This window comes from Myiozetetes cayanensis, unplaced genomic scaffold, assembly GCF_022539395.1.
Source record: "Myiozetetes cayanensis isolate MyiCay16 unplaced genomic scaffold, myiCay2020 scf10, whole genome shotgun sequence".
Classification (NCBI taxonomy): Eukaryota; Metazoa; Chordata; class Aves; order Passeriformes; family Tyrannidae; genus Myiozetetes; species Myiozetetes cayanensis.
The window spans coordinates 876692-1005391 of record NW_026086605.1 but is presented as its reverse complement, the minus strand read 5'-3'; the positions used below and the strand labels follow the sequence as shown (position 1 = coordinate 1005391).

Sequence of the window (128700 nt, the reverse complement as noted above, 5' to 3'; positions counted from 1 at the left end):
CGCTGTCTTCTTTGTCCTCCTCTGTCCCTTGTATCTCTCTTTTATCCTCTATCTGAATGACTATACTCAATTTCTGTGAGTTGTCTGCCTTTTTGTTCTGGCTAACTATATCATCATCATCACTGCATCTTAGTTCAGGGAAGCTACCCCCCTTTCTGGTGCTCCCTGATCCTGGCAGGCAGCCTGGTCCTGGCGGGCCGCCTGGACTTGGCGGGCTGCCTGGACTTGGCGGGCTGCCTGATCTTCGTGAGGTGTTTTCATCTCTTGGTGTACTGCAATCTCCTCTCAGTTTAGGTGGGCTATTCTTTCTTTCCCGATTTTCTAGCCCCAAGCCCACCTAGTCTCCAAACTGAGAGGACTACTCTCTTCCCGGTAAGTTTCTGAGCCTTGTGGACTATTCAGCTTCTGTGATCCGCTTTCTCTCCCGTAACTCTCCGATCTTGCTGGGCTACTATCTTCCCAGCTGTTTTCTAATCTTTGGGGGCTGTAACCGTTCTTGGATCTGTCTTGTTCTAGTGAGATATCCCCCAACAGACTAGTGTCTCTTTCGCCCTCCCTTCGTTTGGGCGGAGGAACCCCATATCCTGGTGCGAACGGCTGATACTCCCATAAGCTTATCTCGCTCTCTTTTTCGCTATCCCTCCTCGTTAATTTAAGGCATTGCTGTCCAATACTACAGGCATCACAGCAACGCTCCTTAGGTTTTAAGTTTTTCTTATCTTTCTCTAAGGCCAGTACCAGGGGATCTTGGGGTGCTACATTCACCCCACACTCCTTCTGCCACTCTGGTTTATTTCTCAAGGTGAAGAACATATCGCAGTACATTACTTCGTCCCATTTGCCTAGCCGACGGAGGAACAACATGAGTTGCAAAATTGTGTTATAATTAATTGTTCCCTCCGGAGGCCATTTTTCATCATCATCCAACTTATATAGAGGCCACCACTGTGTACAGTATTTTAAAAGTGTCTTTTTACTTATGTTTCCCCCTGGAATCCCCCCTAAATCTTTCCAATGCTTCAAGACACACCCTAAGGGGGTCTTCATGTTTATATCTTTACTCTGCTGGCCTCCCATTGCTGTTTTTCTAAATCTATCTCTTTGCTTTAACCAGATTTTTTTTTTTTTTTTTTTTTTTTTGTCAATACTTCATACACACAGTTTCCAATCGCTTCGTCCGTCTCTGGCCTGGCTTCTCGCGAAGAACAGGAACCGCAGATTAGGACTCCGCACTCACTTCGTGCTTATTTGCACGTCTCACTCACACGCATTCACACCTGTACACTTTTAGATGAAACGTTCTTACCTTTTAGCTTTTTCTCTTTTTCTGTTTTCTTTTTTCTTTTTTTTTCTTTTTTTCTTTTTTTTTTTTCTTTTTTTTTTTTTCTTTCACATTCCAAAGCCCTTTCTCGAGAGCAGCTATTGGAACCGCTCCCAGAGATTGGCACCACTCCCAGAATTTATCAAAACCTTCCCAGACGTTTGGAAATAATCCCAGATTAGTTAAAACACTACAACAGACAAGCGATACGACAGACAAGCGATACAACAGACAAGTTTTGCCGGCAAACTTATCCGCTCCGGTGGGACTCTAACCCACGATTACCTGGAAGCCCACCCCGAGGCCGGGACTCTAACCCGATTTTTTTTGGGACTCTAACCCAAAATACCTGGGGGTGGCCAAATCCAGGCCGGGACTCTAACCCGTAGGGGATTATATGCTGGGGCGTCCCCTCAGCGTTCCCCTGGGGGTAACGTCTTACCCCCGTCTCAATAGAGCGCTTTCTATTCCGAAAACATATAAAGCAAAACACAATAACATATAAAGCAAAACACAATAACATATAAAGCAAAACACAATAACATATAAAGCAAAATACCTCTTAATTTAAAGCAGGAGTTCTTGTCCGCCGTCGCACGCAGGTCCGAGGGGTCTGAGGAGTTTCTACCGACAAAAATCCGCCGGCAGGGCCCAGAGAGTCCCTAGACCCCCAGGCCCCGGCTCAGGAGGACTAAAACCTCCTGCCTGGCTCGCCAAAAATGATGCCGAAATTTTGCCCCAAAAGGCACGGAGAAACTGCTTTAGAGACAAAGTTTGTTTCTTTAAAGCAGGAGGTATTTTATTGCAACGCGTTGGGGAACTCTCCAGGTCGCCCTGGGCAAAGAGCTCCGTCGTGTATAATCAGCATAGCTCTTTTATACAGTTTTCGAATATAGGATTACAACACAATCATACATATTCATTAAATTGCAACATCTAATTGTAATATTCATATGAAGGCGGAGTCTGGGCGGAGTCTTCAATTTGGGGAGATTTCACGGTGGGAGTTCCTGTTGCCTTCCTCTGGGCGGGGGTCGTGTGTGAGTCTTCCTCACTGTAAACTTCTGAACTTTCTTTCGATCTTCTCCTTTTAAGGCAGTTTTGGCAAACATAATAAGGTCAGGCTGACTTTTTGGCTCATCCTAGGATTTGCTGAGTTGCTATCTCTGTGAGGAATGCAGCTATCTCTCTAGGACTGCTCTAGGATTCGCTGAGTTGCTATGTCAAGGACTGCCTAGTTTCCTAATGTTAAGGTTTTGAAATTTCTCTTACAATTTTGTGTTAACCTTTTATGTTTCAAAGTTTTAAGTGAGTGGCTTCATTTGTGATGATGAAATGTTGGCAGAAGATGTCACTGACCATCCTTCACTGACTGTTCCAAACCTTCCTCTGCATGGGGGTGGGATGTGGTGACTCCAGTCCATGGGGTGGTGCTGCCTCTGGGTTGGACAAGCCTTCCTAATGGTGGAAGAAATGCTGGGAACAAAGGGAACTGCAAAATACTGTCTGCAAGGCCTTCAGTGCACAGCTGCCCCCAGCCCGAGCTGCTCCGAGATACAGCTCCCAGCCACGGAGAGAGCAGGAGGAGCTGACAGGGAAAGCTGCATTTCCAGCAGTACTAAATGTGCCTCCTGTATTTCAGAGATTGGAGATGCTCATGCTGTAACCACGCACACTCCGAGGGATCCATAAAAACCACGCACCGTGGCTGGCTGCACCAGCAAACCACGGGATGCTGCAGTCCAGCTCGTGGTTGGAAAGGCCAGGAACCCAGGGTGAAGAAAATACTGTAGAGATGTGATATCACAAGTTATATAATATCACGGCCAAATCTCTGCAGCTGGAGATCATCAGATCAAAATTAGAAACTCATTGGAAGCAAAGGACAGTCTTTGCACAGATTGCCTATAAATCTGCAATAACTAGTTCTCCCTGGGCGTAACATCAAAAACATTTTTTAGTGTCTCATTAGTAAGAAAATTTATTGCTCAACTATTGAACTATGTCGATTTTTGAAAACATTGTGTGAATAATTCCAGAAAGCATGTGTTTGATTTGTATTCGGTTTGTGCCGCTGGATAGAAAAAGTGGCTTTTCCCCCCCGATGAAATGACACTAATCATGAAATTAAAAGGTGAAGCGTGTCTACAGTTTCAGAACAAGGTGAATTTTTATCAATATGCTAATGCCCTCCCTTTCCCATAAGTCAAATTAAGACTAAGGGGTTCGTACCCCAACTGAACTCGAAAAAAAAAAAAAAAGAAAAAAAAAAAAAGAGAGACCCAATTACAGTTCTGTAGAGGGGAAAAGAACTCCTCCCAACCCTTATTATTTTTTCTTTGTGCTGCAGTGTGTTTCCCAGCTGTGTCTGTTGGCCAGTTTTGTGGCTCAAATAGCCCGGAAATGATGATGACAGTCTCCAACACCCTTTTGGGAAGGTCTCAGCTTGCCCCCTCAGTCCTAAGGACTGAGGGGGCAAGCTGAGACCTTCCCAAAAAGGGTGTTGGAGACTGGCAGTGCACCTGCCCTGGTTCTGCTGCCAGCCCTTGGCATCCTGGATGTGTCTGGGACGTCTCCTGAACACTCCTGGAAAAATGAGAAAATACAGGCACAGCCCTGGCCTTCCCTGGAATGACAGTGAGCCCCTCTGTGACCCCGCTCCCCCACACCAGGCCCCTCCAGCCCCGTTTTTTTACGGGTGGGAAAGGATCAAAGGGCTCCAACTGCTCCCATATGGCAAATGGCCCTATATGCTGTGTATAATCACACACAAGCATCCCCACACCCATGTTTGGTCTCTATTAGGAAGGTCTCTGGGTGACAGCCAGCGTCTCTCTCTCTCTTTCCCAAGGCCAGAACATCTCCAGACGTCACGGCAGTGGCGTCACAGCCCTCGCACGCATGCGGGGGGCAGGACACCCACCTGCATCCCCTCTGCTGCTCCCCACCCTGTCCTGCACAGCTGGGACCTGCCAGTGCCAGGGCCAGAGCACACCTTCCTTTGGACAGATGGGAAAGGTGTTTTTCAGCCACAGGGTGGCATCTGGTGGAAGCGTTTGTGGGAAGTTGGAGCTTCCCTGGATGAATTCGAAGCCGGCCTGCCTTTAAAATTAAATTTGCTTCATGAATATAACTTCCCAAAGGGGATGTTTGCTTTTTATTAAGACTGGGCAGAATCAGGAAGAAAATCAGACCTTCAGTCCCTTATTTTAGGCTGTTATGATCCTTTTCGAAAGCAGGAGCCTGTGTGGTGGATGGACTGGTGCACAGGGCTCTCACCCCTCTCAGGTACTAGAACAGCACTGGTTGCAACAAAAACATCCTCTACATTTCGAGACCCTGGGAATAGGAGTGCCAGGCCATAAGAAACAGAAGATTTGTTCTGCTTTTAAAGACTGAACTCTCTGCAATGCCACTCAGCCTTCCTTATCTATCCACGTAGAAGAGGTAGGTCTCTCCTGGCACCAACATGGAGAGAAACTGAGGGAGAAATGGATGAAAGAGGTATGAATGAGGTCTGAGACACATTGTATTTCTTTTCCTTTGTGTTCAGTCAGCACAAACAATTTGGGAGATCCACAGGGAAGCACCTCTTGGTGCCATAAATTATGTTGGACTAAGCTGAGAGGGGAATGAAACCCCAGTTTTCATTTTCAACCTCATGGTGAAGCTTTGTGATGACCCCCAGAGGTGTGTGATAGTGTAGGGTCTGCATTCAGCCTGACTACCCACCACCTCCAGATTGCTCCTCACCCTTTCCCAGACCAGCACATACCAGACATAAGAAGAAAGCTTATTTTAGCAGAACCATCTCACCTGGGCAAATCTGTCCCGAGGCAGAAGGACACTGCATGCTGTCACTGCAAACTGTAAGTGCCAAGCTGCCATCCTTGGTCATCTTTCTGGGCTGGAAACAGAGAAGTCACATCAGCCAGTGTGAGTGCTCAGCTCAGCCTGGCTTCACTGCAGGCAGGGCTCTGTGGCCCTGTCCCTGGGGATGTGTTTCTGGTCAGCGTGCACCATTGCAAAAGTGGCACTGGAGAGTACTGGGTAAACCAGTTTCTGAGATGAAGCTCAGAGGCTGACACAGAGATCCACATGAACACCCTGATAGGGCAGCCTCCTTTTCATAAACACAACCACTGTGAGGCTTGGGTGGTGTTTGACTTTTGAGTTTTTAACAGAAGAAATTCCTCCCTCCTGCCCCTTCCTACCCCTACCGTTACCTCAGGTCACCTTCTGCAGGAGCTGGTAGCAGATCTTGTTAGGGATTTTTCTTCAGTGGAAATGTTTTCAGACAGGAAATACACTGCCAAAGCCAAGCCTGTGTTTTGCAGTGGTTTGCCCAGCTGAGAAGAAAAAGCAACCAGGCTTTTCAGCAGGAAGATTCCCCTGGTTCTTGAAGGGGCACCCTGGGCCATGAGCTCCTGAGGACTGGGTTGCTTTCCCATTCCTGTGAAGGGTTTTCTGAGGGTCACCTCGATTCTCTGCAGGCTGGCAGTAATGAACACTTCCCTTCTTTCTCCCTACTCTCCCCTATTGTCTGTTTGAGGGTCGCAGGGGTTGGAGTGACAATGCTGAGTGCAATGTTGATACCTGGTCTGCGTCCAAGCAATGTTTCATTCAAGTAATTAGTTTGGGGAGTAAAAGGCCAGTGTTGCTGTGCTTTTGCAGGGGCTGGTGGGTTAGGTTACCTGCTGAGTTAGAGAAGTTACCTGTTCGGGGGGTTTTTTGCCCCAATCCTAGACTTGTGATAGCCTGAGAAAAAAAAAAATTGCTTTTGTAGAGGAACCCTTCAGAAACAGCCCCGGGCACTCCCACCTTTCTCTGCTCAGTAGCCCAAGGGCAGACTTAATTAAAAGTTACTTCAAAATACACTCCCTACCACTCGGAGCTACTGTGTTTCAAAGGCTCTGGTGCTGTGCCAAAGTGGGAGCAGGCAACATTAAAGTGACAGGTACAAAAGAGGTTGTTACATTCCTTATGCTCCCTTCTTCTCTGATCCCTCCGTGCTGAAGTCCCACAACCTAAACGTTGTTGAAAATAAAGAATAACAGTCTCCCTTCTCCCCTGCCCATCTAACAAACAGATTATGGCTTAGTGTTTGCCTTTTGCACACAGCCTCCCTCAGACACAGGCTCCCACTCCCTGTGGAGATTCAGCCCTGAAGGCTTGGGAATGTTTTCCTAGAAATCACAGCTTGGTCACACTGTGTCTCTGCTGGCAGCACGTCCAGTGGAAGGCTGGCACCCTTCCTGCCCCAAGACAATCAGGGCAGAGCACCCTAATATCTACCAGCTTCTTGTCAGCTGAGATAATCAAAGCCACCTTGTTGCTGGGATACTTTGAATTTTCCAGGAGCATCCATACACATCGTCCTTACTTCTAACAGCACATCCCAGGTGCCAGTGACTGCCACTGGGGACAGACAACACTGGGTTAAGAGAGAATGATTTCAGAAAAAAATGTGGGCTCTTCACTTCTCCAGCCTATGATGGAAACGTAATGACAGCCATCACTAGGCAGCAGGAAGACACAAACATCCTTCCACGAAGACTGAAGAGAGAAGGAGCATGAATTGGAGCACATTAAGTTACTCTAACAGCTTGGCATGGACTAGCTTCCCATTTTCACAGTGAAAGTGGGAGCCTTATTCTGTCAATGTGCTGAGGATTTTATTTCTAGAGGTTTATAGCCACAGGTTCTGGAGTGCTCTGTAATTACATGAGTTTACACTTGCAGGGACAAAGGCTGAGTAAATATTTTATTAGGCAATTTTTTATCTTATTGAAACTAAATACACATGTGATAATTTGCCTGGTGAATGGGGGAAGGATAGTGAAATAAATAAGATAGTTTACACAGAGCCTTGTTTGTGGGCTGCATGCAGAATCATCACCTACACTGCATTATCCCAGCACAGGTCCAGCGAGTGGCACCCACAGCCACACCCAGCACCCTGGGAGAGCCCGTGGGGATGGGGTCACTGCTGGGGGTGAGCTGGGACATCCCACGGGATGAAAGGGACACTGAAAGTTTCCATATACAGAGACATTGTCTTGGGACAGACTTTCCTGGGCTGGTGGGTACCTGACACCCACACCAACATAGGCTGAAAGCACCAGCTGTGGACTGGTTGGTCTTCAGCTGCTTTCTGAAATTCCTCCCTGTGAGGGTGGGCAGGCCCTGGCACAGGGTGCCCAGAGAAGCTGTGGCTGCCCCTGGATCCATGGAAGTGTCCAAGGACGGGCTGGACAGGGTTTGGAGCAACCTGGGCTGGTGGGAGGTGTCCCTGCCCGTGGCAGGGGCAGGGACTGGATGGGCTTTAAGGTCCCTTCCAATCCAAATCATTCTATGATTGTGATCTTAGCTTCACATGTTTTGCTCAAGTGACTCCTTTGTTGTAGCAGTAAGGAGTCTCCAGGGCCACTCTCAGGACACGAAGCAGTGAGGGTCCCTAAGGGGTGCTGACACTGCTGATGTGCAGCTCTCCATCACATTCTGCTGTTCATTGTGGTAGAAATAACAAATAATATAATATAACCTCAGCTTTTACACAGGAACTCTTGTTGCAGCAAAGTTTTCCAGGTTTCTCTGCTGTGGGATCCTCCAGCTAGTGGAGCTGATGTGACCTGAACTCACCTGGGATGTGCTGTACAGTCATCCAGCTGACTTGCCAACCTCCCCTTGTGGCCACGAGATCAGGTCCCATGCAGTGCTGTAGATGTGTTCCAGGTCCCACTGCAGAGAGCAGCCAGCTGCTGTTTGCATTTACTGCCAGCTGACCTTTGCCTGGGCAGAACGGGGCCTGCTCGGGAAGGAGCCCGTTGGTTTTAAGATCACTGACGATGAGGAACAGCGTCCAGCCAACAGCTTCCTGATGTGCAGACAACAAACTCTTGGGTAGGGCAGTTCTGTGTGAAATCATAACTGAAACTGGGATCTGGGGAAAGAAGCATCAGGATAACATTTTTTGGCAGCAAGACATTTACTAACATCTTTCCAGGCAAACTTAGAATTGATAAAAGCAAAGCTTCCTGTAGAATTTCTGAGTTTCATATTATCATTCTATTCACAAGCAATTGCAGCCTGTTATAAGTCCCATGGCACAAAATTTTCTAAGAATAGTCAAGGAACCTTAGAATTAATTTATAAAATTTGGTAACCATTTGCAACTTCAATTAATACTCAGATGCCTAATAATACATTATTCTTATCTTGATTTTAAATTTTAATTGCATGAAGTTTGGTCCCTCAATAATTAACACATTGTATATCCCACCTAATTCACGAACTAATTGTAATTTCCTAGTTCTTAATGTTACTCACTAATTCTGCCAATGATAAAGAATTTTATGTCAAAACTCCAGCGTAAGTGACATTCTACATGCACAATAATGACAAAACAAGTTAATTTACTGCAAAGTTGCTGAAAGACAGAGCTTTTTTAATTGCATATTTGTTACCTTCATTAAAAGGTAAGTGGCTCTTCAGTTATGTATTTGCCCATTTCTTACACATTAAAAAAGTGCTAATGAACCTGATTAAAATTAATTGAAAAGGTCCAAGATCTGCAAAGAGATCCTAACATCAACAGACTTCTAATTACTGCTGAAAGATGGACTTAAATGGGGTTTAGCGGCAGATAGAAAATCATTTTCTGGCTCCGTCGTGAGGAACGATACGGGGAGTGCAAAAGCCGTGCAGAACCCAAACACCTGGCCGTGGACACAGAGAATGCCGAGTGTCTGGACACTATTTCCTCTGCCTGCTGTGTGCTGAGAGCTGCTCTTCCTGCCCTCGGTCCTGCGCTGGGCAGGCTGTGCCGCAGCTGCTCGGGAGGAGCAGGCGCTCGCACGGAGGGGAGCGGGGGAACCGCAGCCCCCAGCCCGGGCTTTGCTCTCGGACACGGCTGAGAGGGGCAGGACGAGGAATGCACTTTGGGCAGCTCGGGGAAATGCCCACAGAAGTGGGGCTGCAGGAGCCGCAAGGGGAACCCCAGACTGAGATGCTGGGAAGAGAAGAGGGGAGAGATGCAGGGCTGGGCTGGCTGCTCAGCTCGGGGGGAAGGATGGGGAGCAGCAGGAACGGGCAGTCCTGAACCCTGCAGAAAATGCACCGTGGTGGAAATCCTGTTCTATCCCACCCTGAGCTTTCCTGGAAGCAGTTATCCAGGGTGGTGGGAGAGAACTTTCCCTGCCACATAGTCCTTGTTTACGCTGCCAAGGTGAAAGCTGCAGTTGACACTCAGAGTCGAGGCCCTGCTCAGACACCTGTCTGACTATTGGGCACATTTCCTCCTGCATTTGTATGTTTTCAGCTGGCACAAACCCCAGGAAACCGAGCTCATTCCTTGCTGTGCTCATCACCTCTGTCTGAGGTGTAGAGAGGGTATGTTTATGTATTTGTAGCAAGAACAACAGTCAGTCTCAAACCTAACAGATCACTTTCTTACTTTAACTGCACCCTTCATATTTGTCCCTTTTCTTCTGTGCTCCCCCACTATCCACTGCCTTTATTCCAGGATATTCTAATCTTATAAGAACTATTTTCTTCCTCTCTGTTAATAGCATACATCACTTATCTTGCTACCACTATATAACTGTAAAAGAAGAGAAACATATGAGCTATTTTAATTTTTTTTTGTTTTGATTGAATTTAAATTGCTGAATGAAAAAATAGCTTCTTCTAGTAATTCTGCTGTAACTAACTCAGTTTGATATTGGTTCTATTAGCCTTCTAATAGCATGAAAGCTAAAAAATTAAATCGTTCCACTTGCACATTCATAATTATGTGCAATTAAAATCTTTACATACCCAAAAGTCTTATATGAAGCCCTGAACCCTTCAACTGTCACTCTTCATTATCTCCAAGCCTAACAATTTTACAGTGACACACTGTACACAATGAGATGTGCTAAAGAGGAAATATTATATTTTACTGATGTATGTGTTCTTTTAATTTCTCTGAATTAGCTTTTTGATATGGATGCTAATTGTTTTCTTTGAAAGGAGTCGCCACAGATATGTGATTTCTCTATGCCTGTTGCGCTTCAAAAAAAATACAGTTAATTGCAGGAAACAGGAATTTCTCTCTTTTTTATATATAAAAAAATAATCAGCTGCATATCAAAGGAGTGAATCTTAATCCAACTTTCTGATTGTACATTAAAAAGAAACCTTCAGTGTTTGCGACCAACACAGAGTATTTGGCGACTTTTGATGTTTCCCCTCTTCATTTATTCATGAGGAGAGATGAATAATTAAAACAGGACGTTTGGCAAAACCAGCGCGCACACAAAAAAATATTTCCATATGAACTTGCAGCTCCAGCCCACGACAGTCTACAAGACACGTCACTGCAGGGCTGTCCATATGGCGAGGGTGCGTGGGACTCTGCAAGCACAGCCCTGGCGGGGCCGGCGCTGGCCGTCAGTGGCTGACAGCTGGCACTGCTCTGCAAACGCAAACGCTCGGGGGGTGAGATGAGTGTGGCACCTACAGATGGGGAATTTAGGCCCATGGCTGGGAGGGATGAAGACACTGATAATGTGTGCTCACAGGGAGAGTGACAGATCCACTCTGGACATCCAGGGGAAGGGCAGTGAGTCTCCACACACCCCCACAGTTGTGCAGGAGAAACCTGAGTTACAGCACAGAAACATCCTGGCTGGAAAAGCAGGCTGCTCCACATGCACTGCAAAGAAGGTCCTTCTGATGGAGAGGGAGGTTTGGTATCTGGTTTCCCAAAGGCTGCTCACCAGCTAATTTTAACATTTAACCTTAGCTTCAATGTTGCAGGAAGCACCACTTTTCACCCTAAACGTCAGAGAAGACTGATTTGACTTACCTCTCATTCGTTGTGAGGAACCATCACAGAGAAGTGACGATACACCATGCATATCAAAAGGTCTCCACTGGTCTGAGCTGGTCTCCTCTGTCTCCCAGATCTTCAGAGGAACTTGTGTGTTTTAATCGTCACACCCTGCTCTATTTCCCCACTCGGAGGACCCTGCTGTTGAAAGGCCTCTCTCCATATCTAGCTCAGAAATTGCCCACTGCTTCTAATGAAGGTCTACATTCCTGTTTGCAACATTACTCAATTTATTCTTTGAAATCTTTCACACAGCTCCTGACCTCCTGTGAACTTGTGCACTGGTGTTGGATTGACAAGTAGAAAGGGCTCTGTTCATGCTCAGAGGAATATTCCACCACTGTATGTATCTGTCTCTTTAACATTTCCTACAAATTCTTCTCAACAGTCCAAATTATACATACCGTATTTATTTTTTTTTTTTTTTATCCGCAGTGGTGATTTAGCTTCTTACAAAGACATAAAAGACAAAGCTTCCAGAGTGTGGCTGTTTTGTGCTTGTCTGTGCACACCTTCAGGATGCCTCTGGAAAATAAACTCTAGTTTTGCTCTGTTTTCTCTTGGAGCTACACCTTTGCCTCTGCATTTCCTGAAGTGGAGTCTGTGGCTTATGAATTGTTTTGCTATGACTTTGTCTTGTTTTCCCTTCAGAGCTGTGGTCTTTGCTTACATTCTCTGAATGGCAAAGCCCATTTGTTTCTTTTTATACTTCTGTCAGCTTAAACTTCCATCAGCCCTCTTCTCTGCTTGGGGTCTCTGATCCCCACTCAGACCTTATCTCAAATTAGGGATTCCACAAGCTTCTGTAAAATGAGGATCAACTTAAATTCTCAGATTAAGTAAGATGAATAATTAAAATAAAAATTCTGCCTCTATTTTGCAATTCCTCACCCGATGTGAGGATAATCTCCTACTTCTGATATGAAAATATAATTTTAAAAGCTAGCTTTTGTTCACTGACATTTTTGGTAGCTCCACCTGCACAGATTTTCCATATGGTCTCAGGACCTATTTAACAGTGTGGTAGAAGGACAGGGGACACACAGCATTTCCCAGCATTTCTTTTTCCCTTCCTCATCCTCCCACAAAATTACAATCAGTATCTATGAACAGATGAATTTTCTCAAACCAGTAGGACAGATTCAGCAGGGCCCAACCAAGTCTCAGCACGAGGTGAGGGCTGGGGAGTGCCAGAGCTCATGGACCAGGGATGTCAGACCCTTAAAAGGAGCTGCTGGCACCAACAAGGGTCAAGGGACCAAACTGGGCCACCGAGGGTGGCTGCAAAAGGAGTGATCTTGTGGTGTTTTCTTTTCCACAGAGGTTTCCTGAGGGCTTCTGTGTAGAAGACTTACTCACTCTGCTTATATTGTTATCTAATATAAATAAGTTGATTAAGTGGCTTGTTTAAATTGCATTTATCACATTCCATCCTTGTTGAAAAACCTTCTTCAAAAATCTAAGTGGCTGGAGCATTTGCAGAGAAGTGTTATACTCACAGGAGTGATAATGAGCCAGGTGCAGCTGGGAATCAGGTATATGAGAATCACTGAGCACTTGGCAAAGACTGTTATTCCCTTTCTACCCCTCTTTTCCTTCTAATGATTAAAAATAAATCAGGACAGATATTTGTACAACAATAACAGAAGCTTGTTTGTTTTGTTTTACAGAGTTCTTTCAGGTTGTAGGTTCTTATTGATTTATTTTTTTGCTTCTTTAGATCAGGGAGGAGTATTTGCTAATCCTTCTGCATGCCATTCCCTTTTGGGGGAGCTGATGGTGTCTTTGAGCCTGTGTTCCCACACAGACACCTCAGGCTTTCCTCAGATGTCAGCTGCATTTTTTCTATATTTTGGTCTACTCACATATATATGTTTTCCACTTTCTGACTAGGGCAGTGGCCTTAAGCAAGTGGAAAACAGCTCAGCCTCCCTGTGGGAATGTCCCAGGACGAGCTGGTTTCCTGGGTTCCAGCTCTCCTCCCTCCCAGCCCCAGATGGGTGGGGGCAGAAGGCGTCAAGGGCATTGAGCACTCAGACTCCTCTGTGCTGAAGGGACATCTCTGCGTGGTTCTCCCACTTGGAAGATAAATGAGAGCAGATTCTGGTAGTCTTCTGAAATGCTTTTGCCCAGAGAGGGGATGGATTTGTTTTGAGCGGCGCCAGAATCCGTGGAATAACGTAAATGAGAATCACGACTCCTCACGCAGATCCACTGATCCGCTTGTGTGGCGAGAAAGATCAAGGAGGAGTTTCTGGTAGATCCATCCTTGATGAGTTTTAACCACCTGGTGCAGGAATAGCTGTTTGATGAGTCATGTCCAACAGGCACGAATCCTCACGAATGCTCAGAGCAACTGCAGCCGGGGATTGCACAAGCACCGCTCAGCACCACCCTCTTCCCGTGGGTTCTGTCCTGCCTTTTGGCATTTCCCGTGGATTCTGTCCTGCCTTTTGGCAAGTTCATTTTGAAAAGATTAATACAATGGCAAAAGTGCAAGAAAGGCAAACAGCAGCACAAAAATCTGCCTTATGCTTCCTATTTCTTGTTACTGCCAGTCACTCCACCACTACATCATCAGCTCAGGGAAGCCCAACTGAACAGCAGATCAGCTGGGATGGCAGCTCAGCTGCTGTGCTACCAACCAACAGGTAGAGCTTTTCCTTCTAGCAAGGTGCTGTATCAGAAGGGTAACAAGACATCATACAGATGTCAAAAGATTACCCATTAGTGAAAAATATCCCAGACAGGGAAAGCAATATGTTGAGACAGCATTTCTTGAGCAACAAAGAAATGCTGTTGCAGGCATAAGAAATCAGCTCAAGAGTTCCTAGGAATGTGTTGGGGTTCTTTTTCCCCCAGCCTAAAATGTGTGGAGCATGTTTGCTCACACAGCTGCATCACTGCCACAGCACTGCTGAAGCACAGGAGACCTGGGGGGACAGTCAGCCAGGACTCAGCACAGGAAACAACTGAACCATTGGAGGGACCTGGTCAAATCACCCACTCACTGACAACTGTCAGCAGGAACAAAGGTCCTGAGCAAAGCTCCAGTTCTCCCCAGAAGCTTCAAATCTGTGCATCTCAAAATGCACTCCCAGTGTTATACTCTGGTCATCCCTCTAAAGTGAGATATGGACTTGGAGCAAGCACCTGAATGGCCCCAAGACACATCAAAGTGTTGAGTCTGTCAGAAGCACCTGATGGGGGGTCACAGGGAGGGGACAGCTGTGGTCAACTCTGCATCATGGAGCAAACTTCAAAAACTTGTCTCACCAGCTCTGCTTGCAAAAGTCAGGCCCTGAAAGACAAGCCCTAACCCCAGTGCTGCAGGATCTAGGGCTGCTATGGGTGGCCAACCAACCAAACACACCCCCCCCAAAAAAAAATAACCCCAAAACAAAACAAAAACAAAAACCCCCTCTGCATTTCGTGGTTGAGCTGCAATATTTCTGTTAGACCCAACAGAAAATATTCATTTCAATCCTTGGCTTTGAAGCACTGAGATTCTCATTTTGAAATAAATTTTTTTAAAAACAAATCTAAAACAATTTTTTAATAATTTAACAAACACAGCTTCTTTTTCTTTTCCCTTTTTTTTTTTCTCTGATGTATCACTTAATCTAATGAAAAATCACCACTTTTTGGTGTTTTCTCTGAACTTACAGTTTATTCTCCATTAAAAAATCCTGAAGGGCCCTGCTAGTATTTGCAATGGACAGTTTCTGTTGTTTCTATGTACAAAAAGAGTGAGTAAATCAGATGGAAACTCCTGGCAGGAGGAAGAGATGGTTCCTGCCCTGGGAAGACAACGAGCCTGTACAAAGAATTTTCCAAAACAGAGGTGAAGCAGGCAAGGGAATGAATGGAGAGTCTGCAAATAGGAGGTGTCATGTAGGAGACAGTGTGACGGCAGACAGGTGAGGTAGGACCTCAGATACATTTCAAGATTGATTTTATTCTTCCCCTAATATTACAAGTCAGAGGAGAGCTCTGGGTAGCTGCAGCAAGGCTCCAGACCTTTAGATTTTGAAATGAAGTGTTTGTAGATTGCTGAAGATCCAAATTATGCCAAAATTATGTTATTAAAGTGTAATCATCTTGTTAGCTGCTTAGAACATTTTCTTCATTATCACTTCATTCATACTTATGATGATGAACAGATGGTACCAGTGTCACAGCACAGCATAAATCACTCCCAAATGTTGTTTGAAAACACAGTCAGAAGGTGGTAGGGACATCCTCCTGCTGATGAGCCTGGCTCACTCTGCCTGCTGGAAGAGGAATTACAGAAACCTGCTTTGCCACTTAACCTGCGTGCTGCTGGCTCCAAAACACGGCCAGTCCTCTGCCAGCACAGGTTGTATTTACACTAAGGACAAAGTATACTTCTTTTTGTTTGTTTGTTTGCTGTGTTTTTTTGTTGGTTTTTTTTTTCTAGCAAAGACTGTTGAACTTTACTCTTAAATAGCCAAGGAAATGGTGCAATTGGAAGTTGCCTGTTGCAGCTTTAGCTGGCACCAGCCCTGGAGCTGGACCTGAGAGTGGGGCACTGGGAGAGTGTCCCAGATGGTCCCTGTACCCCAGCCCAGCTCACGGTTCATGGGGCAATTTCAAAGTCCAGGTTTAATCCAGAGGTCAGTGCCCTTTCAAAAACATCACTGATTCCTGAATTATCCCAGAGATACCCCCAGCTGCACACCAGCCCTCTCTCCAGCAAGCAGGGGACAGCCACACAGCTCAGTCTGTCTGTGACTCCTTGCCCTGGCTTGGGCAGGGGCACCATCACTGTCAGCAGGTGGGATGGAAGAGCTCAGAGCAAACACTTGTGATTTGACTCAGAATCAGAAAACATCCACACTCCAGACCCCAGTCCCCAAATCCAGGAGGCACAGATGGAATTCAAACCCAGAGCACCTGAGCAAGCAAGGATGCACACACACAAACCCCCCATGAGAGCCAAACAACAGCTACCATAAGGCTACTCATCCCTGGCTTTTTTTAAAAAAAAAAGAAGAAAAAAAAGCAGGACAAGTAAGAATGGAAAAAAAATTGTTAACATTTTTCAAATTTATACAAAACAGACTCTTCATGACTTCTTCTCAGCCCTAACTCTGTCCCCCACCATAAGCTGCACCAAACATGGAGCAGAGCCTTTGATTTCCAGGTGCAATCAGCATTACTCAGGCCAAAAGAGCAATTTGATCTCTACCTGCAGCACAACAGGCATGAGTTTTGTCACTGCAGGAGGCAAGAACCCCCTGTTTAGGTTGTTAAAAGTATTTACGTCTCTAATTTCCCTTGATTCCCCTTCGCAAGTTTGGCTGTAGCTCTCGGTAGACTTTCCTCCCATAAATCTTTTATCAGCCACTAGAGGGGAATGTATAACACGATGAGAAGGGAGACAGTGACACTGCATTAAAGTTGCAGCCAGTTTGCTCACTCAGATGAAGTATTTAGTGTCATGTTGGGTCTTTACAGTTTTTAGGAGCTAATTTCACCTTTTTCTGGTGCCTTGTTCTTTTCCTTTTTCCTGTCAAATTGATTTCTCTCACCTTCTGCCAGTCTAGGCTAGTTTATGGTACAGCCATGAACTCTTCAGGTGAAAAAAATGATCCTTACAGCCACTGAATTTGATGCTTAATACCCTCGTAAATCCATAAATCATGCATTTGAGAATGTGATCTCCACTGAAACAGTGTCCTATTCAAAATTGTTTACAGAGCACAGCAAGTACAGCATTTCTATCCCAGGAGAAATGCTGACATTTCAGCCTTTTTCTCCATTTAAAACACGATTAAAAAGTAAGATTCAGATTTTGTGTGTGTGTGTGTGGGATGGAAATTCCACATTAATTCCAGTTAGGAAATGACAAACAGATTCATTTGGGTGTTCCTCCAACAGAATCAAACTTTCAGCACTTTTGAAACCGATGTTTTTTTTTTTTACTTCAGTCCCTGATAAAACAACCCTAAGTGTCCTGCATCAAGAATGAGTTCCTCTGAAGCATATGGGAAGCAGGCAGTGCTGTGCTGGAACCAGGCTCTGCTCCTCCCTGCAGCCCAGACTTGCCAGGCAGGACACAGCCTGTGCCACAGCCCAAAGTCCCCTGGCCAGGAGAAAGATCAGCCTGTCTGCTTACAGTGCCCTTGGGAATCAGGACAGAGGGTGCTGTGGGGGTTTCTGCAGTGTATGATGAGTCTGCCACTCCCCTCCCTAAGCACTGCCTGGAAACCTGGCTGGTGTGGTGGGTGAGCAGCCCTGAGCACCACGGCTGGGGAGGGAAGCAGGCTGGGGTGCTGGGAGCTCAGCTCCCATACCAGGTGCCAAAGGATCACAGGGACACTCACCCCAGGAAGAAAAGAGTAAAAATAGTTAAGTTGACAAAGACAAGGAACCACTGGAAAGGATTCAGTGCAGGGCTTAAAAAGTGATGAGGGGACTGGAGCATCTCTCTTACAAGGAGTGGCTGAGGGGGTGGGACTGTTGAGCCTGGACAAGAGACAACTGAGAGGGGATCTCATCAATATATACAAATATCTTCAGGGTGGGTGCCAAGAGGATGAGACCACACTTTCTTCAGTGGTGCCCAGAAACAGGAAAAGGGGCTCCAGGCACAAACAGAAACAGGATGTTCCATCTGAACATGAATAAAAGCTTCTTTACTGTGACACTGGAATAGGCTGCCCAGAGAGGTCGTGGAGCCTCATTCTGCAGAGATATCCACAGCCCACCCGCACAGGATCCTGTGCAACCTGCTGTAGGTGACCCTGATTCAGCAGGGCCTTGGACCAGATGACCTGCAGAGACCCCTCCAAATTCTGTGATTCTGTGAATCTGTGATTTACAATGTGTTTCGAGTCAGATGAAACAGTTAATTCCATTTTCTGCGGAAATCACAAATATTCAGTGAAACAAAAGCTTTCCAAGAGAAAATTTGGATCTGGTAGTAACTGCATTTGTATTGGGAAAAAATATTCTTTTAAAAATTTTTATTTATCATCCTGATAAAAGATTCCCAATCATCTCTGCTTATTTGCATCAGAGATTTACATTTCAAATATGTCTTGTTCGTGAGCCAAATTTTTGACAGATAGGAATTAGCAGATTCAAGTCAATAGAGCCAGAGAGACTGACCAAAAAAAACCACAACCCAACAAAATGCATCTCTATGTTTTCAAATGCTGTCTCCTGATAGCATATAGATGGGTATTATTAAACTATCTGTTCTACAAAGAGGCTTTCATCAGAACACTAGAAGGTCATCTATCCCTTCAGTCTTCTCTCTCAAATCCCTGAAAACCCTCATGCATGTTCTCCAGAAGGTGTGGAGCTCTCAGACATTGCTGAATTTGACCTCTGCCTGCAGCCTCCTGAGACACCATCCCAGAGTTCCCCAGGACTGCAGCCCAGTCACCGTGGGTGTGATGCTGAGAAGAACTGATTTGTTTTCACCAGTGGGACTTATGGCCCAACAGAAACTTTGCCATGCAGAAAAAGGCAGATGTTTGACTTCAGACTCTCAGCTTTTCTATTCAGAGCAGAGTTTGTGAGGAGATTGAGGCAGAATTTTCAGATATTTCCCTCAATAAGGACAGGTGAAAACTGTACATTGCATTTGCCATATTTTAGGTGCATCCTCTGCCCAGGGCCTGGTGAGACCATTCCTGCGTGGGGTGAGGAGCCTCAAAGTCAGACCAGAGCTGCTCATTCATATTCTGCTGATGCCAAGGAAGCACAATTAGAAGTTGATGCAACAGCAAACACACACTTTGCTAAAATGATCACATTTAGTGTGATTCCCATAATAAAAGCATGAACCAGCACGGGGAGGTTCTCTCAGTTTACACAGAGAGACTTGGGGTCTCCAGACAGCCAGAACAGAGCCAATGCTTCTGAGTAAACTTTGTTAGGAAAACAGATTAAAAACTCTAGAGGTTTAGTTAAATCTTATACAGGAAAACACCTTGTTACCCTCCTGAATTAGAATCATAATTTAGTGCCAGTGAATAATACATAGTAAGTAGTGGTAAATATGTCTTTGTAACAAAGTTTATGGGATTAATTTTTTTCTTTTATCTGAAACATGCAACATGTAGCTATTGCCTCCTCATTATTATTATTTTATTGCTAGTTCTTGTGCAGTAGTTGCTATAATCAAGTCGTGGTGGGTCATTAATGAGTCATTTACTGAAAAGAGTCAAGTCTCCATGCAAATTCTTCTGGCTGGACACATTAGCCTTGCCATACTGATGTACCTCTGACTGGAATAGTGTCACATCTAGAACTATGATTTAGGTTTAAAAATAGTAGAAATAAGCCCTCCTGTGTTCAATTGCTTTCTAAGAAAGCAGGAAGATACTTCCCTAAAATCAACTTTTCCTTTAGAATCTGCTCTAAAACTTAGTCATTCTGTTGGTGATCATTTATATAGGGTAAATATAAAAGGAGAAAAAAAAACCCTCCTGTCTGAGATGGATTTGCAACCTCACACTCCCATTCTTTTCTAGCATTGCCCAGGTATTTAATCCACTTTTATTTGTGAGTAGCAATGTTGCAGTGAGCCCCCTCATGCTGACATTCTGGAGCAGAGCCAGGAGCAGATGGACACACAGACAAAGACTGTCCTGAGAGATGGTTACCCCTTGAGTTCAGGCTCATGGCTGCTCTCCCTTCATGGGTCAGCTGGAGCAGGGAAGGACCGTGCTGGGTGCAGCAGTCCAGGCTGGATAATCCCCTGGCAATGGGAGTGCTGCAGCCAGATGGGATGTGGGGTTGGTAGGATGGACATCAACCACCCCACTGTCCATTTGCTGTAGCCAAAAGAGACAGACATTTTCCTGGCACGTGATCACCCCCATCTTTATATTAATGGAGATGGAATTGGGATGCTCATAGCAACTCCAGCTGGTGGGTGATACCCCTGCCCGTGGCAGGGGGTTGGAATTAGATGTCCCTCGGGATCCCTTCCAACCCTAACCATTCTGTGAGTCTGTACTTGCTGCTGAGCTCTCTGCCTTGCTGTACCTCCCCCTCAGCCTGGGGTGCATCCATCCAGACAGCCTGTGCTGTATCTCACCTGAACTGAATTACTGTGTGTGAATTCTGTGTGGGCTCAAAGTGAAAATCTAAGCCACATTCCCTTTCTCCTCGCTCTAGGGAAAAAAAAACCAACCCAAACCAACAAAAAACAAACCACCCAGATTCTTATAAATTGTTCTGCAGGGATTATTTTACCTTTTTATAACTTAATTTGATTTTACCCCTGACACAATGTTACTGTTTTTGACAGTTAAACTTTCCAGTCTGCTTGTTCCATATATTTTAATATCCTGTTACCTCTGGCAGGGAAGAGCTAAAATTTCATGCCAGATACTGATGGTGATGAGGGAAGAGATTTTTTTTTTAAAATTTGCTTAAAAAATAGAATTACTTTCCTCTATCTGAGGCAACACAGCTTCCTAAGCAACTACTGGTAATAGTTAGCTAAGCAAAAAATTGGACAATCAGAGTGAACACCCCACTTCCATACACTCCCTGCCCCTTCTCTACACAGAAAAATGCTGATTACTTAAGAGGAGCTCTGTTGTCCTTCCACTCCGAGGCAATGTGTCAGTGATGGGTGACAGAACCTGATTACTTGCCCCCCCCCTTTGTCCCACACAGTATTCCATGTTGTTATGCTGTGAGCTGCCTCCAAGGTTCTCACCCTCCAAAAGACAGGGCTAAATGCAGGTGTTGAGGCTGGCACATCAAGAGGGCTGGGGAAGGAATAGATCTTAATGTACAGATTATGACAATCATGGCTCATTCTTTGGAGGAAATGTGATCTGGGCAGGCTGAGGTCACGGTTGTACAGGCAGGTAGTGAGCAATTGGCCACACTTTTTTTTTTTGAGTCAAATTCATAATGCTCAATATCTCATATGCAGCAACAGAAAAAAAAATCCACATGGTTTCCTGAATAAGTTGTTCGGATGTTTCACAGATGGTGCGAGGAAGGAGACATTGAAATCATTTGCCTAATGCAATTTCATTACTAGAAATTTTAAGAACATCCCATCTCAATTTACTCCTGCCTCTCAGATACAACTCCTCATTTAGTTATTTGAAACTAGTTTATTCAAGTATGCAGAGACTCTGGGACATTTGCACAGCAATGTCAGATGCTATCTGGGAAATAAGTAGTACATTTGCAGGCTCTGGAAGTAATTTTTGATGACACCCTTAAATCAACTTCATGGTCAGTTTTCTCATTTTGAGCAAGAACTGGGATTCCATTGTGATAACTGAAAGCTGCATGTTACTTGATCTACAGTAATGTAGAATAATTACCAGTCCATTGCACTTCATTACACTACTGTAATAGGCAGCAGGTCAGTGTTTGAGCTACAGCTGCTCTGAAAATTGAGCTGACACTGATACTATGGTAGAAGTGATAGCAAAAGGCTCTCATGCAAATTGCTAAATTAGCTTCCACTCAATGGGGTTTGAAATGCAATACATGGCTCTGATCTGGACACCTGCTTTGGACCAGCTTTTTTTTTTTTTTTTTTTGTGGATACAATGGAATGGTCATGAAATAAATTAATTGTTCAATGCAATCTGCTTTATAAAAGGTCACTGAAATGCCAGAGGATTCTAAATACCACACAACTGGTGGACTCTGCCTAATAACATCCCCTAACACATCACTGAAGACTCTCTGTTGGTGGTTTTATTTTATTCAGATGATGCTCACAACCATTTGCAAGCATTCTGCTCCTAATATTCACAAGACATTTCACTGCATAAGACACTGCTACTTTTAATCAACACACTTTATCTGTCAAGCCTTCAGGAGAGGGCAGTAGGCAGAGGCTGAATAAGGAGGTGCTTTCCTTTAACAGCTGGAATCTGTGAATTCAGCTGGCTGCTGCACTGAGGGGTCCCCCATGCAGTCAGTCCTTTGCCAGCTACAGGATGATTCTTGCTTCAAGCCAAACCTCTCTCCGAGGTCTCCAAAGAGCACTCAGGCTAACACACCCCTGAAACACTTCTTACTGCTATTCAAAAATAGATGTGGGTGTTTCTAAGGAAAGTGAAATATTTCTCCTCTGAAACATTCATTTAATCAAAGAAATGTTGTCACACCTCTAGAGGAAAGTGAAGTGTTTCATAGAAAGACCATACACATACATTGCCCTTGCTGTTCCTCTGTAGGTGTTTTCCTCATTGCAGCCTGCCCAGCCACACACTGTGTGTCTCAACAGAAACTGTTCAGCAGCTCCACCTACCCTGTGGCAGTGACCTGGTGAGTTCCCCTCAGGCCCTCAAGAGCCCTCAGTCAAGTTGGGGGATCCCCAGCAGGCACCTTCCTTTTGTCTGAGCTAAGACACTGCAGTAACTGTTCTCTTTCTGCCCCTGGCATTTGTTGCTCAGTGTGATTTACACAGGTCTCTTTTTTTTTCTCAAAAGATGCCCAAAATCAAAAAGAAATCCCTTGACATCTGCCAGCACATCTTTAATGACTAACTATGCTGCTTTTGGTACGAGGGGGGATAATTTAAAATGATGCATTTGCTGAAAATATTCTCTTGCCATTTGTAGTTACCAGCTTCAGGAGGAACTCAAAGAGATATTGTGAATGTATACACAGACATTTGAAGTCTTACCCCATTAATGGCCTGTGAACTGCCTATAGATCGAGCAGTCGTCTGTATCTTTCCTAACCTCTTGGGGGATTATTGCTAGAATTGACTACCACTGTTTGTTTGAACTCTTTATAAATTAATAAAAAAATCAATACCTGGTTGTAAATGCCAGCTAATCACAAATAGCTTTGTACAAATTAGAGCAGGGATATAAGAAGAAAGTAAATGGACAATGCCTGTGAGGGTGAAAAAGTCAACACTCAAAGTTCATCTGCTACCTGAATGATTCCAGATACATTCAGCCTGTTCCTGTGGTTTTGTTATTCATGAGAGATGGAAGTGGAGGAGCAGAGCTAAGCAAACACAGCCCATGCTGTGTGGGCAATGAATACAAAGAGCCACTAAGCCATGAGAGTAGGAACTCTATCAGAACTGGGATGCTGGAAAATCCATCAGCTGGATTTTAAAATGAAAAAAAAAAAAAAAAAAGAGTCCTTTTAAAAAACTGATTTCTGGATAAATATCTGGGAAGGAATTATCTGTCAGATCCAGACTCATTGTTTTTCTACCTCAGGAAACGCTCCTCTGGTTTATCTATGGCACCCATGACACAGCTATGCTGTATCCACGAGGTGGGATTCACAGTTACTAGAGTTAGTAGAAGATTGATGTATTGCCTCCAAAAGTTACATAGGTATCTGTGACACAGCAAAACATTTCTTTTCCTACGTATAAAGCAATTCTTTGTAAAGGGGTATTTCCTGCTTTTATCATGTTCAAAGAATGGTAACCGGAGAGAAAATGGAAATGTAACACATCATCAGCTTTGCTTCATCTAATTCAGAGTGACCCCCTGGATCTGTCAGTGCATTTGCTGCAGTGTCAGTCCCTTCTTGTAAGAAAGGTTAAGTGTATGCAGCCAAATCACCAGAGCTGTGGGTGAGAGAGCAGCCTGGGACCTGTGCATCACACGGACTGACCTTCATGCAGGTGGGACCCTCCTGGAATATCAGATCAGCTGTCGTTTCCCAGACAAGACTTGCATTGTTTTATTAATTTTTCTGATTGATGCAGATTTATACTCTAAAAATCCTTCAAAGAGGGGTTTGTTTGTTTGTTTGGGTTTTGTTTTGTTTGCCTGAGGGTTTTGTTTGGTTGTTTTTTGTGCGTGTGATTTGTTTTCCGGTGTTTCCACAATGGTAAAATACTGTCAGAACAGCTCTGGGAGCTGTTGTGCAAGACTTGCATGCAACTCCAGTTCACCTGCTCTAAGCTGTGAAAAGCAGTTGCAAAAGCAGTTTCCAGCATGCACAGAAGACCTTGTAAGCACTTCCAGAAAACTTGCTGTTTCGGATAAATCGCTGTGTTCATGTACACCTTTTTCTCACAGTAGCCATCCTTTCGGTGTGTTTGTTCTCATTTCAAATTGCCAGTTGAGCCTTTCATCTGAAATACGAGGGACATTACCGAGGCATTAGTAGTTAAGCTGCTTTGTTAATTACAGCCAGGCTCCTCTTTTTCCTGCCTCTCAGTTCAGCAGCAACAACGGTGCCAAACGGCTCCACACCTGCTCAGCATCAGCAGCTCCTGCTCTCACACAGATCCCTGCTCCCTGAGATCTGCAGGTGCTCTTCTAACTACTGGACAGGTGGAGGACCTGCCAAGGTCACCAGCGTTTGGCCACACGAGGTCACACAACAGAACAGTTGTCTGGGCTGAACTCAGAGTCAGTTCAAATGGAAATCCTGAAAAGCTGTGACTGTCTGTGCCACCCTTCTCATGCCCTCTCCAGGTACATCCTGAATCCACAAAGGGGCCTGATTAAATTCCCTGAGTTCTTCTCTATTTCTTTCCTCATAATATCCAGCCTTTGTGTGGACCATGGTCTGGCATTTCTGCAAAACTGGTATTTCTGCAGAAGTACTCGTTGTAACCCTGACACTGTCCCTCTCTCTTGCAGACAACCAGCACTTCATTTAAGTTATGCAAAATTAAGTGGTTTTCCATTTTCATCACAATGCATTCACCTACACCAAATTTCAACACAATTTTTTTTGCCCTATCACTCCACTACTGATAAGGCCCTTGGTCAGTTTGTCACAATCGATCTGCATGTTTACTACCCTGGGTAATTGGAGTACCCTCAGGAGATTTCACTAGAACAGAATTGCATATTGGTGACTGCAGGGTCACCCCCAGACACTCTGGGAACCAGGGAGGTCCCTGAGCTGGGATCCAGCAGCCCTGAAGGCAGGCACCTCTTGCTGCTCCATCCACCCTGAGCTTTGTTCAGGTGAGAAATCTGCCAAAGCTCAGGATAGCACATTCACTAGAGTATCCATCTTTAAGAGAAGGGGAATTTTGTACAGTACTGCCATCTCCAGTATTTGGAAGACTCAGACAAGTCAAGATAAAGCCTTCACCTGTGTAATGAGTATTTGGGGTTATTGCTTTTGCAAACTTCAAATATTTCTTATGCAAGTAACAAAGCAATTGTCTGCAGATCACATCTGGTCTTTCGAGAGAGACTCACTTAGTGATATCAGCATCATTACATACAGTTGTGTTTCCTTATTTTTGTTTATACTTTTAAAGAAAGCTCACACAAAGTGGAAAAAAAAAACCGAACAAACACTAATCTTTCAGGGCCAAACGATAGCTAAGGAAAAAAACAAAGCCATTTTATTTTTCCCTTCTGTAATTCTGTTTGTGAATAGAATGTAAATCAAGTTAGCTGGATAATTTGCTAAAACCCATGGATGCAATAATTCTTATGTTGTTCTAACAGAGAAAGAAAGTAGAAAATGTTACAGGGAGAGACAATATGCAATTATGTATGAATACTAACACCCTAAGGGACAAATTACCAACAATGACAGTAAAATACTGCAGATTTCTTTTTGTGCTACAGTATAATTGACTTATACTCTGACAAGAAGAAACAGCTTAGCTTTGGAGAAAAATTTAAAAATACAAGCTATGTATTTGCTGGAAAGTATATAGACTCTTTGTTTTTCCACTTTGCTCTACCTATGATGCTGACTGCATTATTTTATTTCTAACTTACACATGGAACTTTATTTCAGAAGACATCCTTTTTTTTTTATCTGTTCAAGAAATCATTAATCTTTCTTAAGGGTATTAATTATGTAACTTCAATTACTTAATCAAAGTTAGTCAATACATTCAATGCAAACACTTTTAAAATCACACTTGGGAAACCTCTTTGTTGTTTAAGTGAAGGAGAAATAAATCTTTCTGTAATGACTCACATGAGCTGAGCCTCAAGAGGCTGTTCCTATCCATCAGCACTACACCTTGTAGAATCTGCTGCATGGCCTGGGACAGCAGTAGTTGATGTAACCCAATAAGCAGCAATCTGCAAACACCAACCTTGGGGTAGAATAGGGACCTTAATTTGAATTTTATTGTTAACCTCAAGGAAGATTAAAGAAACACAGTCAAGGTTGGCTGCTCAGCATCCAGGGTACTTTTTTGAGTCATATTTGCAAGGTCCACGTGATCAGTCTTCAGATTCCCCCCCCACACTTCCTGCATAAATGCTCTGATCCTGGGGTTTTGTAGGGTGGTTAAGGCCTTGAGGCAGATGTTCACAAACAACTTTATATTCTGTGTTTAGAGGTGTGATGCTTTTAGAGATGCTGAGTACCTGGATGTGACCACAAGGAAGGTCTCCAAAGATTACTTAATAAAATGGGCAACACTGGCAAAGACACAGTGGTTTTGCTTGCAAATCAACTACACAGTGTCTTGGAATACCTTGAGTTGGTAAAGGACCCATAAGGAGCATCAATGCCCTGCTCCTGAATCATACACTCAGAGCATCGTGCAGACACTCCATGAGCTCTGACAGGTTTGTGCCACAACCATTTCCCTGCAGAGCCTGCTCCAGTGACTGACCAGCCTCTAAGAAAGGAACCTCTTCCTAATGTCCAATCTGACTTCCCCTGACACAGCTTCAGTCCATTTCCTTGTGTCCTGTCGCTGTCAGCAGACACAGGAGATCAGCACCTCCCTCTCCACGGCCTCCCTGGACAGAGGTGCAGGGTCACCAAAGACGGGGTCAGCCCTCAGCCTTCCCTTCTCAACTGCACAAGCTGAGGGACCTCAGCCACCCCTCCTGAGTCCCTCCCTCCTCGGCTGAGATGTATTCCCTGGATTACTCCATCCCAGCTGGAGAACACAGCACTAGATCTTATTAAATTTCCCGTGGCTGGTGATTGCCCAGCTCTCTGGTCCACCCAGATGTCTCTGTAAGACCTCCCTACACTCAAGAGAGTCCACAGCTCCTCCTGCTTTAGCATCATTGGCAAACTTACTGAATGTACATTTGAGTCCTGCATCCAGATCATTTATAAAAACATTTAAGAACTCAGCCACAAAATTGAGCCCCTGGGAGACCCCACCATTTCATGGCCATCAGCCTGAAGTAACTCCATTTACTGTAAACCTCTGAGCCCAATCCAGCAGCCAGTAGTTCACTCATCATATAATGGACTTGTCCAGCTGCGAGCTGGACATTTGGTCCAGAAGGATCCTGTGACAGTCAGTATCAAAAGCTTTACTAAAATAAAAAAACTCTTCACATCCACTAGTTTGAAAGAATCAAACCACACTGGAGAATTACAGGTGTGCTCTTGGAGAACAGAGCAGCAGATTCATACCAGAACAGAGCCAGATTTGCCTTTTCTGTCTCCTTTTCAAGGACAGTATCTTTCCACAGGATGGAAGAAGAAAGGCAAACATATTTTACACTGTTAAAGACAATTAAGCTCAAATTAACTAGAGAGGTTTTGAACTGCAAAGTTAGGAACTATATTATGTAATATCCAAAGGAAAATGGGAATTAGTCTAACCTAGGGAGGCACAGATCATTGAATGTAGCACTGTCCTGTACAGGGAGGCACCCTGCCTCAGAGGAGTCCTTATGTCAATTAATGCTGCCTCCTGACTAATCATCCTGGCCACTCCTGATCATGATGGTGGAGAAAAATGACAGTTTGCACAAAATATCCCTCTGAACCATTCTGTCAGCAAAATTTGCACAGGAGTTATTGATGATAACTCAGGCACCATGTGAAGCTAAGTCATACTGCTCAATTCAGCTGCTGTAAAACTATTCAAGTCAGAACTGAAAAACACACAAACATCTGAGAGAAAATGAATGGATAAGCAAAGACTTCTCTTAATACTCCCCAGCAGTGAGGTGTAACTATAACTGAGTAGTCTCACTGCCTTTTTTAAATGATCTGACAGCCTTACCACTTTTAAAAAGTACTAATGGACTAGTGCAGACATCACATCTTCTCAAGCCTGCTACCACCACCACCAGTGGTGTCTCTATTGTTTACCCACTGGTGCTTCTGTTAGCACCTTGCACAAACAGCAGGTACTTTGTCCTGCTCCCAGTCAGGTCATTACTGTGTAATGCACCCCCAAGTGTGGCTGGGAAGTAACAAAGCTTTGAAATCATATCAGCAATTTGGTTGCACATCTCTATCTGTGAGTGGTCTGAACACTGAAACAGCTTCCCTGCTCTCTGAAGAACACAAGAGTTTGGCCAGTCAAATTCACCTCTTCTCTTTCTTCAACCAGTGATTGGACTTTTAATGGGTTAAAGGAGCTAGGAGAGGTTTTACAGGCAAGAAGTAAGCAAAGTTATAGGTGCTCTTGCCTAGGAAGACTCTAAGCCTTTTCTCCCATGGCTTGGGTCCCCAGTTTTTGTCAATATGCTCTCTTCCTCAGGCACAGAGAGAGATTTGAGCCTGATAGAAGCTGACACAGCATCAGAGAGCAGATTAGAGGCAAGAAGAAAGTGATAGAGGTGACTTCTTCAGAACGTAAGTAGCTCTCCTGTAACACTTAAGCCCTTATCAGGTTCAGGAGCCTCCTCTCTGCCTTTGACCTTAAGCCCCAGTGAGATAAGATTTACTGACTGTCCCCATGGCTAAGCAAGATGTTTACCTGTTATATTACATATGCACTGCATATGCATTCTCCTGAGCTCAAAATGATTATACAAATGCTAATAATCAATTAAAGTCTCACAGGTCCTGAGATTAGGGAGGGTTATTATCTTCATTTTACAGATAGGGAAAAAAAGCTTTGAAAGGTTGCATGATTTTTTCCAGAGGTCACCTGGGTTGTGATATCCAAAGGGCTCCTGGGTATCAAGGCTGTTCATAAGGATTCCTGCACTTCAGTGCTAAGGCCTGGGACAAACTCAGATCAAGAGTTGAACTGATCTTTTAATGTGCTGCGCTCCAAGCTCTAAGTCAGAAGATTAATGCTGATTTAGTTATATCCAACATGTTTAGTATCATTTCATAGTCTAACACTGATGAGTGTCTGAAACTTCTGTTTTTCCATCCTCTTACTTTTGTGAGACATTAAAATCTCCTTACCACCTGGTTAAACTGGCAAATATCAGCTTAAACACCTGTGTTCCTGATATATCTATTAATATCACAGCATGCAGCACATGCCAGGTGCGTTACTTTGAGAGGCTTGGGATAGGGATTCAGTCTGAAATGATGCTGGTCTCATTAAGAACCATGTTTTCCTCTTTCTCCCTGTGTTCCTCTAATCTTCTTACAAGGCAAACAAGCCAGGTGTTTTCTGAGTACTTGTGAAAATACTGTATTAAGCTGCAGATATTTATAGACTGAGTTTTGTGCAATTTGTTTGTTTGTGTGATGCAGAGTTGAAGTGGGCCAGCTGAGAACAAGATACTGCCCTTCCCCTCTGTCACATAACCCAAAGAGTCATAAAGATTTTGTGAGGGCTCACAACTCATTTCCAACACCCTCTGAGAGCACCAGTGCAGCCATTTGGTAACTCTCAGTTACATCTTAAGGAATACTTTTCAGTATAAACAGGCTGTACTTTCATATTTATTTAACTTTAAGGGAAATATGCAAAGACTCTGAGGTGGGAAGGAGTTACATGGAAAACAAAGCTTAAGTGAGCAACCTGTCACTCCAGAATGAAGTTAAAGGCTGTCCAAAAGTTGTGTGAATACTGTGCTAAGTCTCTCATTTTAGAAACATTGTTGGATAAGAGGAGCAGATTCCAGACTAATACAGCTGCATACCCCTCTATCACACAGCTGCCAATTCCTAGCGAATTCTGCAATATAGTGACAGTAATGGAAAGCAAAATGATCTCTAAATAATGGTTTAAGATGGTTACTTGATAAAGGGCACTGCAATAATTATGATCAATGGAGCATGGATTCAATATATATTGCCCATTTAGATGCACCAGATTAGCTTAACAGCTTTCTTTAATGTTCTGAGTATTTTGTGTGTGTCTGTGTGTGTGTGTGTGGTTGTGCATGTGTATATGAGAGGGACAGCACTGCACATTTTGGTGTATTCCTCATTATTCCATATTTATCAATGCAGATGAGCACTTTGCTGCATGGAAGAGTGAAATGTGGAAGTTAGACTATCAGTTGCAAAGTATAAGGAGTTGTGGGGCTTTTTCTAGATACAATAATTTTGTGCTCTTAGTGCCAATAATTGCAGAAATAATATTTATATGTTTAAAAAATAACACACACAGAAGGAGATAGAAAAAATGTGCAGCTGAACTGAGTGCTTCTTGGTTCCTGCAGACATACTGAAACAAGGTGAAGGTTCGAGAAGAAGCAGAGCCAGTGCTGGGTTTTGACTCACATGAGGAGGGTTTAGGGATGCCCTGCACATTCCCAGGTTTCTGGGAATTGCATTTCTTCCCAAAATACAAGTTTCCGAAATAAAACTCACTGCTAATTTTCAAAGCCCAAAAGAAGTGATTAAATCGTAATCTCTAGGACAGTTTCACTGCCCAAATATTTTGCCCCCTGAACTTCCAGGGCTGGTCATCCATCAGCTCCAGCTGTACGTGGAGCTGATAGCAGGGTTGTATTGTGAGGTATAATATGCTTTGGTCAAACATGGCACCTTATTGACACAAATCTACTGCAAGAGCCCTTTCTGCTCCTCACTGGCCGTGTTAGTGAAGCATGAGTGTCTCTCGTGTTTTCAAAACGTGCAGAACATTGCTATTGATAATTCTGCCTGAGAAACCGAGGCACAAGTGGGATGAAATTCTCCCAGAAACATGCAGGTATGGGTTTTGCTGGAAACAAATAGCTGAGTTCCCACCTTCAGACTCAGCCCTAACCACTGGCATGTGCTGCCTCTTACCATGCACTGAAATAACTGTCAGATGAGGTTTGCTTTCAAACTGGAGAACGACATAATTTCTGTCTCAAAGCTTTGACAAATTTAGCACTGTATTTTGACAGGGCATACAAGTGCAATGGCAGATGTCACAGACAGTATTAGACCTCAGCAACTAAAGAAACAAGGCTAGTTTTGAATTGTAGAGTGAATGGAAAGTCTATCCATGAATGCTCCTAAATGAATTTATATGAAATAAACCCCAAACAAACAAAAAACCCAACCCAAAACCAATCCAGACCCCCACCCTAAGGTTTTGGAGATTTCATTTGATTTTGTGGGGTTTTTTCTGTCCAGGTTTTTGTTTGATCAGGCTATATTAAAAACTGCTGCATCAAACTTTGATTGTCTCCTTAAGGTGTCCTGCTTGGCAAGAACTCTTCCAGGGTGTATTTTTCCACACATTGTGGTGTGTACAAAGGAAAGCCCTGTCAGCTGGTGCCTGGGCAGCCATTCCCCGTGCAGGGGTGCCTTGTGGGGCTGAGCACCACCACCAAACTCATCTGCCTGATCCTCTGCCCAGGGTGAAAAACAATTCTGCAGGGGTGGCAAAATGCAGCGAGGGCTGTCCTAAAGGGGATGGAATTCCTCGTGTGGATCAGCTCAAGGATCATGACAGAGGGCCAGCAAAATGATCTGATTTCAAAGGTGCTACAGGATGGGGTCTGGATGAACCCTGATGCTGCATTTGGAGAATCCAGTTAGGCACAAGCCTCTCATGGCACTCACTCCAAAGTAACGGGCAAAGTAAATGAATGTTGGATGCAGAGTTTTAAGTGTAGCACCACACGCTGGCTCTGCTTTGTCAAAAACCATGGCAATTGGTGAAATGATAGTAATGTGTGATACACAAATATTTTGGGTGAAATATATAATCAGTTAATTGGTTTATTAAATTATAAAACTTTTGTTTGCTTGAAAGAGCAATAAAACTAACTGACTAAATGAATATTCGTCCCTTTGAAGACTTCTTACATTAATTATGTTTATGCATCACTTGCAGCAGTAATGTTAGACAAAGGAAGCTTTATCTTTATATGCCATAGCTACATTGTATTGTGGTACAAATGATGGCACCGACTTTGTGTCTACATAATTACTGAAATCTTATCCCTTTTGTGTTTGCACATCATTTTCAGTTTTTTGGAATAGTTAAACTCCATTTTACTTTTTAATAACATTTTAGAAATCATTCTGATTCAGGTAAACAGAATTTGATTGCTTTGATGGATTGAAAATGGTTAGCTCAGCCAGAGCTTATTTGATTTGTTTCTTCAGGGATTACAAAGAATAGGATTTTATCTATGAACTGACAAAAGAGGCAATCTCTGCATTTTTGCCTATGAAATAGCAGATCCACTAAGCCATTGCTCCTTCACATAGTGAATGTATTAGTCACGGGGTTGCTTTTTATTCATTTTCAAAGTTTTTATTCCACATTGTATGGGGTGTCAAGCTCCTTTGTTCTTAAAAAAATTAATCTGGAAAAATAATACTGTCAAATGGAGGTTGGGGAGAGTCAGTAGCCCATTAGATTTAAAGCAGATTTTCCAAACAAACAAACTCCCTCTCAGCAGTAAGGGACATCTTAGACAAACGCTCTCCAACTAATGCCGTGGCTTTAAAAGCCTGAAGTACCTGAATGCTGATTACCTGACAAAGTTCAGGCACAGAGCTCTCCCGAGAGCCCAGTCCCTGACCCAGTCAGATTACGTGGTTTTCCTGGCACTGCTCTTCATTTTGTCCTGTGTGACATGACATTTGCAAAGCAGACAGCATCAGGAAAATGTCAATATACAGTATGGAGATGACACAAGACACCCTGAATGGTGTGTTTGCAATTGCTCTGTCGCTGGCCCGAGCACTCGCTGAGCTCCCTCCAGAGGTGCTGCCGATGCCTGGGGCCCTGAGCCTGCTGGGCTTGGCCCATGGCTGAAGGGTTTGTTGATATGCAGAAAAGAATGGAACAATTTTTCTGGGAATTTTTAATTCACAAGCTTGGTGTTTGTCTCACACTGTCTCAGAGGGGGCAAAAGAAATGTAAAGTAGGTTGGTTCTTACTCTGAGACTCTGCAGCCAAGTATTGCAAGATGCACAATAAATACATTTCTATCCAAGAACCCTCCATTTTTCTTGGAGTCTTTTTCCCCTTATTTCTCTTTAGACTAGTGAATAGAGATGTTCAGTCAGTCAGTGAGTAAAATGTTTAAGTACATATTCAATCATCTTCAATAATTACTTGTTTTAAAGAGAAGTTTTCACAGGCTGAGACCTTGTCTCCTGACTGTTTCCAGATTTCATCCTCATGCTCTGACTATTGGAACACCACAGGATTTCCTGTGTGTACTTTAAAAGCTCAATTAAGTTCTGCACCCTATACAGCCTACTCTCAAAAAAGTCCCTCAACAGTAACAACAGGATGTTCTTTCTCAAAATGTCCATTTATGGCCAGGCATGATGGCAAATGTACAGCACGTTACTTCTGTATTATCCCTGTTAAATGTGGGGGTTTAGATTTAGAATTTAATGGGCAGTTTTTTCAAGTGTGTATTAGAAGGCCAGGTAGAGGAAATCAGGCTTGATCCATTTGCTCTTTTGGTTTACACTCTCTGAAGATCTGGCCCAGTATCAGGTAGTTTCTTTTCCCTTTAGTACACAGATATAGAAAAAACTACTGATTCAGGTAAGTTAGGATCTGGAAGCCAGCTTTGGGGAAGATGAATACAAGCTGCTCTAGGAAAGGTCAGCTGTGCCAACATGTGTGCCCCCTGCACCCACAGCTCGAACCTTAATAACTCCTTGTATCCTAATACCACCAGAGATGACACAGGATGGTGTGTGGGTCAGAAATGAATGCAAGGAGTCCCAGCACACCCAGAGCTGTTACGCTGCTGCTTTGGCTTTTATTTTAAACAGGAATGCTGTCTTTTCCAAGGTTAAACATAAATTACTTATTTTAAATTTTTTTTGAGAAAAATACTCATTTTTGTAGTTATGGGAGAGGGAATTGTTTTATATACCTCATTTTTATAATTAGGTGCCTTCTTATGCTGATTTATAACTTATTTTAGCTTTAACTGGTCTGTGTTTCTGACAGCAAAAATGATAATCCCTACTCCCATGTAAGCTTCAAAGAAATGCTGATAATCTACTGTGCCTGACCCCGAGACCTGGCAGCAGGAAGCTGGAGGAGGAAAACAACGTGCTGAGCATCTCAGCACCACTGAGAACCTCCCCGCATTAGTGGGCAGCACTCAGACCCCAAACAGCACCTCTGACACTGAACTTCTCTCAGAGCTGCTGATGAGACTTTGGCTTCCCCACTGTTGGCAGGGCTCAGCAGAGGCTGCTGCCTGTGCCAGGGGGAGGAGAGAAGCCTTCTGTGCCCGTCAGCACTTCTCCCACACAGCTCCCTTCTCAGGGAGAGAAGGGTTCACCACAGAAGGGTCAAAGCCAGTGGCCCTTTCAAAGCAACAGGCTTGATCCCACACCTTCTGCTGTTTTACAAGGCCAGGTGAGCTCATTCATGAACATCAGACAGTTCACTGCCAGCTCTGAACTCCCTCAGCTTTAACCTGAGATCTGGGTTACAAACGTCTTGGGCTTAATCCCGTATTTAATTAAGTGCAGGTCAGGAGGAGGGTCAACTAGACTAGTGAACTTAATCCAAGACCCACAGGTTATACAAGAGCTGCTTTGGGGAGGTATAATTGTAGATAGGAATTGAGAGAAGAAAAGACAATATAATTGAACAAGTTATACGATAAAGGAGGAAGGGGAAATTCTTGGTCAGGATTAATTTTTTTTTCAGACTGCGTGGCACTGGATGTATTTTACAGGAATAGCCACTAGATAGCAGAACAGGCATGATGCTCTGAGAGTTTACCCTGGGCCAAATGCAGCACAAACAATGCCTTGGTCCCAGCAAATACAGCATGTGTGACTGTGGTGCAGCTGGTACCACTGACTCACAGGAGAGAAGCATTTTTAAGAGGCTGGTCCATCATGCTGCTTCCTGCTCCTCTGATCTGAGCATTCTTCCCCCAGCACGCTGAAAGAGGAGCTTATTTCCTGAACAAGCAATCAACCCTGACTTTTGCTCTAGGGAAGACTTTCTGAATGAGTGAGCTGATGACTTGCCCAGGTGAGAGGAGCTCCATCCCACTGAAAGCCAGCCCTGCCTGCCTGGTACCCGAGCAGAGTCCCCAGGAGCTGGCCATGGCAGCCTGGAGACAGGGACAGGACGTTCTTGCTGCCCCCTGGCACTCACCCAGGGCTTTAACTGGAAACTGCTCATGTCCCAGGCACTGAACTAAGAAAACTGCCCCACACTGCAGCTGATGCCCTTTAGAGGCTGCAGGGAGGAGGTCTGTGCCTTTCAGGGACTGGTCCAAGGACCCCTGGCAGCAACAGCATCCCGTCATGTGCCCCCAGAACTGAGCAGTTAACACCCAATACTGGTCTGAGCAGATCTCTGCTGCTGGCCTTGGCTCTAGGTGACAACTGAACAAGCCTCAAAGAGTCCTGGCTTTAAGGTGGCTCTTGAGGGGAAAGGGTTCACCACAATCAAACTTCATGTGGTTCTTTTATTGCTGGCCCAGGGAGCTGCTCTTGAAGCAATTCTTCTCTGTCCATCCAGCAGCACAGATCCTGCCACGGGCAGCTGCTATAGCACAAATTACCTATTATTGATTGATCAAAAATTTTCAGTAAAAACCCTTTACCTGATGGTCTACAGAGTTTATGCTTCAGCTTAATTAGACAATGACAATGTTTTTAAACAACTAATATGTTTGCCCATAGGATATGCTCTGAACCAAACCCCAAAACGTAATGGTCTTCTTGTATTCAAAATTAGAGAGAAAGCTTCTTCAAACAATTGGTTCCCACCCACGTGCATCTGATGAAGCAATGAAAAGCTGCAGTTGCACTGCACGAGTACAGACACCTCACAGTCTTGCTATGAAAGTTTCCTGCGTGCTGAGTTTGAAGTTGTGCAGCCATACTCTTGACACACCTAAATCACAAAAGTCTCTTTTACAGATCAAAGCATTTTTGAGCATTATTTGGTGGACTCATGCAGTTCCCAGGACAAGGGTCTAGAGGAGAGGGTTGGAGCACATCTGTAAGTCAGAGGGATAAAAGCACTCAGAGCATTTCCAGCGCTCCATGTTTTGCACCACACTGTGGCAGCCTCATGTGATGACTCAAACCCTCCTCCCTAATTCCTATGCAGTCAGACCTGCTTGGGAAAGTTTAGAACTTAATTATGTAAAAACATTCCAAGATACCAATAGTAATTGATCCTCATTACAGATTCAATTTGTCTGCAATTGTTTTAACTAAATAAGAGAGCTGTTTTTCAGTTATAGCAGATGAGGGAAGGAGGGCGTGGAGACTTAAACAAGGATACACTTCCTAACTCACTGCCTCAAGGGGAAAACAAGATTTTTCCAGAAAAAAAAAATGTTTTAAAGTAATTAGCTCCTGGGCTGAGATATTTTCAGCCTGCTGTGAATTTTTATGACAGTGCTGTTAGACTGCTGAAAATACGGTTTCCTAGTTTATCTTCCAGAATTTTAACTATAATGTGGAAGTAATATTGCAGGAGTACTAATTATGTATCTGTAGCCATAAGTGCACCTGCATATACGTGTCCAGATATTTAAACCTGTCTCTTGCAAGAACTGAACCTCTTGTGCTCAGTGAAACAATGAACTACATTGCACTGCCCAGTTCTTTACCATTTTATCTGTTTAAGACTTAAAATTAAGAAAAATAAAGAAGATGTTCTTGTTTCAAGTGTGTTCAGTGAATACAGAAACTGGTGGATGTCAGAGAATCAGCTTTCAATGGCATCTCATTGTCTGACCTGGACTGGGTGTATTTGCTGTCTCAGCCTCAGCCTCCTGGTTTGCAAATTAGGGATAATGATGCTGAACTCATTTTCAAAATGCTTGGAAGTAGAGCTGGAATAAGACCAACTGCTCTTATTTGATATGAATCATGTAATCCTATCTAACAAGAAAAATATGTTGTGTTGGATGCTCTCAGGTACCCAGTCCAGTCAGTGCTGAGCTGCACACATTTTGCCCAGAAGTGCCTGTCACCAGCACGGCACTGCTCTGATTCCCTCTGCCAGAAGCTCCCCTTGGTCTCTGCAGGGCTCAGGATAATGCTCAGACATCCTCAGCCCCTGTCCCTGCCATGGTTTGAATCCCAAGCACTCACTGTGCACACAGAGCAGGGATGCCTGTGTCCCATCAGCACGGGATCCGGGTTGGGAGCTGCCACACCCAGCTCTGCCTGGATGGAGATGTGCTATGGCTGGGATGGAGATGTGCTGATGGCTGGGATGGAGATGTGCTGATGGCTGGGATGGAGATGTGCTGATGGCTGGGATGGAGATGTGCTGATGGCTGGGATGGAGATGTGCTAATGGCTGGGATGGAGATGTGCTGATGGCTGGGATGGAGATGTGCTGATGGCTGGGATGGAGATGTGCTATGGCTGGGGGAGCTGAGTGGGCAAACACACCCCCACTTTGCAGGTATTTCACATTAGGCTGAAATCTTCAAGGAACAGGAAGAGTAAATGCAAGAACTCTATATTTTTCTACGATAAGCCAACAGGCAGAGTCCAGTTAACTAAAGAGGTGGCTGAGTCAGAACAGAGCCATTCTCCTGGAACAGCTTTCACACGGTCCATACTCCCCCATTCATATGAAATATAAACCTGCAGGTGACATCAAGCAGCTCGAGCCTAAACAACAGCACAGTAAGGAGGAAATAATACTGTCCTGCCTGTGTAATTAGAGAAGCTGATGCGTGAATCATTGTTATAACGAGTTTAATTATAAACATGATTAAATAGGCAATTAATGCATATTCTGCCCCGGATAAACAAAATTAAATTCCTGCAATATTAACATCTTCCACAAGGTTTGTTATTAGATTGCTGTAAGTCCTGTGGCACAGGAACATTTTCATGTCCTGTATTTGTGAACAAACACCATTTTTTATTTCCACTTAACCAGTAGTAAAGGACAAAATTTGCTGCTCCTCTGCACTGCCAGGATCTCTGGAAAAAACAGCATCCTGTGCATTTTAAACAATGTTTCGTGAAATAAGCCACAGACAGTGCAGGCTTTCCAAGCTTACCTAACAACAACTCAGCACAGCTATGACCAGCTATCAACAGGAGCACCAGTCCTAGGCAGGCAGCTCTCCCTCTGCTCTCCATTGCCAGACAAAGCTGCTGGGACAGATCCCAGAGGATCAGAACAAGGACATGCCAGGGTCAAAGCTCTGGGCAAGAAGTGCTTTGGATCTGGGGATGGAATACCTCAGTTACAAGTCAAATGCATAGGATTTCCACTGGAAAATCAGAAGGCTTTTTAGTGGGTGTATTTTGTTTCCTGTGAATCTCCAGTGACAGCCTATTAAGAAAAGTAGTGATACCTTCAACATACGGGCAGCCTTTTATCTGAGTAGCTTCAGAAAATCATATAAATATTAAATACATATAAACAGCCTTTGGTGTTTAGTGACTACTGATTTGAGGGTGCTGAGGAGACAGAAAATGCTGAATGCCCATCCATCTCTCTGAAAATAAGGTCCTGAGAGAAGCCTCCAGTTGGCAGAATCTTGAACTAGTTTTAGGAAATGCTGAAGTTCTGTTTTTCAGATTATAAACTGGCAAAAAGAAAGTGTTTGAAACTGGTTACCAACTCCAAAAGTATTTAAGGTTGTGGGGTTTTTTGCAACACAGTCCCTGTCCATTTTTGCTTTGGTTGTCCTTGAGGATACAATTTATATTTTCCCAAGCCTTTAAAGTATTTAAAATTTCATACATTGTGCCATGGTTACTAACCAACTGGGATGGGATTTCTCACCAGTCACTGATTTAAAGGTCACCAATAAATATGTAAGGGGGCTACACATATTCTTGATTTGCCCTCTCCAAAGCCCACACCCTCCTCACGCATGAAGCCTTGGGGGCAGTTGATAAAAAAGAGGAAGATGCTACAGTTACATATCACATGCAGTGTTATTATTCCTGACTGCTGAGATAACCTAGATTCCTTCTCTGTACCTCTTATAATTGCCCTTTGAATCCAGAAAGGATCCAAAATAAATTGATATACCAGCCATATGCATAAATCTGCCTCAGCAGAAATGGATTCAGCAGATTTTCTGCAGCAGTGAAGGTGCCTCACCACTGCTGGACGTTGTTCATTGTGTACTCAGCTTTTGGGAAATAAGCAGCATTTCTATAAGGCTGTTATGCTGTGCAGTTAACATCTTCAACAGTGATGGAATAAGCACGGCACTGGGTTATGGAGTCTGGGGAAAATCTCAATTTGGATAAGAAATTGCCACAAGTAATTTTAGCTCTACACTGTCACAGTCCCTTACTCCTTCATGAACGAGGCAATCTTCGTCTAATATAGCATGGCATTCACATCTCCTATGACACATAATGATGTCCATACTATAAGAAAATTTGTGTCTCTATCTACAGCTGTTAGTGATGGTGCAGTGTGTAAATTCCCAGGCGGATGACACAGGCAAATTCCAGCTTTCTCCCAAATAAAAATGAGGGCCAGGTACAGCTTTGCTGGTCAATGGACTCTGTGGGTTGCTGGAGAGCCAGAGAACAGCGCTGGGTTTGACTGGAGTGTCCATGCCAGCCAGTTTTGTGCTGGGCACTGGCAATGAAGGTGGGTGATACCCTGAGCCCTGCTGATCAGTGCAGGGTGTCAGGATCTGGATGCAGAGAGGGCCCAGCGTCAGGCACAGCGTTCTCGAGCTGAGTGACTCTGGCTGCAGAGTGATGCAGGTGTTTGTCAGCCCTGGGCCCAGTGCTCACCTGCTGCACAGGGGTGACCTTCAGGATGCAGCAGTGATGGAGAGGGGCCTTGCTGGGCACTGCTGGGATCAGGCAAAGAGCAGTTACTGATGAATGCCTGCATTGGGCATGTGTGCAGATTGTACCAGTAAGGGCTGCCCCATCAGGCTCCTGTTATTTCCCGAGAAGCAGGGGGGACACACTGAGCTGTGCCCCCCAGATGGAGGGGACAGAGGAGCACAGCCCCAGCCAGAGGAGGCCTGGCTGCTGCATGCACCACTTACACTTGGCCAGCCCTTTATCACATTGTCCAAATCAGCAGCACTTCAGCTCGCTGATGCCAATAGAACATTACCTGGTCTTGGGTCAGCACTGCCTGTTAAAGAGCAGAGAGGAATTTCAGAATTCCCCAAGACATGAGCACACTGAAAAGCCAACTGAATCCCCAAATATGCTTTCCCTCAAAACTAACAGGTGTACTTCTCTTTCTCTTATTTCTAATTGAACTTCTTGGCATTCTAGTCAATGCTCCACAGTGTATTTTGAAAACAATAAATCCTGGTAACGTGAGACCTTGCTGCAGTATTTCACTGTTAAATCTTTGCTGAGATTTGGGAAGAGTGCACGGGGGTTTGTGTGCTGAATTATGGGGTGTGCAGATGAATGATTTTCCACCTTTCACTTTTTCTGTCACAGAATCAGCACACAGGGAAAATCTCCAACCAGTCAGATTCCTACTGTGGCCACATTTGGATGTGTACTTCAAATATATTTACATCTTCCTTTGAAAGTAAATTATTATTTGCAAGTAGAGAACGGTGATGGTTTATTTTACAGGGTGAATCAATATTTGATTTTCTTCAAAACGTGATTTTGATAGTGTGTTTTCTCCCTAAAAGAAAGTGTGTTCATAGAAAAAGATTTTTAGTTCAATTCTCAAAGAAAACCTGGAGTTTTTCTTATTAAAAATTTCTATTTATAATTTTACAATATTTTTGTAATTTCAAACACAATTGCTGATTAGCAAAAATCTTCTCTGAAGCATTTTTTCTTTGAAAAAATCCCATCCATTTTGCCTGGAAATATTTGGGAAAAAGAACCTACTTTTGAAAATTTCATTAAAACCCTTGTGTCTAACATTACTTTTTTATTTTGCACCCAAGTACTTTTCTGATTAACTGTTATACCATTGCTATGTGACTAACTGAAAAGCAGTGTGGCTGTTTCTGATATAGTCAATAATTTGGTATTCATGAACTTCCTGAAATTGTCTGAAATGACAGGTTATTGAGAAACATTAAAAAAAAAACAACCAAAAGTAAAGTTGTGGAGTTTCAAAATCTTGTGTGTATTCTTAAAGACTTATTGAGGCATTTTAATATGATAGTGGGTGAAACATCACTGAGGTTTTCATCTCACAAAGGCTTAATGAGACAGCAAAGCTATCCAAGACTCTGCATTAACAATGATTAAAAACTGTGAAATTGTGTTTAATAGTTTATAGTCTATATTTTAACTACAATACCATGAAAAAGAATTCTTTTTACTATTTTTCCTATTTAACATCACTGTTCTTCAAGCACCAGAGAAGCATAACCCTAATAATTTCCGTGTTTCTGAGAAGTTTTTATGCTGCTTTAACAGACTGTCCTAAATGAACGTAACTCTTTCTGTCTCAAGCTCCAAACGCTGCCCAGTCTTTTAACCCCAAGCTGACCTGCAAGATCAACTGTAAGCTTTCATTCCTCTAAAAGGCTTTCTGATGTCAAGAACAGCACTTATAATGGTATGTTGGGTTTGTTTTACCCCAAGTATTTTTGGCCATTTACAGGGTCCTTCAAGTTCAGTCATTAATGCTGGAGCTTGATCACAGCATGGCTATTAAAATGGAACATTACTGGGAAAACAGCACACATTCTTTCCAAATCCATACCCTGTAACTTGTAGTGTCACATATGCACTGACATTTGATGTAAAAATTAGGATATATGTATAAAAGCTTCAATTTTGCCATTATTCTTGAAAGTTATGGGAAAAAGTGCAGAGCCCAGAAGAGCAGTTGCCAGCTGTAATACAGAGAAGGATACTACAGAAACTGAGAACTGGCTATGGCAGATCCCCTGTCAGAGGAATGACTTATGATCTGGAAACACAAGCAGTAAGGGAGGCCCACCAGCTAGACCTGTATCATCTGCAGCAATCAAATCCTGCAAATATAAAGCAATTTAGTATTACCAGTTCCAAGTGCTCCCCACAATAAGGACTCTTGTATGCCAAAGTTTAATATTCAGAGCAGAAACCACAAACTCCAACAGCCACTTCTGGTCAGGACAGCTCATAACAGTTCCCAGGCAATGGCACAGTTGTAATAGCACTGCACAAAGCAGCTGGGGATTTACTCGTGTGTCAGCTCCTACCTCTGACAACCAGAAAACCGTGGTGGGTCACACATCCATTTGCTTTATATATTGATATAATTTCATCAGAATTTATGATGTGGGAATTATTGCACTGGCAAGAAATGTAATCTAACCTTCATCTTGCACAATGTAGTGCCGATATTATGTTTTTGAAAGAAATATACTGACTTGTTGAATCAGATTACTCCGAGTGCATTCCTAATGGATTTCAATATTCCCTTGGATAAACCAGTGCTATTTGCTTTGTATTTATTACATTAAAAAAAATATACAGAAGATAAAACCTCTTCTAACACCATATATTCTTTCATTTTGCAAACTACAAACATACATTTTTTCATTAATTTTAATGCCTAAATTTCTCCCTGGGTAACAGTCCCGGCATTTACTCAACTGCCTGTGTTTCAGCTACACACTCGAAATGTATAAAGAATTTCAAGTCTAAGTATTGACAACTGTATCTTTTCTCCTTCCTCTCCTGGATTAGACAGCTTGTCCTTGCATATCTGTGAGGATCACACGGTACAATTATTAGTGCTGGGATATTCCCAAATGCCAGAGCATGCCACTGGTAATAAGTGATATATGTGGGATATTCTTTATTATGACACTTCTAATGTAACAGAAGATTTTACCAAGAGATAAAAGTTGGATCAGTCCTGAGGCTGCTTTATATCATGAGTCAAGAATGAGGAAAATAATAATAGCAACAAAGATTTATATAATGAGAGAGGGAAGGATCTTGAGAGTGAGTCCCCCAAACAGCTTTGAAAAGACAAAAAAAACCCCTCTGGACTCCAGTTCCTAAGATATAGTCAGATTATTCCCAAGAAGAGCAATTGTTTTCAAACCCATCCCCATCATGAACATGCCCACTGCTAAGTTACCTTCTCCAAGTTCTCATTTGCCAATTAAAAAAACCTGTCAAGTGCCCTAAAGGAGATTTGTCTATGGTGGTGCAACATCCAGCTTGGTGAACATCATGTGCTGGAGCTCTTGAGAGCCCTGAAACACCCCAGAGCAACTCAGGCCAGCTGGAGATGGATGAGCAAGAACAGAGCTCACTGTACCTGCCTGCTCACCTCAGCACCACACTCATCCCTGTGCACGTCTCAGAGAGGCAGGAAAGGGTGAGGCACTGGGTTGCAAACCTGGAAACAGAGCTTCAAAGAAATAAAGGCAGAAAACCATCTTTATTTGGGGATGGAGGGAATGGAGCATTGTCCTCAGCTGTTACTCCATAATTCCTATGCTCTTAGTGTGGGAACACTGAACAGGGAATGAACACTGAAGGTGTGGGGCAGCAAATGTTCAGAATTACCTTTTGCCTCCCTCACATCACTCACACTCCATCTTAATCAATAGCTACTGAGTGGAAATGGCTCATCTCCCACCCCATTTAGAGAGATGCTCAGTTTCCTGACTATTCAGCTACCAGATTGTTTTATATTCCTGCTTCATTTTATTGTCCTTCCCTCCTGCTGTGGTGATCAGACAAGGCAGAATAGGTTAGTATATCAATAGAACTGCAAACCGCTGTGCATAGTATGTAAATATTGATATTAGGAACGGGGACACTGAATTAATCCCTCCACACACTCTTAGTGCCAGGCTACTCGGTCATGTCCGGGCAGTTTTATAAACAAATACAAAAAGAAGAAACAAGACATTCAGACAAAGATCCTGTTCCTTACTGTTATTTATGTTTGAGCACAATTGGAATCAGAAGGCAAAAAATAGACCATCCACCAACACTTGCTGGTGCACAGTGCTGGAAAGTAAATTTTAGTAGGAAATTCCCCTCTTTGTAAAGAGATTCATACTTTGTATGGTCTAGTCAAACCAAAGTTGGTTTAGCATTGACACTTGGGTTACATTTTGAGTGCCAGATGATATATAAGACATTGTAACGTGAGAATATTCATTAGAGCATTTGCAAAAAATGCACCTTTGGAGCTCAGAAGCCTCCAGCCCATCTTGTTACTCTCCAGTTCCACTGCACTCACTGTGCTGAGGATCTCCACACTGAGGAGCTCTAGTGCTCCTCAGAGTGCAGGACTGAAACAGAAATCAGATGAGGGAGATGATTGCCTTGCTTGGATATTTTCTTGAGGAAAAACAAACAAACAAATCAACTTCCCAAAACTACAACAAAAACAAACCCAACCTTTGATAATGAAGATTCAACAACCTCCTCAAGCAGCCCAATGTACTGTCACTGCAGTTTTCCTGATGGATACAGCTGCACAGGACATGCAGCTACACATAACTATTGCTTCTGCAGCAACCCAGCACAAGCACAGAGAGCATGTGTTCCCTCTTCCTGTAATTCCTACAGTCTGTACAGATTGTACTTGATAGCAAGTAGATATGCAAAAAGCAAGAGTGAGTTGGTGTCACTTGTTATTGAGAATGCTGAGTGGCCCAGCAATGATTGCTGTTTAGAAATAGCTGTCTGAAAGAAACGTTTTTCCACTGTAATGTTCAGCAAAGACATATACAAGCAATTTCTTCTGGAAGAATAAGACTCTGGAAGTCTCTTACTACATGACTACAGCCACTGCAGAACAACCACCCCAACACCAGCTCTGGCTCTGTGCAGAGCAGCCCCTTTTCCAAACTCCTACAGAGCATACAGGGGACAGGTGTGAGCACCCCAATTTGATCGTTTCTATTGAACAGACGTGCTATGCCAAAGGGTGAGACGAGCATATTCAGTCAGTGCTTTACCATTATTAAGTGGTAAAGCCATAATCACAGAAGCAGAAGCTGTGAATGAGATGGGAGATGCTTATAAGTACAGCACTCCCTGGACACAGGTGGCAGTGCTTCAGAATATGGGTTTGGTGTCTCATGGTCATCACTGTTTCACCCACCTATTCTTTATAGTCCTTTGATATTCACTGCAAAGTGGCATTATTTAATGATGCAGAAGCAATTTTAACAGACCAAACTCTCCTGATGTTTGGTTTGGTCATTTCCTGCTTGCTTCACTACACACCATCTACTCCTCCTTGCACCTGAGACACTTCCACAGCAAATATTACCAGCCAGGACTAAGATACATGTGGGTAAGATTTTTCCCTGGGAGGAAAAGCTCTGTGTTATGAATCCTGTTTAACTAAATCGTGGCTAGTATCAAATACTGCACTTGGAAAAGGTTTCAGCCCAAAATTAGGGGAAAAAATACTGGTAGAGTTTGAGCTTGCAGTCACATGAGTGCATCTGTCTGTGTTTTACAGAGGCAAGGTTGAGGTATTACCTAAAAGCATTCATTTCAAAGCAGTGTAGTGAAGCCTGAAGGAGCACTATTTTAGAACAAATCAGTCAGCATTTTATTGGTGTCGGCCCAGCTTTGTACTAAACACTCAGATTAATGTTAAATCACAGCTCAGGAATTATTCATGAGATCTCATACAATGTAATTGCTGATTTTGGCATCAATAGTCTGTATCCCTTTATTTCCTAGATTAGCTTTCCTTCCTGAACTACTGTGTGTCATGCCAGAGACAATGATTTTATATGACATATTTAGGAAAGAGAGACCCACCTATTTTACATAAAACAACGCCTGAGAAATGTACCCTTATTGCCGAGGTGCCAGTCTGTGCTGACACATTCCTGTGAGAGGCAGACCCTGCTGGGAGAGCAGAGAGCACAGAGCTAAATGTCTCCTTTCAAACTGTTAACTGAATGGTTAGTTTTATTCCAAACCTCTATAAAAACTAATGAAATTACCCTTCACCTATCTTTAAGGATTAGCATTAATGCTCAGAACAAACTGCATGACTACTAATCTCTTAATGTCCCTAAAGATATGTACAAAATGAAATTTATAAATAATAAATGAAACCCAACTTTTCCTGGAAATACTAAGTCATCCTGCTCTTTCCCTCTCCCTGTCTCTCTGAGAGTTCTGTGCTCTTGTGTAAGATTAGGATGATTTGGGAAGTTGGAGAAAGGTGCCTTTGACCATGGAAGTCAATGAGCTCCATGCTTTGGGCCTCCATCACTTTTTTTCCCCTCTAAAAATACTGCCTTTTCTTTGTACAGCAGAATGTTTAGATCTAAATATCTTCAGCCTCTCCCCCCTTTCATTCCTTCATGCTCCAAATACCTGTATCACATGGGTGAGCAATGAGAGCAGGAATCCCTGAAGACACAGAGTATTTCATGCTCAGGTTGCCACATCCTGTAGCTGCCAGAAAACGAACACTACCACGCATGCCATTTCCTCACATCCCAATTTTCATCCAAACAGCAACCAAACAAAAAACAAGACTGAAATTCTCAAGAGTTGATGAGAAGAAATTGTTAAAATATATGAGAATTCGTTGCATGTACTCCCCAAAAAAAGAGTTTCCCAAGTGAGCAACCCAACTGTTGTTCTCTTAGTTGGAATGCAAACCCAGTATTTTTCTGAAAGATGATACTGGAGGGATTAGTCACTCTGATTTTCCAGTGCCTTCAAGTCCACCAACTGGACTTTCACCCCTGCTTGCATACTTGAAGATTTTCATATCTACTTCTAAAGACTTGTTTTTTAGGCTGCAGAAAATGATAGATTTAGAATTTAAAGATTTCCCAGAAAAGCTGGTTTCTGACCTCCATCCCTGGGGTGTTTGTTTGCTCAACAAGATCATCCGAGGTGTATTTATCACACTTGCACATATTTTAGAGTATACCAGGCATAGAAAATATGTAAGTAATTATTTCTGAAAGACTGTGAAAACATCATTTTGATACCCTTTTGACTGAAATTTGCTTATATTTTCATGTCCCTGTCATTGCATGCCTGACACAGTTTGCCCAAGGGTTCTTCCCAGGTCATTATTTGATCTACATATCCTCAATTTCTAAGAATATTCACTCAAGGAAATGTTTCAGGCCAAAGATTTTGTCCTCTTCAAGGACTAACTGACAGAGGACTAAGATTCAAGCCCAAATTGATCCTTGGTTACCCCAGTTGTCTGACACTCATGCACTTACTTTTTCATCACTGAGCCCTCACAGCAAAATTTGGAACTCTGAAGTGGGCATTTAGGCTTCACATCCCAAGCAGAAGTAGGATTACATGCCTTGTGCAGGGGATACTCAAAACCAGTGAGATAAGTAGTGAGCCTCTAGAGATGGCAAAAGAGGCCTGAGTTTATCCTAAGTCCTTCCCTGTGCCAAGAGGAAAGGGCACTTGGGCACGACTGTGAAAGAAAGTGATCCCACCATCACCTTATTTAGGGAGGCTGATCTAAGCAGGTGAAAGTAGGGTGTCATCATCATCATCATCTTGCTCCTTCTGAAGTCAACAGCCCCCACTACATTTCTCAGATGGAACCTGTGGAGAAGCACCAAACCCACAGATCTCAGCTGAGCCTGGACATGCCCTGAGGACTGGCAAAAATCAGCCTCTGTGCACATTGTAAGGCAGAATTTTTGGAACACTCACAGCTGATATCACATAGACATCCACAGGAGTCGGTGTGGGTTGAAGGTGAGGCAAAGGTGGGTGTTGGTAAGATGATACAAGATTGTTTCACTCCTCAGCCAGATTCGGTTCCTTTCATTCTGTAAACATAACCACGGGATGACAAAGCACTAGCGATGGTTCAGACCTAGGTTTGGAATGGAGCCTCCCTCCAACCCTCACTTGCTTTGAGCTGTATTTGGACAGTTATGGCCACAGAAGTCTAAAACCCTCTTGAGTAGAGTTTGTAGGAATTGTTATAAGAAAATCGTGTTTATCCATGATAGAAAAGCATACTGTGTAGATAACATTGTCTGCTCATACAAAGTACATACATCAAAAAGTCATGGAATGTTCTTTAAAAATACTTCCCAAGTGATCATTACTGCTTGCAAGCCAAAGAGTGATTTTGTTAAAATAAAGTAGATCTGTTTCTGAAAGTTATAAGACTCCCATAGGTGTTGATTGGAGCTTTAAGGACCCAGAACCCAGAAAAGCAAGAGCACTTATTTTTATGCTCATAATTTTGCAGTGGCCAAATGTACAGCTTTCTAACTTTACAAAAATTGCATAAATTAATAATACAAAATATAAATAGTATGATCCAAATTACCTCAAGGCTCAGATACCTTGTGCCTAATTTCAGCCCAATTTTCATGGCTATGTTATCTGAGCCTGCATATTTATAATGGAATTATTGACAACTCTTTTTTCATAAGGAGTTCCTCCTGCTTTAAGACCAATATAAATATAGTTGGACAAATTTAGTATGCAGGAAAACAAAAATCAATGAAGATTTTGATACGTGGAATAAAATAGAAATGACAACTTATTTTTGGCTCTGTACAAAACCAGGCATTCATCTGTAAATGATTACACTTCTATCTGTGCTGGAATGGTAGTGTGGGGCATATGAATCTCACCTTCAAAAGATATTCTTTCGTTCTACACAAAAACGCCGGCGAGCGCAGGAAACTTCAATCAATGTCTTATATTGGAAAACTATGACACTGTCAAACTGGTGTCATTAAAGCTAACTAACCATATTAAACGAATATTAAAATATAGGTTTCTTTGCATAACATAATGAGTAAAACTGCTTTTAAGTTTTTCCCTATGCTTTGAGGTGTAGGTGGCATTTTCATTCCAAAACTTTGAAGTCAGAACAAAATGTACAGGTAGAGGGTACTAGATCAAATAATAATCAACTTCAAAAAGCATTTTGGCTGTTAGATGTCCCAAGGCTAATTTCCTCTAGACATTTTAAATGTAAATGTCTAAACTCATTTAAAAATTGTAAATTGGTCTAGGTTCAATCAAAAACCATCCTGACACAGAACAGGGAGACTGGGCTAATTGTCATTTGTTTGTCAAATGAATTCCATTTGGAAAGCAATGAAACCTCCAAGCTAATTCTTTTAAGGTGAGCTGGTAGTTGTATTATCAGTTAAATGCAGTAAAATGGATAATCACATGATGATAATGAAAACTGAACCTATGTTAGCACTCAGGCTTACTCTGCCACAGGGCATATAGTGATGGAACTTAAGTACTGTAATGTTCCATTGGGCACAATGGCACCAAGTCTGCTCTTTAGCCTTACAGACACTTTCTTTGCATTTTAAAAAACTTTATCAAAGCACCGTGGCAATGTAGAAAATGTCAAAGTGAAATGCACTGTAGGCAAATTGAGATTTCATTAAGTTTAAATTTATTGCTTTTGACTGATGTATTACCATGCTTGTTAAGAACCAGTAATTTGGAATATCTGCCTGCCTGGTAAAATAGCTTTGTCTCCTTGCGTAATACTTTATACGGACTTTGAAAGACCACAGTAATTCAAAAAGAGACTAACTTATTTTATTTTTCTAAAGAACAATTTCAAATATTTTTAGGTTCCTGACCTAGTGGATCAATAGACGTATGTGTGTGTCCCAAGTGTGTTGTTGGTGCACATGGTAGAAAATTACAGCACTAATGTGTTATTTTTTGCCTTGGTATAGCATTGCACTCGCTGACAACAGAACCTTGGGAAGCACTTAACAATTCTGCTTGTTCTGTCACTTTCTGATATATTGGAACTAAATTAAAATGTTTTGAGAGATGAGGAATCCAACATACTGGTGGGAGACCATGTGCAGATGCATTTTTTTTATATAAATATATAGAGAGAGATGTAAATTGTGCATCTGCATGAGATTGTGCACAGGTTTGTTAGCAGACAAAGCAGAGACGCAGCTGTATCTGCATCATGGCAGAGCACTTCAGGTATTCTTTGCACTGCATGGTGTAGATGTTGTTTGGTTTGCCTCAGCTATAGAAAAAGCTACATTTGAGATATTGACATAAAACCTCTTCATGCACTCTGGTATTTTTCTCAGGAAAGGACTGAATCAACAGTGTAGGACCAGCAGAATTCCTAAGTGATGAGGAAGGTTAGGCCTTCGGGAACACATTACTGCCTTTGGAGAGAGACCTGGACTGAATTTAGTATATTCCAGGTATATTTATTTACACTATTTGCAGTGGTTTTATGGCAGAAGTGACAAAGTTTGTGAAACCCAGGAATGCATTATCATGTTATCTGGTATCTTAGATGGACAGTCAATATGAACAGACTGTAGACACACCTGTCCCAGTATCCAGTTCACCAAGTAATGAAATGGAAACAATAAAAGTCTTTGAACAAACAACAGACATTTGAGTCTTTAGGTTTAGACAAGAGGATTGTAGAATTCAAATGGGTTTCCTCTAGTGCTGCCAAGGCAGCCATATCTGTATTGGTGCCAACTGAGAGTCACACAACAAAGCTCGACTTGTGTCAGTCCATGTGCTTTCAGCCCTCAGAGTGGGGGTATATGCACTTCTTGGGGCAGGGGATGAGGGAAAGAAAAGAGTTTTAAATTATACTTATTTTATCTACACTTTCAATGAAACTTCCAGCTGAAACCTGAGGAGAGAGAGATGTGTGGATTTCTATGAATTGAAACTGCTTCCCCCCATTTAAAAATAACATTCTGAAGGCAGGTTGTGTGAATTAATTGAATTAAGAACACAATCATTTGTCACTGGAAAAACCTATTTCTCTGCTCACATGGAAACATCTTGCATCCCTCCTGTGCAGCACTCAGATTGTCCCCAGCACTCCCTGCCCGTGACTGCAGTTCCCGAAGCAGGACACGGCTGCATCTGCAGATCCACAACCCCAGTGCACCCAGGGGACATTTTCAGCAGGGTCACTCACTCCTCTATGCAGTGGAACCTCCAAAAGCTTCCCTTCTGCTCCTCCAGGGGACAGAGTGACCAGGGGGTCTTCTGTCACCTGAGGTGTCCAGACCGACCAAGGGGCTTCCAGAGCCACGAGAGGTCCCTGTGCACTATAAAGTCCTGAGAGAAGAGGAATCCCCCTGAAGGGGGACACAAATCTCAAACCCTGCTTAAAAATAAAGGCTTTCTAGTTTTGTTTTTGCACGTTGTACAAGGGTTACACCAACTCTCAACAAGAAGGGTGCAATGTAGGAGCTAAGGTAAAGCTTTTTATTTGATAAAACATCTCTTTTTTTGCTTTAAGACACATATGTGCAGCTCTCTTTGAAGTCCAGAAGAGCTATGCAAGTATACACTTGAGGGCAGAATTTGGCCCAATGTGATAACACAGGAGCCTGTAATCTGAAAAAGGAGTGTATTTATTACATTTTCAACATTTTGTCGGTTAATTCACATTAGCCAGGAAGAACTAACGCCTCTGAATAATTCTCCTTCTCAATACACACTTCAGAACACTGTAAGAATTACAACTAAACTCCACCTTTCTGCTTTCTTCTAAGGCACTGGACAAAATTTGCATTTTGGAGTAAGCCACTAGCTGGAGCTAAAGACCTGTAGAGCAAATTCAAAGGAAAAAAAAAAAAAGAGAAAAGAAGGGGGAAATCCACAAACCTGAAGAGAAATCCAAACTTTTTAAGGCAGGCCTCTAACAGGTTTTTGATTGAATTGTGGATACTGGCTTTCATCTGTTAGAAAGACAGAATGATCAGCCTAAAAAAATGAAAACGTCCATATGCTTGAGTCGAAGGCTAGCTGAACTAAACTGGAGCAAAGTCTGCTGTTTAACAGCAGAAAGAATCAAAACAAACATCTTGAAAAGAGCTTTTTAAAAGCACCCAAAGGAGCAGTGAAGCAACGAAAGAAAAGAAAATCTGAGATATTAAAGAAGTAATTAAAGGCAGAAATTAATTGTTAGTGTTTGGAACTGAGAAGGAATTGCCTAGAAACAGAGAAAGCACCTAACAAACCCTGTGACCCATTTGCTTTTAATTATTGATATTGCAAAGGCTCTTCAATATGTAATTGTTTAAACATCACCCAGAAAGATGCTTTCATGAGAGCAGAAGAAAAGGTCTCCTTTTGTAGATAGAGATCAATTTATCTTTGGCAATCAGATACAATATATCAGGTGGGAACTGAGCACTCCCTGGATCTGAAGGGTCAAAGTGAAACAGAGAAACACAAAGAATATTCTGCACATTCTCCTGGTTCAGTGACACATATGCAGGGCCTGATCTTCCCAGGTAGTGTGTGGCACTGAGACGGCTTCAGTGAACATGAGAACTGCTCTGAGTCATACAGCTGCAAGCAAAATGTATTTCAATCTTTCAAAACTTTTCAAACATCACCAAATAAATGCCTAATCTGCCAAATGGGATTAAAAGGGCCAGCTTTCCCTGCAGCTTTCCACAGAGGAAAACCAGGAGTGAAATGCCACTAGGGAGACAGTAAACACGCATTAAGTTCCTGTTTGTGCCTTCTGCACACTCAGGTGCAGCAGATACCGAGGCAGGCAGGGCCCACCCCTGGGGTGAGGATGTATATGGAATAGCTGAACGTTCCCACAAGGGTTACACATGTCACGCTCACATCATGCTGCCCTTGCCACGATTCAACAAAACCCTCAAATATGAATGCAGATTTAAACACTTGCTTAAGAGCTCTCCTGCAGCTGGCTGATAACCACTTGTTAGTCTCAAGCCAGGTATTGAATATATGGCTTAGCTGGTATATGGAGGCATTTGTTTTCCACAGCACAACGGAGCTTCCCGAGGGTCACGTGTGTGTCACAGGAACTGGCTGTGTTAAACCAAGGAACATGCACAGTGACTGCATTTCCCTGTGCCACCCTATGCACCCTCGCGTGAGTCCACGGGCAGTTGTGGTGCACCTGATCCCAACTCTCTTGCACATCATCACATATCATTTCCTAGAAAGGAAGGGCACAACTCTTTTAAGCTCTCCCCGTGTGAATCTTGTCAAACCAACGCCACAGTTGTGACTTTTTGGAGGTGATACAGAAGAAGAGAGTTGTGCTGCACAGAAAAGCACATATTGTGCAAGAAAAGCAGGTCAGGAGCAAAGCCACCAGCCCCATGTTTGTTTTGGAGTGAAGCAGCAGAGGATTCAGAGGCAGCAGGCACAGCATGTAAAGGAACACTGAGGGCTGGCTGGCCAGGGAGTGCCCCTCAGTAATTCGGGATCGTGTTCCCGTAAGAAATCGCACCTATCGCACAAAGACATGTGAGTCATTTACATACCCTCATCAGCAGTGCGAAATGGCTCCTTGTGGAGTCAGACATTTGGAAACAGATAAAGCCCGAAAGAATGCTTCTTTTCTCCCTAAGAGATTGATGTAGATGTGAACACATTAGCGCTGTTTAAGGGAGAGTATTCTCTTTGACAGATAACTGGGATTGGGAATATTAGATTACCAAATAATGGACCTTTTAAATTCTGTCATCATTACTTATCAGGTACATTAGTTTAAAACCTGCAATTTTGAACTTCGCATTATTGAGCTTTTGAAAGATTAAATTACTGAGCTTTTGTTTGTGAATGGCTCTGTGAAATTTCCTGAAAAGGATAGTCCTCGTCCTTCATTGTGTAAATGTGAATGCCAAATAACATACTTTATTGATATTTACAGACATACAAATGATAGGACTAATGCACCTTAACGTCTGTCTCCCTGAGTGAAAAGGCAGAGCACTGTTAGATAATATGGTTCACTGTTCTCTTTTGTAAACCCATTTGGAAGAGTCAGTTTTTATCCCTCCCTTCTCCTCCTGAAAACCTTACTCGCATAAGTAACTCCTCATAGGCAGGTTTGCAGCACAGGCCTCCTTCTAAGGGTCACTTTTTTTTACTCATTAGGTAGATCAAAAAATATTGACTTAAGTTACAGAGGTGGCTTGCATGTGTGGGTTGGCAAGAGAGCCATGTCCAATACATTAAAAAATGAGATATTTCTAAGCACATCCACAGCTGCATTAACAGGGAGGATAAAATCCCACATCCATTGGTGATCAGCCTCAGTCAAGGGTTCAGGAACAGGGTGATCCTGCAAGATCTGCTCCAACAGCCATGCCAAGGTACTTGACTGCTCTGATGATAGAGGTACCATCTGTGTCCTGGACATGGCAATCTGTGACCCTCCTCTTCTTCACACCTAGTTCTGAGATTGAGTCTTCAAGGCAGGATTTTCAAAGCTGAATAAGGAAATTAATCTCACAAATCCCTTAGACATATAATGCAAACTGGGTGTTTTCCTTATACCAACAACTTTGAAAACTCCCACTGAGTTTCTCTGAGTTGTTTGGTGAGAGCAAGACTTTTTATTTTCCAAACTTTTCCGACTTTCTAAGAAGTCAATAGAGTAGTGAGCCAACAAATATGAAGAGTGATAAGAGTGACAGCCATGAAATGCAAAAAGAATGTTTGTGGGAATATATGTTTGTTTAATGAGGTAGGAGGTAGGTTCAAATTATGCTCATATAACAAAATCACAGAAAAAGAGATGTACTGTAAATATCCCTGACTCTGCACTAGACCCTAAATGTAGGTACCGCCTATGCCTAAACAACTCAAAACACTTGGAAACAGTTTAAAATATATTTTGTTTTGCTTGTTCAGCTTTTATGGTTTTTTTCCTGTGATTTTTTTTTTAAGTTACCATGTTTTTTCATGCCTCTGAGATAAAACCTGTTATATTCACGAGCCAGACTTCAAACAGATGAGTGTTCTGTATATGTTAAAAGAAAGAAAATGATTTCAAAAACAAAGTCTCTTCTTCTGAATGATGCTTTCTTCCTTTTCCCCCCACAAATTAAATATACTTTCAATTCAGATGCAAAGAACTGGACATCTATTCAACACATCAATTCAGCTAACACTGAGAAGTGTAATCTAGCTACAGTATTCATGAATTGCTTATCAGGTCAAGTTTAAAAGCCTCCAAACTCTTGTATGTTCTTAGGTGTGTTTGTTATACTTGGATACTTGTAAGACTTGCAAAATATGACACAATCATCAAAAAAAGCAATGGAGTTACTCATCAGAAATGAGTTTCATTCTCTCCTCAAAATGGTATTACTCCTGTTAGCACTCACTGAGAGGGGGGAAGATCGAAACAATACACTTGTACTTACTTTTAATTTAGAGCAATTATGTTGAATATCACCTAAATTGCTCCAGGTACAATTTGTGTCACATCACAAAGACATTGTTTTCTACAGATTTAAACTGCTTTAGCTGTTTATTTGACTCCTAAACCATTGACTGTACATCACTCTCTACTGGTGAATTATGTACCATCCACCTTCTGGTGGAAGATGTCCCTGCCCATTACAGGGGGTTGGAACTAGATGATCTTTAAGATCTCCCCCAACCAAAACCATTCTATGCATCCATGGAAAGATAATAAGAATGTGCAAACAAAGGAAAAGATAATCAAGCCAAAATGAGTATACTGATTCATCAGCCCCAAATGAACAAAGCTATGGATAAGAACACTACAATATGAGGTTGGAGACATGAGAGCATCATCTTTCTGTGTGACATGAGGGTTATGGGCACTTTACCATTTTCATGCAACATGAAACAAGTCAATATGGCTCATTCCAGCCAAGGCTAATATCTGCTTTTGTATTTGGGAGTCATGTGACTTGGAGACCCACAAATGCTTTTTCTTGCCTGTACAAACACTTTTCATTATGCTAAAATCTCATTACCATTTCAGTTTTTAAATCACAATTCTCATTAGTTGCTACCACAAAAAAAGGCTTCAGGTTTGAGCTGTGTGTAGTGTCAGAGAGCTTGCATGAGCATCCAAACTTCTTCCCAGAGTGTATGGGAAAGTACTCAATGGCTCAGCAGGTGATTATACTGGACTATCCAGGACCTCAAGACAAGGGTGATAAAACTACTCCCTCCTTGAGCAACTGTTCATGAGGATCTTTTCATCTTCCTTTAAAGACATGGATGGAAGTGGATCCTAAGATCCATGGCAAGATTGTAAGATTTTGAGGGATATGGTTTAGGGGTGATTACGGTGGTGCTATATACAGTTGGACTACATGATCTTGAAAGTCTCCTCCAGCCTCAGTGATTCTGGGATCAATTAATTGAAACCAGTTATCTCTGATGTTCTAAAAGGGATAATGTCTTGGTCCCACTGGTGGAAAATGTCTTCAACTCACAAGCAAGCCAAACTGTTGGAAATGAAACCTTTTCTCTTCAAGATGAACGTGAAAATACACAAAGTCCTTGACACGATCTGATCTGGATTTACAGAACCTGTCTAAAGAGCACACGCTCCTTCTTCCATCCCAAAAAGTTAGCCACAAACACCCACTGCTATTTGTACAGGGTAAGAGGCAAGACCATCTCCTACCCAGTGAAAATAATAGGAAAGTCAGGAAAGCCAGCTTTTCCTTGCTGTCCCTCCTTCCACATCCTCCCTTCTGCTCCCCTAAAGCTTTACATCCAGAACCAATGACACCGAGTCGTTAACCTGAGGTCAGCAGCACACTGGTTGTGCAATGCCCAGCAGCAAAAGCCTTTGGCTGCAGACAGAACGTGTTCTGTTGCATGCTGGGCACCTCATATGAACCACACTGCTGCTGCAGTTATGTGCAAGGCACTAGCAATGTTATTTATGCCTATTAACTGAGAGTCTTTCAGATAATGACCGACAAATGTGCTTTAGTTGGGACACAGAACAGAAAGATTACACACTAATGGCAACAGCCAGGAAAGAAACATGATAGGCAGGGACAAAGAAGAGTAAACAAGGGAGACAGAATTTGAAAATGGCAAAGATGCAAGCAAATATTTGTGCAGGCTAGCTAATGTCAACCTACCCTGCAGTGCCTGGGCCGTGTGGCCCTCAAGAAGGACCCTCAGCTCCATCCTGTCTGTCTCTCAAGGGGAACAGGCTTATCCAGCTCGAAAATGCCCCAGCGCTTTGGGGAAGAGGAGATATTTCTCATACATTGTTTAGAGTGGAGTTCTCAAAGAGATACTTGAGACACTTGAGATTGTTGAGCACAAAAACTTAAGAAAAGCCAATAGGATGCTGGGCCTGACAGAAACCTCTGTGGGGAATTTTTAGGGAGCAGCAATGTTGATACACAGTCTCTGAAGTGTTTGTATTTTGTTAGATGTAGAACTAAAGTCCAGAACTAAACAGAAATATTCCACCTGGAAAAATAAAGTTTAAGTAAGTTAAGACCTCAAAATGCCTGTGTTTAAAGCTCAGGTAAATGTGAAGGCAAAATAGAGCAAATGTTATTGGAAGACAAGATGCAAATTTGGGAGTCTAATCTCTCTGCAGTGATCAGCACACTCACTGGTTTATCTGGTTTCCATCTGTCATCTGAGCTGCAGGTTTACAGGCAATGTACTGTCTGTCCTAAAATCTACATCACTGATACAGCATTCAGTTTTCTGTAGTGGAGACTCTCCTCCATTGAGATAACCAGTCTTTTGATTTGGGGAAAAAGGTAAGGGAATTCACAAACACGCTGGAAAACTGAAAGCTTTTCTGTTTTCACTTTCAAAAAACCTACACATTTGCAAAGTTTTCTCCTGGAATGGGAATAAGACTTCCAAGTTCAGAAAATATGTTTAGACTAAAGAGAAAGTGATAGTGAAGGGTGCTATGAAAGAGCTAAATGGAACTAAAAAGACCATTGGATAGAGAGACTTTTCTAAACAGTTTTCCTCTAATTAATTTTCCTAATAGCTCACAAAACTCACTTTTAAGGAGTTGACTCTATTATTAAATTAAATAATTAAAAGCATAGATGAGGGTGCTGTGCTGGACAGAAGCCCCTGTGGTGAGTGTTGAGGAAGCAGAAATGTTGGCATTTCTGAGTACTGTTGTATAGCGAATTCCAAAGGCTTTCCCTCATTTTACATCAGATCTAATTTCAACACAAAAATTGTTCTATGCTTGCAAGAAAGCACCAGGAGCAGCAAATCTGGAACCAGTCTGTACATGACATGAGACACAAGGACATGAATTCCTGCTGCCTACACTGTGGATAACTCGCTTTTCACCCAACTGCTCCTACTGGGTCACCCCACAGGCTGGGAAAGGCAGATACAAAACTGTGTAACCCCTAAACTCTGCATGGAATCCATGTGGCTTTGTGACTGCCAGGTAAGACTGGCCATAGGCAACTTGGGTATTAGCTTATTCAAAAAGCTGAATTTATACATCTGTAAAATATATAAATATTTTTCTTTATGTCTATATAATTCTGTAAAAAGAAATAAACACTTCCGAAACACAGGCCCTTTGTGAGCAGGTCCCTGAAGACAAATTTGAACCACCTCTAAGTAAATCTGCTGCTGCTTTTTGTCCACTTATTAAACTGGTTTAAAACAAAACAAAACAAAACAAAAAAAAAACAAACAAAAAAAGTAGAAAACCAGAGTGCCAAAAACTTGCATAAAACTGATCAAAACTTGTAAGCCCTATGTGCACCAGGTGTTAAATCTAGCAGTAATGTGCCTTACGCTACCACCTGTGCTCATCTTATTCTGGCCAACAAAATATCCTCTGCAGGTGTGCAGGAGCAGGAGGAATGCAAAGGTGCTTTAGAGTGAGGGAGAAAGTGGCAGCTTTGGCTGAGGCTTTCACAGCAAGTCTGCAGTCAAAGAGCATTTGGCTGCCTAGCAGAGGGTGACCAGTCTGTATGCACAAATCTCTGGAGCCACGTGCAGATGTGGACACCAAGGAAATACTTTTTGGCAGCTCAGTTTCTCTGTGTCCTGCTGCTGATCCATCTGCAAATGGTGGCACATGCCAGTTGCAGTGTTTCCTGTGATTAATAAAAGGGTTGTTCAACAGAATATTTCATATTTATCATAATCACTACATTTATGAGCTGATCCTGACATTTCTTTTTCATTCCACTATTCTCCTTTCTGCTGCAGAAGTAGCTGAAGAATTCTGATGAGCTAGGGATGACAGTAATTCAACCCTTACCTGCCCCCAGTGGGTAAAGTTCAAACCCAAATGAGAGGGGTTTGGAGGGAGAAGGAATTCATTTCATTGGTGACCCTGGATTCTGGGTTTCTATGGAGCACCAGATCCACCAGGGATGTGCTTTTTGCTCCATGAATACGTGATGTATCTTCTGCATCAGCCCAAAATTCATTAAAACCATGGATGAGACCCTGGAAGACTTTTCTTAGACCTACTACATTATTTCTTGTACAGGAAACGTGCCATTTACATCCCTCTCATTCAGCTGAGAGAGGTTTTCAGCAACACTTCCCCACAGTGACCTGCACCACTCCTCTACTGCTATTTTGAAGGTAGGGCATCCAAGTCAGGGGGGGAGATACACTTTGAGCATTTGCAAGACTTTGTTATTCAAAACACAGTTTGAAAATGGCTGTAGGAATTTAATTAGAAACTTCCATTAGGAGATTAGATGACTAGAACAAAGAAAACCAGTGAAAGGGCTTCTTATTAAAACCAGTAGCACTGCAGAATATTGATAATATAACAAAGGAATGAGTGGATATGCATAGCAAATTATTAAAGGTTACAGATAAATGTCCAAAAGTTGCTTAGTTTCTGGTTATCCCAGTATATACAGAAGCCACTGAGACAAGATGACACATGGTCCCTGCCCCTGCAGAACTCAGGGGCTGAGGAAAGCCAGAGGTATTTGAGCACAAAGCTCAGCAGTGCTGTGTGTTACTTGTTTGCACCTTTTCAGCTCTAGTGCATAAATGAAGCATTAACAAACACACACAAGTCCACAGGTTGCAGCATGGATTTTAGCCCCAGACATCAGTAAATGTAAACTCCTCTGATAAATAGTCATGCCTGGAAAAAGGTGAGTTTATGCCTGGAAAAAGACTGGAGCAAGAAGAGAGTGCTGTGACCCTACTGAATCCCTAAATAGCATTATTGGGCAATGTCAGATTAGATGAGCCTCAGTCCTAGAAATTTCAGCCAAGAAAACTACCTGGGAAGAATCCTTGGGTTGGGAATTATAAAACAAAAAAATCAATAAAATACTTAAGGTCAAACTTGGACATAGTTTGAACAAGTTCACCTTCCTAGGACTCAGAGGAGCTGCTGCCATTTGTGGTAAGTCCTTATAATCTACTTACAACAGTTCTACTGTTTCCATCCGAGACAGGTTCCTATTCACAGTAACCATTCAACCACAAGTTCTGGTGGTTCTGCCCTCTACCACCATCTGATCTGTGCCTAGTTTTATAGTTTATGCAACTCAGAGCCCAGTCTTAATTAAATCATTCTTTATGATACAGTCTGGCGCACTTTTGCATCCACACTTGAGATTTTCAAGACTCAGCCAAGAGCAGTCAATGGGTTTGTATGGAACAAATGTCTGGGGCACAAAGCATCCTCCTTTTCCAATCCTGAGTGCTACATTTTGCCAGCCATGCAGTGTGAGACTGTTGGTTGTGTGTGCACAGCGATGCCATAGCTTGCCCAGGGCCACTCACGGTGCTGATGGAGGGATGTTGCTATCAGAGTCCCAGTTAGGTCATGCAGAGTTTGATCAGATATCCTCAGAAAATACAGAGTGATGAACTGTAATTTTCAAAAACGCCTTGCCTACCAACCATATCCAGAGTCCATTTCTATGAACACTGATCAATATGCACTCTGTTACTCCTTGAGAAAAAAACTCTTTAAGCAATCAAGACAAAACCAGAACATGATTAGCCACACACTGCCTACCTCAGCATTCCCAGAACCGAAGATCCCACCATCTTTTCCACATTCCAGGAGACTCCAGCAATCCAGCACCAACTGCCTGGTGCCCCATTGTACTGCTGTGAGAGACCTTTAAGGAGACTAATGTGCCTTCAGACAAAGAACCAGCTGTGCTGCAAACAGGGAACACCTGCCAGCCTGCCCAGGGGGGTCAGATCAGCACAGGAACTGCCAATGGCAGCAAGTGGCCAACTTTTGTCTGCAGAAAAGGGAGTAAACTGATAAATCAGCACACAAAGGTTTACAGAGACAAGTTGTCCTCTTTGTTAATACAAGACAGAATTTTAATGGTTAGCAGTTACTAAAAGGTTAATAAATTTGAATATTTCCAAGAAAAAGTAAGGGTATTACAAGATGAACAGATAGCTAGATGGATGACTGTAAAATACTAGAAAATTGCTGATTGCTTTGCTAAAGGGCAGAGGCAAATTACAATCATTGTCTTTTGTTCTTGTGAACCCAAGGCTTTTTTTTTTTTTTTGTAGTCAAGTTATTTTAAAATGAACCATACAAGAAACTGTGGTGTCCTAGGAAAAAGTGACTATTACCCAGGACATTGAAATGGGTCACGAAGCCAACCTGAAGCAATCCTGAAACACCCCAATATGTTGGTGCATTTCAGAGGCTTCACAGAGTTTGGAAAAAGCTAGAAGGCATGTCTTTTTAGCAGCATTACAGTATCTTAAGGTCAATGATATGGTGAACACAAGCTTCCTCCCTTCGAACACAGAAAGGAAATTGTACAGCTACTGCAAGACAAAGCCTCGTCTAGGTCAGCAGTGCAAAGATTAAAAAATCAACTCTTGTACAGTACTTGCTGGTAAAACCTGAAGGGGTTACCTGCTTAGAAAAGCAAGGAATGAGGAGGAGAAGCGTGTAATGGTGGCACAACAGCTCCAAAACAGATCTGGTTTGGTACCTGTAATGTTTCCATAATAATTATTACAATCCTGCTGAAGCAAACCAACCCCTCTAATCCGAACATCACAAGTCCTTCACCTTTTCAAAAGCCTGTGATGGTTCCCAAAAACAAATCTTTTGGTTATACTGTGACTACTCCTTTCAGAAGCTTGGACAGAGAAACAAACTTTATGTCTGAAGAAAAAATGAAGCCACCCCCAGACTACAAGGCTGTCACACAGGAAGAGGACAGATGGCTTAGCAGCAACCTGGCAGCAGCAGTGGGGACAGCCAGGGCAGCAGCCCAGGAAGGCTCTCCAGGCACACTGCCAGTGATGACAGCCAAGTTGAGGAGCCCAGCAGCCTGCTCCAGAATCAAGGGCTCACCCTGGACACAACTGGAAGTCAGCAGCTTTGGGGATCTCTTGGGCCCCTTTCTCCCTTAGGCAAGAGTTCCCTGAAATTTCACTCAAAATAACTCCAGTATTCCCCCAACCACACAATATCTGCTTTAAACTTATGTTTATATGGTAATATTTAAATTATGAAGCTCTAGCCTTTCACCCTTAGGTTCCTGACTGGATTCAAACCCTTCTCCTATGGGAAATGAGTTTGGTGGTCTAAGCTGAGTCTCAAGTAGACAAAAGTCCTTATCTCTAAACTCCAAACATAATTCAGCACAACATGGCATGATTGGAAGTCCCTGCTCAGGAAAAGACAAGGAATGAGCTTGTGTCAAAAGTAAATTACCTACGTAATCAAATCAATACTGAATTCAAAGTGAAAATATCAAAATTATCAGGTGGTGCTGCAGAGGCTACAAAATTGCTGTTTAGCACAATGTTTTCCAGCTATATTCGAAATGAGAAATGTCATTTAGAGCAGATAAACTACAAAAAATGAGGTCAAAGCTGCAAAGAAGCATAAGCTGAGAACCTTAATAAATTAAAAAATTTCCTTGAATAGCACCTTATCTCCCTAGGAAGAACACATACAGTCTGGAACTGGTATCTTCCCTACTCCCAACTATGACAACCATGATCCTCATCTCAGATACTTTCGAAGATGGCTGAGCATGGGGGATAAATATCATCTAGAGTTGAGTCCTTAGCAAATTTGATGAGTTTAAAATTGAACATGGCACATCCAAAATACCTACAGATGAACTACTGTATCTTTATGTTAAAAGAAATTCAAGAAAATACAGAAAAGTACAGTTCTGCTCTCGGGTTGGAGGGGATGAAAAGATGTAACAGGCTATGAACCTCCTCACCTGCTGATGAAAAAAGCAAACCAAAGTAGATCTTAGCCATGCTGCGATACTCAAACCACCTCCTGGTCAAGCTAACACGGCATTAGGTATTCACTCCATCCCTGGGTGCTTGCTTTCCAGTCTCTACCCTTTCCTCACCACAAAATGGATGACACTTTCGTCACAGAATGGCATCACTTGTCAAACTTTGAATTATCCATCATAAAAATATCAGTTATTCTTTGAAGGATTGTTTGAGGACTCTTTTTTTTTTTCATTTTTTTTTTTTTTATCTGCATTACTGTGTAGTGCAACGTACACAAGGGGTTGAGTGGGGGAGTGCTGGTGGAAAGAAATCAAACCTGGCTGAAGAGCTCAGAGTTTGCAATACCCTACCCATACAAACAAGCTTCTATCGCAGTTATAGACAGCAGAAATAAAAGGGAGCTTTTTGGCTCACAGCTATAAAAAAAAAATTATCATAGTGATGAAGTTCCTCAGCCATCAACAGAGCTGTGATAACGCTGTTTGATGATGATTTTCCCATGAATGTTAAACAGCCGCCACTGCGGAGGAAAAGGAGCTTATCTGCACCTAATACTGATCTCTAATTCCTGCCCTTCTTGAACCATCCATTTTCTAACAGCATTAACTGGCAAATTTACATCCCATCTTAATGCTGCTAAAGAGGACAGGAGATGAAGAGTAAATGACAGCAGTGTAATGAGGATGGCTTTTTTCTCCTTTCTCTTTAATGGCTGAAGATTTACACAATTGTCTGTAAGCTTATATAGAGAGCTTACCTGAACCTTTTGCCAGCATGGATTCAACTTACAGGAGCTTTTGTTAACTAAATACACATAAATATTTTTAAGGAGGTTTAATATTGTGACTTCAAAGAAAGCTAAAAGACAGGATGAGAAAAAATATTTTTTAGCATTTTGATTATGGGTAAAAATTGCTCATATTTCTTTCTTAAGCAGATGCAGTTGTATTTCCAAAATACAAAAATCAGATTTTAATGAAAATTCTTTTTCCACTAAAAAACCCTCGTCTTTTTTCTATTATGTGGAAAAAAAGAATTTTTTTTCCAGTTACAGAATTTTAGTGAAGAATTATCTCCTAAAGTCAGAAATCAATGGTTATCCACATACATTATGTAGAGCTGTGTTTCATATGTCACCCACAATATGGATTGCTTTCTGATCATGTTGCCTCCATCGGAATAGAAGGCACTCCACTGCATGGCAGAGAGAGAGTGAGAATGGAATGTTCTAATGTAGGGAACCCAGCAACAGTGCTGGGCCACATTCAGTCAAAGGATTTTTATAGATCCAGATGATAATTTCAGTGGAAATTAGAACCAGTTCAAGATGTGTTGTTGATATTCAAAAGGCTCTTGGTCTGACTCAGGCTTTTGCTCAGATACAAAAGACTAAATTTAATTAGCAAGAAATTGTTTTAAGATAGCCTCTTTTTTTTTCCTATTCTTAATTTACTCCATATATATTATTTCTCCAGGGTGTGTAAGAAAGACTAAAGTTAAAAGGGAAAACACAAAATATTGTTTAGAAATGCAAGGATGGAGGCTTCAAATCCCATTCCATGAGTGTAACGCAGGGCAGCAAAGGTGTCCGAAAGAAATGCAAGACAGGGGCACTGCTGTTTTCCAAAGGCTTTTGTTATAATCTGTTAATTCTAATCTTCAGAATTCTCAGTGTTTATTTAATACACATTGTCACTGTTTCCATGACAGGCACGCCTCAAGTACTTAATACACACAAGATAAATAAACATCTATGCATGCATGCATATCTACACACACATACACATATGGAAGTTTAACATTGCATCAAAGGTCTGGGACAAACATGTACATCTGGCAAAATAACACAGAAAAAATTAATTTTTATTCTTTCAGAACCGTTGGTATACACCTCCTCTCCCTTTCTCAGTAGCCATAACTGAAAATTTGGGTATCTCTTCTGTTCCTCTACATTAATGTCTTGGTCCTAAGAGGGTGACAAAGTACATTCACTTCTGATCTGTCACTGCTGTCCAAAAAATGTAAACAATCTGAGCTCTAAGTTAATCTAATCAGCTCTCAACTCCAGCCAATTGACCATAACTTTCTTCTAACCCTTTAAAGACACTTTAATTACCTGCTATAAGTAGATCTCAGTGAGTGAAATAACAGCAATACATACACAAAGTAAGTAAGAGGTTCATCTGAGTGCTTCTGTTTATTGATCAATTCTGATTACAAACCAGATTTGTTTTCAAATAATTAATAGTTTGCTATGGCCCAACACTACTTAAATTCCAGAGTCACTAAGGAAGTTGTCACATGGAATTCTCCACAGAAGAAGCAGAGATGCCTGCATTTTGTGATGTATAGATCAAACCAATTTCAGGGGCTGGGAAGGTCTGTATAATCCTGTTTGGGTTTTGGTATTCCTTTGAGCATCATCCAAGCCTTCACTACAGTTGGCTTTTTGACAGATAGAAGTGTCCTGTCCCAGACTTGTTTGCCTCTTCCAAATGGGTCCCAAACTGAACCATTTTTCCCACCTTTCAAATATGAAATAACCCCATGCCTATTAATCCAGCTGTCTGCATGACATATTAGTACTCTCCAATCTAACCTTCCTGGCAGTCCATCCTTCCACATTGCATAAAACTTCCTGAAATAACAAGGGCACAAAGGAAGAGGCCTAAGTTCAGCAGAAAATGAGAATCTTAATAGATGGTAGGATATAAATGTAGAGGGCACTGCAAAAGAGTCCAGGAAAACCAACTGCCATTCATGTCTCACTATCTCTTCAAGGCTGGAATCACAAAAGTATCTCACTACAGCTAGGTGAGAATTTATTACAAAATGCTATTTCCAGGAAAATTAGCTTGTTTCATAAGAATGAAAACATTATGATTTTCCTATAAAAACAGGCAGAAACTCCCTTTGAATCATTGGAGGAGGTTTTGAGTTTTTGTTTGTTTGTTTTTTTTTAAATAAACAGATTCATTTAAAACATCTGAATTACACTTCCCACAAATCACTGCAGCATATTATGCAAAAAAACTCAGTTCAGTGCTAAACTGCACCATGGAAAACATTTGTTTGGTCTACTAAACTAAAATGGAACATTTTAACATTTTTAAATTGTTTATATTATTTCTGTCACACTGAAATATCAGTGTGACATATCTGCATAGTAGATATTTGAGCCACTTCCTCTGCCCACACACATAAACTTAGATCCAATATAAAATTGGTTTAAAGTTGGCTGAATGGCAAGAAGGCCAAAACTGAGGTCAACATGGCAGTGTTACCAATGACCAATTCTCAGTTTGCTTCCCACCATAAATAAATTGAGTGAAAGAAAGAAAACTCGTGAAGCAGCTGTACGTGTCCACCTACACTGCACATTTGAAATGAGATTAAAAGATGAAATTCAATCAAAATGTCACAAAATTTCACTGTCTCCTCATGTTGCAGCATGTACCATCAGAATGGAATGCTGGAAATGCAGAATGCCAAGTGTAGCAAAACTCTACCTTGCTATAAACTGCAGATGTTTTTGTGTGCATATAACAAACATTTTACCATAACAGGATATGGTACAGATGGACCTTCAACTGTACTTCACAAAATATTCGCTCCCAGGCTGCATATTTGAGAAGAGAGGGGACAAGTTAAAAATGGAGAAAAAAAAACCAATCAGAAATTAGGGGCTTACAGAGATAAAGTAGACACGCCCTTACAACAACTAAAACCCCAAAAAAAGCCTTAAATGCCATTCAAATTGCTTGAATACATCCTGAAGCTCCATATTCTGTTAACACTAAGCCTTACAAAGAGATATGGGAAATATGATGTAGCATAACTCTGCACTTAATCAAGGTGAATCCCTCTCTGATGATTATCAAGTGAGGATGGATTTCTTGCTCCACTCCCTATCCTCATAGGTGGAGAAAGATACTGTGACTGATAACATCTAAAACCACAATAAGAGAAAGAGATTATGTAAACTCTTGCTTAAGAAGTTTCTTTGTACTAGAGAAACAAACAAATTGAAGGCTTTAAAAATCAAAGGGCAATTTAATGTTGCAGTTCTACACAAAAAAAAAAAAAAAAGACTAATAAAGAACTGCCTCCCCTTGTTGCAGGTGGATCACAGAACTTTCACTGTTTCCAACAGTGACTTCCTACTACTACCACCTTATTCCAGCCCTGGGAATATATGACTGACCAGCCTTATCTTCAGAACTGGATTATAGACTGTGTTAGCTTTATTATAGCACCTGATGGAAGAAAAATGCAATGTGGCTATTATTCTGGGAAGAATTTATTTGTGATGTTTGTGCCCTACCACCTATCTGGATCAGCAAGCCAGAGATCCCTCCCAGACTGCAGTGGTACCAGATTGTATAACAGAAATGGATTTTATTTGGCAGAAAAAAAAAAAAAAAGTTAAATATAGAATGAACAGTCTGCATCAAAGAGCCCTAAATCAGGAACCAGAACCATAAAAATGCCAATATGCTTGACTGAACTGAAAATTACTTCTCACATAAAGGCTGTTCTGGGGAATGTCTGAAGCTGTAATATTGAGAAAGCCATGAACAACTGGATCCTGCTGTAGTAAGAAATGTTTCTGACTACAATGCAGCCAGGAAGGGATTTGCAGGTGAGAGATAACAGTGACTGTCCTGCAGTCCCCAACACTGCATGGACATTGCAAGATCACCCTGCACAAAGCGTGCAGTTCATCCCAGGGATCACCCTGATCTCTGTCTCTCTTTCCTTCCCACTCCCTGGCTCACAGATGAGGATGTGGATCTCCAGAAAGTTCAGTACCATCAGCTTTACTGTTTGTCATTTGATACAGCCCTAGAAATCTTCATGATCCTCGTGTGGCCACCCTCACTTGTACAGTGTGTTAAGATATATGCTCAGCCTTATCTTGCAAACTGATGTATTCATTTCAGTCAATGTGACTGGGAAATAGAAAACAAAGAAGAAAGAGGGAGTCATGCTAAAGAGTGACTTCATATCTAACCACTCAATCCTGGGCATCCAGGCATGGTCAAACAGATGGAAGCTGCAAGCAGGAAGCACAGCAAAAGACTGGAGCAAATATTAACCAGTCTCAATAATTTTTTACACACAAAACCCACGGTGTTTTGCTTGTAGCTGCAAACCTACATTCATTTTTGTGAATCTGTCAAATTATGATGCTTATAATGAAGTATTGTGAATTTAGCTTCTCCAAAATATCACCAATGGCGTTTTTAGTGGTCCAGTTTGAAAATGTGACCCTTAGAGACTTGATGAATAAAATTAGTCAACTCTGTAACTTTAAAATAGCTCTTTTCTAATTAAAGTGTGATGAAGCTTTCAGCCTATCTAGCTAGGGATGCAGAGTGCACGAGCAAACCAATTAGAGATAGTGGCAAAAACAAAATGGTGTCACAAAAAGATTTACCACATCAGTCCCTCCAGTAGCTGTACCATTTCTGCTGATAAAGGTGAAACAACAGCTACTGCTGCAGCTAAGGCTGAAGCTAATGTTAAGCTGACAAATCAACTTTTAGAGTCTTGGGAGATTCAGCAGAGCTATCAAGAGGCACAAAGGCTACTAATGCTTATGTCATACTTCTCAACTCTCACATTTTACCCAGGAGACGCCAGATTTTTTTGGCTTAAAAATTTTTTGATTTTTGTATTCTCTTGGGCAAAAAATCAAAGAGGCCCATTAATTCAATGAGAATTTCACATATCTCAGTGTTTGATTTTTTTTTCCACAAGACTCACACTGTTTGAGGTTGAGAAGTATGCTCTGCTCTGATAATGACACCCTGAAGGACAGCACTGGGAGAAGGATGAGCACACAACAAAATCCCAGCTGGTGCCATTCAGTGCAAACATTCAGGACATGTCAGTGCTTGAATTCAGGTGGTGAGACTACCACGTGTCATTGTCCTGCCCTTCTGGGAAGTGTGCACAGCTCAGCTGGTATTTGAACCCACGCAGCCCAGGGAAGAGAACAGATTGGTGTGACTCCTGCGAGCCAGGACGCAGCAAGTACTAATCTGTCAAACATTTGCACGCCTCGTGGTAATCTGGTTCACCACTTCTTAGAGGACGTGATTACATGCTTACTTGAACAAATCTCCCTGGCTGTCTAGTGGTGAGCATTAGTAGCAATGGGAAGAAACAAACAGATATGATGCCACAAAAAGAAAAAGCAGTGATTTTTATGTGCTTCCAATATCTCATATCTCAAAATACTGGGGGGTGAAAATAACTTCTTGGAAAAATTGAAGTTCTAGACAAAAGCCAAAAGCAAAGAAAGTGTTAGGAGATGGAACAAGGTCTTGTGAGTAAAGTAATTCTCATGCCAGGTTCAAATTATGTTCCAAACCCCCCAAGAATACAGCTCTGTTGTGGCCCAAAGTACATGTGTTTGGGCAACTGAGGGCAGAACTACTAGATGTTCTGCAAACTGTGTGTTACCAAAACAACCCAGTGTACTCTGTATTTACTATCAGTGATATTCCACGTGGCAGAATCTCAGTAGTGTAAGATGAGTGGTAAACATCTAGGAAAAGTACATGGCTCACACTGTAAAGGTCTATATCCACCTTCAAACAAATCCCTTCTCCTTTGCTTCACTTACAGATAATTTGTAAAGAAACAGTAAGTGCCTAAAAATATATATGTTATTCAGAATTTAAGGTGAACTATCAATGGAAATGCAGATGCTAATTTTCAGGACTCAGTATGCCAGTGTAGTTCTGGGATGATTCTGCAAAGTTCAGATTTGAAATCTAATTCAAATCGTACGTGTGTGGCTCTTCAAAGCCATAGATTTATTTCAAGCTTAAGTGAAACATTATTATTATGAAGCAATAGTAATTAAAAGACTAAGTGAGCCAGAGGAATAGGGACAAAATGTAAGACAAAGCCTAATTTTAAGATGTAGGTAAATATGGTAGAATGATGTCTAGTTAATTACATGCAGGAGAACAGAAATAATATGAGTTAGGTGCATGACATTATTGAAGGTAATAACATCCAGTAATACATCATAGATTATGTGAGATAAGTCAAAGAAGAGTAGACTCTTTTCAGGCACAATCAGAAAAGGCTACAAATGAGTAACCACCGTATGTTTTACCATCTATGGATGTGACATGAAAACTGGCCTTGCTTTAGAGAATAATACAGGGGTGGTGGTTGAAATCATGTATAATTGCCACCTGCATTTGACTCAAGATGATGTAATCAAAGTGGGAGAGACCTTTGGAAACAGGGAACTGTATTATGGACCTGGTGTTGGAAACAGAAACTAGAGGGGGAGAGTTCCTAAACTCTCACAGACTCAGAAAAAATTGAAACATTCTCCACACTAATATTTGATGTCTGCAAAAAACAGAGGAAAGATGTCAGAAAAAAATACTACTAAATGTCCACCAGAAATGTATTTCTAATTGACTGAGACCATTCTACCTTTATAATGCTGATCTCTGTGTTTCTGATTTTGTCTTACCTAAAACGTCTTCTAAAACTGTCATTTCAAGCAGCACGTGCAAAACACAATCTGTTTTTTCCTGGGGCCAGCGTTTTTTTCTGGGCTCTGAAAGCACAGCTCTGATACCAATCTACATCTCTGTGTGCCTGCTGCATTAGTGATCATAGGCAATGGCCTGTCTGCTGGGCGAGATTATGGGGATACTGCAGGCAGGGGGCAAGGGATCAGCCAGGATGTGTACAAACTTCAAATTGCTGCCCACACCCCTGACTGAAGTCTACATAAATTATGTCCACCACGTTCCCATCATTTATCTCTTTTGTCATTCCTTCAAAGAACTCGGTCATATTCTGTCTGACAGGATTTATTCTTGGTAAAACCATTGCTGATCTTCTCTTAATAACCCTTTCTCCGATAAATACCCTGTGCTTTCATCCCTAATGATTGATTCTCGTATCTTAACTTTCAGCAATATATCTGAGCATAGCTATTGAAAAGCAAGTTTCATCTGCCAAGGCAAGTATAAAGATGAACTCAGGTGGCTCTATGCTTAAATGTCTGTGTATCTATTTATCATCTGTTAAGGTACAAACAGCTCATCATTACAACAACAACCACTGAAGATGAAAACGGGATCCTTCACTCAGTCAGCTCTAAAGCAGGAGTCAAGTGTCTGGAAATAACAGTTTAACTTTTTTTGAACATGAAAAGGAAAAAGCAACCCTTTTTCACAGACATTTTTTCTGTCAGAAAACCATTTCCCACCCTGTCCCTCAAGACATCTCTACTGCAGCTAACACACACATACTGAAAAAAGGGACTGGTTTGTTCTTATACAGAATCCCAACTTTTATAGGTTGAAGGTCCAGAAGACACTGGTTTAACTTATTTGACTGGTGAGATTTTATGATAAAACAGCAGGCAATAATTGAGGGTGCCTTATATTCTAGTATTCATATGCCGTTAGTTACTGACAGGTTTATCTCCTCCTGTTTTAAAACACAGAGAGACAATCCCTGGTGAGTGCCCTTGCTTGTGCCACTGTGCATGCCGTGCCCGCTCTAGAACTGGCTGATGCAGTTCTGTGCCGGCGTTTTGTGGCTCTCTCTATTGCTCTGATGAGGAAACTTCAGTTACTCTGGAACTCGGCTGCTGAAATTTTGACTGACACCATGCATGAAAATCACATTACCCTGGTTGTGAAAAACCTTCTCTGGCTACCTGTAAAGTACAGGATTATGTGTAAAGTCCTAGTTATTAACTTACAAGTCCTTAAATTGACTTGGGTTTGAATACCTCAGAGACATTCTGGAACCATACATCCCCAGTCGTTTTCTTTGGTCTCAGTCAATTGGATTAGTTCTTTTTGGCTGAAGACATTGAGCTACAGGGCATTTTTAGTGTTTGCTCGCTCCTCATGGAATTCATTAACCATGGAGGTCAGACTGGCTGACTCTTTAACATGCTCTAAATCTGAACTTAAGGTACACATTTTCAGATTGCTTATTAGGATGTGTAAAAGTTATATGATTCTCTCTATTAGGTTGCTGTAGTCTTTTCATGTATGAACACAAGCTTGCATGTCAGTATTTCAGAGCCAGAATTAGTCTTGTCTCAGGGTTATTTTTGCTCTAAGCACTGCAAGAAAAAATCAATTTGTAGTATTGCAACTCTTCCCAATAGCTTTGTAAGGATCTGCAGAAAAGAGACTTGGCAGATGGAAATCCAATGCTTAGACATTCCTACTGTTACAGCACAGCTGACAATATGATCTAGATCAATATTTCCAGGAAGCACAGCAGACAAAATAGAGAGCAACTGTCTTTTTAAGTTTTGGTTGGTTTTTTTTTTTTTTCAAAGTATCTCGTTCAAATATTATGAGCATTTGCTTTTAAGATATTTATAACTTTTCCTTGTTCTTTTTCTCATCAGCACACACCCAGAGAAGCTTCCTTGGTTTTAGCTGGTCTGCACCACAGTAAATGAGCACTGAACTCAGCCTTTAGATCAAATTAAGCTCTGATCTAAATAATTAATAAGACCAGATCAGATAATATTTTTACTGTAATAACAGGCATTGTTATGAATGCCTGTGTGGTGTGATGATACTTTCATTCCACAGTGGTACTACACGTGGACACATTCTGAATTATAAAAGCATAACAAACTTAAAAGGTTGACTAACAAGAGTCTAACGGGATTTGGTTTGACCCTTCCCCTGTGTCCTAGGGATAAGTCAGCTACTATAGAGAGGATGATGCAATCAAAAGAGGGAGGCATGGCTGCAGTTAATCCATGAACGTGCTCCCTATGTTGGTATAGCACATATAAAGAACAATTCCCTATCAGCAGTGTATGAATAACTGTGTCTTGAGCTTGCATGCCAACAGTTACGGGGAGATGTCATCACTTTAAAAAATTAAAAGCTGTTTCTATGGACATGCAAGACAGATCGGTGAATTTGCCTGGTTTAAATTAGGCTGAGTGGTTCATGATGGTGTAAGGAGAGGAAAGATATTTTAATAAAACCAGCTGAATCAAACCTTCCCTGCCCAATCGACTTTTCACAGAACAGGTTGACAGGGTATTAAAAGCTGTTCCATTGCATTCTGCATGTGAAAAGGGTGCCTAGCATCTAGATTTAATAGAGCCCTAAATAGCTGTAGATAATTTATTCTAGTTATAGCTCTAAGTTCTGTTTTCCAGAGAATATGAGTCTTACAAAAATGGTTTCCATGCAAATCAAAACCAGCTGAAAGCTTGCCAAGGCCAAGATGTAATTTAAGATGGCATTTAAGCTGCTCTGTCTTTTCTGTCTCTAGAGATATCATCATAAAATAAAAGAATTCATCAGGTAATGTTTTCTTCATTATTCAACCGCACAATTCTGAAGTGAAAAAGATAATTAGACATACAGTGCTGTCGACACATAGTTTATTAGGAGATTCTGATTAATTAGCTATGGTAAAAGGTTTTTATATAGTCATAATTAATTTATATTTCAAGAAAAAAGGCAAACAGACAGTACACAGATTTTAATATTTCTTTCCTCTGACAAATTTATCAAAGTAATTCTGAAGTTCTGTTGAACCTACTGCACTTCATTGTTGCTTTATAAAGTGGGAAACAGACATCCAACAGCACAACTAATGCTGACTTCCCTGGGAGTCATCTTAACACCCTCACACCAGTTTGGAAAATTCATTTTTTCTCTGCTGAACCAGCAAGTGAAACAACTGTGAACTGCTCACCAAGACACATCCTGGTCTGAAACACATTGAATAAGCAATGCCAAATTTGGAAGTAACACACAAGTTGCCTTCTAAATTCTTGTATTTTCTTCTACCCAACTGAGCTGATCTCCAGCAGGACTGAGGTCAAAAGCTGGTTATTCTGTGCTTCCTTTACTTTTGCATATTGTGTATTGTCTAAAAGAGCTGGACATTTTCTCTCCATGCATTGCCATGTCAGCTCCAGGTTTGTGCTCACACTCAAAGCCACTCTCCCCTCACAGGACACACATGGATTTGTGTTTGGCCAGCACAGGAATGAGCCAACTGATGCAGCAGGCACAGAGGAGGGAGAGACAAACTCCAGCAAATTCAAGTGCATAGAAGAAATGCAACTTGTTCAAACCCTTTGGTACAGAAAAAACCCTCACTGATCTTTGAGATGATTTTTAAACTGCATCATTGTGTATCCAGGTTTATTAGCCACAGCACCTGTGTTTTAGGATATAAATTTTCATTTTTTGTGAAACAATCACATCATGAATTCCTGTTTGGATATGAGGGTGGATGTAAAGGCACACATTCAACCACCAGGTACTGATCAGGGTTTGCAGGTCACTTATTCTGGGAGAGACTTAGAGGCAAAGTCTTCTCTTGGGGCCTTCATCAACAACCACTGGAGACAGCAGGAGTCTCTCCAGTATAATTTGGCTCAATCTTTTGAAAATGCTCAGATGGCACTTCAGCTATGGGCAGAAATGGAAAGGCTGACAAAAATCTTTTTCTTCTCTTGTTTCAGTAAAAACCTTAGTGATAAAAAGTAGTTGAAAACTAAACTGCAAGATTCCAAGTAATGTCCATTTAATTTCTGGTTAAGCTTATTTAATGCACTACATTACTCAGAATGATTTGGAGCTATAAAAAATGTTACAATAGTGAAGATTCCTGAATAAATAATTCTCAATTAAGTGTTAGCACCTAATTATATTAACTTATAGTAATTACTGATTCAATTATGAAATTGAAGATTAACCTGAAAATGCAGACTGGCTAATTTATTTTTATGATAGCTATACACCAATAGCACATGTAGTGGGGCTTCTCTAGGCACAAGCAGGCTAAGGGTTATTTTAACACTCTGTTAGATTGTCCTGCCACACCTGAAGAACATCTGACTGGAATACATATTGAATTGTGTCTGACACAATGTTCTATTTATTATTCTATAGTCTTATGTATCTTGCACAGAAATAAGGGAAGAAATAGGCCTTGCTGTTTATCATCTCTGTTTATGGTTGGGTTTTTTTCAGTCAGAATTTGCATGGGACATTTCATGTCAGAAAGGTACTTACTTTTATAGTATGTGTAAGCAGCAAACATATTTCCTAACACACTTGTGTTTGAGTTTTGTCTTGGGAATGGGAAAGTTTGAGAATGCTTTATGGCTCAAATTTGGATAGAGGGGACAATGGGGTCAATTGTCAGTCTAAATGACATCAGTTAAGTATTTAAGGAAAGCTTTTGATATTCAGAACAGTGAGGTAGAGTAAGATGAAGATGACAGAGTAAAGCTTCATTTGGGTTGGAGAAGATGGACAAGATGAACTCCTTAAGCTCCTTCCAGATCGTAGATTTTATGGAAGTGTGTAAAATAAGACTTTTGCTGTTTTGACCGCTCATGTAATCTCATTATTACATTTTTTCTTTCCATATTGTGTGTGACTAAGCAAAGAGTTTTGCCACGTATTTGTACTTTAAAATCACATGACTAGAAAAAAATAGCAGCATGTCTTGGAATCTTACACAGGTGATTTCTCCCAGTCCCAATTTTCAGTGATGATTTACTTATTGTGCTACTTACAACAAACATCACGATTCTCAACCACATAGATCACAAGCTGTATTTGTGAGTGGTGCATGTTGGATGTCTAAGAGGCAACAAAGCAGTAAAGATTACTTCACGTGCACAGATTATGTATTATTTGTTAGTGTGTCACTTCCAGTACTCTTTCTTTTCCAAGTGGAAGTATAAAAAACATGTGATTAGCTGTGACGCTTTATGTGTTAGCTTTTACCCAGATAAATGTCAGATTTAGATAATCCTATAGGATCTCTGCCTCAAACGCTTAGAAACATGACTCTGGAAGTTTAAGAAAATACATACATACATATTATTGAGATTAGTACACCAAGCAGCACAGTCCTGCAATAATAATGTGTGGGGCAGATTGAGTTTATCAACCATCTCCAAACATTTCCTATGTGAATTAGTGGAAACCAAGCATATGGGAAAGGGGAGTGGATTATTCAGTAAAGATGACTAATAAATGTATCATTTCTCCCTAATCCATCTCTGTCCTGGCATGTTTTTTAAAATTTCAATCTCAAGTACATTTGTAACTTTCAGAAGATAAAATACAGTATATGTGGCTTCCAAAAGTGGCTGCTGTGGATAATTCTTCTTATACCAATTCTTGGGCTTTTGCACAGGTAATTGTTTTTTCCTCTACCGTTCCTTTGTGTTTATATTTTTTCCATTTGAAATACCAAATATCTATAGAGTGCTCAAACAAATAAACATCATTACAAACACCAAAGCTGTAAAGTCAAAACATTTGTCTACTGCAAGAGGAGTTTCTACAACTGATCAAGTTTTTGGTCAGTCACAGGCTAAGTATCTGTTAATTGTCTGCCAGTCCTACCAAGTATGATATTTATTAGGAATGCCATTCTTGGGAACTGAACACTGTAGGAAAATGTTGTAATTAATCCTCAGGCACTCAAATCCTTTTCCAAAATTAATTTTGCTTTTGAATTTTGTCTTTTAAAACACAAAGTCAAGTGCACTATGACACTACCTCAAAGAAAGAATTTCTGTCTCGCAGAGCAAGCAGAGACACAAATAGTTTTAAGTGCATATACTGAGAGGACTGTTGTATAACTAGATCTTACTTTGTCACTCACCATGTTGCTGTACAGGAAAGTGGAAAGTTTCAGACCCCAGAAATTGGTGCTTTCAATTTGTTTTCCTCATCACGTTGTCAAACTGCAAAAACATAAAGAATGTAAAGTCAGTTTTAAAAAAGTAAGTAAAATTGTTTGTAAAAGGCCATTTGTGTTTTGAAGAAAGTCCAATTGTTTCACCTTTATACATAAACCTGTCACTACCCAACACAATGTAGGTAAGGGATACAGGAGCTCACTGTCTCTTTTCACTTCATGACTCAGGTACTGCATGTTTCAATTATTTCCAGTACATACTATATTGTCTACATTCTCATAAACACTAATATTTTAAGAGTCCTTTACTGTTATGAAGTAGGCAAATTGAAGGCGTGAAAGGATCAAAGGAGAGGCAATCAAGATTTCCAGTACAGAACAGAATTTGTCACTGGATGTGTAGAAGTGTGAATAGCAATGTTAACCCTGTACTCAAGTCCTCCCTTTCCCATCAGTGTTAAAATCTATTTCTTGCTGATGGTGAACTCACAAATGCAAAATTTACACATCTGTCTGCCCACTACACACAGCTGAGATCTTGCTGCTGATCCAGCCATCTGCAAAATGCAGCAGCCAGTTAATGAAGAAATTCAAATCACTCTTAGAAAACGATGTTTAATTTGCCAAGTGTTGCCTCCAACTCAAAAGAGGCATCCATTCTTTGGGATTCTGGATTAACAGCATTGGATTCAATTTGGGAACCTAAATGGGCAGGCTGGTCAGCTCTAGTGTTTCTGAGTTCCATCAAGGGTCTGATACAAACCAGCCTGGGTTTGATTCCTACACCAAAACAGACAGACTAGAAAAATCTACCTCACTGGTATCTACACAGCTGGCAAACATAGCTACAGAAGATGTGCTAAATTATGATGATCTGCGTGACACTCTCATGTAGAAGAAGAGATATTTTCCAAAATGAGTGTTGATTTACCCTCATTAATTCCTTTTTTTAAGACAAATAATTCATCCTGAAGTGTTTGTTTCTAATCTAAAGGCCATTTAAGATATCAAAAGATTGCAGTCACGTAACAATGTGTGTTCAGTAGACTCTTTCATTCCCCAAACATACACACACCAATTACCTTACCTTTTGCACTGACTCTGCTATTCCAAAGCATCCCAATGTACTTTACAAATATAATTAACAATATGGCATGGCAGTGTCCACTGTTGATATGCAACTGCTGTGCCTGAAACCATCAGCACTTGGCAATACTGTGTAAATGTTTAAACCAAAAGTGAAGAATTGCTTATCAGTCTAGGGGGCAAATATAACCACTGAACTTGGAATTTGACTGGGATTCAGCCCTGGGGTTTACAACCCTGCTCTTGTTGTTGCACTCCCATGGAACCTTGATGGTTAGCATCCTTTAGTTGCCTAATGGATAATAATCAGAAGGAAGGGTGCTAAACAAGCAATAAGCCTGGTTTTGGTTTGGTTTTGTTGGGCTTTTTTTAATGAGAGAGTTCAAACATATTTTTCCGAAGTACCTATTTGGTATAGCTGGAGGGAAAGCAGTTTTGGGGTAGAGGTAGGTAGGTAGGTTGGTTGCAGCAACTGCAGCATCTGGAAGCTGCTCACACTCTGTCCTTTGTGGATGTCCCCCCTTTCAAGGGATTAGCAGGCAGCCAGCTCCAGGCACTCCTCTGGGTATCAGCTGGCATAGTCCTGACACCCTGCCTGCAGTCAGATGAGTTGGTTGTTGTAGCTGAGAGACCTGACACACTGGAAGAATGTCAAGCTGGTCACTCAGGCTGTCCATACGGCCTGATACCCTGGTAGCCCAAAAAGGGCTGTCCCAGGATAAATTCAAACCCAGCACAGGGCATTACAGCCAGAATACATAACGATTTCATGGTCCGGGAATTGTGCGTTATGAAACAATAAATTGTGTTTACTTCCCCCGCTTATAAAAGAGGATACGAGAATTCCTAGGTTGTTCCAAAAATGTAAAACAGGATCAGCAGTAAAAGATGTTGAAGCAGCAGCGTTTCTCTGAGAAGCAGCCAACTTAGAAGTGGAATATGGATTAGTGTCATCAGGAGCAGCAGCAAGAGCTGCACAGGCAGTCTGATGGGGCACTTTCTTTGCACATCATTCGGAGGCTCTACAGCTGAGCCACTCAGAAAATCACAGCTGAAAAATTTTGTCCAGAACTATCAAGCAGATTTTCACCTTCTCTACTCTCTGAATTTTACAGGTTACTGAATAAAGATGAACGAATATCTTATGTAGCAGGTGTAATTTCGATATTCAGAAGAGGAAAAATAGCTCCACTACCATAAACAGTAAAGGCATGAACTAGAGTTTGATGTACCATACAGGGTCTTTGCAGAAGTCTGTAATCTCTTGTCAGATGAGGAAAATAAAAGCTCTTTTTAAACAATTCAGTCAATCTCTTCTTCAATTTTTTTCTTTTTTATTTTTAAAAATGGCAGCTGGGAAGTCTCTAACATGCTCTGATATAACAAGGAAAAACTCAATGAATTTTCTTCTTTCACATGTCATTTTGAGATTATTTAAATACTCTCATTAATTATAAATTAACACAAAATATGCTAGAAGTCAGTCTTCCCCACTGATTCAGAGGTAGCATTCATTTCAGCCTCCATCTTTTCCTGCCTATAGTCAACAAACCTTCAGGGAGCTTGGGAATCTACTTGTCTTAGTTGAAACTGGCTGTCAGGTTCCAAAATTCTGAAGGCATAGACTGATAATCTGACTGCAAGCATCATTTTTCTTTGAAAATACAGAAGACCAACCAATATTTATACTCGGAGTTTTTCAAGCGGCAAAAATATTTACGCTCCAAAAGCTCAATAGTATATTTTGTCAATTTTAGAAAATTCTGAGTTACTGTAAGCCAAATTTAGACCACCTGACTGGGTTCATTTTTTTGAAAAAAATATTTTACAAGTCTGGGTTTACTTTCTTAGATGTCTCAAGGCAGACATCTGAAATTACAAGCACCAGAAGTGACAGCACACTTTTGAAAACATAAGCTTCTATTTCCAAAGCCCAAGTTATTTTTCTTGTTGACTTTTGGACACAAAAAGCCTTATTTATTCACCCCACATACTCAGAACCACGTGACCAATTTCTTTGCTCTTGTCTGGATTGAGCTGGGTTTTGACAGTGTCTTTATTTTGGTCACTTGAGTTTCCTCCTATGTATATTTCGTGTTCTTATTAACATTCTAAAGAAGCTGAGGAATTTAAAGTAATAAGTAACTTTTCCAATATAAATATCTATAGTATTTACCATTATAACATTAGCTTCAAAAGACCTCCATGCTACCTAAAGAACTGAGAATTCTTTGTTTTGCAAAGACTCCTTGTCCTGACATTGAAAACTTTCTTGCATTCTCCTGCTTAAGGTGAAACAGCTCTGAGCACAACGAACACAGCTCTGCAAGATCTGAGGTGATGATACAAACACCTCCCTGTTCATGGACTGTCCATTCCATGGCATAACATATCCCATGGCTTTTACTGCCTAGCACATCCCAGGAGCACGTGAAAAATAAGACAATGCCAGATTTTAATACTAAACTACTCTAACCAGATATTCTTTTACCCCAGTGGGTTATTCCTTTATGCCATCAGGAAACATCCCCATCCATTATCCCCATCCTACAGATGGGAACGAACACTGAGGGAGCAAGAGCTAGTGACCCATCAAATCTATGGGTGATGTCAACATCACAAGCAGGAGCTCGTAACTTCCAAATCAGTTCTTAGACTACTGGCCAGTGGCCCCAAATTGTGATCATGCAAACTAGCCAAATTGACCATACAGTCATAATAACTATGCATCTAAATTAGTCAATTTGTGATTACAATTACAGGTTTAATTTGTATTCTGTGTGCACAGTAAAATTTAGACCAACCCAAAATATGTGTCTCATGGTAGACTGCAATGTTTAGTTTCCTGATGCTCTGCAGATGTCAGGGAAGGGTTACTGTGATCCCTATGTCTTTTAATATGCCCTAAAGACAAGTGAACTGAGATGAAAACATCCAAGAACCATAGGCAACCTCATAATCCATACCCTTTGTGCTGTTCATTTCCTAAGGAGTATTCTATATGGGGGAAATTATCCCTGTTCTGTGTATACTATAGCAGGATACATCTATTTTCCAGCTGCTACATTTTCCCCTCTCCAAACTGTACTCCCTCTGTTGGCATAATCAAAAGATGGTCATTTGTCCTTAAAGAGAAGAGTATAGTAAACATTTAAATTCGTATATTTCATCCTGTATTTTTTAGCAAAATACACAAAAAATCAAAATAATTATTACAGACTCTTAAAAATGAATTAGGCCTTGACAGTTAGCTACCTCATTTTGTTCTAAAATTCAACAAACTCTGCGAAAATCTCTTTTTTTATACAATCTTTTGGATGTGTCATTTGCCATTTATATTTGATGGCCTTAAGGAAAAAAAAAGTTACAAAAAGGTATTAATGCAAGTAGATAATAAAGCTGCATTCTATAAATCTATAGCAGCTTACAGTAATCATTAAAGCATGCAAAACTCTTTCATCTATTCAAAAATATGCAGTGCACAGAATGCCTGCTAAGGTGCATGACAAGTCAGAGTTAAATATATATTAATAAATGAATTAGCTTCATAAATAATAGCCATAATGACATTTTAGGAGACAATAAGTCTGAGGATTGTCAGAAAATGGTTGATGTATGAGCTTCACGTCTCAGTGATTCTTCAAAATGAATAGGCTTTGCGAGATAGTTCAGACCCACGACCAGCCTATTTCCTTGAATAATTTACTTGTTGTCAATTTGTACAGCCACATTACACATGCAAATTGTGCTGCCTGTGCAAACACCACTTGGAGATGATAAAAACAAATTTACGAAGGCTATAGAGGAAGGATTTATTTCACTTTCTCGCCCAGGTCAAGCAATACATGTATCTGACGATTGTGTGTACCCAATTTTGTTGTAATTATATCAGCAAATTATTCTTTATAATCTTATTATTTTTAGCAGTCTCCTTGTGCTTGGGATAATTAGCTTTCTTCACTCAGTGTAAAAACAATTCAACTTGCCAGCTAGGCAGGGCACAGCTCCATTATCTGTTTTGGGTTTAAATTTATTCCCTATATTCTTGGACACTTTGTGTAAATTAAAAATTTCATAGTCCCTAATACTGTACACGCTGTTCATTCAGTGATGAATTAAGGTCCCTAAACCTCTACGTTTGCTATTAGATATCTCACCCACTTTATATGTTAATCTGTGCTAATGAATTCCACAACCCCTAGCCACAGCGAGATGACTAAAATTATTACCACTTACAGAGATATGCCTTTTTCATTTAAAGTTCAATTCAAATTGCTCCCATAAACAGTCTGCCACACAAAGATACCTCCTTTAAAGAAGAGTTACTTACCTGTAAGTAGAGTTCTCTGAAGGTAGCACTATCTTTGGATACACATTCCTCAGCCACGTGACCTCTGGTTTGTGGCAGGGGGGAGTGGATCTACCCCTTGATAGTTAAGACTTTTTCCTCAAGGCACTTCATTACCTCTGCAGCTCCTGTGCCTCCAGGGTTATTTGTACCCCAGCCTGTCAACACAAGCACCCCTGGCTTTTGGGAGGCCCTGGCCAGGCAGAGGAGCAGAGAGGCTGCGTGGAGAGGTGGCCGCTGTGTTGGTGGAACATCTGCACAGCAGCTTTGTGCTGAGAGATCTCAGGTAATGCCTTCCTCCCTCGCAGGAGTGCTACCTGTGAGCCCGTCATCCATGGCAAGGACAGCAACGCCAGTGGAACACACACACAGAAGGTGACACAGAACACCTGGCACAGTGCTGTGTGTGTGGCATGGCAAGAGTCACCCGGGTGTCGGCTTGCCCGTGGTGCAGCTCCTTGCACTTCACAGAGAGCCCGGCTGCACAACCAAAATTCTACTGCTCCCCAAGGAAAATCATCTAAATATTACGGTGTCCTCAGCAAGGGAGAACGGCAATACCCTCTGCTGAGCGATTGTGTTTCAAACCAGTAGAGGGCATTGGCAGACACAGAGACTAAACAGGTTCGTTACAGGAGCTTGAAAGTCAGCTGTTATTTACAGAGATCAAACAATAGCACACTTCAAATACAGTACAAAGTATCAAAACTAACCCTTCAAAGTTAATCAACACAAAATATGACTAAAATCATTGAGATTCTTATAAGACTTTCCAATTTTACAGACCTTTATTGCAATACAAATACTTAATTAATTTTATCTAATATCCTTGAAAAGTAGTTAAAATAGTTTGTTTGTTTCACTAACTAAAGCAAGGAGAGGTTAAGTGCCTTGCCCTAGCTCCAGATCTGAGTGCCACGTGATGGGACTCCTAGCTTAAGAGTCACTGTTGTGCTTCTAAATAACACCAATTGATACACGAAGAAAAACTCTCTGAGATGTTAAGAAAACTGCTTCCTAACCCTTTTTGTGAAAAACAGTCTGATGATATTCCATTTACTGATATGCAGAAGGGTGTTTCTCTTCTATTGCCAGAGGAATGTATCCAAGATCCCAATCCAGCATATGAACCTAGTGTCCTTAACCACAAAACAGGGACCTGATGTGTTTGGATCCCTGAAATCTGTCCCGTTCCAGGAGAAGACCTGACACTGGGCTGATGTGTGCATTGTGGGGAATCACGGCTGCAGGTCCCATGAAACAGATCCTGTACTCAAAGTAACAAATGTAGTTGTAGCAACACAGGAGTCAGGTCAGAAAACACAACAGTCCCCAGTCCCAAGAGGGTGAATGAATGCTATGGAATAACAAGAAGTGAATTCATCCCCTCATTGGCCTGCCATTGCTGGGATCCTGTTGAAATAGGGTAAGGGTGCCTGGGTACATCTGCAACAGCTCAGTTAGCCCTTTGTCTTCTGCAAAAAACTTCTTCCAAGAACCCAGAGAACCTACAGAGTTTACACTTGGAATGGATATAGGTGATGAAAACTCTTTTCTACCTGTGAGTCACTAAAATTGAAAATATCTTCTTCATTCCTCACAGGAAGCCTGTGGCAAGAACAATAACTGAGCACAAGACTTCCAAGTTTCACTCTGGATTTTTGGACAAAAGGTTCTACTTCCTCCCTGAATACTGTGTCCTAGTGCTTTAGAGATGCCCTTTTCTAAAGAGTCAGGGCTTGATACTGATTTATTCAGTTATGTACTTCTCTCAAACAAGAAAATTTAGGAACATCTGAGCAGACCTGCTTAGATCTTATATGGCAGAGTATGTGGAAAAAAATGCCCTCTGTAAACCTTTTAATTGAGTTTAAATGTTCATTTGACTATAATTATTTTAAAGGATTGATAAAAAGTATATTTTAAGTTTGCAACAAATTAAAAGTTTAGGAAGGAAAACCCAGAGGCTATTTTATTGTCTTTACATCTCTCTTTAAAATCATATTAATTTTCCTCTCCAACACTATTTTAGTGTATTAAAATATAACCGTGCTAGAAAAATTTCTCATTATGTTAGCAAAAATGAAGACAAGGTAGATAGTATACCAACACAATGACTGTAATCTGCTAATACAATAAGGTCTTCCTACTACGTTTAAATAAGAATCCAGTTCTTGATCATTTTGACATAGTTTGAAAACACTGCCTCAAAAGGATAAAATGGAGCATTTCTCTGTGCTTAAGAAAAAGTTTCCTACGTCCTCATTTACTGCTAAAAAGAAACAAGTAATAATGCAAAATGTATGCTGTAGGAGATTTCATTTCTGCTCCAGGAAATTGTATATTTTGCAGAAATAAGATGTACAAGGTTAGCACTTACACACTAATACTTGGCTACCGTACAGTGACAATTGACAGACCAGCACCAAAAGCTGCTGTTTCCAGTTCCTGAGCACACCATCTGCTTTGCTCTGCAGAGATTCCTGTAGCAGGAACCTCATATTCCTGTTGCCACAAGAAAATATACCTGACAAAGTACGCTATAACAACTGGGACTCACAGTAGTATCTGTAAACATCCAACTGCAGGCAAAGGAAGGTAACACAGATACAGAGAAGGTTGCCTAGAACCTGAAAAATCAGAGAGATCATGGAAGATTCAAATTCAACTTTGTGTTACATCTAATTGCAATGGTCCTTCCTTCTGAAGTTCAAGTGGCTTTTAATAATAGTGTCCAAAATATCCAAGCTGTAATTACTGTGTTGTGCTAGTTTGATGTTCCACAGGAATCTCAGAGGCATGACTCGTTTCATTCATAAGAGTCACTGTTTGGCAGGTCTCCAGGACAGGAATTCAAGTGAGAAAGGAAGTTAGATCAGTTGACCAAAAGGAAATAAATCAGGTTATTTGAATATTTGCTCAATGGGGAACAGAAAATTGCCATGAGAAGAATTTGACACTGAACCAAGTGCTGGACACAATAGCAGCTCTCATGATTTTGATGTAGGAACGTGAGTGTTGGTCACAAGGTTGTGCTGCCTTTTATTTTCTTCTTGAAATAAAAAAACCTCTACACATTGTTTCAACAACAAACTCTCTCACAAATAAACAAACAAAAAACCCCAAACAAAACACAAACCACAGTAAATAATAAATTCTGCTAAGTAGCCAACAATCCCTTTTGTGCTTTCATCAAGCACTGACTTTGTGAGCACAAATGCTTCTGGATTGATGAAAGTCAGGCAGCAGCTCTTGCCACCATTTTTCTTTCATGGAACAACCTGTGAGAACTCAGAATTTATTGTGGGAGGACTGGAGATTATCCTGAAAATTTGGCCTTTAAAATTACAAACACAACTACTGTAGCAATTACAAAATGAAATTAATGTGAATATTTGAGTACTTCATTTGTGTGCACTGCCAGTGCCATTGGCTTATGGATACTAAATAAGGAACACAATGTTTGGATACAAATTGTGTCACATGAAATTAAATTTGCCTTTTGAAAATGTATCCCTATCAAACACATAAATCTACAGGTCATAGAGGTGTCACACATTTTTCAGTTTTTTGAGTGTGTTGAAATTAAGAAGACATCAGGCAGCCCAATGGTCTAACAACCTCCGAGGACAAAAGGCAGTGAATATCCAGTATCAATACAGTTATTAATTACCAGTTATCTGTATACCAAATATAACCAGTTATTAAATGTAAATAAAATAACTCTCTTAAAAATTGATTTCCCAGATGAGAGGAAAATCTAGTTAGCAAGCTGAGTGTGAAATTTACATGTAGTTCATGAAAAAGTGATTACTTACGGAATTAATTGATTTTAGAAATGAATCTAAGGATGTAAAATTATGGCATAAAACTGAAAACAATCTGAAGATCTGCTTTATGTCCATGAGAGAGGCACTTAGTTTTCCCTTCCATGCACAGCCAATCCCAGAAGCTGTGATCCACCAAGAAATCTCTACTCAAAGCCATATTCCCTATTATCCATCTCCATAGCACTTGCCCTCTTCCCATTCCCCTCATGTATGTCCACAACTGGGTTGTGTCCTGATGTGGGATCAGCAGTTCTTTCCCCAGAAGTCTCAGTATCATACTGAGATATAGTTTTAATCTGTCAAATTGTCACTCAAAAATGCATCTTCTCACCAACTATCTGAAGAAAGGGAAACCTCCCCTCTTTCAGACACATTTCAGCGCTAGTGACGTCAGCCTTACCCCTTCAGCATTTCCTTGCAGTTCTCTGTGCCTCCCTTCCTGTTGCTCCTTCTGTGCAAGGTGCTTTTGCTGAATCATACTCAGGCTGCTCCTAAATATTCCGTGCTGTGTGTCTCACCTGTGAAAGCAGAAAGGACAAGGAGTTAACAGAATCCTCCACACGTCCTTTGCCGAATGCTCTGCATGGACTGACAGTTCCCTTTGAAGCACCCAGCACACTGCTGCGAGACTCAAAATTCCCAACGAGGTTCTAAGAGCTTTTCCACATTCCTGGAGCAGCTTAAGGAAAACATGAGCTCTGATGCTGAAGGAGAATCCACAAGGAACAACCTCGTAAGATTTGTGACTTCGCGTTTTTGTGGTTTTCTCTTTCCCACATTAATCCAGGGCACTAGTGGGAACCTTGAAAGGACTTTTCAGTTCTTGAAAAATATCTCTTTTTAGATCTTCTGCTCTCTTCAGAGAATTACAGAATCAACTGGGTTGGAAAAGACCTCTGGTATGATCAAGTCCAGCCTATGACCTAACAGCATCTTGTCAACCAGACCATGGCACTGAGTGCCACGTCCAGTCTTCCCTTAAATGCCTCCAGAGACAGTAACTCCACCACCTCCCTGGGCAGCCCATTCCAATGTCTGATCTCCCTTTCTGTGTAGAGCTTCTTCCTAATGACCAACCTAAACCTCCCTCTGTGTCCTGAAGAGTATGACCATAGTCATTCTGTGCCAGCATAAACGCTTTGGTATGACGTGATTATAGGGTTTACTCTTGGAACAGATGCCATATTTCTTTTCGGCAGCCAGGACTTTTGTACAACCTGCTGCCTGTCTTTCTTCTGAAAGAAGCACGAGCCTCATGAGGAGCAGCTGAGGGAGCTGGGGTTGTTGAGCCTGGAGAAAAGGAGGCTCAGTGGGGACCTTATCACTCTCTGCAACCCTCTGACAGGAGCGGGGAGCCATGTGGGGGTCGGGCTCTGCTCCCAGGGAACGAGGGACAGGGTGAGAGGAAACCACCTCAAGATGTGCCAGGGGAGGGTCAGGTTGGACATGAGGGGGAATTTCTCCACAAAAAGGGTGATTAGACATTGGAATGGGCTGTCCAGGGAGGTGGTGGAGTCACCGTCCCTGGAGGTACTCAAGGGAAGCCTGGACGTGGCATCAATGCCATGGGCTGGGTGACGTGGTGGTGTTCGGCCACAGGCTGGACTCGATGGCCTCAGAGGTCTCGTCCAGCCTCACTGGTTCTGTGATTCTGACAACAACCTCAGTGGCACTTGTTGGGCCAGCTGCCCCTTCGGGAACTCTTCCGGAAGCCTGTGGGAATCTGTTCCCCTCACAGGGAACACCCCACACCTTCCCAGGGAACACCCCACACCTTCCCAGGGAACAGCCCACACCTTCCCAGGGAACACCCCACACCTTCCCAAAGAACACCCCACCCCTTCCCAAAGAACATCCCACATCTTCCCAAAGAACAACCCACCCCTTCCCAGGGCACATCCCACCCTTTCCCAGGGCACGCCCCATTCCCAGGACACGCCCCCATTCCCAGGACACGCCCCCATTCCCAGGACACGCCCCCATTCCCAGGACCCGCCCCCCCTCCCACGGCCACACCTCCCGGGGGCCGCCCCGCCGCGTTGCCATGGAGACCGGCGGGGCCGCTGATTGGCTGGACGGCACTGCCCAATGGGCGGGCGGGGTGTTCCGGCGGTGCCAAGATGGCGGCCAGGTAAACAGGGCCGGGCGGGGCCGGGGCCGGGACAGCGGAGGAGCTCTGCGGGCTCTTTGCGGGACCCTGCGGGCTGTTGGCAGCGCCGCCCGGCCTGGGGGGGCTGGGGGAGTGCCGTTTGCCGTTCCCCGCCCTGCGGTGCAGCCGCTTTTCCCCCGGAGCGGGTGCCCCGGGCGGGCTGTGCCGTGCCGGCTCTGCCGTGCCGCCCAGGGCAGGGCTTGTGCTCCCCTGGAAGCTGCTCCGATGGAGGCACGGGAGGCGTTTGCTGCCCCTAAACCGAAAGCAGCCGTAAACAAATGCGAAGGGGCATAACTTTAAAGAACGGGAAGGCGGGGGGCGGAATGAACCAAAGCGTCAACCTGTGCGCTCAAATCGTCTGCTCCTCTCCAAACAGTAAGTAGCAGAAGCTTTACAATGTGCTTGTCTAAGGCGCGTACCGATAGTTGCCTGTGAGAAGCTGAAGTGTTTCCGATGGCGTGTTTGGTGTGTCTGTTCTCTCCCCTGCAGGTGTTTTTCCCCTCGGGATGGGTGACCTGGCGAGTCTGCAGTGCCTGGACGTGGTTTGCTCTTGCTGAACCTGGAGGATGTGGAGCGGGCTGCTACCCCCAGGAGTGAACGAAAGTGATGTCGATTCGAGTTCTGATGGTGCAGACGATTCACCTGCCTCCTCTTGGAAGAAAGGGGCACCGGAGGACACTGAGGGAGCTCAGCTGTCTGAACTCTTGGACAGGAGTGGGCAGGGCAGCAGTGCCAGCAGCGAACCTGTTGTGGCGCCGCTGGCAGATGAGGAAAGCGAGTGTCAGACGTGCCCTCCTGGAGTCTCTGTACACATCTGGAACGTGCGTGTCTCTGCAGGTCTCCAAACCAGCAGGGCAACAGGCTCAAAGTCAGATGGCTGATTTTTAGATCAAAATAACTCAATGTTATTTTTCAGCTGCAATGAAATGTAACATGATTGAAGGATATACCTGAGGTTGTTTCAAGCAGGGAGAACAGGGATTTAGGTAGGAAGTGACTGGGTAGTTTGGTGGTGGCACAAGGAGTTGTTATAACTAGGCAGCAGCAGAAATGTATTCTGCAGCACATTCCATGAGAAAATTGTCAGTTTTGAGTAGTCCTGGGATGCTGGGAGGGCAGAAAGTCAGGGAGAGGTGGTGAAGGATTAGAACCAATTCTGTTTTAACACCATTAGAGTTGGATGTTCTTGATTTATAAATCTGAGTATAGTAGTTAACATCAGGTACTGTGGATAATAAGATACTGTGACAGCATTTCTCAGCACAGTATGTAGTTTCTTAAAAATGGGGGGGGGGGAAATTAAAAATACTGATTTGCTTTTTCTTAATCTTGCAGAAATTTGTGGAGCTTCAGAAGAAGCACCGTGAAATGAAAATGGAAGCACAGCAGGAAAACAGATGCCGAAAGAGAAAGCGCCACCGAAAAGGTGTTTTTTGTAATTATGGAATTTGCTTTCTCAAAATTGAATTGTTATCAGCACATGCTGGGTTTGGGGTGGGGAGTTGGTTTTGTTTGGCGCTTTTTTTTTTTTCTTTTTAATGAAGAACTGAATGCCTGAGTAGATGTATTCTGTCTGTTATGTAGGGTTGTATTTTTCCAGTTGTGTACAACACTTGCAGGTGAAGGTTGCAAATCGCAACTTCAAAATGCAAGTAATATATTTGTCCTCTTCTTTAAAAGAAGGTAGAACTTTCTCAGTTAATATTGATCTATAATGGTTAAGTGTATCTCAGTAATTTTATAAATCATACTTTGGTGTGTTGTAGTTACAACTTCTTCGCAGATACTGTAGGAGTTTAACTCAGTTTAGCTGAGTGGTTTGAATCATTGGGTAAAAATCCCAGTGTGGCAGCCCTTCAAAGGAAATGTGGCCAATTAGAGCTCTGGGACTTCCCTGGGTGCTGTGGGGTATTGCTGTGTAATGCTGCATCTCTCTTTTCTTTTTTCCCCTCAGCAAAACAGACGAAGGCCGATGAGGTGACTAAGAGGTATAACCAGGTCAATGTGATTGATTGTAACCAGGTCAATGTGATTGTAACCAGGTCAATGTGATTGTAACCAGGTCAATGTGACTGTAACCAGGTCAATGTGATTGTAACCAGGTCAATGTGACTGTAACCAGGTCAATGTGATTTCCTGAGGTCCATTTTTAGTATCAGGCAAAACTTGTAAAAAGAAGCTTGATGGCAGGCATGACCAAAGCCTGATTTTGAACACCATGTTAAATATCTGCTGAATTTGTTCAGTGTCTCTCTTGGGCAGGCTGAGTTTGTACCAGTGATTGCTTAAAGGACTTACTGCTTGATTTTAAAAATCAACACTAATTTATTATTCAATCTGACTTAAAATAGACTTAATGTTATTCCTGATAGTGTTTTGCAAGTAACTGCATGCAACCTTCTGTTCAGCCTGCTCATTCTCTTCTTTCTTCCTTCTTGTATTGTATTTCCTTCTGTGTTACATTTACAGTTGGATTTGATGATCTTAAAGGTCTTTTTCAGCCTGAATGATTCTATGATTCTATCAGCTTGCTTTCAGCATTCTGGAATTATACTTACAGAGGGGGAGGAATAATTAATCTCACTTGAATTAAGAACTGAATGGGTGAAGAGAGCATGCCTGCCAAGTGGGAGAGTTTATTTTAGCATTGAATCCTATTTAGCACAGAATATTACAAGTTGTGGAAAGGGGACTGGTTACACTGATGTCTTGTTTGTTTATTTTTAGTAGCCAACAGTTGGAAAATGAAGAGAAATGGAAAGAACTTACACAGTACTTTGGAATCAATGATAGATTCGAATCACCTGTGCATAGCAGGGCCCCACAAAAGGTGAATGTTGATACAAAGGCAGTGTCAGCTTATACTTGGCAGTAAAAGAAGTTGACATTACTGAGATGGGAATAAAACTGAGGCTTATTTGAGAGTAAATGATGAAGTCACTCTCAGGAAGGGCAGATTTGTGTACATTATTAATAAATAAATGTTTTGAATGGTTGCTGTGCTTGCTGTTGAGACAGCATCCAGGCTTGGTTCCTGTCTGGTTATGTTTTCTCAGAATGCTTCATATGTGGTGTTTGACTTTTTATTTTCTTCTGTTTAGTCGTGTTTTAACTTTAAAATGTGTCACAGAAATCCTTCAGTTGACACCAGTGGCTATAGGAATTAAAGGGGCAAACCTATCATGCATTTTTGATGGGATTCTAACACTTTCTGCTCATAAATACTGTGTAACTAGTCATGTTTGAACTAACTGGTGCACATAATGGACAATTAAGAAACTTTGTGCATGGTGAGTTCCTGGTAGCACTGTTTGTTCTGTAGTGTTCCTGTAAGTGCTATGACATCAAATGTTCATTTAGCCACCTTTAGGATACATTTTGGTTTTTCCATTTGCCTGCAGTAGGTTTCTGCATGAAAGTCATGAGATGTTGTTCGCTTCTTAATTTTGGTGGCTGTTTGGTTGTCGTTAAACCGGTCAGGAGAGATCTGGAATGAGGCCCAAAGTGTTAAAATGCAGGTGGTTTCCACAGAAGTTCAGGGACTTTAGTGGAAAGTGTGTCTCATTATTTTCAGAAAACACATCTCACAGAACTGGCTATCACTGCAATTTCCAATTGTGCCTTTTTTATGTTCAGCTACCACCTGACATAATTCAAGTGCAGAGTTTGCACATCCCTGTTTTTCCAGAATTCTGTTAGCTTTTTTGGTTTTGTCTCTTAGAAAAGAGTTTGTTATGAAACTGTCAAATGTGTTTTCTTTAGCATCACTAATATTTAAAACCCATGAGGCTGTAAATTGTCTTTTGTTATGAGAGTAAGTTTTTCTGTGAAATTCTGAAGTCAGTGCCCTCTGTTATGTTACCCTTCTGTATTCCATCAGAAGTTTCCAACTATAATTTCCAGGAAATATTTACTTTTTATGGTGGTGTTATTTGTAAAATATTGCTGTTGAACGAGTTATGTTACATTGATCATAACCTCTGAAAATAAGAAAATAACCTTTAAATTCTGAAGCTTTTTCACTGTTTTCCGAAGGGCTGCTAGAATTTTTAATTTATTAGTACAGGGAGTGGCATCGTGCCAGAACTCGGTTTTTGGAGAGAGATAAGATCTTGGAACTGTAACGATACAGTGGTAATTGCCATTCTTCATGTTACCTGACACATATATTTCACATTTTGTTTAGAAGGCTCCGGGGATGGAAGAGATAAGACAGATCTTCAGATGAAATTTCATTGTGACAGGCATAAACTAGTCCGTGTAATTTTTTTAACCTATAGTATTATCCTGCACATAAGGTGGAACTAATGCAATGATTTGTGCTCGGGCAGCCTTTCAGGGAATTCTTAATTACACTGTCCATGACAGTCCATAGACAGAGTGGTCTGTGTCACATAGAAAGTGCAGGTTTGTGCAGTGTCCTGAAGAATCTTATGAAAGAAATACTTTTAGAAAGGAGGTGCTCTGTTTAAATGTGTTCTTGTTGTCTTAAAGATTTTTTTTCTTTTTCCTAGTCTGGCCTTGAACTGAGCATAGAGAGGTGTGTGGCTGAAGGTGACATTGCCAAGGCTGAGGAGCTGAGTGACAGGCTGGCCATGCGTGAGGTGAGTGGGCTGTTCACAAACACTCCGAGGGGATGTTGAGTTCTGGTGCGTCTGTACAAGAAGTGTCCTGGCTAAAACAGGGTTGATTGTTTGCTCCATCTTTCCTGTTCCTTGAGCAGGGTCCTGGCAGTGACTGAAGGACTTTGCTGCTGACCTAGTAAGGCTTGGACAGCTGGAGCTGTGTTTAAGACTTGAAAATTCAGCCACAAACAGTGCCAAGTAACTTTGCTTCAAAGCCTTGCTGCTGACTCCTCGGTTCACAGGGGTTGGTAACTAGTCATCCACAGGGAGGTTCTGATCTCTCTGCGTGTTGCAAGCCAAGAGAACAGGAGTAGGATGTTCCATTCCTCCCAGTTCCCTGGGCCTCGTATTTTATTTGACATTACCACCTCAATCAGCTTGGGAAGGCTGAAGACAGGTAGAGATTTACCAAGCTTAGAGTGAGATGTGTCCAAATAAGGACATACATACCCCAACTTGTGTTCCAAGACTCTTTCTTCCTGTGTGTTCATGCTTTCAGGAGTTGATGGCTAGAAGAATTCAGGAGAAGAATGGGAGTAGGTGGTTGTCAGATACATTGCTGTAGCCTTAGAATTGTTTTGGATTTTTTTTTTTCTCCTTGTCATAACTTTTTAGTGTGTAAATGCATATCTAAAAACAAATCCAGGTGAGAAAAACACAAGTTTTTTCAAGATGTTGTCTTGTCTGTTGGTGCATGTGAGAAATTTCATGAAGAGCTGTGCTGCTCTTTGCTATAAAAATTGGACCCTGTTAAATCTGTGTGTAGTGCTCAGGAAATACTTAAACTGGTGAGGATTCTATCAGGTAGCTCTGATCATTTCATGTCAGAAGTACTTAAATAGGTGCACATAAGGTAGGTGGTAGCAGCTGTATATGTAATGTATCTGTAAATATGTAATTTAAATCCACGGGGTCTGTTTTGCCCACTGCTAGTTGTGCACGGGGGAGAAAATGCAGAGGAAGAAAACCAGGATAAAAATATGGCTGGAATAGCTTTGAAGCCAGTTCAGGAAAAAGCTAAATAATCTGGTTTGTATAATTTAGAGATTCTAGATTTATATTTAAAATAATTATGTAATTTTTGCTTTCATTCCTGCATTTTGCATCTTCTTCCATCTTCACACAGGTAGTGAGAGTTTTCTGTCCACTGTATATGCTTTCAAAATTTAAAGGTATTGAAAAGACAAATTTTAATGAGTAGTCACTCAGATATTGTAAATGTTTCTTAAATACTGGGGGGTTTAAAGTAAGCTTTAATGTAAAACTGCAGATTTAAATCTGTTTGTTGCGATGTATTACAGTGTTGTGGTGGCTTTAAAAAGAGATGGCTTTTGAAATAGAAATAAAGTTGTTTAAGTTCTGTAAGGTTAGGTAAAACTAACTGTTCCTCAGGGAGTGTTCTTACACAGTCATTGAACTCCTCCAGTTAGTCACTCAGGGCAGTTTCTAATGACTAGACTCTTATCTGCCTTGTCACCCGTGATCACAGGACTTCAATCTGCAAAGATTACAGCTATTGACAGTGATAGGAACGTGTCCTGATGTTCCCTTCAGGTCTGACCAGCTTCTGGCTGTGACATTACCTTTCATGTGTGCAACATGAAAAACACTTGCCGTTCTCCTTCACAAATGTCGTTATCCCATCTGCTCTAAAGTGGTTAGAGTATCATAATCAATAAAACATACTGAGGTTCTAGTGCAAATTGTTTGACTATAAAAACAAATTAATGTAAGAAGTTTTAAGGTTTTGTAATATTTATGATAAACTGTTATCTGATTTTGGTAGCCATGGGATTATACAACGTCTAGCACATCCCAGGTGCTGCAGCAATGTATTATTATTTGTGGAACATTAGCTCCAAATTGTTGACTTTCAAATATTAGCATGTTGTAATTCTGAAAACAAAATGCTTGAAACATTATTAGTATTCACAGCCTTGACTTGGTTTTGGTTAAGTGGGTTTATCTGAATAAATAGTGTGTTGAAAGAAGGAAAACTCAAATGACTGGCTTGATCTCTCATGAGGAGTCCTGTAGAGGCAGATTCCATGTGAATTCACTGGGGTTCTCTGCTGTTGTAAGGATGTGTTCCATTATTCACTGCAAGGTTCATTTTCCTTTGTGATTTTCAGAAGCTGTATTTTTTTAAATGGATCTTTTAAAATGCCTTTTTTCCTAAGGAAATTGTTCTAAGAGTGACTGATTCAGTGAAGAGCTATAGAGAAGGATTTGCTTATGCAAGAGGTTGATTCAACACTCCTTGCTTTGTGTACAAGTACAGTTAATGTTGCTTTCATGTTGTGCAGAGTTGATTCACTCGCTGCCTTCCTTCTCCTGGCAGTTTAAGGAAATGTCCCTTTTGAAACTCTTTTTACATAATGCTTCTGAGAAGTGAGTTAATTTTTAAAGTGTGGGCTCTTTGTGTCCCTCTGACTTCCAAATGCAGCACAGCACTGTGAGCGAGCCGGGCGTGCACTATGGCTGTGTTGAAGGGCACCACTTCTGAAGTCTGGAGCAATGCTTGGATGAAATTATTGTTCTTTTATCTCCCCTCCATCTCTTTCTGGGTAGTTTTCATTTTTCTGGGGCAGTGTTCCGGGGCTGGGGACAGGGGCTGTGTGAGAAGCAGCTGTGTGCTGTTTGGGGTGCAGCCCCCCTGGCAGCCGTGTGCAGACTGTTCAGTGGGTAGGTGTTCCTTTTGAAATCAGGTGTTTGGGGGTTTAATCGGCACCATTTTCTTTTGCAAGAAGCAGTGACTGGAACCTGCTGATAAAGCTTTTGCTTTGAGGCACAGATCCCAGAGTTCTTAAAGCCGTTTCCTGCCTTAATAAGTGAAACTAATTTTTGATGTATAACATTTATAAGCCTGTGAAACTGATAGGGCAGCTCCAGTATTTAGAAAAATGAAGCCAAAAATAAACAGATGATGAGTATAGACAGTAAAAACACGTCCTAAAAAGCAAAGGAATGTCAAAATGATGCTGTCAATATGCTATCATTATGACACAGTGAGAAAAGGTTTTTTAAAACCAAATTCATTCAAAATCAGTGATGACTTAGGCAATATGCGTAATCTAGCAGCTGTGAATGCATTACAGAATTTTACATCCTAAAAACCTAAATGTGATACTGCTTCGAGGTTTTGGGTCTTTTGCTTTCCCAGTGGTACTTGTTGCAGGTTCCGTGAGGAAAACGTTACTGTACTGCAGTAAATGAGGCATTGGGCAATATGTTATTTGTTGTTTGCTTCTGCTTTGGCAAATATGCACAAATGGTGATTTTTGAAACAAAACTTCTCAGTCTGGTAGTGTTCCAGGTTTGAGACTGAGAGTTAGAGCTTGGATACCTTATACATCATGCTGTATTTCCTAGTGAGGATTCCTGTGCAGCTTTTGAGATTACCTGATGTGTGTTACCCCTGTCTTATTGGCAGTTGGTTCTGTTATAAAAATGAATTGTACTTACATAATGATGCTGATACTCTGTGTGACCTCTTGACAAACCTCACTACAAAGTGTTGGCCCTTGTCTCCTGTTGTCAGTTATCAGGGTAGCAGATCCTTAAATGTGGTATCCTCAGCCATCTCCAGAGCATGTTCTCATGTGGGATATCCTGCTTCACTGAGAGGTCTAGTGATCCTGCAATTCTTGATTTCATTCTTTTTTTGACAAGTGAAATTCTTCCTGCAGAAATGCTGACATCACTGTACTATGTTGTACAGAATAATTTGGGCCATCAGTTCTCTGCTCCTTTAGCTTCTGCTGGAGCACCTCAGCCTGTGATGCAGTTGGAGTGTACAAGATCAGCACTGCTTGGATAAATGTGTTGAGGAACAACATAATGCACATGGCTCATACTGCTTAGCTCACTGTAGATCTTCAAGCACAGGCAGACTGCTGAATTATTTCTTTGATAGCTGCAGTACAGTGCTATTAGCATTAAATAACTAGCAATTCATTGCAGTGTGCATGGTATAATGTGCACAGTCATTGTTCATTGTTGTAATCCAGTTGCTGTCTCTGTTATCACATTCCAGGGCTTCCAGCATTGGCAGAGTTCTTCGTGTTTCAGAGTTCTGCTTCTCAAATGTAGGCTGGAACACCTAAAGCTATTGTTGGAACACTGCATTTAAGGATGACTTGTTTAACTTGAGGGGTGCCAATAGAGCTGCTGTTAATAATGTAGGAGTTATTAAAGAAATTCTAAACCTTTTAGAATGAAAGTTATTGAGAGAATAAAGTTTATGGGGACATCTATCTGGGCTGAAGTAAAATGTTTTCTTTTGGTGATGCCCTAGGGTGGGGTAGCTGAGATCTAACCATAGCAGGAACTTGGATATGTGGCTGGGAACAGACACTTGGAATTATGTCAGCTTTTTAATGCTTGGTAAAAATCTTCTTGGAGTAGTATCTTGAGCTGTAATTAAGTTGTTCCTGCTGTGTTTGTGGGAATCTGCCTAGATTTTTTTTAAAGAATAAATGTTGATGAATTAGAGCACTGTGACTGGGCATAGTTGGATGTGTTCATCCCATTGAGTAAGGGTGGTGTGTGGAGATACCTGGTAATTTCACTTTGCTGTAAATCGGTTTCTGGTTGGAGTGATACTTGTAAAAATTGTTTTCCTAATTAAACCAAATAATCTGAAAAGATTCCCCACCTCCAGTCCTAATATATATTTTCCAAGCTTTATTCCCCTAGGCAGAGAGGTTTTTTCATAGTGCTTCTGTGCTCAAGCCATGCTGTGGTGTCTCAAAAAGCAGAACACAGATTTCTTATGGCTCAGATATTCTGAGGACTAATCTGACTAAAGCTCAAACTTTGCCTTTTCTTGTGGTTTCTGTGTTAACTGCCTGGTAGGAAGGTGCCACATTGTCTAAGAGCACATTAGCCTGAGGACTGTAACATGAACATGATAAAATGGTCTTGACCATATTAGACTTACCTGTCAAAAGGGACTTCTAAAATATTTTGTAATTTAGTGTGCTAAATTGCTGGAGTAGTTGTCAGTCTCTGAATAGCACAGACTTTTTGACAGCACTGTTCTGAGTGCTCAGCTTAGTGGCTTTTGACGTTTTGGTGAAAGATTTTTGAAAGCTGCAATTTATAGGGACATTCTGGTACTTAATCAAACTTAAATGAAAGATCTACATCATAATTGATAAAATTAATTAGCCATTCACTGGGATATCGTTCTCATGCTATGGCAAGATCAGTCCTGCTGTTGTCTCCCAAATTTGATGCTTCAGTTTGCCCATTTCCTCATGATCAAATTAGGACCTGCTGTCTGTCCATGACTTCTGGTCCCATCACTTGGAAAGGGAAGAACACAACCAGGGTTGTAGGTCATGACTGCTGAGAACCCTTCTGGAAACTGGTTTGCATTTGAGAATCTGGGTTGGATATGATGGATTGTGGTGACACTGCTGTTAGAGATGGGCAGGTGTTCGATATTCTGTTGAAGATATTCTGTTGGTAAAATAAAATTTCTAAATTCTGTGCAGCATTTACCATTTCTCATAGAGTTTTTAGGAACCTGAAGTGAGTGATGCAATTTGATATGGAATGTCACCAAGTACCAGTTAGCTTGGAGGTCTTGCCTGTTGAAGAGCCCCCAAAAAGGAAAAAAAAAAAGAGCTTCTGTTTTTATCTCTGAAGGTTTTCCTTTCTTACTCTTAGTAGAGGTGCTTCCAAATACCTCTCTTCATTGAGGTGGTTTTCTTTTAACCTTTAGAACATGGCAGGGTTATCACCTAGAATTACATTCTTATGCTCCCTTAATTATGTATATCTTTTCCTTAACAAACCTTAAAAAAAGATTTCAGATGTTACAAGTCTAATTAAAGAGACAGACAAAGCACAGTTTATACTGTAGATTTTTTCTGCAGTTCAATTAATCAGCATGTTTTCTCTTTTAATTAAAACCATTTTAGTAAATTAAAGCCCACAGCAAAACACATATATAATTTGTTTGTAATTAGCTCTTAATTGGTGGTAGTTGAAGCTTAGCACCCTTGGTTTCTTTCTTCATGATTGCCATTTTATTAGCAGCCAGTCATTAATTAATCTTTTTTTCTAATTAGCTTATAAAACTGTTGATGGCACATTATTGTAAATGTGATTTTAAGTTCAAAGCTTGTTAATAAGCTTTCTTACTTAGAAGAACAGAGATAAAGAAATTGCTGAAAACAGTACTACAGTTCTTTTTTTAAAACTGCCTTTGTTATAAGGGGGCTCTGTAAAGCATCTAACAGCTTATGGTTAATTTTTTAATGCTGTGTTTTCTCATGAATGGAAGAAGTTACTTGCATTTAAATGTTTAAGTCTAGCAAAGAGCTTAATATTAGAACAGTTTTTCTGTCCTTGCTCCATTACTGTGTCATCCAAATATAATTTGATGTTGTAATACACAGCATAAAAATACAACAAAGGTATTACAAAGTATTTTACAGTGGAAGTTGAACACATCATTGAAAGGGGACAATTTTCACTGCAAAATCCACTCGGTATCCTTGTTTGCTTTATATATTTTATATACGTCAGCAATGGATAACATTCCATAACATAAAAGGAGAAAATCATTGCTACAGGCAAGCCTGAAATAACCAGATTCATATTTGATGAGAAACTGTAACACTGTATTAAAGGGCTGTTTGGCTTCTCTGGTATGGTCGTAGGATATTTCAGGACCTGTTTGAATATCAGTGTGTTGTTGGAGCTTCTGTGGGTTTGACATTTTTTATTTCACACCCAGATATTTCTGGAGCGGTTCTTGAATCAGTTGTGTCAGTACTTGTATCATTCAGCATTTCCAGTCTGAATGAGGAGTCTTTGCTTAGTGATGTTTAATGTTTAATGTCTTGATTTGCAGGGAAGTTTTCTGGAAGTTACAGTAGATTCTGTTGCAACTTAATAAAAATGTTTACTCTTCTGCCTGAACTCTACATTCCATTTCAACTTCAGCCATTTCTTTGCTTGTTTTAAAAGTGTTTTATGATGCTGTGCGAGAAACACTAGAAAGGGATAGCTGACAAGGAAAAAATTAAAAATTGGATAAAAAGTAAATGAATAATGTCATATTACTAAAAAGATGAGAGGCTAATTTGTGCCGACTTTTTGCTAATTTTGTTCAAGCCTCAAAATGAGGAGCTGTCACCCGTTCTGTGTAGCACTGATGACAGTGCCAATGATCCATGAAATAAGCTGCCGCTGGCTTTGTTCTGATAAGAATGAACAAATCTGCACAATGTACGGCTCCCAGAATCTCATTTTCATACTTGCATGCAGGCTAAAAGAAATAAGCTGTTTGCAGGCTTGATTAATCAGACATTTGAGGGTTTTTTGTCTCTTTGATCTCTTTCGTCTCCTAGGTAACTTGCTTGACATTAATGTTGAGCTTGAGTAAAGACAATCAGGAATTGTAGACCAAACTGATATAAAAATTAAAGACCTTAACACTTTAAGTACTCCAGTAATGGTTCCGCTTTACTTCAGAAAACATCTGTTTTCATTTAATTAAAGAACAAAAGAGAACGGCATAAATATTTTTCATAGAGACCTGTTATTCCATAAAAAGTTAAAGTATGATAATTGGTGTTTTTAAATAAACGCCTTGAAAGTGTTCAAAAAGAGGCGAAGCTTCAGATATTTGTTACAAGGTAACAATTTCAGACTGGTAGAAAATTTTCATTTATGCTGCATTAAACATCTAGAGTAAGATATTTGACGTGATTTTTGGTCAGCTTCAAAATAGAAAGGTCTTTGCCCTGTAGAAACTTCAGTTTGTGGGGTTTTTTTATGTTTGTCTTAAAATACACACATATATAGCGTTACAAGGATGAACCATTATATCAGCTTTACTACCCAGTATGATTTACACACTTTAAACCTGTAAAATTGAAAGGAATTTAAAAAAAAAAAAAAATGTCGCAGTGCGTTTGCTTGAGGTTATGCAGACGCTTTTACAAATCTTCCAAGTGGCTGTAAAGATGAATGCCTCAAGGGTCTAGCCAGGGCCCTGCTTTTCCAACCAGCTAAAGCCCTTATCTTAAATCCAAGCAAAGTACCATTAATCTTTTTGAAAGACCTTTTATGGCTTTTAATATATCCCAAATTAGAACATTTTACACCCTTGGTTCCTGAAATATGGTGATAAAAAGCCTTTAGAGCTTAATTTTCCTTACTGCGTGCTCTGACCAATTTGCAGTTCTTTGTGATAATGTTTAGACACCTTAATTAAAATGCAGCAAAATATTGGATGTTCTATATGGAAAATGCTGATACTTTGACTACACAAGAAATTGTTGTATATATTTTTATTCATGCTTTCTTACTTCTTTTAAGATTGTATTTTATTGAGTTATCTGATGACCTGAAATGTTAGCAGTTTCTTTTTTTTTTTTTTTTTTTTTTAATGTAAAATCCATTGACCAAGCTTTTATGGATTTCTCTTTGGGGGGGCAGGGAGTGAAGATGTATGTCTGGGCGTGGGTGGGAGCAGAAGACATTTAATCTGACTAAAATGTTTGTGTCTGTTTATATGCAACGTTTGTTTTCATGTCTTGAAAATTTGACTCTATGTGGCCTAGAAACGATAACCAGGCTGCAAAATGTTTCTCCTTTTACTTCCCCATATGCTGCAGAGGATCTTATTATCCTGTTTTTTCTGTGCTTTTTTAGAAATGGGAGAACTCATTCTGTCTTCCAAGAAGTACAGATAAAAAGATTTTTCTGCAGCACTTGTGTAGACCTCACTTGTGTATATTTGTATGTATGTAAGTGCTCAATAGGCCACTGGAATAGAAGGAGGTGCTGTTATTCATCTCCTGGTAAAAGTTAATTTTCAAGTGTGTTAGGAGGTAAAATACAGTTAATAAAGGAATGGCTCTGCTGATTGACTTCAGCCATCAGAGTGCTCTATTCTTTAAGCTAATAATTAGTCCTGTTTCAATTTAAAAGTAAACATTTTTTGGATATTTTAGTTGAGTTTTCTTAGGCATTTTTATACTGCAAGTATATTAAAGTTAATAGCTGCCCTTAAATATTAAGTGACAATGCAAATAAAAGAATGTTATGTTTTAGTCATTGACCTGAGATGTGGCAGTTCAGATGTTGGCATTGAATTACTGATTATATAAAATGTTAATGCTCAGGGGGGAAATTATGTAGATAACATAAAAGTTTTGAAATAGCTGGTCACATTAATTATTTTGTGCATTGAGATGATTCCATAGGTACATAAATATGACCTTATAGCATGTACAAAAAGTGGATGAGAAACTTGTTCAGCATTCAGTTTTCCTTTTCAAACACTGTGTTTATGAAATATTGCTGTGCTGTGCTTACTGCCCTTTCTTAAAGGCTGCTGCAGAAGGGCTGCTTGCTTGACTCTTGAACCCTGAGAGGACCAGAAGGTAGAATACCTTCTAGTGACGCTGGCTTGGTGGGTTTTTTTGCTTTGGTAACAAAATGATCACCTACCTATTAAGTGTTTGGTGGGATGGTCGTAGAAAACGTGTCATCTGCACCTGGAGATGTGTTCTGGAGTCCTCTCTGACCTTATCTGGATAAAGCATTTCTCAGAGCAAATCAGTGTCTGTGCAGATGCTGCAGATGGTTCAAGTGTATTACCATTCATCGTGGACCTTGAACCAAAGTGTTAAAGGCTGTTCTTACACCTGGCTCTCCCATGCCTCTGTTCTTTGATGCTCCCCTGACATCTGGGGAGAATTTAGAAAGTCCAGTCAGAAACATGTTTCCTAATTTCAGTAGGTTTTGGGGTGGATTGAAAGAAAACCTGTTTGGCCACATCAGTTTGTAGCAATTTTGGCTCAATGAATTGCTCACTTGTCTTGGTGTTACTAGTAGTAACTCTGGAGAACAAATTCCTCTATAATTCATAATGTCAGGTCGTGACAGCAACCACAAAATGTAACTACAATAAACAAGTTGACATTCATTATAGTGATCTGCATTCTCACAGTTTCAGTAGGTTCATGGAAGGAAAGTGGTATTCACCTTCAGCCTTTACAACCTTACTTGAAAAGCATGCGTATCATCACACTTAAAACCTAAAAGCTAGGAATGTGAAGACTAAATGGCACAGACAGTAAGGACAATGTTTTTTTTATCTTTGGACAGACTGATTATAAATAGTTAGTGGCTCTACTGGAAAATGCATGGTAGTAGCAGCTCTTCCTGTATAAAATCATATTTTTGGGTGGTTTTGATACTGGTAAGACCTCTCGTGATATCACAGCTGAGGTCAGGGGCTGATCTTAATAAAGGAGACTGTGTCTTTGTGTATTCCTGTCTGTTTAAAACAAGCAAACAAAAGGATCTAGTGAGCTGTTGCCCTTTGCTTTTATTTTTGAAACTCAGGGGTTTGGTGGAAAGGATTTCTTGCCCCAGGATCCTGCACCTTTGTGTTTCTCTCAAGACATTGCTGTCTGTCCCATCTAGCAGTACATCATTGGCCTAATATTTGAAAGATATTTTGGTATCTATTGACTGTTGAGAAACAATATCAGACCAAGTAATTTGTGAGGCTTACATTTCATGTGAGCCATTTGCATCTAATGAGTTTTCCTTTGTTCCTTTTCATGTCTTAGCTCGGTGTGAAAATTGCCAAAGCAGCTGCTTGCCGCAACTTCGTGAAAGCCAAGCAAGAGGCAGAGGCTGCCCAAGAAGCTCAAAAGAAAAAGAAGCTTGCTTGGGGGTAAGTCATTTGAGTATGGAATTAAACATTTGTGGTTTCATTGGCACTAAGTGTATACAACACAATCTCAGTTAAATGTTTTCTTAGTTGAAATAGGCTTGTGCTAATCTTATTTGTTTAGTTTAACCTTGTTGGGTTTCGGTGGGGTTTTGTAGCAGTGTATCAGGCTTCAGTGCAGAGGCTTTATCAGAAATAATGTACTGGTTATATGGCTGTATTTGTCTTCATGTCTTTATTACAGTATTAAAAATAAGGTTTTATTTTTGTTGTTGTTGAGAATAACATGGTTAAATACCTGCAACGCACGAGCTTGTGATTGCTAATGTGGTTTTTGTGTCCTGTTTCAGATTTGAAGCCAAGAAAAGATGGGAAACAAAAAGCAACATGGGATACATGTAATCTGTCGTGCTTTCCTCAGAAGTCACATACCTGTTGTTACTTGAAGAATCTTTGTAGGCATCTTGTTAAATCTAAACATAAAAACAAAACCCAGCACATCCAGTGCCTTGTATTTATCTTCCTGCTGTTAGACTGCACTGGCTTGTTTTGGTGCTGTCTTATAAAATAGTAAAAAGTACTATTTAAACATCAATCCTATGTTAAATGTAGCACTTTTCTCATAAATATGAAAAACTTAGCTAATGCATTTCAGAATGCATTTGGAGTCTGGTAGAGAACTGCCTGAACTTGGAATAAAACACTTGGTCCAAACATGTTTTGTGCTGTACTGCAGTTATGAGGGGTGGGTGTAAGGGGAAGGGTAAGTTTTCCTGCTGGGGTTACACAGACTTAATGCAGGCAGTACTGCTTTCCTGCTTGAAAGCTGGAGGGGAACTCTAAATAAAGAAAAGCAAAACAATCCTACCTGTTTTAAACCAAAATTATTTATGCATTTATAGCCTTAGTAAATAGAAACACAAAACATTTGTGTCCCTCTCCTGGAAGGATCTGGTACTTTTTGTCATGTCCTGGTGCCACACTCTTCAGAACATTTCAAATTCCGATTTTTCTCTCCTTCCCAAGAACACATGTTTTAAAAGTACCAATTTCTTTGAGCAGATAAAATATAGAATTGTGTATCTTGGAAAAATATCTGAACCGTGTTAACGTTGTACAGTCAAGTGCACCCGAGATACAAATGCAGATCTTCCTAGGAGTCATGTGTTTTACAGATCAATTAGGATTTGAATGTTTATGTTATAAGATTATAACAAGAACTGGTGATAATGTTTCTTCGAAATTGTTCTCAGTGAAAAGCAGGTACACATTCAGAACTAATAACTTTCCTCCCTGAAGCTCTTGCGTGTATGTGTAGCCACCACAAGGCCCGAATTGAATCAGTAACGTAAATGTCAGTTATTGTTAACCAAGATTAATATGTTTCAGGCCAGAGGTGTGGTATTAGCGTAATGGTGATTTACTGTGGAAGTTCTTGAGGCTAAAACACCTTGCCAACAAACAGCAATTGGAAGTTTTACGGCAGCAATTCGGGGAGTTCAGCTTTGCAGCCCGAGCTGGAATGGTGCATTTTTGTTCATTAGCCCTCGGGATATTTGATTCTCTGTCTTTTTTTAGCAGAACATCGTATTTCTTTCACACAGATGAGAGTTTGCAGCATGGTAATCTGCAGTTAGCTGTAATTAGCTGTGATGACAGAGTTGAACACAATTGCCAGGATTGTAAATCAGGGGCTAAACAGGTTTCTGCAGTATAACACCATAAATCTCACTCTAGGCTTACAAACTACATTGCTTTAGGAACTTGTGTGTGGAAGGAAGCAAGTGTTATCTCTAGTAAAGTGATTATAAAGGAAAATTGCATGTTTACGTGTGCAAACACACAGGTTACACCGTGAACCTTCATCGAGATTTTTCTCAGTTCCAAGTGCTCCTGTCCAAAAGTTCAGGCACTCTCTCCATAATTTCTGTTATTTTTTAAGCAGCTGGCAGATGGGTGTTAGATACAGTTGACCTTTCTGCTTGTTGTATACTGAAAAGCAGAGTGATGCTGATTATTTAGTGCCAAACACATCAGCAGTGTTCCATTAAACATTTTAAATTACTAATATAATGTATTAAGTATGCTGTATATATTTTTGCAGTAAAGACTCTTAATAGTAACAGTATTTATGTGTCAAATCAAGATCTTGATCTAGTTACAGGGAGCAGTGTTTTTTGTTATGAAAATGTGCTATAAAAGAAATCCAAACCCTCAAAAACCAGCTATTGCCCTAACACCTCTAATACTTCTCACTTTACCAATCAGTTTTATGTTAGGCCATTAATCATGTAACTGTTTAGGAAGTATGCAGAATATTTGCATTGGGTTACTTGTATCATGAATTTAGAATGGTCACATTTCAAGCATTTTTATCTACCTAAAGTATTTGCTTATTATAGTTGATTTCCAGAATCTCTGGTTAACAGGGAAGATTCAAAAGCCTAATCCAGCTTTATAGAGATCCTATAAATACATAATAAATGAATGCACGATGGTGCCTTTAATAAGCATCCTCCTAAATTGGTGATCTGTTTTGAAATGTTTTGCATTCCTCACACTTTTTTTTGGTAATGTTTGTTTCTGTGTTGTAAATTTTGGCCAAACAAGTAAAACTGCATTCTGAGACCTAACCTTTTCTGTTCAATGTTGTTAAAACAAGTGCTTGGTTTAATTAACTCGTTAAGCTTTTTAATCAGCTTTAATGTCTTAGACTGAACTAAATTTGAGATGTAATAATAATTCTTTTAGCAAATGAAAAGTTTGCATTAGCTTCTAGTCTGACTGAAATCTAGAGGAATGTGCTTAAATTATAAATTTGGGTATGAATCTGTTGTGAAGCCAGGTATTTATTAGGAGCTCATTTGATGCTATCTTGAGCTGGGCAACAGTTAAAAGGCAGCCTTGCCTGAGCACCTTCCTCCCTTCAGAAGGCTTGGAGATCAGAACTGCCTGCACTAGTTTTGCCCCAGTTTTTTCTCCACCACAATGTCATATTTTGTCCAACACTGGTCATGGTGCTCTCTTGGATATCCTGAGTAGCCTTAAGTCTTCTGAGGAAAAAGTTGCATTTCTGCTCCCACCTCCTGTTCTTGCCGTTCTGTTGCATTTGAAGGCCTGCACAATCAAGAAATTCTTTTATCAGCTCCTATGATAAAATACAGCCAGTTTGAAGTTTGACAACAGCATACTAATACAATTACTAGTATTTCTTAATACCACATTCCTGAGCTCCTTAACCAAAGTGTGGCTGCAGGGACAGTTTGACAGATAAAAACATATATATAGTTGTTCGAGTTTTAATAGTTTTTTGCCTGCAACCATAATCTGTATCATTATTTTTTTTTAGTTTAATTCTGTTGGACAAGTTTCAAAGATAAATATGGTGTGTAATAAGTCTTTGCAGCCTCTAATTTGTGAAGGAGTGTCTGTCCAGTTAATACTTGCTCATTGAAGCAAGGGGTTTTGAAATAGCTGAAGTACGAACTGTAATTACTGATGTCTGTTTCCTATTCACCTATGGCTTCTGGCATTTGATCAAAAACTGTAATGTATTGCCTAATCTCAAAGCATTCCCCACTTTCAAAAATATTTACCTCATGAGAATTGCACAGCACTAAATGACCTTAGCAAAACCATAGTAGATTTTTATTTGGCATTGATCATATGTAGCTAATCCACCAATGAGTATTTTTCCTGTTATTTTTGAACGTTGGTAATTTAGATGTGGGTGTATTTATAGTGTACCTCTAGTGCAAGCTCAAAGCATCTTAAAAAGTATTAAATATATTAGTAAAGGGTGGGGTTTTAGTTCACAAATGGGGTGGCTAAAAAGAGGAAAATGCAAAGGGTGAGCAGTTTGTGTGAGGGCAAACCTGGCAGCAGAGTGGCACATGGAATCTCCTGGTTTGTACTTTGTCAAAGCTGAGAATAACAGAGAGAAATCAGTCTTGAAAAATTATGAGGCAGGTGCCTAAATCTCACTGAAGGGCATTGGGAATTGGGCACCTCATTACCATCTGTCCCACCAAGAGAGTGAAAAAACTGGGATGTTGAACGCAGATGTTCCGAGCATCACAAGAGTAAGTAGAAACCCTAATTTCATTTGAGGAAAGTTGTCATCTTTCTTGTTGAAAAATGCCTGCACTGCTTTGATCTGCCTCCAGCTGTGTTTATTATACCATCAGATCTTGTCTTCCTGGTTTCTGAGGAACTGTTTGTAACAGAGTTGAGAGTTCTTCTGTTTCTTTCCTTGGAACCAGACCTGCAATATAATGTTTTGTCCTCAAAAAGTGTAAGAGTTACAAAGGTTCTAAGAAATGCAAACAGCCAGCTTTAGAAAAGGAGCTCTGCAGATTTTGCATGTGATTGCTCTTGTCATGCTCTTTCCTTCTGCTCAGAAATGCGATGGGCACCGTGTGAGGAAGGAGAGAGCTGTTTGCAGTGAAAAGACGGTGTCATGACAAGATGATGGTTGAGTTCCAAGTTGGAGAAGCATGTCAGTTACTGAATCATCATCCTGACTTGCAGAGTGTGTTCATGTCTCTGGGAGTTTCCCAGGTGTGCTGACTGCTTGAGTCACCCCGATGGAAGTGACTTCAGGCCAGCCTAAAGAGAGCACAGGTGGAAATGAGCGGCTGTGTTTCCGTGTTCCCTGTCCTGGTGAATCAGCCTTTGGCAATGTTTGCTGTAGCTGGTTGCAATACTTACAGTGTAGTAGAAAAAACAGGTGTGGAAATAAGGGTTCTTAGCCAAGTGAGAACTGCCTGCTTTCTGGTAGCCCAAGAGGGAGTTTTGTTCATCATTTTGTTCAGAGCCTGTCTGAAATGAGCAACATTCATCCAGCCCAAACAGCACATTCAGACACAGGGTGAAGTGTAATGCTGCCTGTGGACTCCTAGCTAGAGAGTGTTTAGGGTATTTTAAAGCTTCCTATGTAGAGAACTTCTCAGATCTTCTTTAAGACCGAAATACTACTTGGCCTCTACTGGTAGAGACCATTAATTCCAAACTGCTAGCACTGTGAATTTACCAGTGCTGCTCAAAGGGATAAAGAAAAACAGTCTGCATCTTCTCTGATAATGTTGATTCTGTTGAATCATCTGTATCTGCGATGAAAAATCATCCAATTTTGTGAATTGAAAAGATTCCCAGCAGAGCCAGGGAGCACTGAGATTTTTTTCAACACTTGATTCCACTTGTGTGGAATTTATAAAAACGCCTTTCTCCACAATTATATTCCAAGTATGTCACCAGCTCCTCCAACTACACTCCCTGTAATAACAGAGGTTTCTAAGAAAGCCCTAAATAAAACGAGGTGTAATGTGCCAGAATAAACTGTAAACACCCAAGGAACGTCGTCAGGTTGACACATTTCCTGATTCAGCTTCTAATTACCATCAAACAATGTCGAAGGGAGCTTTTATTTCTCCCAGAGTTAATGAAGAGAATGTGGAGAGCAGCCTGCTAGCAAGAGCTGTCCTCTGTTATCTGCTGGAGGAGTACACAAGCTGCAAAGGGGGAGAGTCAGCCAGACGGGCTTTTCCAATTTGAATGCTTTTCTGTTTCTAGAAATGCATTTACAAAATGTCCTCTACTTTCACCACAGCAATGCCAAGGGCCTTTCTCGCAGAAATACATCACACAATACTCTTGGTTAAGAATTATTTCCTTTACTTCTCTTGCTGTGTTTTTTGTTTGTTTGTTTAACAAACAACACTTTAAAATACGCTCAGCTTTAGGTCACTTTAATTTTTAAAGAACAGCTCAGGGAAGGGATTTGGGTGCACTTTGTCAAGCAACAGCGTGTTTTTCCAGGCTCTGTGGGGCTGCCATTTCATGTCATGCCTTTAGCAGGCTTTTTAAAGATCTGTGTCCCATCTCCCAGCCAGGTGGGGACTGCCTGCCTTTGGGGTCGGGCCTCAAGGTTACCTGCCTGGTGTGTTGGAACAGTTTCTCCTTGCTTTCCAGTGGCTTCTTCCTAAAGGAAAAAGGGTGTATTTTTAAAGCAGTTCCTTTCAGTGATTTAGTTTAGAGTGCCTGTCCACAAATAGTTGCGTAAAGCTAATTGGGGAGTGGAGGTGAGAAAAAGGCAGGATGAGCTTCCTTTAGAAGAGGAAAGAGGGAGGGTGTAAACCTCTCACATTATCCCAGGTCCTACTGTACTCAAGGGCTCATTTTAGTCTCACAGTACTCCCATTGGAATCACCTTCATTGATTTGGGTAGCTGATGATAATGCTGGACGTTGTTGTTAAATATGAATTTGAAGCATAGAATTATCTGATGTAATTAATTTTCTTTTTCTTTTCTGATTCAATCAAAAAACCCATGCTCTAGGAATATATTGCCAGACTCTTTCATCATGAAAGTGGCACAATTTAGCCACAGACTACAGCCTGGGGATCATATTCTGCTGCCCTCAATCAAGAAGATCCTTTACTCCAAAACTGGTCAGAGTGGAACAAATAAGGGTGACAAAATTTGTGTGAAAACAAAGGATTGGAGACATGGACCTGCATTTGCTAAGGGGCATGGAAATTAGCTCCTGTTTCAATGCTGAGTGCACAAGGGTGTATAAATCTTTAAACTCTGAAGGCAACTGTTAGGTGGAGAAAATTAAGCAGGGACTGCTGTGCTTGGTGCTGCTGAACATAATGTAGCACTTAAAGCTGACACAGCCTGTGTAGAAGGAGCTCTCCTAAGTGTTCACTGCTTTGCTGGTGCCTGAGCTCAGTTCTTCTGCATTAATATTCATTGGTCCCAGCACTGCATGCTGCCAGAGTTCTAGCAGGTATTTACAGATCCTCAAAATGGGATTCTCACTGGATTTAATGGGCTCCATCAAAAAATCTGGGTCTTACCTCTGGGGTTTCTGGATTGTTTGCTTTCTCACAGCCTTGAGTAAGCTGAAGTGGAATGAGTTGTGGAGAAGGGAGTGTTGTGATTCCAGGCTTCAGATCCTATTTCTTTGATGCAAGGAAAAGGGTAAACTGAACTGTGGGAAAGAGGAAGGGAGGAACTGAAAGCAAGAAAAGGCTGCAAGACCAGAGATAAAGGAAGGCAAATATGTGGTGGAAACTCTTCCAGCTCCTCTGCTGTCAATGGTGAGAAAGATTGTCTGTTGAAAAACATGCTTGGTTTCCACAAGCTGAGGGTGCATCCCTTGCTGTTGTTTAGGTACAGGGAGGTGTTAAACAGCTTACTCAAGGCTGCCTCGTTGTTGTTTGTATTTCAGCATGTGAGCTCTGTGGAATTCCACACAACTCCTGCTGTAATAACAAAGAAGACCTTCCCAGGAAGGTTGTTGTGTGGTTCAGTGGGAGCTTATCACAGCCCAGGGGTCCCTTTCATTGCTGTCACATGACATAACCAGATGCTGCTTCCAGAGGTGTACCAGTCACTGCTGCCAGCTCTGGACAGGGGCTGGGGAGAGCTGCAAAACTACCAAATAGGCCATGTAGAGTGCACAGACCTTCATCAACACAGCTCCTTGCTTTGGAAGCAGGGAGTTCCTGGATTATACAAACCACTCAGGTCAGCAGTGTGATCTGGTGAGGCTGCTCTGGAATCCTGGCTGTCTTCTGAACGTGCCTCCCTGTGCTCATGCAAGGTGGAAAATCAAGCTGTAGCACAACCTCTGCCTGGCGTGTCTGAGCTCCCTCTGGGGTGGGCAGAACGTGTCCTGCCTGCACAGATGTGAACAAAGTGCTCCTGGAGATGTATTGACCCTTGGTCCAACACTGTTCATCGCTGTCCCGCTGGCCATGCACACAGCTCAGAGTCAGGACTGCTCACTGAGGGGTGCCTGAGGGTAAATACACCTTTCCTCCCCCAAATAAGAGCACAGACAGGTTAGGAAAGCTGGCCAAGGCTGTGGAGAATGTGAGTCACAGAATACAGGGAGTTGATCTCATGCTAATCATAACCAAGCACAGGCAGCCTGACATTTGACTTTTATACAGGGAAAGCCTGGCTGCAACCCTTGTGATTCACACCTAATCTGCTCTAAGCATCTACTTTCCACTGCTCATAACCCACTGGTCTTACACGTTTTGCCTTTGTCTTGTATCGAATATTTCAATTGACTAAATTATTGTCTTAAGTAGAAATTTATGAACCACAATGACATCTAGGATGCAAATTTTTGTGAAAACAGGTTTTGGGGAATAACTGTTGGAAATTCACAGTTCTTCCTGTGTTATTTAGTTGTTGTGGAATTCCTGCTTTTTGGTGACATTTGGAGAGCAGTCTAACCCCTGGTGCACTAATTTGCTCGTGCAATATTCCTCAGACAAAAGATTTGCTTTACCAAGACTGAGCAGATGCTTTGTTTGAAATTTCCTGTATAGCCCAGCATTTCAGACCTGGCATAATGGCACTGCAAATGTTAATGTACCTCAACTGATCCTTACAGCTCTGCTCAGCAATGCAATTCATCCTCTAAGCAGGGAATTTTACTTCTAGGAAAAAAAAAAAAATCAGTGAAAGTGCTTAGATCACATAGACTCCATTAGAAATAGGATGTCCATCTAATAATAGAAAAAAATGTGTGAATTCATCCTGAGGATAAATGGGGACAGATCTATTGAAGCAAGCAGTCTTTTTATAGAAGTGGAGTTGCACATGTTTTCTCCAGGGATCGGTTCAGTCCACTTTGCCTTTGTAGTTTATGCTGAAATTCTTCAAGATAGGGAAAACTTGCAGAGTATTTGCATGTACTAAGTGCCAGGCATAGATCAGAGTCTTTACTTTCCACTTCTGCTAGCAGTACAATCATTTACAATTAAAGAAAAAAAAATAAAACAAGTAATTAATCCTGTATGAATGTTCAAACGTTCAGTTACTGAGAGTTATTTTCTCCCTCTAGACCTTGGACTTCCTCTGTGTGTGATCCAAGAAGGCAAGTAGAAGTGTTTTTCAGGAAAATACAATTTTCAAGCCCCCTGATTGTGCTATGATACTTGCTCTACCTGAATCTTTTTAGATAACAGGCATCATGCTGCCTTTCGTTCATTTATCTCTGATCGAAGAGCAGGGAACACAGAAGTGGCATTCAAGGAACATGTTAGAGGTGCACACACAGTTTGTGATAGTAAGATCAAGCAGAACTTGTGACTGGGAGAATTTTCTTCATCTAACAAGTCAGCTGTGCTCAGAATAAGATCCTCCCTCACAAAGGGAAAAAGAACAATCTGGAAGAAACTGTCTCCCCCACCCCCTTGCAAGGGCAATCTCATCTTGTTTTTAAGGTGCAGATTGGGACTCTGGATATTCTTCCATGGTCCTCTGCAGGCCAGACTAAGATCATCCTGTCCTCAGTACAGCCTGGGTTGCACCAGCCAGCTGCAGTCCCAGATCTGTGCAGCTCTGTTCGTGCTCTGCCCACTCCATCAAACCTTCTGAGCATCCCTAAGCCCTGTTTGAAAAAATCAGGGTAGACTTTCCTCAACAGAGCAGAGCTCAGCATCCAGCACTGGCACCATTTCACTGTGAGACCCTGGAAAAAGTGCTCCAAGCCAGATTTTCAAACATGCAGAGCCATCCCAGCTCCCTCTGTTAAAATGCTGCTGATCTTTGCTCAGTGGCAGTCTCTGGTTTTGCCAGGGTGTGCATGGGAATCCACTCAAACTTTGCCACTGCCTCACAGGGAGGCTGTGAATGAACTTGTGCATTAACCCCGAAGCACAGGCAGTGTTTTGATCCAGTGGGAATTTAATTATTTGTACACACTGACTTGGCGCTTTTAGGGAGGATCAGTCAACCCTGGGGTTCCTGGTGCTTCAGTGGCTGGGATATTTCCATAGATGTGGGAAGAGTGCCCTTCAGTCTCGATGGGATGCTCAAAATTGAGCTGCTACCTATAGGGAGAACCCTCCATAAAGGGTTAGGAGGGCAATAGGGATAAGGAATATCATGAATTCTGCCATCTGTGAAAGAAGGAAGGACTGAGTCTGCTTTACATAGGCAGGTAAGTAATGGTACATGGAAATTCCAACTTCCAAATCCTTTTAGAATGACACCTAAGAAGACTGTTTCAAAAATATGACCTCTTTTAACCAAACTTTTTAATTATCATGAATTGAATTTTGGCTTTCCTCATGTGGGAAGAAGGAATGTAAAGGCAGTTCAGTTAGCTTCTTGCATGTCATCATGCCATAAGTGCCTCTGAAGAGGGCTGCAGTCAGTTCAAAAAGGGTCGTGCACATGCAAGTTCATAGACCACCTCCAAACTGCATTACAAGCTGGGGTTTAATTTTCCCCTAGTTCTAAGACAGCAAGATCTACAAGACAGAGTTATTTACAGGAGATATTGGACACAGAGTCTCATCTAGGAATATTTACCTGATCTCTTTATGCTCCTTTAACAACAGATACTCGTGGGGCTTAAGGGGTTGGAGGAATGACCTGTGTTGGTGGGAGAAAGGAAATGCTACCAGGTGGCTTTTCCTCCCCAGGGAGGAGCCCAGCACTGCACAGTGAACAGCAAGGAGGTGTATCCATCAGAGGGAGGGTGGGTGGGATGCAGGAGCACCCAAATGTTTGCTTGGAAAGCAGCTGAGATGAGAAGCACAGGCTGTGTCTGGGAACGCTGAGGGAGGATGGCAGCACCCACACAGAGCGGGCTGAGCTGCAGCTCTGCCTCCTCCCTGCCCCTGCACCACCTCCCTGGCTTCCCCCAGCCCTCTGCAGCTCTGCCATTGGAATTCTGCTGCAGTCCTGCATGCCATCTGAATTCATCTGCCATATGCTACCAACCAGAACCCATCAAAGCGCGTTCTCTGGCCTTTTAATTACTGTTAGATTAGCATTTTAAGATATGGGTAAATTCCCAAGTCTAACTTTGTTTAAAGGTGCATATTCAATACAGTAGCCAGGAAATCGTGTATTCTCATGTACTGATTACCTTGGTAATGTAATGCTGTGAGGGGAAGAGGCAGATAATACTTCCGACAAATATTAAATGTTATTTGTAAAGCTACTGTCTGTGAATTTAAACAGAAAATCAGTCCTCATGCCTTGCCATGAAACACACTCAAATTTCTTTCGTGGCTTTCATGTTTCATTAAAGCTTTGTATGTGGAGGAGAAGAAAATCTAAATTGCTACTTAATTAAAGGGATACTGTCAGATTAAATATATTTTGAAGAAATGAACTTTGCTTTCTACCTGGGTTGTCAGTAACACCCAGGATTATTAAAAATGAAATATTTTTTAACATCTAATATACTTCTCACCATTTATCAAGCTGGGTGTTTTCTTCTCCTTGGCTGGTGAAACTAAAACAGTCTCTTGCTTTTCCCTGTAGTCAGCTTCATTGTCTGGATCCTATTAGCCAACCCAATATTGGAGAGCTTCAGGTTGTAAATACCAGGAGGTGAAGCTTACAGCTAAACCAAAGAAAAAAAAAAAAAAAGAAAATGTATGGCTCTGTCTTTGTTCCATTAAAATACTTCTCTAAAGCTGGACATAATGTAATATACGCTCCTTTAATCACGTTTTCATCACCACACAGCATGTGCAGAGTGGGATAAATCCTGGGAAGTGCTGAGCAGTGCTGTGTGTGTACCTTTCCCTCTTCCTGAAGGCCAGAGGTTCTAAATTTGCTCAGTTGCGTGGGAAGGGGTCAGACATCACATCTCTGTCACAGTGCGTGGAAAGCAGAGCCCATCCCACAGGGTGAGCTCCTTGCTGCTGTACTAAAGGTTTAAAGTAGGACCAGGAGGTGAAAGTACCTGGGCCCATCTGGCAAGTGAAAGTGAGCAGTGGTGTGGAGCCCCTCCAGCACCTTTGTTTTCCTGCAACATCTTCGTGGTCCTTACCAGAAGGGCAGACAAAACCCTCCTGAGGCAGGTGCAGGTGCAGCTGCAGGGGAGATGATTCTGCAGGGATGCTTTTGGGGGGATTTTACTGGAGCTGCAGAAGGAGGATGGAGAAGGTGTGTGTTACAGGTTAATATTATTATATTTGGGAATAATAATATGTGCAGCAATCCCAGAACTCTGCAATATCAGAAAGGGCATTATTTACAAAATGGCCCTATCTACATATAGCAGTAGAAAGCTGGTTCTGGAGTTTCATATTAATGCACATTAACATCCTCATGAACCAATCTGATAATACTCATACATGGAGACTTAAGCTCCTTAAGCAATGTTCACACCTCCATGAAAAATAATACAGTTAAGTTCTTCCTTTAAATAAACTTTCTAAGCAAGTCTATTAACAGTTATCTGCTATCTGCCACAAGGGGAAACATGTAGACAGTTCTGTAGTGCCTTATAAATCTTGGGCTGCTGAGTATTAGGTAGTAAATTAAATGAGAAATGAGAGCTCCTTTCACTGGGTCCTCCTACTTCATTTTACCACGTGAGAATGTTTAAGTTGAGTCCTGAGGAAACAAACTGCATCCCCAAGGGATGTGTTCCTGAAAAATAAGCCATGTAAAAAGCATGTTAGAATGCTTTTATAGCAGAGATTTACCATGGCCTGGGAGTATAAAAGCCTGCCCTGGTGTTGTGCAGTGCTGGATCATTCTAAGATGAGTATGTTCATAGTGAGTCCACTCATGAAATCTGACTTCAAATATCTGGAGATGTCCACAGGCTTCAAAAGCAAACAATAGCCTGTGGTTTGGCTGCTGCTGGGGAGTTGAGCAACTGGAACTCAATTCCCAGGTCGACTATTTCCTCTGACTGTGAGCAATTCACTTCATCATTCCCTGCTTCTCAGTCCCTCCCATAAGGGGTGGTGAGGGGAGTGAAGGAATCCATTCCCAGCCTTGCCATGCCTGGGATGGATCTCCACACGAGCCACTCTGTGGGCAGAGATTCTGGACAGGGCCAATGATCAGGACCTGATGGGAAACTCTGTGTGCTATCACATCAATAAAAAACAAACTCTAAAGAAGGGCTGTCACTGTAAATCAAATTCCATAGACCTTTTGTTCCGTGCTCGATAGGTTGGTATGAAATCTTAGTGTTTTCATCCCACTTGTTGCCACATGAATTTTCCAGGATGGAATTCACAGTGGAATTTCATTTGAGTAAAGAAACACCCTCAGAAATGGGAGGATTTGGATTCTAACCATAGAAGTAAAGCTAGCTGGATTTACAATACGCTATAATAGAGTAAAAATACACAAACAGGGAGTCAGTCATGTACAGACAACACGGAATGTAGATGATTCCTGTCAGGATTAAGCATATGGCCAGCAGCTGGCAGATCTCTGCACATCTCTGTGAAACTAAAGGATAACGTGGACATCCTTTGCTACACCTTCCTGGGTGACAGTAACTGGTAGGAAGGGAAAGACTGGCCATTCATAATCTTTATTTTATTCAGTGAGACTTTTATTCCTCTTTTGAAAAGGAGGAGGAAGGCAAGTAAAGGCAGGAGCTTCCTGGAAAGCATAAGCCTGTATAAATGGCAGCAGTGGGAAAAACAGGCTTTTATTTTCTTTCAAAGACATAAAATTAAACAGAACTTTCCAGCATGTGTTAATATTCATAACTCTTGCAGACCATGCATCAGAACAGACGACTTGTGATGATTATTAGCTCTTTGTGTTGCGGGAGGTCCTCGAGATCAGGGTGCTATTATGCTGGTTGTTCATAATTAGAGATTGTGTACTCCCTGGAGTAGTGACTATCTCAATAAACAAGACAAAGGCTGAGAAAAAGGAAGTGCTATTGTTCTCATTGCACAAACAGTGCACTGAGAAACTGGCAAATTAAGTGCTTTGCCCAAGTTCATGCAAGAAATCTTCAGCAGAATTTGGTGGACAAAGCTCATTGTGATGCTTGCCATGTGGGTATTTAGTGGATTGACCCCCTTCTGCAAAAGAAAGGAAATACTGTTTTAAATGCCAAAATATTTTTGGATTTGCAAAATAAATTCATTGTTGCCTTCCAAAACTGCTATAGTCACATGAATGTCAGGAGGTTTTTTTCAAAAATTTTGGTTTTCTTTTCAATTTCCCCAATTTCTTTCCATCCATCTTTCTGTTTAAAAAGATCTTAGTAGGAAAACTAGGAAAGGAAAGAGTTGAGACATCTCATGAGGAAAAAACAATAAACCAAAATTCTGATAAAAACAACACAATCTCCCCATAGTTACCAGCTTTACTTCAAAATTCTGAAAATCTGTCAATATGAAAAAAGACACAATTCATTCATGGCGTTTTGGGGTTTTAAGCCCTCAGTTCTGTCTCTTCCCTGGAGGATCTAAATAGGCTTCCCACAACAACTTCCTGCCTTGTCTGCACCAGCCCAAACCTGCCCCTTGGCTCAGAGCAATCAGGGGATTGTTTCGCTCTGCCAGCTCTTCATGGGATGTCAGGAGTCCAGAACACCCATGGGGAATGTGTTGTTTAAGCTTTTTCAACATGAACACATGAGAGAGAGATGCTGGGTGCCTCTTTCTACCCCTTCATGCACCCTGTCTCTCCTTTAGTGCAGTGGAGGTAAATAATGTAGTTTGTTTCTTTTTCTCGTCGTTTGTGCTGGGATCACTCTGGAATGACTCCTGTGCTCATACTGAGCTCAAGGGCTTCGCCCTCTAGGCAGGGTTGGGGGTCCTTGGACATCATCCTGGAATGTCCTGCAACATGAACAGGTTTTAAATATGTTCTGAGACCTCCCATCATTCGAATGATAATGATGTGACATTTTTATAACACTTAACAACTTCAAAACCTGAAGGAAAAGCAACCAAATTAACAAAACAAAACCCTTTGCTAAAACTTAATACTTTTTAGAGCACTAAGTTGCCATAACAACTCGATGCAAAAGTCTTTGGTGGCAACTTTGTACTTGGTCCTATTGAGGCTAAAACAACCTTACTCTTGTCTTAATACTTAGCCAGCATAGTAAATACTATTGGTTACAGAAAATTAAAACTTTTAAATAGTGAAACTACTTTTACTGAAGTAAAAGAAACCTCTTAAATCTAAGTGTTTTTCTTCTTTTAAAAAAGCATAATTTGTCAGACATTAAAATAACAAAAGGTCTTTGAAAAAGGATTATGGTTTCTGATGTTTCACTACGAGAATGGATTTACTTTATATCCTACTGATGTTGTAATCTTGAATTCTGAGGTAATGTTTTAGCCCTTTCTTTTCACATAAATAAAGATTTCAATGATAGCACTTCATTTCTTCTGTAGAACTTTCCTTTATTTTTCAAACTACTCATTTTCTCTCGCTTAAACCATTTCATCAGAATAACATACAAATTGGATGCAATGCTTATTAGGAGGAGGGGAACAGTTAGAAAGGCAGGGCATTTCAAATCAACACACTGCTGACTGTGAGGCAGATTTTAAATGAAGGATTTCCATATTGCTTATATGTTTTCCTCCACAATTTACTTAAAAAAAAAAAATCCTTAATTTTAAGGTTTTCCGGTAAAATATGAAGATGCATTTTTTATTATACTGTGAGATATTTTTGTAGTTTAAAGTCACTTGAATTTTCTTTGCTCCATGGAGTACAAACAATTGTTTTCCACCAGTACTAAGCACTGACTTTTAAGAATCAAAAAGCATATTTTAACATGTTAAAAAACACTTGAAAATCAGACTGACTTCATCCCCTCTTGGAAAACAGTGCTATATATTTCTTTGGCTTGCAGAGGTTTTAATCAGCACTAAACGTCTTTAAAGAGTTACAAATTCCCACCCTCTGAAACAAAATCCATTCTTTGCACCCAACTGGGCTGCTTTTTGGGGGTGTTTAATATCTTATGGGAGGGTGAGTGGTGAGGACAGCAGAGTATCTTTACAAGATAATTGTTTACTACCGAGGGAACAAAGAGTTCTCAGGGAGACTCAACAAGAGATTTCCCTGCAGCAACTTCATCGTTATTATCTTGCTTGCCAAGTAGGGACCATTCTCCTGACTCTCACCCTACAACCTGCCTTTGAAAGTATAGAAGAAGTGGTGTTTTTAAACCAGATTTTTTTTCTTTATTATGTGTGGTGAAGTGAAGGCCAAAGCCTTTTCCGCCCCAGCAGAAGCAGCAGGGAGGAAACACACGTAGTAATGACCTTAAACAAGCAGGATGAAAGGCCAGGGGGGCTGAGGACAGGCTGGGAGGTGGAGGTGTCAGCACTGCCAGCACATCTGGCACCCCCGAGGTTCCCCAGCCCTCTCTGGGCAGCATTCCCAGCTGACCTGGCTGGGATGCTGGGGGACATCACTCCCCAGAGCCACTGGATGGCTGTGTCAGCTGAGCCATCCCACTGATGGGAAGGGGGTCCCCAAGTGAGAGAAGTGCTTGCAAGAGGGACTCAAGAGAGCAACAAAGCCCCTCGAAAACCCGCTGTGGAGAAGGCAGAGTTTGGTTCAATCCTGCCAGAATGATTCTCTGGAGTTTTCAGTCACCTCATCTTTTGGTGTGTTTGTGGTTTGTTTTGGGTTTGTTTGTTTGTTTGTTTTTTCCTGAATAAGGATCAAATTGACTTTTATTTTATACTTCAGTACAAAATATTCTTCTCTCTTTTTTCCCCCTGTGTTCTAGAGGCAGCTCCTCTGCTATGGGGAACTTGCCGACAATGGCAAAGCCACCACAAAGGACCTGGGCACGAGGAGCAGGCTGGGGGTTGCTTGTGGGTTCTCTGCAGGAAAGAACATGTGCCTTAAAAGTGGTGAAGAGCCCAGCCAGGCCTTGGTGCCTCCTGCAGCCCCACCATGGGCCCCTCTGGACAGTCCCCTCCTGGTGTCTCACAAGCTTGGCAGGCTGTGGAGGGGCAGCTCTGGGGATGGGGTGGGGGGCTTGGACAGACTGTCCCACTAACAGGATACATTTTGGAGGCTCCCACCCGGAACAGCCAGATCTTCCCGTCCCTCTTGAGATGTCTGGCAGATTTATTTCTACCAATTTTTTAAGTACTGAGTGCATCTACTGTACTTATTGCTCCTAATTAATGTGAGAATAAAGAATCAAAGAGGGCATTCCTCCAATGAGTTGTTTTTGAAGAGTGACAAATTAATCCCTTTGGATATGGCTGAAGCCAGGGAAGATCTTTGTGTTGCTCTAAAAAACTGCAGCAATCGGACGTTCAAAACTCTGCTGGCAATAAATAGATTTTCATACCTATTTATTCTCTTATTGCACGCCCAAATCCTGGGCCTTGCACCCTTCCATCCTCCACAGGTTCTCTCAGGTAACTGGAGATGTCAGAGTGTGTTTGCAGTTGTGGACACCTGTGTGCACACACGTGTGTGAGACAGGGGTGTCAGGGGCTGCACGGAGCTGTCTGAATGCAAATTTTGTTAGACATTTTCTTAGGTTCTTGTGAGCTTTGGACCAAACCCTCAGTGCTTGCACAGTTACCTACCTCTGCTTGCCCTGAATGTACATTTTGATAAGGAGAAATCTGATGGCTGAGGTTTTTTTTGTACGGCTCCCTCTGTAAATGCATGGTGACGTTTCGAGGGGATACTTGTAATCTGCTTTAACAAGGGTCAGGTGGCATTTACCACAACTCATTCAGACCTCACGGGGACAACTTTCCATCTTCACCTGCTGAGGGAGGCAGAGGGGTGGGAGGGCACTGGGGGATGATGAGGCAGGGCTGGGATTCTGAGCGAGGCGGATCCCCAAGCAGGGTGGGAGGGAGGGTTTTCCCCATGCCCTGAGCACAGAGCAAGTGGAACTTTCCATGTGTCAAGGTCTTTTCCAGGGTACTACAGGTGACCCCTGGGTTACCCTTCAACGTGCAGCAGGCTGAATACAGTGGCCCATAAAGTGCATCATCCTTGCACACTCAAGGGGAGGAAGATAACTCTCATGCTTTGCTGGAGCCATTCAGGACAAAATACCGTGTAGTAAAATCTCTCTGCAGTGTTCAACTTCAGAAAAGTGCTGTTTTAGCAGGCTTTTTTTCCCTTGGATATCAGACCTTTTTCAAATGGAAGCAGCCTGTAAATAGCTGTGAAAACCACTGAGAAGGGAAATTTTTATGAAGCAGAATTTATGCCACAGGATGTTCACATGAATGCAAAGATATAAGTCTGACAATTTTTATCTCCTATAACACATTTTAAACATCTTTTTTTTTTTGTACCCTCAATTAATGAAAAGTTTTAAAAATTCTGTAGTGAAATTCTAGAGCTAGAAGAGTCATGATAGCTTAAATTGAGGCTGTATTATACTCAATGCTGTTTGAAAGTTTTTGGGCCAAATCTGAGCTATTCAGCCCAGGAAACCAAGGCAAATGTTGAGGTTAGGTTGGTGTGGTCGTGGTCCTTTCGTGTGATGTGGTGCACAAACAGGAGCTTGAGCAGCCAGAAGGGAGGGGGACTGGTTTCCCAACCCAGAGAACCAGTGAGGCACAGATGGAAGGTCTGGTGGTGTTGGTTACTGGGGGAGGAGTGAGAGAGACAGTGGGGACAGCCAGATGGTGACAGACACTGCAGAGACACACATAAACCCTTGGTCTTTTTCCATATTTAAGGAAATAATTTGCAAGACTTCTGGAAGCAGATCTTAAGTAAAACACCACACAGCCTTGGAAATAGAGAGTGCTGTGGTCCCCGGATCCAAGGCCAACCTCTCAGCTCCTCTTTGATTTCTCACTCGCACTACCCCAAGCCCACATCGATTTTCACCCAGATATTGTATAGAGAGGGTTGCACAAATCAAGATATTTCTTTGCTTCTTCCTACTGCTCCCCACCTGTGGCTGCTGCAGTTGACACTGGCCTTGCCTCCCCCTCAGCACAAAGCGGTGCTGCTGAAGAGCGGGGCTGCACTGCAGCGCACACACTTAGCACTTTATTTTCTCCTGCCAGCACCGAGTGGCAATGGCTCATCTGGAGTGCTGAACTCAGATCCAAGTGCTAAAATGTTTGCTGCTTTCAATCCACCCAGCAGGATACTCTGAGGGGAAGTGAGGGCTGTCAGCCTGCTGCTGATGGTCCCATCCGCCTCTCAGGGCTTGCGGGAAACCCGCGCGGGCTCTCAAACATCAGGCTTTTCATTGTTCGGGGGACTTGCTCCACCAGTACTTCAGATGGTTTTCTATTCACATTTGACAGCATCTCAGCAATTGAAATATATTTAGTGAGATTACAGCGTTTAGATTGTGGTCTGTGAACTTCTGATCAAACTCTGCTTTCCCTAATTAATGCATTCCGGCACGTCCTGAACGGCGTTCGTATCAACAAATACTGTCTGTTCTCCTCTAGTGATGTGCTCCTTACTTGGTACTAAAATATGGATAAATACATATATGTTTTTGTTATTCTAGAAGGAAAATCCATATGCTCCGGATAATGAAGGTTAAGTGACAATTTTTCTTTACAACCACTTATGTCTTACAGTCTGTGAACTGAAAACTGGATTAACCTTTAATTACCCCCCACGATCTCTCAACCCTGAAACAACATTACCACTCCTCCTAGCGTTATTTGCATACAGCATTTAATGAGAGAAACATCTGTTTGCATATTTCATATCATTAATATTATGCAGATGAGCCCAGTTTTCATGTTGCAATCGGCAATTGTGCAGAAATCTCCTTTTCTCTCATTTTTGGTCTATTTCCCTCCTCCAAATAATTTGCTCTGACATGTATTAATTAGAAAAAGAGCTGACTGGTGCCACTAGCCTTGCATATATAATGCATAAGTTCTCTGTGATCTGAATGGCAGCACAGCAATATCCTCATGAATTTACAAAATACAGAATACCTGGCTCGATGCTGTTGGGCAAACCTGTTGATATTGTCTGAGGCAAATGTACTCTTTTAATAAAATGTACTACTATGGCTGAAAAATTAAATGAACACAAGCAAGATTGCTGACAGGGTTTTTTTCTCGTGACTATTTCTAAAAATTATTTCTGTCTAATAAGGCAAAACATATTCATTAGGTACTTGATCTGACAGCCATTTGGTTGACTGGAATTTCGGTTAGATTTCTATCTGTATCTGTTCTCTCCAGAAACCTGAAATGTTTCTTAGGGCCCTACCATGAAATTTTTACTCTGTACTAAGCCATGGTCATTGAAAACTGAACTGCTGCTTGTAGTGAGTGCATAAACCCAAGCTCTGGGACAAGCTTCTTGTTTTTCTTGAGAAATAAGGAGAATTTTCCATTTTGTTTTGTTTGAACCCTGTTCTCTTGAAAGAAGAGTTTAAGTAATTGCTGACATAAAATAAAGGGGGAGGAGGGATTGAACTACGAGGAATAACTGTAGGGGGAAAGAGGATACTGATGGCTAGTTTGCTGCTTAAACTTCTCCAAGTCCTGGGTGTCACGATCTGATGAATATTTAGTCACTTCAAGATGTTTATGTCCTAGATGTATTCCCAGTAAAGAAGCTACATTGTCTTTAAGTCAGACTTTTAGAAGTGAAGCTGAAGATTTGGCTGGACATTGTTCCTTTGCTGCTTTTGCCATTTTCTGAGGGAATTCCCAGTGATTCAGCAGTAGAAATTATTTCCTACAGGGAGATCTGCAGCGTGCTTTCCATAGGTCCCAAATTTCTCCAACTCATCACCAACTGCTTCAGTTTGCCCTTTCGTGCTGCTGAGCCCATGCCAGCCAGTGACTACTGAAAGTTCACAGAACTTCAAATAGTTCTTTTCCTAGACTACCATGTGGGTAAAGGTGAGCCTGGAGCAGCCTGGAATTCGCTTCACTGCCTAAAATGACCTGACCTATATTTATCTCCCAAACCATTTTGTTGTGGAAGAGAATTGAGTCAGTTTTGCAAGACGTGCAAAAAAGTCTGCTTGGACTAAAGGGCAGAAGCAAAACAGTTTGTGATACAGTAAGGTTTTCTGACAAGAATATTATTTACATTTTCTTCTTCAGCCTGTTTCTTCCCAGCTGGATTTCAGCTAAGGATGACTTCTTCACATAAAATTGGTGGTGAAGTAGCCCAGGATTAGCTGTGCCCACAAATTCTTAAAATAAAAGAGACACCATAAGTAATACATACCCAGTGACTAAGAGAAGATTAAATATGATTGATAGTGTCTTTTTTTCCTGATTGTGCTGCAAAGTAAGAATATGCCTCACTTCCAATTCATGACATCTATTTTACAGGAGAAGTTTGTGGGGTGTTCTCTTTTGTTGTGGGAATCGTTGTCAAGATCAGTCACACGTTTCGTGAGAACATACACTCCTTTAAAGCAGATTTTCATAATTTAGGAGTTGTTTTATATAAGCGAAGCTTGTTTATCTAAAGGTCTGACTTGCAGGTAGGATTACTCTGGTTTTGTACACAAGCCATTTCTTTGGCATCTACCGGGCCTTTTATGCAAAAAAAAAAAAATCCTTAATGTATGCAGACTGTTGTGCATGCAAATTCCAGCCCTGTGTGTGGAATCTCAGCATGCAAAGGAGCACAAGGCTTCCCACATGGAATTGCTGCTGCTTTGCAAACCGTCTAACTCCCGGGCACTGCAGTGCATTGACCGGCTTAGGGAGCCAAGTCATTGCTCTGGAATTCAGATTTGTTTGGGTAAACACTGTGATGTTTGTAATCAAGACTTACCTTGGCATAAAAGTTTATTTGGTCACTCCTTTCACTTCAGGAACTACTGTGGGCAAGGAAGGGGTAACTTCAGTGGTCAGACAGAGACCTGGGGTGGGGTAAATGAAATCCGGGGCAAGGCCACAAGAAATCTTGACAGGGTTTGAGAACAAGAGTATTGCTATTCCAAAGCTGTGTTTGGTATTTCAGCTACACAAACAAATTCCACATTGCCAAAAAAATTTGGATAAAAAAAGATTTTAGCCTATCGTGGCAAGCTTTGTTTACGTGATATTTAGATTTTTCAGATATAAAGCAGATGGTCTTATTTCACAACAGTGCACATTTAATGGGTGAGGACTATCTTTGGGACCCTGGGGAGGACTTAGGAAAGCAAAGGGACCTTTTCTTTTATTTGCAGCACACTCCCTGTGCATCAGGAGACACTGACATTTCCAAGGCAGGGCTCCTTGCTACTGACTGCAATCGGTGGCTTCTTGAGTGAAGTCAGAAGTTGTTGATTGAGCTAGTTAAGAAATAATCCCCTTGATTGTTCAAGGGCATTTGTCAACACAGGGTCAAATAAATTTTTGTTGGCGTGGCTCTATTTTCACACACTGTGACCAAGAGAAACAAAACCTGTAAGTGGTGGCTCAGCGCTGGCAAAACTCTTCTTGCTAAAATCAGCAGCTTCTGTGCCAGAATTTAACTCAGTACTGGGTGCCTTCAGTGGGTTTTTGTTGGCATTTGGTACAGGGATGCACTCTCATGCCAATTTGTGGATGCATTTTCCTCAGACCAGTGATATCATACTGATGTCTGTGCTTTAATGTGAATGAGATTGTTTTGGAATCCGTGAAACACTTCACCTGTGGAACACTTCAGCAGTTAAACATTTTTTTCACTTTGCTGTTCAGCTGTCTGGAAACCTCACCTCCATGAAGCAGCTCTGCCTGCTCTGTTTGCCTGGGCCTTGAGAAAATCACTAAACAAGAAAAACAAGAATAATATCTGTGTCGTAACTGAGTTTAAAGGCAGCGCAATTTGTGTTAATGGTGGCTTTTATAGGCCCTATTATACAGTAAATTAAATTATATCTTTATTCTTGTATCTAAGATAAACAGTAAGTATGCAATATATCAGTAATAGAGAACTCTTGGCATTTAAGAAAGAATTGAGCTTTAATGTAAGGACGTTTTTATACCTCAGTAATAAATTAACATTTCAAAAGTACTTTAGCCTGCTGAGATGGATCATTCTATGAGTATGGGTAACACCATGGACTCCAATAATTAGTGTAAATTGCCTTTGAATAATACAGAGCTGGGAACAACTTTCAGTGCTTAATGCCCCTTGCAGTACATGATGAAGAGTCCTTAATGGAGCTTGGAAAAACAAGTAATACCTATAAATCAAAGAAGAAAAGCCGTTTTTGATGCATTTGTCTGAGAGTGTGAGTTTTAAACCAAATTGTTAACACTCCTCCCTGCTGAGGGTCATGGATTAGCTAGGGTGGGAGTTTCTTATAGGATCTTTCACACTAACCAGCAGAGGTAGGGGGTTTCAAATACAAGTGTTTTCTTAACCCTAATCCCTGCCTCCCTGACCAGTAGAGCTCTGAATTTCTCTCTAATTAGGCAGAGAATTAGTAGGTGGATAAATGTGTTAGTGGATGAGGATGAAGTGATTAACTTGCCCCAGACTATGATAGTGAGTTCAAGGCGCTGCTGAATTCATTTTGTTTCTAATAACTTTCTCCCCATATTCCAGCAGCACCACGGCAGAGTACTTGAATTTATAATCTCTGTAATCTTACAGGACTATATTCTGTTGCCTTATTTGCATGGCTTTATCTGCTATTTTTAAACAGCAGTGCAGTATATTTCCCAGTGTGCCAGTTCACATTTATGTGTGCTATTTAATTATCTGAACAGTTGTGTAATCTAATTTAGATATATTTATGCTACAGTAAGATGGTGTGCATGAGGAAATATGAATTTTATTACAAGATAATGAGACTGGAATACTTTCTCTGAGTATTTGCTAACTGTGCTTTATAAACAGATATGTGCTGCCTGGCTCTTGCTGCCTGTTTGCTGCTCTTTGTTCAGTGTGTGGGGCTCTGCTGCCTTGGAGGAAACACAGCTTCCCAGCCCTGTAGCCAGATGTGACTGTGCTGAACTGGAGTGGTGACATTCTCTGTCTCTTTGAAGATATTCCCCCACTGACCAAGCAGGGAAGGATTTGTCCTGGTGGATCTGCTCCCTGTCCCCTCTCCCTCAGCAGCCTCCGGCAGGTGACAGGCTCTGGCTTCACCTCCAGCCTTTCACAGGGATGCTGGATCGTCCTCAGTCACTTCCAGCACACTTTTTATTCTTACTCCTGGCCACAGCAGTGCCTCAGCCACCCCAGCACACTCCTGTCCCTTGGTGTGCTCAGACCTATGAATTCACTTGGCCCCAGAGAATGAAATGTGCCACTCGAAAAACAAGCAGACCCAGCAGTGAAGGGACAGGTTTCCCAAGCTGGCTCAGTGCTGTCACTTGGAAAAGCTGGGATCTGAGAAAACCTTTCCTGGAATAAAAGTCAATGAGTTTTTCAGGTGTATTCAGAACAAAGGAGGTGCTAGAAGATGCCACAAATATGAGTAGATCATAAATGTGAATTTTCTGAGATAACAGACTAACATCTACAGCTCATGACACTGGATACTGACTTGAACTAGTTACTAAAATTGTTTAGTATGTTTTAGAAAAAGATCTGGTGTTTCTCAGCACACACATTGAAGGGAAGTAAAAGTGCCTTGTGGAAATACCAGCCATGGTTTTTGGTTGACTGATCAAAAATAGAGGCTGTAGGGCATACGAAATAATCCTTCAGCTCTGCCCAGGGGGAATAAAACCTCATCTGAAGGAGCATGTTCAGAGACACCACACTTCAAAAAGAGGTGAGGAGGGAGAAAAGGAGCGTGGGTGACCAGAAGTCCAGAAAAAATGGACTAAGGAAGTAACACTGAGGAAAAGGGAAGGGTTCTGGTTAGCCTGTGTTAGAAGGCAGGTGTGACAATTTAGGTGAGCAAGCCTGTGAAATGCAGAGGTGTGTGTGTAAGGATAACTCCAGGTTACCCTGCAGGGCCACAGTGCAGATGGCAGGGATGTTTCAGCTGAAATGTGGCAGGTTTAGTTTAGAGAGGAGCCAAAACTTACTAAGAAAAAACATAAAATGGAGCACTGGACTAACATGCCTGGCTGGGGTGGAAAGACACAAAGTCAGAGCATTTCAAACTCTGAGGGGTTTAGAATCTCGTGTGGTGCTGGAGGATGGTTCCTCCTGGAGAAGGCAGGTCCTACTGCAGTGAGAGGCTCTGGGGGTCAGCCTGGGTAGCTCTGCTTGCATGACTGAGTCATTAGAGCAGGCACTGTGTGTGCATCCAAGCACTTAGGCAGGCAGGAAATTTAGAGGGAAGTGGATTTTCTATGCAGCACAATCAAAGTTGATTTTATCCTTATCTCAGTTGTTTGCTCCAGTGAGCATCAAATGCCTGAGGAGAGCAGGGTTGCTGAGAAATCTGAGGTCTAAAGGGTACGTGGGGGTGGTGCCAGGGTGAGCAGGAACCAGCCCTGCTGACTGCCAGGCACAGC

General features: G+C 41.5%; 1 protein-coding gene and 1 long non-coding RNA gene across 11 annotated transcripts; one reads left to right on the top strand and one right to left on the bottom strand.

Annotated features, from left to right (window-relative positions):
* Window positions 1–8191: 8191 nt before the first annotated feature.
* LOC126634823 (uncharacterized) lies at window positions 8192–86587 on the bottom strand. The gene is made up of 3 exons (XR_007627459.1): window positions 86491–86587; window positions 76791–76872; window positions 8192–8264 (listed from the first exon to the last, which is right to left on the bottom strand). It is a non-coding gene; the product is annotated as an uncharacterized LOC126634823 (long non-coding RNA).
* Window positions 86588–88173: 1586 nt separating this feature from the next.
* On the top strand, window positions 88174–106203 carry FAM204A (family with sequence similarity 204 member A). 10 transcript variants are annotated; one of them, XM_050340876.1, is made up of 9 exons: window positions 88174–88221; window positions 88729–89060; window positions 89575–89665; window positions 90194–90237; window positions 90342–90361; window positions 90967–91069; window positions 92754–92843; window positions 103472–103578; window positions 103926–106203. In XM_050340876.1, the coding sequence occupies exons 2-9, from the start codon at window positions 88806–88808 to the stop codon at window positions 103975–103977; spliced, it is 762 nt and encodes a 253-aa protein (XP_050196833.1). In that variant the 5' UTR covers window positions 88174–88221; window positions 88729–88805; the 3' UTR covers window positions 103978–106203. The 10 variants fall into 10 exon arrangements, with proteins under 10 accessions (XP_050196833.1, XP_050196838.1, XP_050196837.1 ...); XM_050340881.1 differs by having other exon boundaries at window positions 88729–89076; XM_050340880.1 differs by lacking the exon at window positions 88174–88221 and adding an exon at window positions 88335–88614 and having other exon boundaries at window positions 88729–89076.
* Window positions 106204–128700: the final 22497 nt, after the last annotated feature.

Excerpts from the sequence above, each read along its gene's own strand:
- FAM204A (XM_050340876.1), top strand. The coding sequence starts at position 88,806 with ATGTGGAGCGGGCTGCTACCCCCAGGAGTGAACGAAAGTGATGTCGAT. Across the intron at positions 89,061-89,574 it reads TCTCTGTACACATCTGGAAC|AAATTTGTGGAGCTTCAGAA; the intron begins GTGCGTGTCTCT and ends TTAATCTTGCAG. Across the intron at positions 90,238-90,341 it reads TGACTAAGAGGTATAACCAG|GTCAATGTGACTGTAACCAG; the intron begins GTCAATGTGATT and ends GATTGTAACCAG.